Raw genomic sequence first — 130,999 nt, 5'->3', positions numbered from 1 at the left:
CAGCTGGGAGCAACACGCAGCGAACAACCTCGCAAGTGACGTCACTATTATAGAGGGCCGAGTCATTCTCGAAGACCGACCACTCCGGGCAGAAGGGTCTCCTTTCAGAGCGGCCCCCAGTGTTAGCATCCCTCATATGCCATAAAAATTTCGAAATAATTTTCAGATTGCAGCGGAAAAACATATGCGGGATCCGTTCATCGCATGAACGTATTTTAAAAACTTTCGTTTGTAGATAGATTAGAATTAAATTATTTTAAACCATTTTAAAATCATTAAGAAGATCAGATCTTCACTGCGGGTAGATGGTCTCCGCAAATCTGATTCACGTGGATTTGTAGAAGGTTCGATGGAAGCCGCACACGCGTCTGGCCTCTACGGGTATCCACACGAGGTAATGATTCGATCGAAGCCTATGGATCTCACCGGGGTGCTAGCTCCCTTGCAGAGATGGCTTTTGATGGCTGAGATTCTCTCCTTTGAATCAACCTTTGATTGGCTTGAGAGGAGGAAGAAGAAGGAAATGCCAAGGAAGAAGAAACAAAGGCTCTTCGCAGCCTTTTCTTTTTCTCCTACGCTGGACCCAAGGAAGAGGAAGAAGAAGGCCACCCCACCCTTTTTTTTCTCCCTTTTCTCTTGTGGCTGGAAGGAGGAATGAGGGGAGGAGAGGTTCCCACGAAATGCCCAAGAAAAGCATCCAAAATTCTGGCCGAAATCACCTCTCCCTTTTGGAATGCAAAGGGATAAAGATGAGCTTCTATTTTTTAGGAGCTCATCCTTATCTCTATTTCATGCCACCTAGGAGGGGCGTGCTCCCTTCCTTTTTCTCCCACGCATGGCTCAAAGAGAGGGGCATATTCCCCTCCCTCTTATCCATTTAAATCTGCCACTTAATCAAATTAATGGGTGATTTAATTTGGGTTTAGTGCATTAGTCCAATCCTAGTCAAAATAGGACTTGTATGAACCCATTTCAATTTCCTCCTTATCCTAATCTAATTAGGATTTAATTGAACCATGACTCTATTGAACTCTTCAATCCTAATCCAATTAGGAGTCATGAAATTAATTAGATTAAATTTAAAATTAATTAGGACTTAAAATAATCCTAATCTAATTAGGACTTATTAAATTTCAGCCCTAAGACAATTAGGACTTTAGAAATCCTATTCCAAATAGGATTCTAATTTAATTTGAAATCCTAATCCAATTAGGACTTCATGAATCCCACTCCAAGTAGGACACATAATCAAGTCCAATTAATTAAATTCAATTAATTAAATTGCAATCCGATTGCAATTGTTTCTTCTTCTAACCACTAACTCTTAGCGGGTTATCCATTTATCAATCTAATTGATTATTTGTGATTCCTAATCACATTCAACCATCGGATCGGTCATTACCTCTAATGTGTGTGACCCCATAGGTTCTATTCTGACTTGTAGTGAGATATATTACGATCTCTATCATAATATCATTGAAAACTCCTTTCAATGGGTTGAAACAATTTCAACTCAACTCATCAGGGTTCATCGACCATCAAGATGATCCCTGTGAGTCTCACCATCCACCAGTGACACCTAGCAGTATGTAGTGGCCATCCAGCAGAATAGAATGATGAACCTCTAGGTTCAGTTATTGTATGATATAGTCCTTCTATCGTGGATCCCTACAGACCGGAGGTCATGGATAACTCGTCAAACCCCGTCATCTGTCATATGTCTAGATTTATACGACTTGAGTTCGATAGTAAAAAACTCTTTCTCCACTGTATATTATTGCCCTGGCCAAGGTCTTAGAACTCAGTCTAATAAATCACATAGGATCTCTCCTCATCTATCAAGGTCGATAGATTCCATGTAGGTGCATACCCTACTCCTACAGTGAACTTACTGCAGCCAATCTACACTACAAGGACCCATATGGCTAGAGACCATGTGTATGTGCAGTCAAACTACAATAACCTCACTATGAGTAGCCGAAGCACCGCAGATCAAAGGACCAGTCATACTACTGCAACATCAAGCAAGTCACTGACGAGTGGATAGACATCCAAGTGACTTCTTGTCTTGGTCACGCTCAGTACCCTTGTTCTCTAACAAGCACCTACACTATCACTTCAGTGTCCCTACACTGTGGACTCGAGTCTCGTCCATCCAGAAGAAAAGTGATCTGTGCACTGATCGGATTGATCACCGTCCTCGTGACGATCCATTGATCAGGAACATTTAGAAATTAATCACCAATGATACATGGCTCAAATTCTCAACTCTTGAGAATATGTATCATCATCTTATTAATTCCTTGGACGATTCATAGACACATAAATAATATGAATGAAAAGATGCCCATTTATTATTCAATAATAATAAAGTCAAGTACAAATTTATGTCCCAGAATTAATAATGTGTCAGCCAGATTGGCTTCTAGGGCATACATCTAACAATCTTCCACTTGCACTAAAATCAATCAGCCATATATCTAAGCCCCATCTTCTCAAAGTGGGCTTCAGTCTTCTGCTGACTTAGCTGCTTAGTAAGCGGGTCTGCCACGTTGTCCGTGGAGTCTACTCTCTGCACCTCGACATATTTCTTCTCGAGGTAGTCGCGTATAAGGTGAAAGCGCTGCTCTATGTGCTTGGACTTCTGATGAGACCTTAGCTCCTTAGCAAGAGCTATGGCGCCATTATTATCGCAGTAGAGTGTGATGGCATCTGGTGGCATTACATCTAGTTCTGCAATAAATTTTTTGAACCAGAAGGCTTCCTTTGCAGCTTCAGAGGCGGCGATATACTCAGCTTCCATGGTAGAATCAGCAATGATCGGTTGTTTGGAACTCTTCCAATTAACCGTACCACCATTGCACAAGAACACATATCCAGATGTAGACTTTCTATCATCAATATCAGTCATAAAGTCTGAATCTGTGTATCCTTCTACCTTTAACTTCGATGCTCCTCCAAAGACAACGAACAAATCTTTAGTTCTTCTTAAGTACTTAAGAATGTTCTTCACAGCTGTCCAGTGCTCTTCGCCTGGATTCGACTGATATCTGCTAGTGACACTCACAGCAAGGGCTATATCAGGTCGTGTACATAGCATGGCATACATGAGGCTCCCTATTGCAGAAGCATAAGGAATCCTGCTCATGCGTTGAATCTCTTCATATGTGTTGGGGCACATCTTTTTGGAGAGATGAATCCCATGCCTAAGGGGTAAGAGACCTCTCTTGGAGTTTTCCATACTGAACCTCTTCAGTACCTCCTCTATGTACATCCTATGTGATAGGCTAAGCAACCTCTTAGATCTATCTCTATAGACCTTAATCCCCAAAATGTAGGATGCTTCCCCAAGGTCTTTCATGGAGAACTCTTTTGACAACCAGACCTTGATCGAGGTTAGCATGGGAACATCATTCCCAATCAAGAGGATGTCATCCACGTACAGTACGAGGAACACGACAGCACTCCCACTAACCTTCTTGTAAACACACGGTTCCTCTTCGTTCTTGATGAAATCAAACGATTTGATTGCATCATTGAATCGAGTATTCCAGCTCCGAGATGCTTGCTTTAGTCCATAGATGGACCTTTGCAGCTTGCAGACCTTGTGATCTCCATCACTGGAAGTGAAACCCAAAGGCTGCTCCATATAGATATCTTCATCAAGATATCCATTCAGAAAAGCAGTTTTCACATCCATCTGCCATATTTCATAATCATGAAACGCTGCAATGGCAAGCAACGTTCGAATGGATTTTAGCATGGCTACAGGTGAAAAAGTCTCCTGATAGTCAATGCCTTCGTGCTGACTATACCCTTTTGCCACTAGCCTTGCCTTATAGGTCTCTACCTTTCCATCCGAACCTATCTTCCTTTTGTAGATCCATTTGCATCCAATAGGTACTATACCTTCTGGTGGATCTACTAAGGTCCAGACTTGGTTGGAATACATGGAGTCTATCTCTGACTTCATGGCTTCCAGCCATTTCTCGGAATCGATATCAGATATCGCCTTGTCGTAGGTATTGGGATCCTGTACATGTTCCCTATCTCCCATGAGGAACATTTCCTCGGTGTCCTCTACTAGTATACCTAAGTATCTATCGGGAGGATGGGAGACCCTACTAGATCTACGAGGTGGAGGAGGTACTACGTGTACTGGCTCTGTATGAATAGGTTCTATAGGATCCATGACTCGTTGCTTTTCAGAGACTCTCTCTTCAAGCTCAATTTTTCTCCCACTGCCTCTATCAAGGATACACTGTTTTTCCAAGAAGACGGCATGTCGGCTCACAAACACATTGTGATCCTCTGAGACGTAAAAATTGTATCCTAATGACTCTTTAGGATATCCAATGAAACGAGCACTTATGGTCCTAGACTCTAACTTGTCCGCCTGTAGTCGCTTGACGTGGGCCGGACATCCCCAAATCTTGAGATGACCAAGACTCGGCTTCTTACCATGCCATATCTCATACGGTGTGGTAGGAACGGATTTAGAGGGAACTCTATTCAATAAATAAATTGCGGATAATAATGCATCTTCCCAAAGAAACATAGGTAGATCAGTGAAGCTCATCATGAATCGAACCATATCCAATAAAGTCCGATTCCTCCTTTCTGACACCCCGTTGAGTTGAGGTGTACCCGGAGGCGTCCATTGTGAGACTATGCCATTTTTCTTGAGATAATCCCGGAATTCCCCACTAAGGTATTCTCCTCCTCGATCTGATCGAAGAACCTTAAGAGTTTTTCCAGTCTGTTTTTCTACTTCATTTCTGAACTCTTTGAACTTTTCAAAAGACTCAGATTTGTATCTCATAAGATACACATACCCATATCGTGAATAGTCATCGGTAAAGGTAATGAAGTATGAATAACGACCCCTGGCTAGCACATCGAATGGGCCACACGCATCAGTGTGTACCAGGGTGAGTATTTCAGTGGTCCTCTCCCCATGTCCTACAAAAGGTAATCTATCCATTTTTCCTTGAAGACAGGACTCACAAACTGGATATGACTCAGAAGTCAATGGGCCGAGAAGCCCATCTTTCTCCATTTTGTTCATTCTATCCTCTCCAATATGGCCAAGTCTGAGGTGCCACAAATACTTCTGGTTTATCTCATCTCTGGATCTTCTAGATCCTATGGCACTCACTACTTGCTCAGACACATTCACAGACACATTCACAGACACATCAATATGCAAGTGATAGAGACTGTCAATCATGAAACCACGTGCAACTAATTTATTTCTGAAATAAATTGAACAGTAGTCTTTGTCAAAGGTCAAAATATGACTATCCTGTGCTAAACACGAAACAGAAATCAAATTCCTGCTAGCAGCAGGGACATAATAACAGTCTCTAAGTTGTAAACTAAATCCAGACGGTAATCGCAGAGGATAGGTGCCCACAGCTACAGCAGCAACTCTTGCCCCGTTGCTAACCCGAAGGGTTACTGCACCTTCCGCCAGCCTCCTACTTTCCTTTAGACCCTGCATAGTAGTGCACAAATGAGCACTAGAACCAGAATCTATAACCCAACTAGAAGTAGAAGAAACCGTAAGGTTAGTTTCAATCACAAGCAAGTCTAGCATACCTTCAGAAGGTGTGTCCCTTTTGTTCTTCAAGTTCTCGAGGTATGAAGGGCAGTTCCTTTTCCAGTGGCCGTTGACGTTGCAGTGGAAACATTTTCCTTTGTCATTAGCTTTTTTCTTATGAACTTCCTTTTTAGGCTTTTTATCTTTCTTGTGCTTCTTTGCAGACTTCTTTTTCTTCTAAGTAGACTTTCTCTTGGAACCAGAAGTCAGCTCAGCAGCCAGAACAGAGCCTCTTGAACCTTTCAAGGCCCCTTCAGCAGTTACCAACATGTTCAACAACTCGGTCTTCGTGCATTCAATTTTATTCATATGGTAGTTTACTATAAACTGACCAAATAAATCAGGAAGGGATTGCAGGATCAGATCTATCTGCAATTCCTTATGCATGGACATACTGAGCTTCTCAAGCTTCTCGAGGTCCTTGATCATAGTCAGACAATGATCATGGACAGACTGCCCCTCACGCATCTTTGCCTTGAAGAGCCTCTTGGACACTTCAAAGTATGCAGTGCGGCTCTGCTCACCATACAACTCTTGCAGGTGAGCCAGTATTTCTCTAGCAGTCTTTATGTTCTCATGCTGGCATTGAAGTTCGTTAGTCATGGATGCCATGATATAGCACTTGACCCTAATGTCGTCATCAGTCCACTTCTGATGCGTCTCACGCTGATCATCAGTAGGACGTGCTGGTAGCCTAGGGATATCATTCTCGAGCACATACCCTATTTTCTCACAATTCAGAACAATTTTCAGGTTCCTAAGCCAGTCTTTATAGTTGGTTCCGGTCAGTCTGTTGGTCTCAAGGATTCGGGTCAAAGGGTTTGAAGCTGACATTGTGATATGTAGAGAGTAAAGATTCTAGTTAGACTTTGTACTTGAACTTAATTTGTTCTAGGGACTTTTAAAACAAATATGCTCCCACTATTTTCTCGAATCTCTCATACTCCCTTGATGAAGAAACGAAAACCCTACGCGACTAGGATTTTTAGTGGGTACTGCGGTCTCACCGATTTACACGCCGCCTCACCTAACAGTTATTGGTGACATATAAATGGATGAGTGTACAACTCTTGTACAATGCTTCTCAAGCAAATTGCAGTGGTACTTGGTCTCTAAGTGATGAAGACCTCACCTAACAGTTATTGGCCCCATTACTTAGTTAAGTCAGACCTACCGTATAACCGCAGAAATAAAGTCGTCATTGGGTCCTCACCTAACAGTTATTGGTGCCCAACCCCATCTTTACCCCACAACATCTCATGTCTAATAGAGAGGTCCAGCCCCCCGATGCAACTTGCCCACTGTGTCCAGCCGAGACAAATCAACACCGAAAAGACCTTCGCAGCTCTACTACGGTGGAAGACCTATGGACTTAATATTGCATAATCAAGTCTTAGTGTTTGCAACTTGAGTTCTTCATAAGAGGTAATCGAACAATTGGCCAGGTAAGCAGGTGGGAGGCTCCCCTTACTCAGAGAGTAAGGTCCTAATTAAGTAACCACCTTTTAGGCTTGCCTAGACACCAATTAGATCAATTAATCTAATATGACTAACTCATGTTGGTTCACCCTCGACTGATTAGGGAGGTTTCGATTTAGGTCTCACTCGATCGCGTATTCACATCTCATGCAAATATAAGTCTACCCGCATAGACATAAGCATTAAACATCCAGGCATTTATCAAAATAAAATTAAATGGTGATGATCATGGATCCAGGATGGGGTCATTTTACAAGCACATGCACGTCAATTGGTTTAATCGTCTTCAACTCTTGACTCGATCATGATCCCTTAGGTCCAATTATGATCAACTCCTTGATCCATCTTCAATCAACCCTTGATCTCGATCTGCGCATGTTGAGCTTGTTGATGTACATATCGATCAACCATCGACGTGCAACACACATCACAGATTACATCCCAGATTGCTTTAAAAATTAAATAAAAATAAAATAATAAATTACAACCCTTTTATATGAGACACGCAGGTCTCTAATACATGAATGTAAGATGCACGCAGGCATCTGAAAATTAAAATTACATCCATCACAGAACATCGCAGAACATTTCAGCACATTCAAAGGGTCCATCCATGATCATCACCATACGCATCACATGCATAAAAAATATTTTTTTAGATCTGATATTTAACTGATTATTTCATCTCATGACTTGCTGATCATGCTAGATTTGACTCTAAATATTTGTAATCACATTATCAAAGCTTTAGAATCATTAATCTAAGCATCTAAAAATTAGTATGCAGAAAAATCAGCAAGCTGAAAATTCTGCATATATAAATTTCAGCAAGCATAATCCCTTAAATTTCAGATCTAAAATGCCTTGAAAAATTTAATTCTAATCTTAATCTACATAACCATGGTTCTGATACCACTGTTAGGGGAGTCTCCACTCCTACATAGGTTCGGTCCTATTAAAAATAGGGTGACACCCATGTATACCTATCAGAGCACGCATCTCTATACGCCTCCGGACGGAGAGCCACGCTTCGTCACACGATCACGCGTGAGAGTTTCCGAAGATCGGTCACAACTCTTGGACCTTTGCTCTGATACCACTGTTAGCATCCCTCATATGCCATAAAAATTTCGAAATAATTTTCAGATTGCAGCGGAAAAATATATGCGGGATCCGTTCATCGCATGAACGTATTTTAAAAACTTTCGTTTGTAGATAGATTAGAATTAAATTATTTTAAATCATTTTAAAATCATTAAGAAGATCAGATCTTCACCTTGTACGGGTAGATGGTCTCCGCAAATCTGATTCACGTGAATTTGTAGAAGGTTCGATGGAAGCCGCACACGCGTCCGGCCTCTACGGGTATCCACACGAGGTAATGATTCGATCGAAGCCTATGGATCTCACCGGGGTGCTAGCTCCCTTGCAGAGATGGCTTTTGATGGCTGAGATCCTCTCCTTTGAATCAACCTTTGATTGGCTTGAGAGGAGGAAGAAGAAGGAAATGCCAAGGAAGAAGAAACAAAGGCTCTTCGCAGCTTTTTCTTTTTCTCCTATGCTGGACCCAAGGAAGAGGAAGAAGAAGGCCACCCCACCCTTTCTGATGCCGGACTAACTTTTAAATGGAGGCAGGGGAAGAGGGGAAGAGAAGGAGGAAGAAGAAGAGAAGAAGAAGAAGGGAGGAGAAGAGAAGAAGAGGAGACGTGGGGAAAAGAGTTCTTTAATTCTGCATTAAAAACCTAATCATGAAAATAGTTTCCTATGTATAGGGCACAAATACACAACTTGCATAAACCCCCCTTACACAGAAATAAATCCTAATGAACCCACAAATAACACAAATAAGCCCTAAAATGCAAATAAGCCCAGAAATAAAATAAACCACAAATAAACCCTAGAATGCAAATAAGCCCAAAAATAAAATAATAAAATAAATATGCAAATAAATGGGTCTGGCTCAATCCGGGGGCTCAGGATCATCTGGATGAAGAGCTCTGATGTCCCCATCAACTCCTCCCGGGTGAGAAAAACTCGACCCCGTCGAGTATAGGTCTGGTCGGCTGTCGTACTGCTCCAGAAGATCGGGGTCAATGCGCTGCAACTGTGCTTTGGAAATCCACGTCACATCAGACTTTGGTCGACCTTTCCACCGAACAAGGTAACGTTGGTAACCACCGTTCCTGCTTGAAATAACCTGCTCATCCAATATATGTTCTATTTGTTCTCTGCGTGCATGAAATTTGGGAGGTGGTGGCTCAACAGCAGGTAATAGGGCAGGGTGTCCAACATGGGCAGGTATATCAATAAAGGGGTCAGAAGGCAGGAATATTATCTTTTTGTATGGGACTAAATCTTCAATATTAAATGTCGCACTAATCCCATAGTCATCAGGAAGATCCACAACATATGCATTCGAACTGGTTTTCTTTAAGATTTTGAACTGTTCTGCACTACAAATTTGCAATTTCTTAAACGTTTCCGAAGAAAGTCGTTCAAACCTAATTCTTATCATGACGTAATCTCTTTCACTTAACTCATTATAACGTCTAGTTAAATCAGCAAGGGATTTATATTTTAAGTTATTAAAGTGACTACAGTTGCTGATTTCTTGATGCAATGAATGTGGATGTGATGCGATTGATTGTGTAGACTCAAAGACTCTATACTGATGAGACATGAAAAATAGGTCTATGGGTTGCCTAGGTTTGTGATCATGCACCAATTCGAATGGATTATTACATGCAAACTCAACTGTTGGTAACATTAAATTCCAGGTCCTAGCATATGCATTCGGTCTGAGCCTATGATGTGGAAGGTTGGACAGGGATGCTCCAGGAACTAGATCGATTGCGCGTTGGATATCACGCATTGGAGAAAGTGCATCCGGAAGATCATCAGGGAGTGCATCATGAAACTCCTCTAGAAGAGAAATTACTACTGGGGAATGTTCAAGGTTGGACTCTGCATGGGTATCTTTAGCTACAAGTGCCAATTCAGGTGACTTGCTCTCAATATCTGTCACTACCTCTTCCACAGTAGTGATGTGAAGTGGCTTGGTTGTACTTAGATCAATAGTCTCCCTTTGGGAATCATTTTGGACAAAGTCTAATTCTGTAGGTTCGTCTTCAAAGTCTTCTTCATAGTCTTCTATATTTGGTTCATAGACTTCTTCGACATATTCGGCCTCTTGGTTCCTAACTTCTGGTTCAGTAATCGGGTAGGTCTTAGTGCAACATTGGGGCGCTATATAGCCGAATTGTTGACACCTAGAGTATTGGGTTTGGTGCCTAGGAGAGTGGGGAAGGACTACAGGTGGTGCGACCAAACCGATTTTAGGTTGGGCTGTAACAGGGGTTGGCGATTTAGGGGTCCTAGAATGTTGCACGAGCTCACGGATCTCTTGTTGGAATTCTTTGTATCCAGCCCGTATGGCAACTATCTGTTCTAGGACAGATCTCAAAATGTCGGAATTCATGGTAGCTATAGGGGTTTTAGGTTTATTGAGATAGTGCTCCATATCACTACAGGTTGGCTTGCACTGATGACACTGGGTGATGATGTGAAATGTAGTGTCACTAATGAAACCCTTATAAGTATGATGCAGGACCAGATTTGATGCAGGACAACCTACTAATGCAATCTATTATGATTTCAGAAATCAGCAAGTTTTCACAAAATAACTTAAAATTTAAATGTTGCTGATTTTTACTTCGGTTATTCAGAATTAAGGATTAAGATTATTCAATTTAAGAAATTAGATTGCAATCAAGTAGTACAGTTGTTCTGATCCTAAAGTAAATTGATCGAAGAATGCCGAGAAATGTCCAGATGCTAGGGTGTGCTAATTTAATATCTAGATTTTCAAAGGCGAATAGGATGGGTTTGAAAGTAGGGCTTCTATGTTCTGAATTTGGACAGCAAAAGTAATTTTTTTTTTTTAAAAAAAAATGTAGCTATCATGCAAGAGAACTAGACCATAATTAAATGAACAAGCCCAAGAAAAGTGGAAACCTTATTACCTGTCGTGAAGTAGGCGACCAGAATGTGTGCTCGTGGGCTGGGGCGACGATCGTTGCTTGGTTGCAGCTGATGGACCTTTTCAATTGGCTTAAATTGGCTTCTATTTGGATCTGATCACAGCACCTTGGCTAGTCTGCTGGGCTTGTAAAATGGAGGAGAGTGGACCTGCTGAGTTCGTGAGATGGGATCAGGCCTCAGTAGTGAGGGCCTGCTGGCTTGGGCCTGTGAGGAGGCAGTGGGTGGCCCGGCCCAAAAGGGGCCTGTCTGGGGTCGATGGAGAGGTGCTCGGGTGAGTTGCAATGGGCGAAGAAGAAAGGGATGAGGGCCAGGGGAAAGGGAGGGCGGCGAGCTGTGGGTGAGGAAGTGGTGGTGAGTGGTGGAGGGGTGCGGCAGTGGTGCAAAAGATGGGGAGAGGAACACGGCGGGGCAGTCGGACCGTGAGGAGGAGAGGACGGCGGAAGGAGGGCGGCGGGCGGCCTGTGGAGTCGGCCGGTGGTGAGGAAAATGGGAGGGGATGTACGATGAGGCCGTCGGCGTCAGCTCGGGCCCCGGCGGGATGGTGGCGTCGGCTCGGGCCCCGGCGGGATGGTGGCGTCGGCTCGGGCACCGGCGGCTCGGGCGGTGGACGACGGAGGAGAAGGAGGGGCTCGGAGGCGACGGCGCTCGGCGACGGGGAAGCACCGTGAGGGAGCGGCGGCACCTCGGCGGTTCGGCGAAGACGGCGGCGGAGGAGCCACGACGACGGCAGCGGCGGCGGGGCGACGACAACAGCGGCGGGCAGACGATCGGGGAAGATGAACAGTTACCCTTTCTTTTTTTTTCTTTTTTTTTTCTTTTTTCTTTTTTTTTGGTTAACTCTTTCGGGTTCGGATTATCGGATTCGGGTTTTTTTAGAACGCAACCCGCTCCGATACCCGTTAACGACCGCACGTGCAATTCACGTGCACGTTTTTTTTTTTTTTTTCCTCCGGAACGGATCCGGGCTAGTGGGGCGGGCTAACGGGTCTGAGACTTACCCGTGGCCCCAACCTTCTTCAACCTCCCGACGGATTCGGGAGGGCGTCCCGTACTTCGCGGTGGCGGCGGCGGGGCGGGCTCCGATGGCCGTGGCGGAGAGCGGTGATCTCGGCTGCGGCTCCGTGGTCCGCGGCGACGGGCAGCGGCCGGTGGCGCGAGGGTCTTCTCCGGCCGACTGTGGACCGCGTGGTTGGAACCCTTGGCGGCGTTCCTCTCCCGTATCCGGCCACAGACGGTGGCGGCAGGTCGCGGCCGAAAGGGCTTTCCGTCGGACCAGGGGCGGCGGGTTTTCGTGGGGATATGGATCCTTCAACGGCGGGCTCGGGCCTTCACTGGGCAGCGGCGGCGGCGAGGACGTCCGACGGTGGCTCGGCGCTGCTGGCGGCGACTGGTGGCGGTGGTGGGCGCAGGTGTGACGGCGGGTGGGGTGGACCTGGCGAAGGGATTTAGGGCCTGTTCCTTGTGTGAGAACCGAGAGAGAGGGAAGAAAGGATTTTCTTTTTTTTTTTTTAATCTGTTGAAAACCGAGTGACAGAGAAGGAAAGAGCTGGATCGTGGCCTTGGCAGCAGGGGCAAAGCCAGCCTTGCTCTGATACCAAGTTGATGCCGGACTAACTTTTAAATGGAGGCAGGGGAAGAGGGGAAGAGAAGGAGGAAGAAGAAGAGAAGAAGAAGAAGGGAGGAGAAGAGAAGAAGAGGAGACGTGGGGAAAAGAGTTCTTTAATTCTGCATTAAAAACCTAATCATGAAAATAGTTCCCTATGTATAGGGCACAAATACACAACTTGCATAAACCCCCCTTACACAGAAATAAATCCTAATGAACCCACAAATAACACAAATAAGCCCTAAAATGCAAATAAGCCCAGAAATAAAATAAACCACAAATAAACCCTAGAATGCAAATAAGCCCAAAAATAAAATAATAAAATAAATATGCAAATAAATGGGTCTGGCTCAATCCGGGGGCTCAGGATCATCTGGATGAAGGGCTCTGATGTCCCCATCACTTTCTTTTTCTCCCTTTTCTCTTGTGGCTGGAAGGAGGAATGAGGGGAGGAGAGGTTCCCACGAAATGCCCAAGAAAAGCATCCAAAATTCTGGCCGAAATCACCTCTCCCTTTTGGAATGCAAAGGGATAAAGATGAGCTAGCTCCTATTTTTTAGGAGCTCATCCTTATCTCTATTTCATGCCACCTAGGAGGGGCGTGCTCCCTTCCTTTTTCTCCCACGCATGGCTCAAAGAGAGGGGCATATTCCCCTCCCTCTTATCCATTTAAATCTGCCACTTAATCAAATTAATGGGTGATTTAATTTGGGTCTAGTGCATTAGTCCAATCCTAGTCAAAATAGGACTTGTATGAACCCATTTCAATTTCCTCCTTATCCTAATCTAATTAGGATTTAATTGAACCATGACTCTATTGAACTCTTCAATCCTAATCCAATTAGGAGTCATGAAATTAATTAGATTAAATTTAAAATTAATTAGGACTTAAAATAATCCTAATCTAATTAGGACTTATTAAATTTCAGCCCTAAGACAATTAGGACTTTAGAAATCCTATTTCAAATAGGATTCTAATTTAATTTAAAATCCTAATCCAATTAGGACTTCATGAATCCCACTCCAAGTAGGACACATAATCAAGTCCAATTAATTAAATTCAATTAATTAAATTGCAATCCGATTGCAATTGTTTCTTCTTCTAACCACTAACTCTTAGCGGGTTATCCATTTATCAATCTAATTGATTATTTGTGATTCCTAATCACATTCAACCATCGGATCAGTCATTACCTCTAATGTGTGTGACCCCATAGGTTCTATTCTGACTGATAGTGAGATATATTACTATCTCTATCATAATATCATTGAAAACTCCTTTCAATGGGTTGAAACAATTTCAACTCAACTCATCAGGGTTCATCGACCATCAAGATGATCCCTGTGAGTCTCACCATCCACTAGTGACACCTAGCAGTATGTAGTGGCCACCCAGCAGAATAGAATGATGAACCTCTAGGTGCAGTTATTGCATGATACAGTCCTTCTATCGTGGATCCCTACAGACCGGAGGTCATGGATAACTCGTCAAACCCCGTCATCTGTCATATGTCTAGATTTATACGACTTGAGTTCGATAGTGGAAAACTCTTTCTCCACTGTATATTATTGCCCTGGCCAAGGTCTTAGAACTCAGTCTAATAAATCACATAGGATCTCTCCTCATCTATCAAGGTCGATAGATTCCATGTACGTGCATACCCTACTCCTACAGTGAACTTACTGTAGCCAATCTACACTACAAGGACCCATATGGCTAGAGACCATGTGTATGTGCAGTCAAACTACAATAACCTCACTATGAGTAGCCGAAGCACCGCAGGTCAAAGGACCAGTCATACTACTGCAACATCAAGCAAGTCACTGACGAGTAGATAGACATCCAAGTGACTTCTTGTCTTGGTCACGCTCAGTACCCTTGTTCTCTAACAAGCACCTACACTATCACTTCAGTGTCCCTACACTGTGGACTCGAGTCTCGTCTATCCAGAAGGAAAGTGATCAGTGCACTGATCGGATTGATCACCATCCTCGTGACGATCCATTGATCAGGAGCATTTAGAAATTAATCACCAATGATACATGGCTCAAATTCTCAACTCTTGAGAATATGTATCATCATCTTATTAATTCCTTGGACGATTCATAGACACATAAATAATATGAATGAAAAGATGCCCATTTATTATTCAATAATAATAAAGTCAAGTACAAATTTATGTCCCAGAATTAATAATGTGTCAGCCAGATTGGCTTCTAGGGCATACATCTAACACCCAGCCCCCGACGAGCTCGGGATGTCGACCCCTGAAGAGCTCGGGAGGCTGGGTCTTCAAGATTTCGGTAGAGGAAGATGAGAAGAGCTCGGGACCCCGAGACCGCTGCCTGGCTCGGGACCCGAGCGCCGCAAGTAGACGACCATGCGGGGACGTTGGAAAATTGGGGTCGGGCACGCTTGGGCTGCTGGATCTCTTGCGGCCCCGGAAGAAGTCGTACGCTCGACGAGGGGAGCTTCTTCCGGTCTACACTCCCTGATCTTCTTCTTGCTGTTCTTCCGAACAAGCTCGGAAGCCTTAGCTTCGAGGTCCTCAACCTCGATGGGAATAGAGGTCGAGGCCGGCTTCGCCCTCTTCTTGGGCACGGGGTGAGCTTCGCCGGCTTTGGCTATCCTCTTCTTGTATCTAGCAAGGAGGGCCTCGTTACTGGTCACCATCCCTGCAATATCTGAAAAGGAGAAAGAACTCAAGTGTCAGATCGACCCCAAAAAGAAGAAAGGAAAAAGAATAAGAGGAAATAAATAAAACGAAGGATGACGAAATAAGGGAGGAGCAGTACAACTGCCCTTACCCTCATGGCGCGCCGAGCTCAGGCCAATATTGACCAAAGCCTCCTCTCTCAAGAGGTCGTTCAGAGAGATATCTCCCTTCAGACCGCGAAGAGCCGCAAGGATCTTCTGCTCGCTCACAGTCAGTTCGGGGATCCTATTGTTGGCCTTGACTATTGGCTGACCCCACAATAGGTTAAACCCCTACGGATGGTCGGAGGAAAGAAAGAAGAATTTCTCCTTCCATCCACGGATGGAAGTAGGAGCACCTCGGAATAGCGACCTACCTCCCCAAAGGGCAAAGTATAGCCACCCTCCATTCGTGGGTTAGACTTCAACATATAACACCCGCGGAAGACATTTACCGAGGTCAGTATCCCATGAGCAAGGCAAAGAGAAAAGAACCCAATGATTATCCTCCACGAGTTCGAAGCGAGCTGCGTTGGAACGAGGCGATACCTCTCCAGGAGCTCGTCCACAAACCCGTGTAGGGGGCATCTCAGGCCGGCCCGAAGTGTCTCCACATACACTGCGACCCGACCCAGAGGGGGCCTAGTGACTCGGTCCCAAGGCCCCGCGAACTCGAGCTCGAGCTCACGTGGAAAGAAGAACTGGATCCAAATCGTGCCCAATTCTTCTCTGGTCAGGCTTGACCCGACCCCATTCGGACCGTGGCTCATCTCTAGCCCGAGCTCCATCCCCCGAGAGGGAGAAGCCCCAGTAGAGGAAGAAGTGCCACCCGACATTGTCTCACTCACAGTACTAAAAAGAAGAAAAGAAGAAAAATGGAGGAACAAAGAAGAAAGACTGACAGTCCTCCGAGCGAACGTGAAAAGAAAAACCTACCGTGGACCTCGCTGGAAAGGCTAACGGTCAAAAGTAAAGAACCAAGGGGAATCGCCAAAAAACACCTTGAAGCACTTCCGGAGAAGGCTAAATAATGATCAGGAGAAGAAGAAAGCGAAAGAGGAAGAAGACAAGAGCTACAGCGGCCAAATAAAGATTTTTAGGGCTGGCTTGGACCTTATATAGACTCCTCCGACAGACCGAATTGACAAGAGCTGATCGCGCCTTCCACCCAGATCACGCCACGTGCCGACCTCAGAAACCGAACCAGCGCATCAACCTGGATCGTCGCTTTAAAAGCAGAATTGAAGCGGCGTCTCGTCGAACATTGGAGCCTCATCATGAACCCGCGGTTCGAAATCGCCTCGAAAAGCAAAAAGCCGCCGCCTCGTGCTCCCATTGAAGACCCCTGAAAGCGCCCGTTCCCCTCCTTTTGAAATGACAAAACAATTTAAAACCGCCTGATCTCATTAGTATGATAAAGATAGCTACTTCCTTCGCTCGAGCTCGGAAACGGCTCGAACTCGGAAGTCGGAAGGTAGTGTTGGGAAAAAATGGATCGTTCAAAGCACATGGTCAAATCGTCGATACTTGATGACGAACATGACGACATCAAGCATATTCTCAGCAGTCACGACCTCCGAGCGCCCGACCTCAGAGCGCTTGGTCTCGGCATTGACGACTATAGAGCTCACGACCTCGATCTCGGTATGACCTTGGCAGGCATGGTCTCGGCAGAGTTAAGCCCGATCGACCTCACGGCCAAGAAAGACCCAGTCAAAGGGAGAAGTAGACCTCCCCACTACACCGAAAATCAAGTCCTCCATATCCGGAATCAAATCCCGCGATCTCTACCTCAATGGCTGTTAACATTTGAATGCACACGATCTCAACGGATCGCCAGCTAACCCAAAATCTCGGGCCGTTTATGGTAATTCATTGATTCGCACAATCACATCCGATCATAGGTAACCGCTACACCCCCTCCTATAAAAAGGAGGAAGAGCTCTAGGCAGGGGACTCTCTTCTTCTCCCTCGGGCCAAAAAATACATCCATACTTCTCTCCATTAAAAGCCCCTCTTTAACTTAAGCATCGGAGGGCCTACGCCGGATCCCCCAGCTACAGGCTTCTTGTAGGTCCGCCAGAGACAGCCATCCGCCGCCGCACCACCAGCCGGAGCTCCTCCTCCTCGGTCCGCGGTCATCCCCAGATCCAATTTCCAGCAACACTAACCATTCTTATTGTATCACAAAGTAGCATGACGATCACCAATATGCTTCATACTTACCATATCTTGTGTTATGCTGAGAAGCTAGATCTAGGGTTAATAAATAAACGGAATACAAAGAGACAACCATTTACATGGCCTACATCCACGAGCAGAGATGATTGGAAGAACCTCGCTATGGATGGAAGAGTACAAAGAAGAAAAATCTCCAATACAATGCTTTAAATTTTGGTCACACATGAAATCCCTAGAACAAGAGCACATACATGCATGCTACACCTAATGTCTCTGGTCTGCACAGTGGGCCTCAGCTCCTAGCCTGAGTTTCCAGTTGGAGAGACTCTTTTAGCAGTGCATCCTCTGATAGAAGAGACACCATAACAGGATTCTTGGCCCAAATTCATTAATCACTTTTCTTGAACCACCCAACTAGTCTTTCTTAGGATCTATGTCTCGATCGATGTGGTTAATTAGCATCACAATTCTTGTAGTAAAATAGAAAACTTCATATTGCTTCTCCAAAATAATTTTCCAGCTTACGTATCAAGAACTATTACAGGAACATGTGAACCTAGTGCTCGACAGACTCCCTTATGGCCTACAACTGGTCACATGATTCTTAGTAACTATGGCTGGATAAATGTCTTTCAGATGTTTAAGATAATAAAACTAAGCAACCGTACCTTCTCCATTCATCACTATCAATGTTAGATTTTTTTTATTATGCCCTTATTTCTGCCAACAAACATATTTATCAGTAGTGTAATTCTATTAATATAGTTTTCAACAATTTCCGTTTAGGTTAACTTGGGCCATCCTCTAATTAATCTATTGTCATTCCTTCACAATTTTGGCTGTAGCTTTTGTGTTGTAGGTTATTTGGTTTGTGCGGAAATCAGGTTCGGGCTTTTGTAGATACTGTTTCTCCAAGGGTTAAACTGAACTTTTTATTTCAGTTGGCCTATATATGCCCTGCAAACTCCCTTTGTTTCTTTGACAGATTATAATATGAAACAACATAGTAAATCCACCTCTTTTAAGAGGTGAGGTGGCCATGCATATATAGCTTTGAGTACATTGCCAAACTACAGGACCATCACTGAAGACACTTCATAAGCCTCTAAGGCATCCACTTCGCCTTCCCCTTCCGAAATCTATTATTCATGCATATTTAATAGGTCCAAAATATATGGCTTGACCACAAATGGTGTTGTTGACAGCTAGTGCGCTTTATTTGCCAAAATCCTTAATTATCATCATAAATTTTTGTGATTTTATCCATGAGTTAATTATTGTAGGTGGAAGATTCTATCACTAATGCAAGAACAATGCTTGTGTAGGCTCGCGTGATAGAGCCAAAGTAACAATCTAAGTTTAATCCTTTATTTGCTTTTGTAGAACTGGTATTGCCTTTCGAAGACGATGGCAGAACATGCAGCTTGGGAGTATGCAGAGAAAAATGGGCTCGATCTTCTAACTGTTTGCCCGTCAGTGGTTTTAGGACCATTGCTGCAACCTACAGCGAGCGCTAGCAGCTTGTTTCTAATCTATGCTACAAAAGGTCCTCCTTTACACACATTCCTTAACACAGCTTTTTTCTAATCTATGCAGAGAAAAATGGTCTCGATCTTTCTTTCTCTAGTGACATATATAAATCATTTCAAATATAAATGCAATCTGGTCTAGATTGCTGCGTTAAATTTTGAAGATATATAATTCTATTAAAAATTAAGCTCTATATAACTCTAGTGATTTTTGTTCTTGGGTTTTGAGTTCTCCGACTTCAGCATTTTTTTCTGCATGATTTCATAACAGGAGGTCCAGAACCCATGCCAGACTTCGTCTGGCACATTGTAGACGTACGAGATCTTGCCGATGCATTGCTTCTAGTATATGAGAAGCCAGAATCATCTGGAAGATACATTTGTGCAGCTCATCCAATTAGTAGTCGAGAGTTGGTTGACTTGCTGAAGGGCATGTATCCTAACTATGGTTACCAGAAGAAGTTCGTTCTATTCCAACTTTTTACTTGAGGGGTACCATGAATATTTCCACTTCAATCTTAATTTTTACTTTATTTCGAATTGCAGTATCGTTGACGTACCACCAAGTGCCCCCCCGACCTCAGAGAAACTAAAGAAGTTGGGTTGGAAATGCAGGCCTCTAGAAGAAACTCTCACTGATGCTGTTGAATGCTACAGAGAGGCGGGTCTTTTGGATGAACTAGAGGGCCACACTCTTCATCTTCCTCCTCCCTTCAAAGTTACATAGATGACTGGAACTCGGAATAAGGTTTATCGATGAACCCGGTAACTTCTTTAAGATGTAACCTGCCAATAAAATGGTACTCCCTTTCTCTGTTATATGAGGAGGCGGCGTGTGTATGTTCCGGTAAAGTGGAGACAAGTGAAACAAGCGTTCATCATTTCACCTGGTCTCTTGGTTGCAGATGCTCTTGTTCTTAGCTGTAAAAGAAACAAGTCTTTTGGTAATGGATGGCATTCCTTTGCCTTGTTTGGGTGAAATCTGTCAAAAAAATCCTTGGCCAAATAAAACCAAACTAAAAGTTAGTTGCTAGGTTTAGAGAGCAAATAGGTTCATACGTCCCTGCTCCCTCTCTGTGGTTGCTTTCCCTTTGACTGCGGCCGCTGCCACCATTAGCTGCCGCCCCACCACCTCCTCCTGGGATGATGATGGGGGAGTTTAGGATCTGTGAAACTAAAAGAATCAGGCGTTGGTGGAATTAGAAAGAGCTAGGGTGCCTAAAAGACCTGCCTCATCTTATGGAGCTCTTCAGCCTCGACTTGATCCTTAGACTGAACCAGATAGCTAACTTTGCCAAGTTCACTTTCTGCCCAGATGCCCAATAATAATCCTCTAAAACCCTCCGAATTGCAGTTGATTGTCTCGTCGCTCGGGCCAGTAGCAAGCAATTATCAGAAAATAGTAGATGCAAAATCTGAAGAGGCCCCTCCGGTCTGTAGGCCTCGACCGCCCGACTCTCGGAAGCATGTCAAAACAATTTGAAAAGTGCATTTGCGCAGGCGATGAATAACAGAGGGGATTGCAGACAACCCTTTCGCAGCCCAACAAAGGTCTCGAAGAAGTGGGTCGGCATGCCATTCACCAGCATGGCAAATTAAAGGAGGTGTTCAGGATGCACCCCAAGATCCACCTGATCCATAGCTAATGGAATTCAAAGCTCACCAATGAACGAGTGAGGAAGCTCCAGCTCATCCTATTATAGGTCCTCTATATATTGAGTTTGATGCCCATCAAACTCCTCTGCTCGCATTGTTTGGAGGTCAGCCATAAACTTCTGTCCGATAAGTACATTGTCGGTGACGCTACGTCCCACAATAAAGACCCCCTGCTCAGGGTTAATGAGCATGGGCAGGACACCCCTTATCCTCCTCACCATGAACTTTGCAATGACTTTATACAAAGTCGTGTACACGCTGATGGACGATAGTGGCTCAGCTCCGAGGTATTTGCCTTTTCGGAATCAGGATGATGAATGTCCGCTTCCAGTCGCTAGGCATCCTTACAGTGCTGAAAAACTGCTGAATAGCTGCGATTACATTTTGCCAATAATATGCCAATATCTCCAAAAGAAGGCTGGGGGGAAACTATCCGGACCTAGAGCCTTTTCCTCAGCCAGTGACCATAAAGCCTCCTTGATTTCTACATTTGAGATCGAACTTACCAACATTGCATTCTCCTCCTCCAAAACTCTCAATGCCGAAGATAGTTCGCTTGATGCTATCCAACCTTCGGGTTGGTCTGTCCATCTAGATCTGAAAAACTAATCCAACACCCTCCTGATGAAGTTTGGGTCATCTGTACTCTGCTTACCATTCTTCTTGATGCTGCAAATCCCATTCCTCCACCTCCTGATAACTGTCGATTGGTAGAAGAATTTGATGTTCTCTCACCCTCTATAATCCATTGTAACCTTGACTAGGATGCATCAAGGGAGCTCAGCTAGGAGGTGCTAACAAGGCAGCCAAGTCCTTACAAAAGAAGGACTTGACATGGGTCCAACAATCAAACCATGGAGGAGTCTCTGCCAAGCATGGATTTCTTCCATGTCTGCTCGACCTCGAGAATGCAAGGGCTTAGATGCATCAGACCATTGATCAGCCACCCATGCATTTGCCACTTCAGCAATCCATGTGCATGGGCAAACAAGGAAGGACACCAGTGGACAACTAAGGAGCTGCAAGGGCTGCCAAAAGAAGACACCATCAGCGCCTCATGTATGTGTGCCACATCATCCATCCGCGCACATGAGATAATTCAAACAAGGAAGGATTCGCGAGGTGCCAACCAAAGGCAAGCGCAGAATAAGGAAGGAGATCTCCATGCGACCAAATACAACAAAAGCAAACCAAAGGAGAATACCCCATGCGCATGACAAGTCAGCAATCCATGGCCAAAGAGGACATTAGCCGAACACTTGTCAAAAGATGAACGGATCATGCGCTTCGGCCAACCAAGTGCGAGCCCAAATGATCCAGCCTTCCATCTTAGAATTTTAGCATGTGACTCGCATGGAAAAAGTTTGAATTTAAATTTCCCATACGGCTGATTAGGAAGTCTTTTGAATTTCAAATAATACCTTCCGGCTAACTTTTTTAAATGAGGTCTTGGGATGTTACAAGTGGTATTAGAGCAGACCCGGCCCAAAACCTATGTGGACTAGGGAACATTACAGCACGGATCTATTAAAGCTGACCACGGGCCGATCGTGGTGCTTGTGATTAGATTTGAATAAATTTGAACTCTTAGCCTGACAAGGACGTAGATTTGAACATATTTGAATCATTAGCCTGACGAGAATGTCGGAGCTTGAATAGGAGGAATATGTGAGGATTCGCACGGGCATGTGTTTAGCCTCATATCGATAATTTGTTGGATCGATCTTGGGTACTTATATAAGATCAAGAAACTTAAATAATAACTTTCGACTAGCCATTTTGGGTGAGATCGTGGATTGTTACAAACAGTATCAGAGTGGACCCAACCCATAACCTATGTGGACTAGAGGACACTACAACACGGATCTATTGGGCTAACTATGGGCCAATCGTGGTGCTTGTGATTAGATTTGAATGAATCTGAATTCTTAGGCCGACGAGGACGTCAGAGCTTAAACGGAAAGAGTATGTGAGGACTCGTGCGAGCCTGTATTTACAAAAGGTGTATACAAGTCTCGCACGAGTCAAGTTTCCCAAGGAACAAAAGGTGTATACAATTCTTGTTGTAATGATTTCTTTTATAGAACTGCTATCGGAACAAGCAGTATAGATTTAACAAAGTTATATTAATTGTATTGATAGGCATATATATCCTACCATGATGAAGTTTATCTATTGAGACTTGTTTAGCCCAGTTTTGCAATACAAACAGTAACACCCCAAGACCTTATCCAAAAAGACTAGCCGAAAAGTATTATTTAGGTTACTCATGGGTCACTTGTGTGCCAACTTTGCTGTCCTCTTGCTTCTTAATCACATACTTTGTGCTGGTAAATGGTGCCTCATGAACATAAGTTTTTCTTGGTACTGACTCCAGTATGTATGGATGGTATATATTAGCATGATTTTATTAGAGTGATTTTAGAGATTATATGACAACTTGTATCACCTAAATATTTTTGTTTTGTTAGCGTGATCAATATATCAGCTTATATTATTTTCTTTATATAGAGTATGTATACGAGTATATAAAATTCCTGAGATGTATCGAATATAATGGAACAGAAAAATAAAATCAATTTTCTCTCTTTCTTTTTTCTTTTATTTTTATCTTCTTTGCAAATATTTTAACACAGTACTTTCTTCATGGATGTTGAGACAGAAAGGTAGCATTGTCCTGGTTTTGTTGTTGGATAGTAAATAATCCAATGTTACTTCTTTTATTAGCTCATTATATGTAATTGCATTCTGAAGTTGAAGTCATTGCATTTACCCAAGGCCCTTCCAACATGGTAGAAAACAAGAGTAAAAAGGAAACTAGTACAAACTAAGACATAAACAATGCCGAGGTCTGCACACACAAACCTAAGGCTCTTCATACATGCAGCTAGATATTTGCTTTCTTATGAAAGCAAATATCCAGCTGCATGTATGAATGAGAAATTGTCTTGAAGAACAGTAGCATATGTACCAAAAAAAAAAACAACATGCATCGAAACAAGGTCTAGATCTCAAGTCACATGGCAAGCGGAACTCTTGTTGGTTTTAAGATCACATAAATACATGCAAGTCCAAAATTTTAGGAGAATAGTGTCTCGCAAGAGTCACGTGGTGATGTTGGATAGAGACAAATAACATGCATATCTGAATGATATAATTTAATATCAAAGAGCCATGTGGCACAAGTTTCAAAGTTTTTTATTTTTTTTGGCCTTTAATATGGTTTCACGTTTTTTGGTTCCTTGAATTTTTTTAACAAGAATAAAAGGGAGACAAAATCTTGCTCCATCTTTTTCAGTATCATGGATTTCAACTTGCAAACTCAGTCTTGTACACTCTGCTGCTACTAGGCTTCATCATCTAAGAAGTTAAATGGGAAAAAGTAACAGATTATAAAAATATACTGCAGGGCATTGTTTTGATCTTGATATATATATATATATATATATATATATATATATATATATATATATATATAGAGAGAGAGAGAGAGAGAGAGAGAGAGAGAGAGAGAGAGACGATCGATCAATCTTAGGTCTATATTCCTAAAAAGTCCATGCAGGCAAACAAGCAAGTGTAGCACCATCTGACATGATTACAGTTCCCCGCTTCTAACCCTACTTCTCCCCCTCCCCACTGTCGGTGGACCACGATTCAGTCGACGGGGTAGATGGGCCTGGCCTCTTCAGGACGGCCCATTAGCCTAGAGAAGTGGGCTACTATACCGACGCCCCCGCATATGCAAGGTGACGTTTCACCACCCTTTCTTCGAACGTCTGGACTATTTCGAAAGATTGAAAAGGTGATGCGTGGACCAGTCTGCCGACCCGGTCGCCTCACCATCAAGCTTCGTCAATGTTCGCTTCTGGCATCTCCCTGACAGATTAAAATAAAGGGCATAGATACCTTCTAAAAATTTAAATTTTTATTATTTTTTAAAATATATATTTATTTCTATACTTTTATAAAATATTATTTTATAAATATATTTTTTTGGATAAAAACGGCATTTCATATAGCTCCCAACCTAGCAGAAGCTCAAGGCAACCCGCCCCGCCAACGCATCTCCGGCTATGGCCTCGTCCCCATCTCCTCCTCCTTCGCCAAGCCCATGTGGTTGAGGGCTTCACCATCGCGGGCTCCCTCTCGCAAGCTTTGGCCCCAGGACCCGGACCAATGCTGGTACGTGCCTACATGCCCCCTCGCGCCGTGTCATGGCAACCCTACCTGTTAACTAGTGCTACGCTTTTTTTTTTTCCTGTGTAGTGATATGATAGAACGATACGATTGAGAGAGATGAAGGCTCTCCCCGGGAGGTTGATAAGGCTGATGCTTCTCTCACTGGGCCTCCAGGATGAGGAGGTCGAGTGGGCCGGCCAAACTGGGGAACTGATACCGGACTTGGCTAGCGAGCTACGATTAACTCGTGTCTGGCGTGCCTGAACCCTGAACGGGCCATGGGCATGGCTTCCACGCCGACTCGAGCCTGCTGACGACTCTGTACCAGAGGATAACGAGTAGGCTCTAGGTGCTGCGGGCCAAGGACCAGAACGCCTAGGCCCGGTGGGTGACGGTGCCGCCACCACCGGAGCTCTGGCTCGATCGTCACAGATTTATTAATATGTCTATTAAATTTTTTTTTTAATATATATCCTCCTAAATATGCAGAATTGCATAAATATCTTTATAAAATTGCTCTCTCTTTGTATACCCATATAAATGTTTCTTTTTGCACATTTACCCATTAAGAATATTTTAGTCATTTAAATTTGAAACCGTTAACTTTTTAACGGCATTAGATGGTGTAAGTGCATGTGCAAAAACACGGATTAAAAAAAAGATAGAATAGCAAAACAAATGGTTTGCAAAAATATGTACAAAGAACCCTAAAATAAATCCACATAAATAAATAGCCATTTTGGCGTCTCTTGTGAGATTAAAATAAGTCCACACAAATAAAGACCGGAGAGGAGAGAGATAAGGGGAGAAATAGAGGCGACAGGAGAGAAAGGGAGGGTGTGTGTCGCCCATCCTTCAGCCTGCTCTCCTCGAGGATCTTGGAGGGGCCTAAGAGGCCCGGTCCACTCTTCGCTAGTCCACCCTCAGCACGGGCCTTGGGGGGCTTCTAGCTCGCTTCATTAGGTCAGGCCTGGATCCCACCTCCGTCATATCAGCATTGACCTAGCCTCAGCCTGGTCCCGCAGGCTCGGCCCTCAGGCCCGACCTTCTCTAGACCCCTGAATCGCTCCGAACCTAGCACCCATGGCGAATCGAGTCAACTTATCACCAGACATCGCCAAGTTACTAACTAGAAACCACTTCTCCAATGACCTCCTCCGCGCCATCTTGGTGGGTTTCTGCCATCCATCCAAGTTCGGCAGCGACTCTAGTGAGCTTGGTCGGTTCCTAGAGCAACTCGGGCCCGAAATGGGCGGACGACGGGCTCGAGACCAACTCAAGGGGGCTTGTTCATCCTTCTCGGTCACACCCTAATGCTTGCAGGCCTTGACTGCCGAATCCATCAGGTGGCCAACCAAGGATTGACAATAAGTAAAATTAACTAACACTTGGATTATTGATCGATTGATGGTGAGATAAAGATTAGGATGCTTTGAAAATGCAGTTAATTAACTCTAAGAAAACATTTGTTTCGCCATAGTTTACTTTTCCTATCAACGTACAAAGTTGTTTTAGATTTTTCCTGCCCTGCCAGTGTGGCACCTGCTGATGACAATTAATCATCCTCATGGAACTCAACAAAGAATGTGATGAGGAGGAGACTTCACCCTGGATAAGAACATCAACTAATTAATTATGCCATTTTAAAAGCTCCCTTAGAACAGCTCATACATATTTGTTGAATAATTATATAGTCGATATAAAATAAAAGGAGGAGAGATACTATTGATTAATTAAGAAGCATAGGTTAGCATGGCTATTTTGTTTTTAACCACCAAAAAGATTTTTTTTTCCCGGCAGAGATAGGTAAGGATTAAGGCTCCTTGAAGTTTGTTGAAATTATGAATTTTGTTAAAAGAAGATCTAGTCACAGCTCATACCCAACTCCAATGGCTTCCCACCACCACTGGATCCTCGAAGACCATTTACAGGTCTTATAATGTAATGGACATGGCTAAATTTAATAGTCATGAAATAATTTTTTTTTTTTTAAGAGATTATGTTAGGGCCTGTTTAGTTTTAAATTTTAATTGAGCTCTAGCTCGAACTCAGAGACGGAAGTGCTTGAGATAGAGCCAGCCACTTAAGCCAAACATTTGGAATTATAAATGAGCTACTGCACGGAGGGCCACGCATGTCGCCACCTTTTCTGCCAAACATTTGGACTATTCCGAAGGATTGAAAAGGAGATTTACCAAAAAAAATAAGGATTGAAAAGGAGATTTACCAAACAAAAAGGATTGAAAAGGAGATGCGTGGACTACAACGGCCGCTTCTGGCATCTCATGGGAGATTAAAATAAAGACCGGAGAGGGGAGAGATAGGGGGAGCAATGGAGGTGGTAGAAGAGAAAGGGAAGGTGTGTGTGACGGGTGCCGGAGGATACGTGGGCTCATGGCTGGTGAAGCTCCTCCTCTCCAATGGTTACAAGGTCCATGGAACAGTCAGAGATTTAAGTAATGCTCTTCCCTCTACTACTACTACTACTGCTGCTGCTGCGCTGCTCTTTCTTTGTTTGAACCGTAGTGCTCTAAGATTTTTTTTCTTTCGTCTGCACGCGTAAAAAATAAATCATTTTTTTGTGTGTACTGTACGAGTACGCGGTGTTTTGTGAGTTTGGTTTTGCATGTTAGAACTTGGATTTCTGTAAGGTTTCAGTATTTGGAGACTTCAAATATCAAAAGAACATCAAGAAAGGCATGATGATCCGAAAATTCCGAGTTTTTTTTCAAGATAGGAGGACCGTGAATCACCTTTTGTTTTCCTGTCTATTCTTCAATTTTATTTCGGATCATTTCAGAAGATTTCTCCCTTGTCTTCTCTTTTGTTTCTCTTCTGCCTTCTGGTTTCCTGTACGCGCTTTCGGCTCCTAAATGAAAGTGGTCGTCTTTTTCCAAGAATATAAGAGCAGAGCAGAAAAATACTTTCAGTTTGTCAGCATCCAAGTGCTGGTGCGAAGATACAAGGCTAAGTGGTGATCTTGTTCGAGTTGCCAGTAGATGAAGAAGCAGATCAGAAGGGACTGATGATATCATGCCCACGTTGATTTCTGAAGAATGCTTGGAAAATTGCAAGACTCATTGGAGATAACAAATAAAATCATTACAGTAAAAAAGGATTCTGTCTTTTAATCATACTAAACGGAGAATATTGATTTAGAGCATCTCATGACAAAGCAATACCATACAATGCATTTTTCCTAATTCAACTCTCTCCATTCCCCAACGTAGAATAAATTTTCTGAACATTTGTTCCAGGTGATGAAAAGAACGCTCACTTGAGGAAATTTGAGAAGGCCTCTGAAAACCTTCAACTCTTCAAAGCGGACGTGCTTCACTACGACACTTTAAAAGCAGCCTTTGCAGGATGTGAAGGAGTCTTCCATGTGGCTAGTCCTGTCCCTGCAACCAAAGTCCTTGATCCAGAGGCAAGTCTTTCATATGCTTAGATATGTAAGAGATCAAATTTTGAAATTATCGATGCTGATATTCATGTACAGTATTAGGAAATACCGAGTCAGTTGTTTCATATAGGGATACAATGAAGGGAAGGACATACAGAGTTTTGATTAGCATTGTATACACCTTTTGTTCCTTGGGGAACTTGACATCTGGTCTTTTTCTTTGAATCTTTTTTATCTCCATATATCACCTTGCAGTTAGAGTTGATCACTCCCGCTGTTAACGGCACTCTAAATGTACTTCAAGCATGTTCGGAGATGAAAATCAAACGGGTGATTGTGGTGTCATCAATTGCTGCCGTTTTACTGAATCCACATTGGCCACTTGATAAGCTCAAGGATGAGAAGTGTTGGTCGTCTGAAGAATTTTGCAGGAAGATTGAGGTGACTATTTTGATCATTGGAGCTTTTGTTTCTATCTTTTCTTGTAAAATGAAACAAAGTATTTTACTTTTTTGTTCTTTAATAGAATCAGGTACACAATTGAATACTTTGACTCAACTTGAATGGAAGATACTTAACTAACAATTCTTATTGGATCACAAAGTAGCATGATGATCACCAATATGCTTCATACTTACCATATATTGTGTTATGCTAAGAAGCTAGATCTAGGGTTAATAAATAAACGGAATACAAAGAGACAACCATTTACATGGCCTGCATCCACGAGCAGAGACGATCGGAAGAACCTCGCTATGGATGGAAGAGTACAAAGAAGAAAAATCTCCGATACAATGCTTTAAAACTTGCCACACATAAAAGCCCTAGAACAAGAGCACAAGCATGCATGCATGCTACACCTAATGTCTCTAGCCTGCACGGTGGGCCTCAGCCCCTAGGCTGAGCGTCCAGTTGGAGAGACTCTTTTAGCAGTGCATCCTCTGATAGAAGACACACCATAACAGGATTCATGGCCCAAATTCATTAATCACTTTTCTTGAACCACCTAGCCAGTCTTTCTTAGGATCTATGTCTCGATCGATGTGGTTAATTAGCATCACAATTCTTGTAGTAAAATAGAAAACTTCATATTGCTTCTCCAAAATAATTTTCCAACTTACGTATCAAGAACTATTACAGGAACATGTGAACCTAGTGCTCGACAGACTCCCTTACGGCCTACAAGTGGTCACATGATTCTTAGTAACTATGGCTGGATAAATGTCTTTCAGATGTTTAAGATAATAAAACTAAGCAACCGTACCCATTCATGATCACCATCAATGTTAGATTTTTTTATTATGCCCTTATTTCTGCCAACAAACATATTTATCAGTAGTGTAATTCTATTAATATGGTTTTCAACAGTTTCCGTTTAGGTTAACTTGGGCCATCCTCTAATTAATCTATTGTCGTTCCTTCACAGTTATGGCTGTAGCTTTTGTGTTGTAGGTTATTTGGTTTGTGCGGAAATCAGGTTTGATCTTTTCTAGATACTGTTGCTCCAAGGGTTAAACTGAACTTTTTATTTAAGTTGGCCTGTACATGCCCTGCAAACCCCTTTTGTTTCTTTGACAGATTATAATATGAAACAACATGGTAAATCCACCTCTTTTAAGAGGTGAGGTGGCCATGCATAGCTTTGAGTACATTGACAAACTACAGAACCATCACTGAATCCTTAACGTGCGCTTTATTTGCCAAAATCCTTAATTATCATCATAAAATTTTGTGATTTTATCCATGAGTTAATTATTGTAGGTGGAAGATTCTATCACTAATGCAAGAACAATGCTTGTGTAGGCTGGCGTTATAGAGCCAAAATAACAATCCAAGTTTAATCCTTTACTTGCTTTTGTAGAACTGGTATTGCCTTTCGAAGACGATGGCCGAACATGCAGCTTGGGAGTATGCAGAGAAAAATGGGCTCGATCTTGTAACTGTTTGCCCGTCAGTGGTTTTAGGACCATTGCTGCAACCTACAGCGAGCGCTAGCAGCTTGTTTCTAATCTATGCTACAAAAGGTCCTCCTTTACACACAGTCCTGTACACAGCTTGTTTCTAATCTATGCAGAGAAAAATGGGCTCGATCTTTCTCTATCTAGTGACATATATAAATAATATCAAATATAATTGCAATCTTGTCTAGATTGCTACGTTAAATTTTGAGGACATACAACTCAATTAAAAATTAAGCTCTATATAACTCTAGTGATTTTTGTTCTTGGGTTTGAGTTCTCCAACTTCAGCATTTTTTTTCTGCATGATTTCATAACAGGAGGTCCAGAGCCCATGTTGGACTACCTCTGGCATTTTGTAGACGTTCGAGATGTTGCCGATGCATTGCTTCTAGTATACGAGAAGCCAGAATCATCTGGAAGATACATTTGTGCAGCTTCTCCAATTACTATTCGAGAGTTGGTTGACTTGCTGAAGGGCATGTATCCTAACTATGGTTACCAGAAGAAGTTCGTTCCATTCCAACTTTTTATGTGAGGAGTACCATGAATATTTCCGCTTCAATCTTAATTTTTACTTTATTTCGAATTGCAGTATCGTTGACGTACCACCAAGTGCCCCGCTGACCTCAGAGAAACTAAAGAAGTTGGGTTGGAAATGGAGGCCTCTAGAAGAAACTCTCACTGATGCTGTTGAATGCTACAGAGAGGCGGGTCTTTTGGATGAACTAGAGGGCCACACTCTTCATCTTCCTCCTCTCTTCAAAGTTACATAGATGGCTGGAACTCGGGTAGCTGCGGAATAAGGTTTATCGATAAACTCGGTAAGTTCTTTTGAGATGTAACCTGTCAATAAAATGGTACTCCCTTTCTCTGTTATATGAGGAGGCTGCGTTTGTATGTTCCGGTAAGTAAAGTGGAGACAAGTGAAACAAGCGTTCATCATTTCACCTGGTCTCTTGGTTGCAGGTGCTCTTGTTCTTAGCTGTAAAAGAAACAAGTCTTTTGCTTCTAGATTGCTCTCGGACTAAAGTTGGAGACCTATTTATCTCCACATGTAATAAAGGGTGCAATTGAGAACTTGATCTGAGATTGGCTCATTGGTAATGGATGGCATTCCTTTCCCTTGTTTGGGTGAAATCTGTCAAAAAAATCCTTGGGCAAATAAAACCAAACTAAAAGTTAGTTGCCAGGTTTAGAGAGCAAATGGGTTCATACGTCCCTGCTCCCTCTCTGTTGTTGCTTTCCCTTTGACTGCGGCCGCTGCCACCATTAGCTGCCGCCCCACCACCTCCTCCTGGGATGATGATGGGGGAGTTTAGGATCTGTGAAACTAAAAGAATCAGGCATTGGCGGAATTGGAAAGAGCTAGGGTGCCTAAAGACCTGCCTCATCTTATGGAGCTCTTCAGCCTCAGCTTGATCCTTGGACTGACCAAAGTTCACCTTCTACCCAGATGCCCAATAATAATACTCTAAAACCCTCCGAATTGCCTATATTGATTGTCTCGTCGCTCGGGCCAGTAGCAAGCAATTATCAGAAAATAGTAGATGCAAAATCTAAAGAGGCCCCTCCAGTCTGTAGGCCTCGACCGCCCGACTCTCGGAAGCGTGTCGAAACAATCTGAAAAGTGCATCCGCGCAGGCGATGAATAACAAAGTGGATAGCAGACAACCCTTTGGCAGCCCAGCAAAGGTCTCAAAGAACTGGGTGGGCATGCCATTCACCAGCATGGCAAATAAAGGAGGTGTTCAGGATGCACCCCAAGATCCACCTGATCCAAAGCTAATGGAATTCAAAGCTCACCAATGAATGAACCAGAAAAATCATGGTTTGAGGATTTCTGGATAGTCCTGGGGTGCTAGATGTTGGTAGACCCTTTAGAGGATCGATAGAGGGTTCTGAGTTGCAGATATCTTGAATATTTAATATTGATTTGGTTTTCTAAGAAAATAATTTGTCGGACAACGAGACGTTGAGTAGAGTTCTGTGCACCTTAGTTCGTAGATCACGGTAGTCTGTCTGGATTGTCAGCGAAGAGGTAAGAATCCTTATACACCGACCTGGATAATATAAATATTTTTACACTTATATATGTATGATATGCTATAATCTAGATAAAGCAAGAATAGTTTTATATTAAATTGTATTTTGATCGTACTGATTTATAATTGGTATCATGATGGATGCATGTATACGCATAACCTACCCTTGCATAATCAAACTAACAGATGTGGTGCTCTGCACTAACCATGCTATATTCGTTGCCTTGTCACGGGCTGGAAACATGACTGTGGTTAGTCTAAAGCTGGAAATGAATAAAAAGGAATTGATGTGTGGATGTGAATTGATTAAATGAATAGGAACTTTGAGCTTATCTCATTACTATTGATTGCACTGTTGCAAATTGAAAATGTGATATTATCCATTGCCCCGTCACAGGCTAGAAATATGATATTATCGATTGCCCCGTCACAGGCTGGAAATGTGATACTATCGATCGCCCCATCACAGGTCGGAAATGTGATACTATCATCGCCCCATCATGAGCCGGAAACGTGACTGAAATTTAGCCTAAAGTCGAAAAGAAATTGATCCGGATCAAATTAATAAGGAATGGAATGAAAAGCATTAAAAATAGTAATGAAGATTTACGAGCAATCATATGTTATATCACTCTTGAGAGACTGAATTTCTATTAATATTTGATGTACATATTGATATTGATTATTCGAGCAATATTGATAGCCACTTTGTGATTTCATGATGTGTGTAATGTTTTTTTGTGGTTTTCAAACCTATTTTATTATTATGTTGGTGTGAATGTGTAGGGATTCTTACTGCGCTGTAAAGCTCACCATCCATTTTTCTCTCTCTTTTTCAGAGTTGTAGGGCGCATAGACATGGATAGGATGAGTGCAAAGTGCGAGTGTTAGAGTTATCAGTTAGTTAGTTAGTTTATTTTGATACCGATGAACATTGAAAGCTCTTGTAATTGACCAATTTAGTTATTTGTATATACTGGATTTATCTATTTGAATTAATTAATCAATTATGAAATTATCGGATTTTTGTTCATCCTAGGCCTTCTTTGATCTTGAGGGCATTGCTCCAGGGTTCATGCGGCCGGTTGTGTACCGGACCCGGGTGCTGGGTTTATGCGTGACACTCCATTGTTTTTTGGAAAAAATAAATCTTGCTACATCTTTTTCGGTATTATGGGTTTCAACTTGCAAGCTCAGGCTTTTACAGTCTGCCGCCACTAGGCTTCATCATCTAAGAAGTTAAATGGGAAAAAATAACCGATTATAAAAATTTACTGCAGGGTATTGTTTTGATCTTAAGATAATCTTTTTTGAGACGATCGATCTTAAGAAGATCCATCTTAGGTCTATTCCTAAATAGTCCCACATGTCGCCAAACTTTTAAAATATTCCGAGAGATTGAACGGAGACGCCTCTGGAATAGGCTTCGTCAATGGCCGCTTCTGGGCCGGCATCTCTTGGGAGATTAATAAAAGTCCACATAAATAAAGACCGGAGAGGGGAGAGATAGGGGGAGCAATGGAGGTGGCAGGAGAGAAAGGGAGGGTGTGCGTGACTGGTGCCGGAGGATACGTGGGCTCATGGTTGGTGAAGCTCCTCCTCTCCAATGGTTACAAGGTCCATGGAACAGTCAGAGATTTAAGTACTGCTCTTCCCTCTACTACTACTACTACTCGTGCTATCTAAGCTTTTTGTGTTGCTCTTTCTTTGTTTGAACTGTAGTACTCTACGATTTTTTTTTTGTATGCGCGCGCGTAAGAATTAAATCATTTTTTTGTGTGTACTCTACGAGTACGCGGTGTTTTGTGAGTTTGGTTTTGCATGTTAGAACTTGGATTTCTGTAAGGTTTCAGCAACAAATTAGAATACTACGCATCAATTGCTCCATATGTAACCCCTATTTTTTTCCCCCGACGTGAAGGGTGAAAAGGAGACTTCAGATATCAAAAGAACATCAAGAAAGGCATGATGATCCGAAAAATCCAAGTCTTCCCCTCCCCCCCCCCCTCTTTTGCTTTCTTAGGTGTTGCAGATGCCCATAGAAACCAATAGAATTCATATCCTTCAGCTATCCATCGCAGATGCAGATACTTAAAACTATTTATGCAACGGATTAAAACAAAGCAGGGAAATTTGATAGCCAGAAAACTAAGATGGGTCACAATTGTGGCGACCTCTAGCTGGGTCCTTTCTCAATCAGATTCGTTCTTCTTGATTCTACTTAGTTTTTGTCAATCACAAAGCAATACCAAAGAATGCATTTTTCCTAATTCAACTCTCTCCATTCCCCAAGGTAGAATAAATTTTCTGAACATTTGTTCCAGGCGATGAAAAGAACGCTCACTTGAGGAAATTTGAGAAGGCCTCTGAAAACCTTCAACTCTTCAAAGCGGACGTGCTTCACTACGACACTTTAAAAGCAGCCTTTGCAGGATGTGAAGGAGTCTTCCATGTGGCTAGTCCTGTCCCTGCAACCAAAGTCCTTGATCCAGAGGCAAGTCTTTCATATGCTTAGATATGTAAGAGATCAAATTTTGAAATTGTCGATGCTGATATTCATGTACAGTATTAGGAAATACCGAGTCAGTTGTTTCATATAGGGATACAATGGAGGGAAGGACATACAGAGTTTTGATTGGCATTGTATACACCTTTTGTTCCTTGGGGAACTTGACATCTGGTCTTTTTCTTTGAATCTTTTTTTATCTCCATATATCACCTTGCAGTTAGAGTTGATCACTCCCGCTGTTAACGGCACTCTAAATGTACTTCAAGCATGTTTGGAGATGAAAATCAAACGGGTGATTGTGGTGTCATCAATTACTGCCGTTTCACTGAATCCACATTGGCCACATGATAAGCTCATGGATGAGAAGTGCTGGTCGTCCGAAGAATTTTGCAAGAAGATTGAGGTGACTATTTTGATCATAAGAGCTTTTGTTTCTATATCTTTTCTCGTAAAATGAAACAAAGTATTTTACTTTTTTTTCTTTAATAGAATCAGACACACAATTGAATATACTTTGACTTAACTTGCATGGAAGATACTAAACTAACAATTCTTATTGGATCACAAAGTAGCATGATGATCACCAATATGCTTCATACTTATTGTTGTGGTTCAAATTCGGCCCGAGGGTGACCACGCCGGAGGAGTGGGGGAGCTACCGTTCGAGATGGAGAAGGGTCGCTACTTCCTGCGCATCGGCAGACCTGCACAAAGCCTCACCGGTGGGATTTCGGTGAGAGCCCTCCGATGATTAAGTTAGAGTGGATCTTAGATGGTCCAGCCAAAAATCGTTAGGCGTTACTTGATGGGGCAATTTATAGTTTCCGCGGAGGTGCCTAGGTAGCGTGCAGCCAGGGCTTGCTTGAGGCACACGATGTAGGCCGTCCTTGTGAACGGCATGGCGTCGATAGAGGTGGCAGGGTATGACCCATAGTTGACATGTCGTGGAGTGGCCAACTAGTAAAGTATGGAGCGGTGAGGTTGTAATGTACGGCCACGTATGCAGGTATAGGGGCGCGCGTAGGTGCACACATGGATGTGGCCGTGGGCGAGGTCGGGCTCGCTTGGAGGCCGCGAAATTTACTTGAGGTCAGCTTGATGAGCACTGAGGTCGGGCCGACTTGGGGGCCACGACATATGTTTGATGAGGTCGGCTTGGCGAATTCCGAGGTCGGCTCAACCTTTCCGACTCTAAGGTTTGTTTGATAGCGCCCCGAGCTAGGGCCGGGGCGCATCGTCGAAGACGCTTGGCGCCCCGAGCTAGGGCCGAGGCGCATCGTCGAAGACGCTTGGCACCCCGAGCTCAGGCTGAGGCGCGTTATTGGAGAAGGTTGCTGCAGGTCGTAGTAGTGGAGAGATCTAGGCGAGGTCGGCCTGGTCTTTTTGGCGAAACCCGAGCTCGGACTGGCTCTTAGCGGGACCGAGGTCTGGCCTGGTCGGCGCTGAGGTCTGCTCGGTCGGAATGGGATGATCCCTGTCCTGAGCAGGACGATCCATTTTATCCCTTAGCTAAGTGTATATGAAGATGTACGCACCGAGCTAGGTACACCGTGTTATTAAGGGCCGACGCTTTCAAGCTGAGCTTCGTAAGCTGAGTTCGGGTGGATTAGCCTGCCACATCATTTCAGGCTGGGACTCTTTAATATGTTGCGTGGCGCTTCTTTTCGAGGCATCGCTGGGTGGAACGCGAGGGGCCAATCGTTAATGCCCCGTCTTCTGAAGCGTTCGCTATGATGATCGGCTTTTAGTACCACGATCTGGAAAGATTTGCTAAGGCAGCTTCTGAGCCTGTGATGGAAGTCCTCAAACAATGGATGGTGGGTGATGTGTTGATGGAGTGTTGTGTGGCTAGGATTCACCAAAGTGTTGGATGAATGTCCACGGTAGAATGGCTAGTTGAGGCTTGATGGCGTGATGGATGGATGGAATTAATGGATCACCTCGGGGCAACACCAAAAATCAAAGGATGGTGGTGGGATTTGGAGATAGGACTAGCTCAAGCTAGCACCTATTTCCATGGGTCGGTTTAGAGATAATGCCCATAATTTTTTATTCATTCAAAAGATGCTTTCAAATTACATGAGAGGCTTATTTATAGAACCCTCTAAGGATCTCAACCACCTCCTCAAATGAAAGACAACTCAAACTCAAATTTCAAATTCAAAACAGCAACTCTAAAGCCTAAAGATTCTCCTTCTTTCAAGAGATGCCTTTAAATTCAAATGGCTCATCCGCATGCCTTTGAATTTAAATTCAAATGGCTGATTGCTCCTCCTAAGATTTAGGAAACCACATGCCATGCTCCTCCCCATGTGCCATGCTTCTTTGCTGGTCCTTTGTGCCTTGTATGTTTCCTTTTAAAGTGGGCTCAAACCTAATTACATTGGGTTCTTGCAAGCCGCCACACAAGCAATACATTTGCTTGGCTTTCTTTGCTTCGGCTCTTCTTGCTTTTCTTGCTGCATTCCTCATAGCTTTCTTCATGTCTTCATCATTCCTCTCCCCTTCAAGACCGACCTTGTCCTCAACGTATAGCTCTAGAAATTGCTCTTTGAGAACTTAGATGTTTTCTCATGTGGCATCTTTAGCTGTAAGTCCCTTCCATTGCACCAAAGCTTTGGTTCAGATTTGACCTCCCTTCCTCACTTGTCGATATTCCAATACCTTACTTGGCTGAACATTCACCCTTTCTTCTCATCCACCATTGGCTAATCATTGACCACCTTGCTTAGATCCCCAACTCTTCTTTTAAGCCATGAGACATGGAAAACCGAATGGATAAGGACCCCGGTTGGCAAATCTAACTTGTATGCAAGCTGCCCATATTTCTCCAATATTTGATAAGGCCCAAAGTACTTAGCTCTTAATTTGCTGAGTGCTGCTTTTGATGGTACCTTATGCTTTCTTGGTAGGTATTTGAGGTAGACCCACTCAGCCGGCTCAAAAAACTTCATTCTCCTCCCTTTGTCAAAGTGCTTCTTCATTTGTTCTTGAGCTCTTGCCAAGTTCTTCTTCGACTCCTTCAAGACTTCATGCCTTTCCCTAAGCTCCATATCCACCAAATGATTAGGTGAACTTCCAACTTCATGGGATTCAAGTGTAGGGGCCGGCCTCCCATAAAGATTCTCAAATGGTGTTGTCTTGATGGAACGGTGGTATGAAGTGTTATACCAAAATTCTGTCCAAGATAAATGCTCCTTCCACTGTTTGGGATATTGATGCATATAACATCTAAGATATTGCTCAAGAGTCCGATTGGTTATCTCACTTTGGCCATCTGTTTGGGGGTGGTAAGTGAAGCTTCTTGCCAACTTCGTGCCATACATCTTGAAAAACTCCCTCCATAAATTACTCATGAAGATCCGATCTCTGTCTGTCACGATACTCCTTGGCATACCATGTAGCTTCATAACATTGTCCATATAGAGCTTGGCTATGGATTTGGTGGTGTAGGAATGCATCATGGCCACAAAGTGAGCATATTTGGACAGCCGATCTACCACTACAAGTACTCTATCAAACCCATTGGAAAGGGGTAGCCCTTCGATGAAATCCATGGTGACATCTTTTCATATGTTAGAGGGTATCGGTAAGGGTTGCATCAAGCCCTTTGGTTTGCAGCTCTCACTCTTCACCCTTTGACATGTATCACACTCTCCCACATACCTCCTTATGTCGCCTTTCATGCCTTCCCAAAAAAACAAGTTAGCTACCCTTGCCCAAGTTCTAAACACACCCGAATATCCTCCCTCCTTAGAATCATGAAAGTGGCTCATGACCCTTTTTCTAAGCTCCCCTACATTCGGCACTACCACCCTTTCTTTGTATTTTAAGAGCCCATTTTACACCTCATAATTTTCCACTCCTCCCCCTACTTCACTTCTCCATCACCTTTTGGCACCTTGGACCAACCCCTAATCCCCCTGGAATATCTCCCCAAATCTACCATGAAGGTCCTGAAATTGCAGCCAACAACTCGCCATCATCTCTCCTTAAAAGTGCAGCGGCTACCCTGTTTTCTTTGCCCGACTTATACATCACTTAGAACTCAAACCCCAGCAACTTTGCCACCCATCTTTGCTGATCCGGAGTGGTGATTTTCTGCTCCAAAAGGTGCTTTAATGGCTGCTGGTCTGTGACAATCAGAAATTTTCTGCCCAAGGGATATGGCCTCCATACCCTCACGGCCTCCAATATAACAAGCATTTCTCTAGCATACACACTCCAACCCTTCTTTTGCACCCTAAGGCCTTGCTAATATAGGCTAGAGGTCTTCCATTTTGAGTCAAAACAGCACCTACTCCCACATTGCTTGCATCCGTGTGCATCTTGAATTCTTCTTCAAAATTTGGCATGGCAAGCATCGGTGTCGTTGTCATGGCTTTCTTGAGAGCTTCAAAGGCTGCCTCTCCCTCTTCATTCCATCTGAAATTATTATTCTTTAACATGCTTGTGAGTGGCTTGGCGATGGATCCATAGTCCTTGACAAACTTCCGGTAGTAACCGGTAAGTCCCAAGAACTCTCTCATCTCAGTTGGAGATTTTGGCTTCGGCCACACCACCATTACTTCCACCTTCTTCGGATCAACCCTCACTCCTTTGTGTAAGATCAAATGGCCAAGATACTCCAGCTCCCTTTGACCGAATGCACACTTACACAACTTGATGAAGAAAGAGTTGTCAAGTAGCACCTGCATCACCTCCTCCAAGTATTTCAAGTGGTCACTCCAACTTTTCGAATATACTAATATATCATCAAAAAAAGCCAGCACATACCTCCTCAAGAATGGTTTGAAGATCTGATTCATACATATTTGAAAAGTAGAGGGGGCGTTGCAAAGCCTAAATGGCATAACCAAGTATTCAAAGTGGCCATTGTGAGTTTGAAAAGCGGTCTTGTGAATGTCATCTTCATGCACCCTAATTTGATGATACTCGGCTTGGAGATCTAGCTTGGAGAAGAACATAGACCTTCCAAGCTCATCCAACATGTCATCAATGGTAGGAATTGGGAACCTATCCTTGACGGTTGTTGTATTCAAAGCCCGATAATCCATGCAAAAGCGCCAAGTGCCATCCTTCTTCACCAATAAAACTGGACTTGAGAATGGACTAGTGCTTAGCCGGATGAGTCCATTGGCCAACATCTCATCCACTTGCTTCTCTATCTCCATCTTCTGGAAGTAGGTATATCGGTAAGGGGCAACATTCACTGGTCTTGCTTCCTCCTTTAGTGGAATCTGATGATCAAACTTTCTTGAAGGCGACAAAGACTTGTGCTCCTTCATAACTTCAGAATATTTCAGCAACATCTCCCTCAAGTCACTCGGCATTTCAACCCCCAAGTTCACACCCTTAACTCCACTCTCATCTCCCTCACCCTCACTCAAGGCTCTCGGTTGAGAGGCAATAGTGATAGCAAAGCATTGCCCCTCATGCCTCAAAATTTTTCATCTCATTCAACCCAATGGCCCTACCTCCAACTCTCCCATTCATTCTCAAAGCGACCCATTTTTCTCCCCACATGAACTCCATACTCATTTTTTTATAATCTGACACCACCTTCCCTAGCTCCTCTAACCATTGCACACCTAACACTATATCCAACCCTACAATTGGTAAAGAATATAGATCCACCATAACCTCAATCCCTTGCATCTTCACACACACTCCTTTAAACAACTCTCTACATTCCAACCTATCACCACTAGCTACCTTGACTTCGAATGGTTCAATTTCAGTCAATGGTAACTTCAAACATTTAGCTACTTTAGAGTTTAAAAAATTCAAGGACAAACTGTTATCAATAAGGATTGTTACCTCAAGCTTGCCAATGCGTGCTCGAGTCCTCATGGTTCTAAGACCCGCAACCCCGACCAAGGCTGGATGGAAATGTGTGGCTCCCCATACTCGGTTTCATTGAGCTCCTCCTTGTAAGCTCCACCGTGACCCTCCTCTTCGGTTTCCTCTTCTTCAAGGATTGGTTCAATAAGGTAGACATGCTGCACCTTGCATTTGTGTCCCGGTGTGAATTTCTCATCGCAATTGAAGCATAATCCCTTCTCCCTCCTTTGTTGCATTTCTTTCCAATATAGCTTGTTGATCCCCTTGATGAGGGGCTTGCCTCCACCAAATGGAACCCCACTTGGACCTCCCAGAGTGAAGCCCTTGTTGAATCCCCTATTGGCCCCAAATGGTGCCGCCATAGGGGTGGTCTTCTTCACCTCAAACCGGTTGCTCTTCCTCAAGTCCCGAAGTTGATCATCCTTCATCCTTGCAATCTCCAAAGCTTGCATTAGTGTCTTCGGCTTTCGGATCTTCACCTCAGCAGCCAACTCTTCCTTAAATCCGCCCACAAAGGACCCAATGAGGGCCTTTTCGGTCCAGCCATAAACTCTTATAGATAGGTGTTCGAACTTTTTTTGGTAGTCCCTCAAGGAACCCGATTGCTTGATCTTTGAGAGAACTTCATGGTAGTCCACATAATCAGTAGATCCGAACCTTTTCAAGAGCTCCTTGACGAATCTCTTCCATCTCAACTCCTTTCTTTGGGCTTTATAGATCTTCTTCATCCATTGCCACCATTCGTTAGCTTCACCTTCTAGGAAGTAGGCAGCATAGGACACCTTTTCTTGACCTTCCATGGGATGATACTCGAAGTATTGCTCGGTTCGGCTCGCCCATATGCTAGGATCATCCCCATTGAACTTGACAAGATCCATCTTAGGCATAGCTGTCCCTCCCCTTGGTCTTCTCTCATATCCTCTTCTTCTCTCCCTTCGGTCCTCTTCATCTTCTTCACTCCGTTCGGATGACTCCTCTGCTTGGCTTGAAGATGCTTCACTAGATGAACTTGAACTTTCTAACCTTTCATAGCGTCTCTTGCCCCTAGATCCCTCGGATCCTCTAGAGCTTTGGTTCCCCTTGGCTCTTCTTCCTCCTTGTTTATTCATGGACACCACGAGCTAATGGAGCACCTCTTCGACGCTGTCACGACCCCCGCCCCGTTCCCGGCGGGCCGCCGCGACGGTCCTAGGGTGCGGGTAGGCATAAGGCCACCAGCCACCGCGTAGAACCCTACTACCTATCAATCATCAATAAATCTTGAAAAATTTGGCATGATACATGCACAAAATGATCACTTTTTCTATAGTGACCTGTCAGGATTATCTCAATACATACAACAACACTACCTGTCAGAGCAGCAATCACATAATCCGTCACATAATGAACCTGGACAATATATATCAATACATCATCTCAGGCATATAACTCATCTGTATAAAAATCTGGTTCCCATTCCATCCATGGTCAAACCCATATCCACAACAGGATCTATGACTGTAACTATACACTATATACAACAGAAGGTTTATAATACACCAAAAGGGTATAAACCTCTATCTACATTGTACTATACTATACTATGGAGCGGCACAGCTAGCAGGCAACCACTAATCCTGCTCCTCTCTATACAATACCTGCCCTGCAATCAAAAATATCAAACTGGGGAGTGAGTATATAAATACTCAGTGAGTGGAGTAGAGAGTACTATGCACATGAGACAGAATATAATCATGGCTCGAGATGAAATCTCAAGATCAATAACAAGATGAACATGATCTCAACATAGAGAATATGGAGTAAATCATCAATATCACCACAATCAATATCAACTCATCTGAAGCATATATGGAATAATCAAGTCAACATATATGCTACTCATGAATATGCTCAACAGGTCATAGTACTGAATCATATAAATCAGGTATCAATAGGCTGAATCATCAACAAGACAGCTATCGGGAGGTGGGTTTTACGCCCCAGGCGAACCAGCAACAACTCCCTACTGCCATATGCATATATCGAATATAACACCACACCAATATGTAAATCATCACTAGACAGCTGTCGGGAGGTGGGTTTTACGCCCCAGGCGAACCAGCAACAACTCCCCACTGTCACATGCATATGCAGGATAAGACACCATATCGATAATGTAAATGCTAGACAGCTATCGGGAGGTGGGTTTTACGCCCCAGGCGAACCAGCAACAACTCCCCACTGTCACATGCATATGCAGGATAAGATACCACACTGATCATGTAAATGCTGGCCAGTATCCAGAACAGAAATCCATCTACATCTACATACTAAACGGCACCTCGCGGGAATTCTACATCCGCGGAAAGCCATACTGCACCTCGCGGGGTCTTACTATGCCCGGCGGCAAGCAGAATATAAGTCGTAGGACCGGCCGATCCTACGCCTAGGGCCGTGTCCCCCCCTAGGAAGGGACTGGGCTCCGCCCACCCAGAAGGCTACTATGTGCACAAAGGCCGATGTTCAACCCCATCGACTATAGGTGTCCTGCAGATACTGTCAAGCCATGCATGAATGCCATAATGCACCCTCCCAATACTCTACTAAAAGGAGCATAATTAAGACTACCACTCACTCGACTCCGACCCAATCATAAACTAACATCAGGTTTGGGAGTGAGGGGTCAAGGGTGTGCAATGCAACTCAATATACCACTGAAATGGGCTCTACAAATCTTTGAAATAGAGGAAATGAAATCAATTTACAAAAGAAGTCATTTCACAATTCAGATCCAATTTAATTACTCATAAAGGAGTATAATCAAGGCTACCACTTACAAGTCTTTGAAATAGAGGAAATGAAATCAATTTACAAAAGAAATCATTTCACAATTCAGATCCAATTTAACTACTCATAAAAGAGTATAATCAAGGCTACCACTCACAAGTCTTTGAAATAGAGGAAATGAAATCAATTTACAAAAGAAATCATTTCACAATTCGGAATCAATTTGATTACTCATCAACCCCTCGTAATTCCTCTCAATGTTTCCTCAAATGCATGTACAGAATAATCAAGCATGGAGAATCAAGATTATAGAGGAATCTACTACAACAATTAATCAATAAGCTCAGGTGGAATCAAGTCACACTTGGCAACATTCATGAAAATGAATAAGGAATGTGCTCATGGTGCAAAGTACATGACTCCCACTCACCTGTCAATCTGGCACAGCCCTGATACGCCTCCAAAACTTTATGGTAGGCAGTAGGGGCTTCTTCTTCTTGCTCCCTAACTTCTTGCCCAACTGTGACATGCATTTATAATACATTTAGTCCTGTATCAAGGGCTATAATCTACGTGCCAATTATAATATAGGGAACTTTAATTGATTCAACTCCCCCGTTCCCTAAATCTTTTCTTTTCTTTCTTCTTTTTCTTTTTAATTAATTAACTCACCATTTATGTGTATTAGGGACTCCCTTGCATGAGTACAAGGTCCCTTTTAGCTTGATCTAGGCTTAATACTCTATTATAGCATGAAATCCCTTATTTTCCACCCGGATGAACAGTAACTCGGACCGACAGCCGGTTACTTCATCCTGGGTTTGATCCACTTTTCAAACTCCAGATTTGATGAAATTTTTACCTAACATTCTACACTCATAGGAGATTCCAAAGAGTAACATGCATTGCTATCGGAGGTCGTTTGACCCCCTAAATAATTCGCCGAAGTTGGAACTTCGACACAGTTTTTCCGTAGTGCCAGAAAAATTTGTCAAAATCCGATTCTTCCTCTTTTAACCGCCTCTACAACCCTTATCCGACCCCTCTAGACTATATCCACCCTTTGTATAGCCTAATGTCATCAAAAGACTAGATAGGGATGGATATTTACCTTTTTCTTTTTGGAAATCGAGGTCCTTGCGTAGAGGGGAAGGAGATCAACGTTTTTCCCTTCAGCTGGAAGTGCAACCGGAATCTCTTTCCTCCTCGAATCTTCTTCCTCTTCTTCTTTCTTCTTCTTCTTCTTCTCTTTTTCTTTCTTTCTTTCTTTCTTTCCTCCGTTTCACGCCTGAGAACCCCCTCCCTCTTTCTCTCGGTTTCATTCCAAAAGCCAGCTCAAACCCTCCAATTAAATCACATCAAAGCACTATTCACCTTTGTTTAATATTATTAATTTCCCATTTTGCCCTTGCCACTTCGATATATCTGCAATTATGCCATTATCTTTTGATTCCTTCCCATTTTACCCCTTATATCAATTTTAAAGGACTATTCTATCCCTTTTTTATATAAAAAAAAAATTTGGGGGGTTATTACATCCTCCCCCCCTTATATAAAATTCGTCCTCGAATTTAAAAGAGTAATTTACCTGATTACTCAAAGGGATGAGTATATCTACTCTTCATATTCTGCTCGGTGTGGTATTGGGAATCAAATAAATTAGGAGTGTTTTACCTTCTATCTCTACCACATAGCTAGGATATATATACTTCGCTTCTATACTATCCCCTACAGGTGTACTAATAGCTAAGGGGATATGCATTAATATCTTATCCTTAGCTAACTTTTTAGCAAAATAAGGGGACACAAATGAATGGGTAGCTCCACAATCAAACAACACTCTAGCTTTAATCTTATCAATGAGGAGCATACCTGTCACAGCTACATTTAATGCCCGTGCCTCTTGTGGATTTACCGTGAACACCCTTCCTTGCCCTCTACCTACTGGAGCTGATGGCTAAGATGGTCCAACACTCTGCTGTGATGCTGGTGTCTGACCTCTGCCTCTGCCTACAGGCCCCTACTACTAGGCCTGTCCATCTGCACAGAAGGGTAGGATGCCAAAGGCACAAACTGCTGGGTGGCACCCTGCGGGCATTCTCTGACAAAATGACCCGGCTGTCCACATCTGTAGCACACTCCCTGACCCATTCTGCATCTGCCAGGGTGCTGCTTCCCACATATGCCACATACTGGCCATGATTGGAACTTGGATTCCGTTCTGGCCATAGTGACCGGAGGACGAGGTACTGATGGTAGAAAAGTATCTTGTGATTGGCCTCTTTCCCTCCATTTCCTCTTACGTGGGGTAGGTGGAGCTGAGCGTACAGACTGCTCCGTCGGGCCCTCCGAGAGATCTACTCCCTCAGATCTATTTCTACTGCTTTGCCCTTTCCCCATACTCATTTTTCTCTGTTCTCTTTCAGCTCTTTCCTCTTTGTTTCTGGTCTCCCACTGTTTTGCTTTATCAATTAGCCTAGACAAGGTGGGGACCTCTACTGCCAGTACTGCATTATAAAGCGGGGAAATCAGACCCCGCCTGAATCTTTCTATCCTGGCAGCTTCAGTGGGGATGATGTAAGGAGCATACTTCCCCAATCTAGTGAACTCACGAGCATACTCAGATACGCTCATTTCGGGCATCTGCTTCAGCCTCTCAAACTGAAGAGCCCGATTCTCCCTCTCAGCCGGAGACAAGAACTCATCCATCACTGCTTGCCTGAACTCTTCCCAGGTTGGAGGATTCCTACTGTACAATCTGTCCTCCACGTGCCTCTGGTACCAGTCCCAGGCATCTTCCTTCATTGTAAGCCCTACAAGTTCTATAGCTCTTGCATCAGAACAGGGCAGTCTCCGTATCATCTTTTCAGTCTCCTCCAGAAATCTCTGAGGATCTTCACCTTCTTCCCCCTTAAACTCCGGGGTTCTGAGCCTCAGAAATTCCTGTACAGTAATCCCCTCATCATCTAGAGCTCGCCTGGCCAAACTTCTTGGCACACGTACAGGAGGTGAGATGGATACTACTGACGGGGCAGGAGATTTCCCCCGAGCAATCTGCTCTCTCAGAGCCTGATTCTTCGTCAGTAACTGTTCCATCAATGCATCTCTATTTCCTACCTCCCCTTGATCATCAACTCTCCGCCTGTCTGCAGGAGGAGATTTTTCTCTTTGGGGCTCGATATGTGTGGAACCCGCATCCAATGCTATATCTGGCTCCATCCTCCTTCCAGGACGAGCAGATCCTCTCCTTGGAGGTATTCTTTATATGTCTCTAAAAGAGTTAAAAAGAGAGGGGCAGTCGTTACACACTGAGTCATAATATATTTTACTGAATTGTAAATGACTCATAAATTAACATACAGAAAAATCCTATGCTCCATAGTATAATCCTATACTTAATCCTGACTCATTCTATTGCTCTGACAGGACTCTTGTTTAACCTTTGCTCTGATACCAAGCTTTGTCACGACCCCCGCCCCGTTCCCGGCGGGCCGCCGCGACGGTCCTAGGGTGCGGGTAGGCATAAGGCCACCAGCCACCACGTAGAACCCTACTACCTATCAATCATCAATAAATCTTGAAAAATTTGGCATGATACATGCACAAAATGATCACTTTTTCTATAGTGACCTGTCAGGATTATCTCAATACATACAACAACACTACCTGTCAGAGCAGCAATCACATAATCCGTCACATAATGAACCTGGACAATATATATCAATACATCATCTCAGGCATATAACTCATCTGTATAAAAATCTGGTTCCCATTCCATCCATGGTCAAACCCATATCCACAACAGGATCTATGACTGTAACTATACACTATATACAACAGAAGGTTTATAATACACCAAAAGGGTATAAACCTCTATCTACATTGTACTATACTATACTATGGAGCGGCACAGCTAGCAGGCAACCACTAATCCTGCTCCTCTCTATACAATACCTGCCCTGCAATCAAAAATATCAAACTGGGGAGTGAGTATATAAATACTCAGTGAGTGGAGTAGAGAGTACTATGCACATGAGACAGAATATAATCATGGCTCGAGATGAAATCTCAAGATCAATAACAAGATGAACATGATCTCAACATAGAGAATATGGAGTAAATCATCAATATCACCACAATCAATATCAACTCATCTGAAGCATATATGGAATAATCAAGTCAACATATATGCTACTCATGAATATGCTCAACAGGTCATAGTACTGAATCATATAAATCAGGTATCAATAGGCTGAATCATCAACAAGACAGCTATCGGGAGGTGGGTTTTACGCCCCAGGCGAACCAGCAACAACTCCCTACTGCCATATGCATATATCGAATATAACACCACACCAATATGTAAATCATCACTAGACAGCTGTCGGGAGGTGGGTTTTACGCTCCAGGCGAACCAGCAACAACTCCCCACTGTCACATGCATATGCAGGATAAGACACCATATCGATAATGTAAATGCTAGACAGCTATCGGGAGGTGGGTTTTACGCCCCAGGCGAACCAGCAACAACTCCCCACTGTCACATGCATATGCAGGATAAGATACCACACTGATCATGTAAATGCTGGCCAGTATCCAGAACAGAAATCCATCTACATCTACATACTAAACGGCACCTCGCGGGAATTCTACATCCGCGGAAAGCCATACTGCACCTCGCGGGGTCTTACTATGCCCGGCGGCAAGCAGAATATAAGTCGTAGGACCGGCCGATCCTACGCCTAGGGCCGTGTCCCCCCTAGGAAGGGACTGGGCTCCGCCCACCCAGAAGGCTACTATGTGCACAAAGGCCGATGTTCAACCCCATCGACTATAGGTGTCCTGCAGATACTGTCAAGCCATGCATGAATGCCATAATGCACCCTCCCAATACTCTACTAAAAGGAGCATAATTAAGACTACCACTCACTCGACTCCGACCCAATCATAAACTAACATCAGGTTTGGGAGTGAGGGGTCAAGGGTGTGCAATGCAACTCAATATACCACTGAAATGGGCTCTACAAATCTTTGAAATAGAGGAAATGAAATCAATTTACAAAAAGAAGTCATTTCACAATTCAGATCCAATTTAATTACTCATAAAGGAGTATAATCAAGGCTACCACTTACAAGTCTTTGAAATAGAGGAAATGAAATCAATTTTACAAAAGAAATCATTTCACAATTCAGATCCAATTTAACTACTCATAAAAGAGTATAATCAAGGCTACCACTCACAAGTCTTTGAAATAGAGGAAATGAAATCAATTTACAAAAGAAATCATTTCACAATTCGGAATCAATTTGATTACTCATCAACCCCTCGTAATTCCTCTCAATGTTTCCTCAAATGCATGTACAGAATAATCAAGCATGGAGAATCAAGATTATAGAGGAATCTACTACAACAATTAATCAATAAGCTCAGGTGGAATCAAGTCACACTTGGCAACATTCATGAAAATGAATAAGGAATGTGCTCATGGTGCAAAGTACATGACTCCCACTCACCTGTCAATCTGGCACAGCCCTGATACGCCTCCAAAACTTTATGGTAGGCAGTAGGGGCTTCTTCTTCTTGCTCCCTAACTTCTTGCCCAACTGTGACATGCATTTATAATACATTTAGTCCTGTATCAAGGGCTATAATCTACGTGCCAATTATAATATAGGGAACTTTAATTGATTCAACTCCCCCGTTCCCTAAATCTTTTCTTTTCTTTCTTCTTTTTCTTTTTAATTAATTAACTCACCATTTATGTGTATTAGGGACTCCCTTGCATGAGTACAAGGTCCCTTTTAGCTTGATCTAGGCTTAATACTCTATTATAGCATGAAATCCCTTATTTTCCACCCGGAATGAACAGTAACTCGGACCGACAGCCGGTTACTTCATCCTGGGTTTGATCCACTTTTCAAACTCCAGATTTGATGAAATTTTTACCTAACATTCTACACTCATAGGAGATTCCAAAGAGTAACATGCATTGCTATCGGAGGTCGTTTGACCCCCTAAATAATTCGCCGAAGTTGGAACTTCGACACAGTTTTTCCGTAGTGCCAGAAAAATTTGTCAAAATCCGATTCTTCCTCTTTTAACCGCCTCTACAACCCTTATCCGACCCCTCTAGACTATATCCACCCTTTGTATAGCCTAATGTCATCAAAAGACTAGATAGGGATGGATATTTACCTTTTTCTTTTTGGAAATCGAGGTCCTTGCGTAGAGGGGAAGGAGATCAACGTTTTTCCCTTCAGCTGGAAGTGCAACCGGAATCTCTTTCCTCCTCGAATCTTCTTCCTCTTCTTCTTTCTTCTTCTTCTTCTTCTCTTTTTCTTTCTTTCTTTCTTTCTTTCCTCCGTTTCACGCCTGAGAACCCCCTCCCTCTTTCTCTCGGTTTCATTCCAAAAGCCAGCTCAAACCCTCCAATTAAATCACATCAAAGCACTATTCACCTTTGTTTAATATTATTAATTTCCCATTTTGCCCTTGCCACTTCGATATATCTGCAATTATGCCATTATCTTTTGATTCCTTCCCATTTTACCCCTTATATCAATTTTAAAGGACTATTCTATCCCTTTTTTATATAAAAAAAAAATTTGGGGGGTTATTACATCCTCCCCCCCTTATATAAAATTCGTCCTCGAATTTAAAAGAGTAATTTACCTGATTACTCAAAGGGATGAGTATATCTACTCTTCATATTCTGCTCGGGTGTGGTATTGGGAATCAAATAAATTAGGAGTGTTTTACCTTCTATCTCTACCACATAGCTAGGATATATATACTTCGCTTCTATACTATCCCCTACAGGTGTACTAATAGCTAAGGGGATATGCATTAATATCTTATCCTTAGCTAACTTTTTAGCAAAATAAGGGACACAAATGAATGGGTAGCTCCACAATCAAACAACACTCTAGCTTTAATCTTATCAATGAGGAGCATACCTGTCACAGCTACATTTAATGCCCGTGCCTCTTGTGGATTTACCGTGAACACCCTTCCTTGCCCTCTACCTACTGGAGCTGATGGCTAAGATGGTCCAACACTCTGCTGTGATGCTGGTGTCTGACCTCTGCCTCTGCCTACAGGCCCCCTACTACTAGGCCTGTCCATCTGCACAGAAGGGTAGGATGCCAAAGGCACAAACTGCTGGGTGGCACCCTGCGGGCATTCTCTGACAAAATGACCCGGCTGTCCACATCTGTAGCACACTCCCTGACCCATTCTGCATCTGCCAGGGTGCTGCTTCCCACATATGCCACATACTGGCCATGATTGGAACTTGGATTCCGTTCTGGCCATAGTGACCGGAGGACGAGGTACTGATGGTAGAAAAGTATCTTGTGATTGGCCTCTTTCCCTCCATTTCCTCTTACGTGGGGTAGGTGGAGCTGAGCGTACAGACTGCTCCGTCGGGCCCTCCGAGAGATCTACTCCCTCAGATCTATTTCTACTGCTTTGCCCTTTCCCCATACTCATTTTTCTCTGTTCTCTTTCAGCTCTTTCCTCTTTGTTTCTGGTCTCCCACTGTTTTGCTTTATCAATTAGCCTAGACAAGGTGGGGACCTCTACTGCCAGTACTGCATTATAAAGCGGGGAAATCAGACCCCGCCTGAATCTTTCTATCCTGGCAGCTTCAGTGGGGATGATGTAAGGAGCATACTTCCCCAATCTAGTGAACTCACGAGCATACTCAGATACGCTCATTTCGGGCATCTGCTTCAGCCTCTCAAACTGAAGAGCCCGATTCTCCCTCTCAGCCGGAGACAAGAACTCATCCATCACTGCTTGCCTGAACTCTTCCCAGGTTGGAGGATTCCTACTGTACAATCTGTCCTCCACGTGCCTCTGGTACCAGTCCCAGGCATCTTCCTTCATTGTAAGCCCTACAAGTTCTATAGCTCTTGCATCAGAACAGGGCAGTCTCCGTATCATCTTTTCAGTCTCCTCCAGAAATCTCTGAGGATCTTCACCTTCTTCCCCCTTAAACTCCGGGGTTCTGAGCCTCAGAAATTCCTGTACAGTAATCCCCTCATCATCTAGAGCTCGCCTGGCCAAACTTCTTGGCACACGTACAGGAGGTGAGATGGATACTACTGACGGGGCAGGAGATTTCCCCCGAGCAATCTGCTCTCTCAGAGCCTGATTCTTCGTCAGTAACTGTTCCATCAATGCATCTCTATTTCCTACCTCCCCTTGATCATCAACTCTCCGCCTGTCTGCAGGAGGAGATTTTTCTCTTTGGGGCTCGATATGTGTGGAACCCGCATCCAATGCTATATCTGGCTCCATCCTCCTTCCAGGACGAGCAGATCCTCTCCTTGGAGGTATTCTTTATATGTCTCTAAAAGAGTTAAAAAGAGAGGGCAGTCGTTACACACTGAGTCATAATATATTTTACTGAATTGTAAATGACTCATAAATTAACATACAGAAAAATCCTATGCTCCATAGTATAATCCTATACTTAATCCTGACTCATTCTATTGCTCTGACAGGACTCTTGTTTAACCTTTGCTCTGATACCAAGCTTTGTCACGACCCCCGCCCCGTTCCCGGCGGGCCGCCGCGACGGTCCTAGGGTGCGGGTAGGCATAAGGCCACCAGCCACCACGTAGAACCCTACTACCTATCAATCATCAATAAATCTTGAAAAATTTGGCATGATACATGCACAAAATGATCACTTTTTCTATAGTGACCTGTCAGGATTATCTCAATACATACAACAACACTACCTGTCAGAGCAGCAATCACATAATCCGTCACATAATGAACCTGGACAATATATATCAATACATCATCTCAGGCATATAACTCATCTGTATAAAAATCTGGTTCCCATTCCATCCATGGTCAAACCCATATCCACAACAGGATCTATGACTGTAACTATACACTATATACAACAGAAGGTTTATAATACACCAAAAGGGTATAAACCTCTATCTACATTGTACTATACTATACTATGGAGCGGCACAGCTAGCAGGCAACCACTAATCCTGCTCCTCTCTATACAATACCTGCCCTGCAATCAAAAATATCAAACTGGGGAGTGAGTATATAAATACTCAGTGAGTGGAGTAGAGAGTACTATGCACATGAGACAGAATATAATCATGGCTCGAGATGAAATCTCAAGATCAATAACAAGATGAACATGATCTCAACATAGAGAATATGGAGTAAATCATCAATATCACCACAATCAATATCAACTCATCTGAAGCATATATGGAATAATCAAGTCAACATATATGCTACTCATGAATATGCTCAACAGGTCATAGTACTGAATCATATAAATCAGGTATCAATAGGCTGAATCATCAACAAGACAGCTATCGGGAGGTGGGTTTTACGCCCCAGGCGAACCAGCAACAACTCCCTACTGCCATATGCATATATCGAATATAACACCACACCAATATGTAAATCATCACTAGACAGCTGTCGGGAGGTGGGTTTTACGCTCCAGGCGAACCAGCAACAACTCCCCACTGTCACATGCATATGCAGGATAAGACACCATATCGATAATGTAAATGCTAGACAGCTATCGGGAGGTGGGTTTTACGCCCCAGGCGAACCAGCAACAACTCCCCACTGTCACATGCATATGCAGGATAAGATACCACACTGATCATGTAAATGCTGGCCAGTATCCAGAACAGAAATCCATCTACATCTACATACTAAACGGCACCTCGCGGGAATTCTACATCCGCGGAAAGCCATACTGCACCTCGCGGGGTCTTACTATGCCCGGCGGCAAGCAGAATATAAGTCGTAGGACCGGCCGATCCTACGCCTAGGGCCGTGTCCCCCCTAGGAAGGGACTGGGCTCCGCCCACCCAGAAGGCTACTATGTGCACAAAGGCCGATGTTCAACCCCATCGACTATAGGTGTCCTGCAGATACTGTCAAGCCATGCATGAATGCCATAATGCACCCTCCCAATACTCTACTAAAAGGAGCATAATTAAGACTACCACTCACTCGACTCCGACCCAATCATAAACTAACATCAGGTTTGGGAGTGAGGGGTCAAGGGTGTGCAATGCAACTCAATATACCACTGAAATGGGCTCTACAAATCTTTGAAATAGAGGAAATGAAATCAATTTACAAAAGAAGTCATTTCACAATTCAGATCCAATTTAATTACTCATAAAGGAGTATAATCAAGGCTACCACTTACAAGTCTTTGAAATAGAGGAAATGAAATCAATTTACAAAAGAAATCATTTCACAATTCAGATCCAATTTAACTACTCATAAAAGAGTATAATCAAGGCTACCACTCACAAGTCTTTGAAATAGAGGAAATGAAATCAATTTACAAAAGAAATCATTTCACAATTCGGAATCAATTTGATTACTCATCAACCCCTCGTAATTCCTCTCAATGTTTCCTCAAATGCATGTACAGAATAATCAAGCATGGAGAATCAAGATTATAGAGGAATCTACTACAACAATTAATCAATAAGCTCAGGTGGAATCAAGTCACACTTGGCAACATTCATGAAAATGAATAAGGAATGTGCTCATGGTGCAAAGTACATGACTCCCACTCACCTGTCAATCTGGCACAGCCCTGATACGCCTCCAAAACTTTATGGTAGGCAGTAGGGGCTTCTTCTTCTTGCTCCCTAACTTCTTGCCCAACTGTGACATGCATTTATAATACATTTAGTCCTGTATCAAGGGCTATAATCTACGTGCCAATTATAATATAGGGAACTTTAATTGATTCAACTCCCCCGTTCCCTAAATCTTTTCTTTTCTTTCTTCTTTTTCTTTTTAATTAATTAACTCACCATTTATGTGTATTAGGGACTCCCTTGCATGAGTACAAGGTCCCTTTTAGCTTGATCTAGGCTTAATACTCTATTATAGCATGAAATCCCTTATTTTCCACCCGGATGAACAGTAACTCGGACCGACAGCCGGTTACTTCATCCTGGGTTTGATCCACTTTTCAAACTCCAGATTTGATGAAATTTTTACCTAACATTCTACACTCATAGGAGATTCCAAAGAGTAACATGCATTGCTATCGGAGGTCGTTTGACCCCCTAAATAATTCGCCGAAGTTGGAACTTCGACACAGTTTTTCCGTAGTGCCAGAAAAATTTGTCAAAATCCGATTCTTCCTCTTTTAACCGCCTCTACAACCCTTATCCGACCCCTCTAGACTATATCCACCCTTTGTATAGCCTAATGTCATCAAAAGACTAGATAGGGATGGATATTTACCTTTTTCTTTTTGGAAATCGAGGTCCTTGCGTAGAGGGGAAGGAGATCAACGTTTTTCCCTTCAGCTGGAAGTGCAACCGGAATCTCTTTCCTCCTCGAATCTTCTTCCTCTTCTTCTTTCTTCTTCTTCTTCTTCTCTTTTTCTTTCTTTCTTTCTTTCTTTCCTCCGTTTCACGCCTGAGAACCCCCTCCCTCTTTCTCTCGGTTTCATTCCAAAAGCCAGCTCAAACCCTCCAATTAAATCACATCAAAGCACTATTCACCTTTGTTTAATATTATTAATTTCCCATTTTGCCCTTGCCACTTCGATATATCTGCAATTATGCCATTATCTTTTGATTCCTTCCCATTTTACCCCTTATATCAATTTTAAAGGACTATTCTATCCCTTTTTTATATAAAAAAAAATTTGGGGGGTTATTACATCCTCCCCCCCTTATATAAAATTCGTCCTCGAATTTAAAAGAGTAATTTACCTGATTACTCAAAGGGATGAGTATATCTACTCTTCATATTCTGCTCGGTGTGGTATTGGGAATCAAATAAATTAGGAGTGTTTTACCTTCTATCTCTACCACATAGCTAGGATATATATACTTCGCTTCTATACTATCCCCTACAGGTGTACTAATAGCTAAGGGGATATGCATTAATATCTTATCCTTAGCTAACTTTTTAGCAAAATAAGGGGACACAAATGAATGGGTAGCTCCACAATCAAACAACACTCTAGCTTTAATCTTATCAATGAGGAGCATACCTGTCACAGCTACATTTAATGCCCGTGCCTCTTGTGGATTTACCGTGAACACCCTTCCTTGCCCTCTACCTACTGGAGCTGATGGCTAAGATGGTCCAACACTCTGCTGTGATGCTGGTGTCTGACCTCTGCCTCTGCCTACAGGCCCCCTACTACTAGGCCTGTCCATCTGCACAGAAGGGTAGGATGCCAAAGGCACAAACTGCTGGGTGGCACCCTGCGGGCATTCTCTGACAAAATGACCCGGCTGTCCACATCTGTAGCACACTCCCTGACCCATTCTGCATCTGCCAGGGTGCTGCTTCCCACATATGCCACATACTGGCCATGATTGGAACTTGGATTCCGTTCTGGCCATAGTGACCGGAGGACGAGGTACTGATGGTAGAAAAGTATCTTGTGATTGGCCTCTTTCCCTCCATTTCCTCTTACGTGGGGTAGGTGGAGCTGAGCGTACAGACTGCTCCGTCGGGCCCTCCGAGAGATCTACTCCCTCAGATCTATTTCTACTGCTTTGCCCTTTCCCCATACTCATTTTTCTCTGTTCTCTTTCAGCTCTTTCCTCTTTGTTTCTGGTCTCCCACTGTTTTGCTTTATCAATTAGCCTAGACAAGGTGGGGACCTCTACTGCCAGTACTGCATTATAAAGCGGGGAAATCAGACCCCGCCTGAATCTTTCTATCCTGGCAGCTTCAGTGGGGATGATGTAAGGAGCATACTTCCCCAATCTAGTGAACTCACGAGCATACTCAGATACGCTCATTTCGGGCATCTGCTTCAGCCTCTCAAACTGAAGAGCCCGATTCTCCCTCTCAGCCGGAGACAAGAACTCATCCATCACTGCTTGCCTGAACTCTTCCCAGGTTGGAGGATTCCTACTGTACAATCTGTCCTCCACGTGCCTCTGGTACCAGTCCCAGGCATCTTCCTTCATTGTAAGCCCTACAAGTTCTATAGCTCTTGCATCAGAACAGGGCAGTCTCCGTATCATCTTTTCAGTCTCCTCCAGAAATCTCTGAGGATCTTCACCTTCTTCCCCCTTAAACTCCGGGGTTCTGAACCTCAGAAATTCCTGTACAGTAATCCCCTCATCATCTAGAGCTCGCCTGGCCAAACTTCTTGGCACACGTACAGGAGGTGAGATGGATACTACTGACGGGGCAGGAGATTTCCCCCGAGCAATCTGCTCTCTCAGAGCCTGATTCTTCGTCAGTAACTGTTCCATCAATGCATCTCTATTTCCTACCTCCCCTTGATCATCAACTCTCCGCCTGTCTGCAGGAGGAGATTTTTCTCTTTGGGGCTCGATATGTGTGGAACCCGCATCCAATGCTATATCTGGCTCCATCCTCCTTCCAGGACGAGCAGATCCTCTCCTTGGAGGTATTCTTTATATGTCTCTAAAAGAGTTAAAAAGAGAGGGCAGTCGTTACACACTGAGTCATAATATATTTTACTGAATTGTAAATGACTCATAAATTAACATACAGAAAAATCCTATGCTCCATAGTATAATCCTATACTTAATCCTGACTCATTCTATTGCTCTGACAGGACTCTTGTTTAACCTTTGCTCTGATACCAAGCTTTGTCACGACCCCCGCCCCGTTCCCGGCGGGCCGCCGCGACGGTCCTAGGGTGCGGGTAGGCATAAGGCCACCAGCCACCGCGTAGAACCCTACTACCTATCAATCATCAATAAATCTTGAAAAATTTGGCATGATACATGCACAAAATGATCACTTTTTCTATAGTGACCTGTCAGGATTATCTCAATACATACAACAACACTACCTGTCAGAGCAGCAATCACATAATCCGTCACATAATGAACCTGGACAATATATATCAATACATCATCTCAGGCATATAACTCATCTGTATAAAAATCTGGTTCCCATTCCATCCATGGTCAAACCCATATCCACAACAGGATCTATGACTGTAACTATACACTATATACAACAGAAGGTTTATAATACACCAAAAGGGTATAAACCTCTATCTACATTGTACTATACTATACTATGGAGCGGCACAGCTAGCAGGCAACCACTAATCCTGCTCCTCTCTATACAATACCTGCCCTGCAATCAAAAATATCAAACTGGGGAGTGAGTATATAAATACTCAGTGAGTGGAGTAGAGAGTACTATGCACATGAGACAGAATATAATCATGGCTCGAGATGAAATCTCAAGATCAATAACAAGATGAACATGATCTCAACATAGAGAATATGGAGTAAATCATCAATATCACCACAATCAATATCAACTCATCTGAAGCATATATGGAATAATCAAGTCAACATATATGCTACTCATGAATATGCTCAACAGGTCATAGTACTGAATCATATAAATCAGGTATCAATAGGCTGAATCATCAACAAGACAGCTATCGGGAGGTGGGTTTTACGCCCCAGGCGAACCAGCAACAACTCCCTACTGCCATATGCATATATCGAATATAACACCACACCAATATGTAAATCATCACTAGACAGCTGTCGGGAGGTGGGTTTTACGCCCCAGGCGAACCAGCAACAACTCCCCACTGTCACATGCATATGCAGGATAAGACACCATATCGATAATGTAAATGCTAGACAGCTATCGGGAGGTGGGTTTTACGCCCCAGGCGAACCAGCAACAACTCCCCACTGTCACATGCATATGCAGGATAAGATACCACACTGATCATGTAAATGCTGGCCAGTATCCAGAACAGAAATCCATCTACATCTACATACTAAACGGCACCTCGCGGGAATTCTACATCCGCGGAAAGCCATACTGCACCTCGCGGGGTCTTACTATGCCCGGCGGCAAGCAGAATATAAGTCGTAGGACCGGCCGATCCTACGCCTAGGGCCGTGTCCCCCCCTAGGAAGGGACTGGGCTCCGCCCACCCAGAAGGCTACTATGTGCACAAAGGCCGATGTTCAACCCCATCGACTATAGGTGTCCTGCAGATACTGTCAAGCCATGCATGAATGCCATAATGCACCCTCCCAATACTCTACTAAAAGGAGCATAATTAAGACTACCACTCACTCGACTCCGACCCAATCATAAACTAACATCAGGTTTGGGAGTGAGGGGTCAAGGGTGTGCAATGCAACTCAATATACCACTGAAATGGGCTCTACAAATCTTTGAAATAGAGGAAATGAAATCAATTTACAAAAGAAGTCATTTCACAATTCAGATCCAATTTAATTACTCATAAAGGAGTATAATCAAGGCTACCACTTACAAGTCTTTGAAATAGAGGAAATGAAATCAATTTACAAAAGAAATCATTTCACAATTCAGATCCAATTTAACTACTCATAAAAGAGTATAATCAAGGCTACCACTCACAAGTCTTTGAAATAGAGGAAATGAAATCAATTTACAAAAGAAATCATTTCACAATTCGGAATCAATTTGATTACTCATCAACCCCTCGTAATTCCTCTCAATGTTTCCTCAAATGCATGTACAGAATAATCAAGCATGGAGAATCAAGATTATAGAGGAATCTACTACAACAATTAATCAATAAGCTCAGGTGGAATCAAGTCACACTTGGCAACATTCATGAAAATGAATAAGGAATGTGCTCATGGTGCAAAGTACATGACTCCCACTCACCTGTCAATCTGGCACAGCCCTGATACGCCTCCAAAACTTTATGGTAGGCAGTAGGGGCTTCTTCTTCTTGCTCCCTAACTTCTTGCCCAACTGTGACATGCATTTATAATACATTTAGTCCTGTATCAAGGGCTATAATCTACGTGCCAATTATAATATAGGGAACTTTAATTGATTCAACTCCCCCGTTCCCTAAATCTTTTCTTTTCTTTCTTCTTTTTCTTTTTAATTAATTAACTCACCATTTATGTGTATTAGGGACTCCCTTGCATGAGTACAAGGTCCCTTTTAGCTTGATCTAGGCTTAATACTCTATTATAGCATGAAATCCCTTATTTTCCACCCGGATGAACAGTAACTCGGACCGACAGCCGGTTACTTCATCCTGGGTTTGATCCACTTTTCAAACTCCAGATTTGATGAAATTTTTACCTAACATTCTACACTCATAGGAGATTCCAAAGAATAACATGCATTGCTATCGGAGGTCGTTTGACCCCCTAAATAATTCGCCGAAGTTGGAACTTCGACACAGTTTTTCCGTAGTGCCAGAAAAATTTGTCAAAATCCGATTCTTCCTCTTTTAACCGCCTCTACAACCCTTATCCGACCCCTCTAGACTATATCCACCCTTTGTATAGCCTAATGTCATCAAAAGACTAGATAGGGATGGATATTTACCTTTTTCTTTTTGGAAATCGAGGTCCTTGCGTAGAGGGGAAGGAGATCAACGTTTTTCCCTTCAGCTGGAAGTGCAACCGGAATCTCTTTCCTCCTCGAATCTTCTTCCTCTTCTTCTTTCTTCTTCTTCTTCTTCTCTTTTTCTTTCTTTCTTTCTTTCTTTCCTCCGTTTCACGCCTGAGAACCCCCTCCCTCTTTCTCTCGGTTTCATTCCAAAAGCCAGCTCAAACCCTCCAATTAAATCACATCAAAGCACTATTCACCTTTGTTTAATATTATTAATTTCCCATTTTGCCCTTGCCACTTCGATATATCTGCAATTATGCCATTATCTTTTGATTTCTTCCCATTTTACCCCTTATATCAATTTTAAAGGACTATTCTATCCCTTTTTTATATAAAAAAAAAATTTGGGGGGTTATTACAGACGCGGCCTAGTCTCTCATTGGCAGCAGCATTTTGAGCCTCTAACGTTGCTTCCAAGGCTTCAATCCGCTCTCTATGAGTTGGTTTGTCTTTCGGCCATGATCTTCTTCTTCTTGGCGTCAATGGCTTCCTCTTCCTTGGGTTGGATGCCTCTCAATGAAAGCACCAATGATGGAAGCCCTCAAACAATGGATGGTGGGTGATGTGTTGATGGAGTGTTGGATGGCTAGGATTCACCAAAGTGTTGGATGAATGTCCACGGTAAGATGGTTGGTTGGGGCTTGATGGCATGATGGATGAATGGGATTAATGGACCACCTCGGGGCAGCACCAAAAATCAAAGGATAGCGGTGGGATTTGCAGATAGGACTAGCTCAAGCTAGCACCTATTTTCATGGGTTGGTTTAGAGCTAATGCTCAGAATTTTTCATTCATTCAAAATATGCTTTCAAATTACATGAGAGGCTTATTTATAGGACGTCCTAAGGATCTCAACCACCTCCTCAATTGAAAGACAATTCAAACTCAAATTTCAAATTCAAAACAACAACTCTAAAGCCTAAAGATCCTCCTTCTTTCAAGGGATGCCTTTAAATTCAAATGGCTTGTCCGCATGCCTTTGAATTTAAATTCAAATGGCTGATTGCTCCTCCTAAGATTTAGGAAACCGCATTCCATGCTCCTCCCCATGTGCCATGCTTCCTTGCTGGTCCTTTGTGCCTTGTATGCCTCCTTTCAAAGTGCGCTCAAACCCAATTGCATTGGGTTCTTGCAAGCCGCCACCCAAGCAATACATTTGCTTGGCTTTCTTTGCTTCGGCTCTTCTTGCTTTTCTTACTGCATTCCTCATAGCTTTCTTTATGTCTTCATCAGCCTGCCATGTGGCGAGATCCGGCTACTTGGCCGCTTGGAACCCGATTTGAGACATTGAGGTAGGCTATATAAGGCCTTAGGGAGACCTTTGAGCCCTTATTTGATTTTTCTTGCTTCCCTTCTTTTCGGCCGCCATCGTCGCTCTCGAGCTTTCTGGGAGGCTTCTGGAGTATTTTGGAGCTTCTCGGCAAAATTTGCGGTGAGCTTTGCTCTCAGTTTCCGACGACCCTCTTCTTTTTCTCTATTTTCTTCTCCAGCGAAATCCCAAGTAGGTGCTCTTTTCCTTCTCGGTCGCTCAGGGAGTCGTCTTCCTTTCCCTTTCTCTTTGTTTTTTTTGTGAGCAAGGCAATGGGGTCACCCATAAGAGTTCTTGTGCTTAGCACAGGTCTATCCCGAGCTCGGGCTCCTTCGGATACGGGGGAGGTCGAGCTCGAGGTGGACCATAGTTCGGGTGGAGTTGGCTCGAGCATGACCAAAGAGGAGCTAGGCCTAGTTCGGGCTCAGTTCTTCGTCCCCAGGAAGTTCGTTCTTGAGCTCCTGGGACCTGGTGCCCGGGTCACCGATCCCCCTAGAGGTCGGATCGGAGTATATATAGAGACACTCCGAGCGGGGCTGAGGTTTTTCCTTCATGGGTTTGTGAACGAGCTCCTGGCGACTTATCGCCTTATTCCTGCGCAGCTCGCTCCAAACTCATGGAGGATGATCATTGGATTCCTTGCTCTCTGTCTCGCTTGCGACCTTCCCACCTCAGTGAACGTCTTCCGGGGTTGCTTTGTATTAAAAGCTAACCCTGCAGACAGAGGATGGTGGTACTTCACCTTTCGGAGAGGCCGCAAACTCTTTCGAGGTACTCCTTCCTCCATTCATGGGTGGAAGGACAAGTTCTTTTTTCTCTCTTCCGAGCGGCCGTGGGCGTTCGACCCAACCTAGAGTTGGCTGGTGACTATGGCGAACAATAAGACACCCAAGTTGTCGCGGTCCGAGCAGATAGTTTTAGACAGGCTGCTCGAACTGGGAGGGACTTCGAGGCTTTCTGACCTGCTCAGCGAGGAGGCCTTGCTAAATGTTGGTCTGAGCTTGGCTCATCCCGATGGTAAGGGCGGCGCAGTCATCCTTCTCCCTCCTTTTCTTCTCTTTTTCATATTTGATTTTCATTAAGGCTCCTGTTGTCAGAAATTGCAGGAATGATTTTCGATGCTAAGATCCTAATGGCCACGTACTACAAGAGGGAGGCGGCCTCAAGTGAAGCTCGGCCGGAGCGGAGGCTGAAGAAGGCCAGGGCTGTGTCGTCGCGGGGCGAGCCCGTTCAAGTCGAGATTGCTGAAGTTACTCGGCTTGAGCTCGAGCAGACCTTACCCGCTGAGGCCAAGTTGCCCTTACCAATTGAAAAAGGGCGCACAACAGAGCCAATGGGAGCACCTAGCTGCGGAACTCGGAGGGCGTGCAAAGCCGTCCGTCAGTGCAGATCAGACCCCGAGCCGAGGAGCGGGATCGGGGTCCCGAATTTGTTGGGGATCCCGTCAACTTCTGGGGTCCCCACCTCTGCTAGGGTCGTGAGCTCTTCCGGGGCTAGGCCCTCATCTAGGGTGCCGACCTCCACTGAGGTCGAGCCCACTCACTCTGAGTCCGGGAGGAGGCCGTTCCAGCCCGGGTGTCATCTGTTCGAGGACGACATGGCCCTCAAGTCTAGCAAGGTTGCTCACGAGCTCGTCTGCTGTGCCATACTCCCGAGCGACCGAGCTTGGTTGGACAGGCTGGGGTTCGACGTTTTCGCTGACGAAGCACTCCGCCAGCATCTTGGTAAGTAATGTCATACCCTTGCCTTTTATATCTCTTCTAAGTGCTTGACCTCGACTAACACTTTATCTCTTGTGTCAGCTTCTTCATATAGTTGACATGCTAGTGTCTAGCATGTCTGACTGTTGAGGGCTCCCGAGGGTGCTTTGGCCAAGGATGGAGCACGCCGTGCTCTTAAGGCAGGAGGCTGAGGCTCGAGCAACGGCCGCCGAGCAGCAGTTGCAGGAGGCCAAAGAGAAGGTGGCGGTTGCCGAGCAGCGGTAGCTCGAGGTCAAGGAGAGGGCGGTAGCTGCCGAACAACGACGACAAAAGGCCGATAAGAAGAGAAGGGCGGCCAAGGTACTGGTCAAAGCCGGACTCGCTTAGGTCCAAGAGGTGGAGGCTGAGCTCACCCGAACTCGTTCGGCCGCCGAAAGCCGCATCTCCAAGCTTGAAGATGCGCTGGGTGGCCAAAGGCAAGAGGCTGAAGTTTTGAGGCTGAAGGCCGAATAGTTGGGAGGTGGTCAGAGGAGCAGGCCCGGGAGGCAGTCCGAAACTTTCGCCAGTCCGAGAAGTATATGAACGAGCTAGCGGAGGGGCTACTGACGCCATGATCCAGGGCTTCAAAAACTATCGTGACCAGGCTTAGCGATGCTGCCTCGGGGTCGACTTCAGCGGCCTTCGCTCGTCTCTGTCTGGAGCTGTAGAGGCGGCGGCTATGTCTGAAGTAAGCGAGCCCATTGAGGCACGCGAACTCATCGCTGATATGGCAGATGAGGGTGTCGTAGGGTTGTTGCCGAGGTCGGGACTGAAGCAGTTCCCGAAGTCGCTGTAGGAGCTGAAGCCGCTCTCGAGGTCGGGCCCGAGGCTGCTCAAGCCACCTGAGATTTGCCCCTTGCACCCATTTTTCTTCTATTTTTGTAAGGTCGGCTAGTTTGGCCTTTTTTGTACTTGATTATCTCTGTATTCATTCCGACCTCAGGGTCAGCTTCTCTTGTAATATACCTCTTTGGTAATTTGTATTGTTGAAGTCTTTAGAATTTAAGCTCGTCTTGCCTTGTCTTGTGTTGAATCTCTATGCTTAGTTAACAGAATCCGAACTGCATAACTTAGGTGCTGACTTAGTCTTTACGCTACCAGGTAACTTTGGCCAAGTTGTTGTGTTCGGCCTTCACTCCTGGCTCGGACAGGCTTGCTAAGTTGGTGAAGAGCTCACTGCTTCCGAGCTTGTTTGCTGGCGCTCTCTAAGCGCCCAGGTCGAGCAGTAGACCTACTTCAGACTTTTGCATAGACTGAGCTCGAGGGCCCACTTTAGCTTTCGAACTATAGCTTGCTAGGGCATCTTTTAGATAGAAGGCCATTGTAAGCTTTAGTTCTTTTTGGCTTCATAGGTTTCTGTAAACTTTGACTTGGGTGCCTGGGCCAAGATCGGATCACCCTCAAATATTTTTCTTAAGGTCGGGACGTGTCTTCGGAGATGGGCCTCTTCGGCTCTTAATAGATTCTGTAGGGCACCCCCACTCAGATCAGCGCGTCTGCGGTCAATGGGCCTCTTTGGCTCTTAATACCTACGGTCGCGGAAGCTTTTTAGTTCGCGATCGACACAATGCAGGGGCGCCCCGAGCTCGGGTCGGGGCATATCTTCGAAGATAGGCCTCTTCAGCTCTTAATAGATTCTGCAGAGCGCCCCCACTCAGATCAACGCGTCTGCAATTGATGGGCCTCTTCGGCCCTTAATACCTGCGATCGCGGGAGCTTTTTGGCTTGCGATCGACACAACGCAGGAGCGTCCCGAGCTCGGGTCGAGGCGTATCTTCGGAGATGGGCCTTTTCGGCTCTTAATAGATTCTGCAGAGCGCCCCACTCGGATCAGCGTGTCTGCAGTCGATGGGCCTCTTCGGCCCTTTAAACCTGTGGTCGCGGGAGCTTTTGGCCTGCGATCGACACAACGCAGGAGCGCCTCGAGCTCAGATCGGGACATACCTTTGGATATGGGCCTTTTCTGCTCTTAATTGACTTTGCAGGACTCCTCCACTCAGATCAGAGCGCCTGTGTTGATGGGCCTCTTCGGCTCTTAGTTGACTTTGCAGGACGCCCCCACTCAGATCAGGGCGCCGATGTTGATAGGCTTCTTTGGCTCTTAGTTGACTTTACAAGACGCCCCCACTCAGATCAGGGCGCATGTGTTGATGTGCCTCTTCGTTTCTTAATTGAGGTCGTCGTATGTCATCAAAATGGCTTTGAATGTCGTCAAATAGCATCGAATATCATCGAAATAACATCGAATGTCGTCAAAATAGCGTTGAATGTCGTCGAAATAGCATCGAATGTCGTCAAAATAGCATCGAATGTTGTCGAAATACTCTTGCGGTCGCGGAAGCTCTTTAGCTCGCGATCGATACAATGCATGGCGCCTCGAGCTCGGGTCGGAGCGCGTCGTCGAAGATATTTGGCGCCCCGAGCTCGGATCGGGGCATGTTTGTCAATAATATTTGGCATCGTTATGTCGTAGTTGTGGAAACAACCTAGTCGTGTCGAATCCGTTAAGGCATTTCAAAGACACATTTTTTTTAAGGCCTAAAAGATAATTTTCATTGATAATATGCTTTTGAGATCAAAGTTCTAATCTGGAGGAGCTAAAGTCCCGTCTAGGGGTGGCAGCTTGTAGGCCCCGGGCTGCTAGACCCGAGCTGGTGGGGATGAGGTCTTCGCCACTGCCCTCCGAGGTCAAGGAGCCACCAGCACGTGGGATACATGGCTACGGTGTTGATGGTGCCCGCGATGGGGCAAGTGTCGTTCTGCCCCTCACGTGTCTCTGGGCTTTGTTCCTCGGGCTCCCCCAGGTCGGCTTGAGCACGGACAAAGCGACCCAACATACCTCGGCGGATAAGTGCTTCGATCTTATCTCAAAGCTGGTAGCAGTCGTCTGTATTATGGCTGTGATTTTTGTGGAAGCGGCAATATTTACCCGAGCGCTTTCGCAACTCGGATGATCGCATCCTTGGTGGTGGTTGGAGGTAAGCTTGACCCTCAATTTCTATGAGGATCTCTGCTCGGGTAGAGGTGAGGGGAGTGTATTTCCTAAACTTCTGGAGAGACCTCGAACGAGCCGAGCTCTTGGGCCAAGGAAAATTCCTCTTAAGCCGGAGAGATCTACTCCTTGGTTGGTCGTATTCGCTTTCATCGACCGTCATATGCCGCTTGGTAGGGGAGTAATGTTGTGAGTGCTGTCCTGAGGGCTCACGCTCATGAAGAGGAAGTATAAACTGGGCTACTGTCTGCTGCAAGCCTTGAATGGCCGCAACAAGCATTTGGACTTGTTAGATGAGTAGATTAAACTGCTCTAGCTGGGCTTGAGGAGTTTGGTCCGCCGGTGCAGGTGCTGCAGGGGGTGGACTTTGAAGTGAGTTGCCGAAAGTTGGTGCCCGACTCCTCGATGTGTTTGAAGCTCCGTGGCTCCTCAGTCTCATGATCACGACTCAGGCCCTTCCTCTAGCGCCAAATGTTGTAGTTCAAATTTGGCCCGAAGGTGACCACGCCAGAGGAGTTGGGAGAGCTACCGATCGGATGGAAAAGGGACACCGCTTCCTGCGCACCGGCAGACCTACACAAAGCCTCACCGGTGAAATTTCGGTGAGAGGCCCCCCGATGCTTAAGTTAGAGTGGATCTTAGGTGGTCCAGCCAAAAATTGTTAGGTGTTACCTGATAGGGCTATTTATAATCTCCACGGAGGTGCCTAGGTGGCATACAGCCAGGGCTTGCTTGAAGCATATGGTGTAGGCCGTCCCTGTGAACGGCATGGCGTCGATAGAGGTGGCAGGGTATCCCCTGGTTGACATGTCGTGGTGTGGCCCGCAAGTAAAGCATGGTGCAGTGAGGTTATAATGTATGGCCACGTATGCAGGCGTAGGGGTGCGCGTAGGTGCGCACGTGGATGTGGCCATGGGTGAGGTCGGGCTCGCTTGGAGGCCGCGGTATTTACTTGAGGTCAGCTTGATGAGCACTAAGGTCAAGCCGACTTGGAGGTCGTGACATATGTTTGATGAGGTTGGCTTGGCGAATTCCGAGGTCGGCTCAGCCTTTCCGACTTTGAGGTTTGTTTGATAGCGGCCTGAGCTAGGGCTGGGGCGCATCGTCGAAGATGCTTGGCGCCCCGAGCTCAGGTCGAGGCGCATTGTTGGAGAAGGTTGTTGCAGGTCGTAGTAGTGGAGAGATCTGAGCGAGGTCGGCCTGGTCTTTTTGGTGAAATTCGAGCTCGGATTGGCACCTAGCAGGACTGAGGTCTGGCCTGGTCGGCACTGAGGTCTGCTCAGTCGGAATGGGATGATCCATGTCCTGAGCAGGACGATCCATTTTATCCCCTATCACTTACCATATATTGTGTTATGCTAAGAAGCTAGATCTAGGGTTTATAAATAAACGGAATACAAACAGAGCCATTTACATGGCCTACATCCACGAGCAAAGACGATCGGAAGAAGTACAAAGAAGAGTACAAAGAAGAAAAAATCCTCGATACAATGCTACACCTAATGTCTCTAGACTGCACGGTGGGCCTCAGCCTCTAGGCTGAGTCTCCAGTTGGAGAGACTCTTTTAGCAGTGCATCCTCTGATAGAAGACACACCATAACAGGATTTATGGCCCAAATTCATTTATCACTTTTCTTGAACCACCCAACCATTCTTTCTTAGGATCTATGTCTCGATCGATGTGGTTAATGTTAGCAAAAAAATGAGAAAGAACACTCAAGAAGAAGGTGGTAAAATCTCCCAAGAATAAAGTTTGGAAGAAGAATAATTTTTATTCAACCCACACCTTACAAATGGATGCTTACAACCCTTTATATAGACTTCATGTGACTGTAGAAATTTCTTCATGTAACTCATAACTCTTGACCTTTAATAATCTTAACTTATGACTCTTGATATATGATGTGTTCGCAAAACTGCTCTCCCAAGTGCAGGAAAATCGCACAAGCAGCATAACTCGAAAATCCCAGGTTGATTCCTCAGGGAGCGATCTATGTGTTATTAGCATAATTTCATATATAACTTCAGATAGTTTCTAGAAATTGAAAGTAGAGAATAATAAGTAAATAAACAAAGTTCAATGAAATAGAAATGGTTAGGGATCCAGAATCCTCCTTGACTATATTGCATCCAAGGAATAACTCTATGGTTCTTGATTTAGAGATTCAAAAACAGAATAGATCTAATTATAGAATATATTTCATGAACATATGAACCAACTTCTAAGCATTCATCGTGCCTATTATGTCTACGACAAATCAAATACTAAAGTAATCCATGTATCAATAGATATAAACCATTTAAGAACTATCTACAAAATAAATATGCAAGAATCCAGAATAAATCAATAGATATAAATCATTTAGAACAAAAGTTCAGAGTTTACTTCAAAGAAACAATAAAGCAAAGGTTCATCCATCACCCTTCACCAAAGAAATCAGCTCTCCATGAATTTGAGGCTCCTCTTCATGATTTCTTTGTAATACCGCCTTTCCTCCCTTTGAACGGCAAGTTTCTATAAGTATATATAGGGTTTAGGGACTTAAAACCCTAGAAAACACGGCTTAGACACGGTTGCATGCGTTTTTCCAACTTTACCCTCGAGTACCAACGTCAGCACAAAGTTTGGAAGGCTCCTCAGATCTCATCGGAACTTCAAATTTTATGTTAATATAGTCATTGGAAAGCTCTAGCAGTCTAGTTTCTCACAAAATTTGAATCAGCTCAATTGGACTTCTGTACCTTCCAAAATCATCAAAATACTACATAAAGGTCCAATCTATCAGGGCCCAAGCTGGCAGTTTAGGGAAACCTAACTTTGCAACCTCATAACTTTCTCTCCGGAGTTCCAATTGACCTGATTCTTGATGCATATGAAACCTTAACATGTCTACTTCATCTTCATCAAATTTTATTTCATTTGGACTGTAATGGGGCATTCAATTTCCTTAACTCCATTTGGGATGCTAAAGACAGATGGTTGGACTATGGATCCGGAAGGATGGGATGCGGAAGAATGCTGGGAACGTGGATGGAAGCATCGCGGAAGGTTGGCTGTGACCCAAACGGATCGCTAATATGATTCCTTGTTGTGTGATGTTGGCCGTTGACTTGTCTCGCCATTGGCTGTGGCTTGGCCGCGAGCTAACAGTTGTTCCATGCGGCCGAACTTAGTCCCGCTAATGTGCATTTTAGCTTTGATTTAGAATCACCTGCACCCAACAAAAATATAATATTAATTCAGTGATATTATCGTTATCGTGTTAGCAATAATACTAATTTAAGTGATATGTAGATTGTACTTTTGTGCTCTCATCACACTTCTCAACTAGTTTATTGCTAGTCTCTGGCAATTAACGAGCAAACAATAAAATGAGAGCACAAAAGATGTAGTCTAACCTAAAACGTTTTATTGAAGCTAAGTAAACAAAACTGAATACGTACCCATTTTCATAGAGAATCACGAGTGTTGTCTCATGAGGGTTTGTAGAGATGTTACCCACAAACATCATGAATGATATGACATGACATGAGATCCTAATAAAAATATGAAATAAATCCTAAGCCAATACACATGTAGTTAATATATATATATTTTCAAGCATGGCAACTGTCAAAGCAAGGAAAATATAAAAGTGTAGTGTGCATAAAATAGCATGACTTTCTTAGAGTACTAATACCTCCACCACAACAGGGCACCACCCAAGTTTTAGGTGTACTACTCAAGTTCACAAGTGTTTTCTACAGTTTGTTAGAACCCGATCCATCAAATTTTCAGAATATCACATGTTGTCTAAATTTATCAAGAATGGTTTGCATGTAAAGAAAGAGCTATCAATCCCAACTACATAACTCGGGTACATAGAGGTCCAACACAATGGAGTCATACCAGCCATTACTACATGTCATTGGGTTCAGTCTAACCAACCCATTCATGCTTATTTTTATTTTTATTTTTAAACGCGTATGATGACTACAGCAATCCAACCCCATTAGGCTCTAGTAAGGTCCATGTAGCAAGCTTTCAGCCAATGAACTCCGATCCAGTTGGCTCAAGGCATTACGTGAAATACCATTTAGACTTAATTACTTGAACCAGACTACGCCACGAGGCTAGACTTGTCATCATAATTTATTTTTTTTGCAATAAAAGAGAAGGTAGATCGAACCATAAAGATATTTTTATTTTAGACGTGACTACATCGTGACTATAGGTCAACCAAGGTCGGATCATAAGGCACCTAGGTGATCTAGCCGGGATATTCAACCTCTATCTTTATGTGAAAACCAAATCATGAACTTTATGGTGCGGATAAGGATACTCGTACTTTTTTTACGGATAAGGCCAACAAAAATGCAGTTAACAAATATGAACTCCTGAGGCTTTCCTATTGTCATTAAGTACAAGTGCGGAGATCTAATAATAGATCTCTGATCAATTATAGTATGCATGTATTCCTTGCCTTTAATAGTTGCACGAACTCAATATGAAAATACATGTGCATTTGCTCAGAAAAGAAAATAATAGCATAAATCAAATGCAAAAACAAAATCTTTTTTTTAAATATTTTCCTCCCTCCAACTTAAACATTGCATTGTCCTCAATGTAATGGATACAAGAAAACGATATATGAGAGACAATAGAGAAAATAATATTGGAGAGCAGAGTAATACTTTGAGTTGTTGATATCCAGAAAGGGAAAACCTACAAAATAAGAAGAAAACTAGAAATAAAAGAAAAAATAATTCTAACTAATATACACATACCTTTGCCGTCATGTTCAGTCATAAAAAGGCTCCTCCAAGAAAAAGGAGTCCTCTTCATCAACAAAATTCTCCAGAAAAGGTTTTAACCTATCTCCATTTACCTTAAAAATCCTACCATCCCATGGATTCTCAATCTCAACCCTGCCATGTGAAAAAACAATTTTGTAATGAAAGGACCTGTGCATCTCGATCGTAACATGCCAGAAAACAGATGTAAGCGAGAATCGTATAAAAGAACTTTTTGCAAAGGTTCGAAAGATTTTTTCCAAATTGATTTGTAATGTAAAATCTTCATCCATTCTTTACAAATTCTAGCATTATCATAAGTATCTCTGCGAATTTCATTAAGCTCGTTCAATTGCAACTTCTTAGCTAAACAGGCATTTTGCAATTCAAAATTCAATTTTCAAATAGCCCAACATAATTTATGCTCTATTTCTACAGGCAGATGACAAGCTTTTTCGTAGTCTAACTGGTAGGAAGATATGCCAAGAATGGTTTGTATGCGGTACGGTAAGCCCACATTGCATCGAAAAGTTTCAAAGACCAATCTTTGCATGATGGATTCACCGTTTTCTCTAAATTACACTTGATCTCCCTATTGGCTAACTCTACTTGGCCACTAGTTTGCGCATGATATGGGGTAACAACTCTGTGAGTGGCACCATACTTTTTTAATAAGGTCTCGAAAGGTTTATTACAAATGTGCTTTTCACCATCACTAATTATGATCTTAGGCATCCTAAATCGTAAAAAAATATTTTCTTTCAGAAATTTCAAAATAGGTTTGTGATCATTGGTTCTACAAGCGACAACTTCTACCCATTTGGACACATACTCAACACCAACTAGTATGTACTCGAGTCCAAAAGATGGTGGGAATGGGCCTATGAAATCAATGCCTCAACAATCAAAAATTTCGATAACAGTAATGGGTTGAAGAGGCATCATTTACCTACGAGTTAGACTTCCTATACGTTGACATGGATCGCATGTCCTGCAGAACTCATGGGCATCTTTGAACATTGTAGGCTAATAGAAACCACATTGCAAGACCTTTGCAGCAGTTTTCTTGGAGGCAAAGTGTCCACCACAAGCATTAGTATGGCAGAAAGAGAGTACGCTTTGTATATCATGATCCGGTATGCATCGTCTAAAGATTTGATTATTGCAATATTTAAACAAATAGGATTCGTCATAGTAATAATTCCTCACTTCGCGCAAAAATTTTTTTATCTATCGACTCCCAATGCTCCAGAATCCGGTTCGTAACAAAAAAATTTATAATGTCAGCGTACCATGGCATAGTAGAAAGTGCAAACAACTGCTCTTCAGGGAATGAGTCCATGTTGAAAAACTGTGACACCAAATCATGAAAAACTAGCCGTGATAAATGGTCAGCGACCACATTCTCTACTTCCTTTTTATCTTTGATAGTGATGTCAAATTCTTGGAGTAGAAGTATCCATCGTATTAAGCGTGGTTTAGTCTCTTTCTTATCCAACAAATATTTTAGTACTGCATGGTCCGTGAAGATAACAATAGGAGCACCAAGAATATAAGAACAAAATTTGTCTAATGCAAATACTACTGCAAGCAATTCCTTCTCGGTAGTGGTGTAATTCATTTGAGCATCGTTTAAGGTTTTGCTCGTGTAGTAAATGACATATGGCTTATTATCCTTACGTTGTCCTAAGACAACTCCTATCGCATAATCGCTAGCATCGCACATGATCTCAAACTTTTCGAACGCATCTTGACAGGTTTGAGTCTAATTGAACGGTGTATCAAGGGATAGGAGGTCGCACAATGGTCTAGCTATGACATTAAAGTCTTTGATGAACCTCCTATAAAATCCGGTGTGACCCAAAAATGATCTAACATCTCTAACTGTCTTAGGTGCAGGTAGCTTGGCAATTAAGTCGATCTTAGCTTTATCGACTTCCATGCCTTTCGATGAAACAATATGTCCTAGGACAATTCTCATTGGTACCATGAAGTGGCATTTCTCCCAATTCAGTATCAAATTCTTCTCCACACATCGAGCTAAGATCGCTTGTAAGTGTGACAAGCAATCATCAAACGAGTCACCAAAATCGTCCATGAACACTTCCAAACACTTCTCGTTCATGTCTTCAAAGATGCTAAGCATGCATCTTTGGAATGTTGCAGGTGCATTGCACAACCCAAATGGCATCCATCGTAAAGCAAATGTGCCAAAAGGATAAGTGAAGGTAATCTTCTCTTGATCCTCTGGTGAAATCTCGATTTGGTAATATCCGGAATAGCCATCGAGAAAATAATAGAAATCATGCCCTGCAACTCTCTCCAACACTTAGTCTAGGAAGGGTAGAGGAAAGTGATCCTTCCTGATGACCAAATTCAGCTTTTAGTAGTCGACACACATACACCAACTCGTCGGAGCACGAGTTGGGACCAATTCACCCTGCTCATTCTCAACTACCATCAAATCCGACTTCTTAGGCACGACTTGAGTAGGGCTTACCGACTTGCTATCAAAAATTGGATAAATAATACCCACATCAAGAACTTGAGGACTTCTGCTTCAACCACATCTCTCATCGTAAGATTCAACCTTCGTTGTATTTGTCTTGTGGTTTTGGCATTGTCCTCCAAATATATCCATTGCATGCAAACTAAGGGGCTAATCCTCTTCAAGTCCGCAATAGACCACCCTAGCGCTCAGAAAATCCAAATATTCTCATGCCTCATCATGTTGCTTTTCTAAAAATACTATTGCACATGGTTTCTACAAACTGTTTCATCTGTGGAGACAAACTTTCGTAGAAAAAGCTAATAGTTCTTCAAGTTTCGAACCCATAATGAGGACATGAGAGATGCAGTTCTTTAAATCTCTCCCAACACTCATAAAATGTTTCATTATCTTTTTGTTGGAAATTGCTGATATGCCTTTTTAGAAAGTTGGTCCATTGTGTGAGAAAGAAATTTTTCAAAAATTCTCTCTGCATTTCTTGCCAGGTTCCTATTGATCTAGGCCGCAAGGAGTTCAGCCATGTTTTGGCTTTATCCTTTAGAGAAAAAGGAAACAACATCAGCTTGAGGAGATCCTCAGTGATGTTCGGCACCCTGAATGTGATGCTCAATTCTTCAAAATTCTTTAAATGAAGATAAGGACTCTCGGACTCTAACCCGTGAAACTTGGGCAGCAATTGAATTATCCCTGGTTTGATGTTGAAATGTCTTACATTATCAGAAAAAATCATGCATGAAGGCTAACTAGTCCTGGTAGGTTGTAAGTATTGTCCCAAAGTCATAATAAGGGGTTCACATTTTCGATCATGGTGACTCCCCGTATCTTCATTTAAATCAGCCATTTCACAAGGTGTGAGACTCTGCGAAGGAATCCTAAGAATGTGTCCTAAGGGGCTGTCAAAAATTGTACGACTTAATCGACCGGTGTCGTTCCTATTCCACTTTAGCATACAAATATTTCTTCTATTTTATTTTATTATTATTATTTTTTTAAGAGCTGAAACTTACCTAAACTAAATCTCTAATTGGATCTGAAAATATGCTAACAAATCAGCCACTCCCCGGCAATGGTGCCAAAAACTTGATGCGTTCGCAAAACTGCTCTCCCAAGTGCAGAAGAATCGCACAAGTAGTATAACTCGGGAGTCCGAGGTCAATTCCTCAGGGAGCGATCTATGTGTTATTAGCGTAATTTCAGATATAACTTCAGATGGTTTCTAGAAATTGAAAGTAGAGAATAATAAGTAAATAAACAAAGTTCAGTAAAATAGAAATGGTTAGGGATCCGGAATCCCCCTTGACTATATTGCATCCAAGGAATAAACTCTACGGTTCTTCATTTAGAGATTCAAAAGCAGAATAGATCTAATCATGGAATATATTTCATGAACATATGAACTCAACTTCTAAGCATTTATTGTGCCTATTACATCTACGACAAATCAAATACTAAAGCAATCCATGTATCAATAGATATAAACCATTTAAGAACTATCTACAAAATAAATATGCAAGAATCCAAAACATATCAATAGATGTAAATCATTGAGAACAAAAGTTCAGAGTTTACTTCAAAGAAACAATCAAGCAACGGTGCATCCATCACCCTTCACCAAAGAAATCAGCTCTCCATGAATTTGAGGCTCCTCTTCATGATTTCTTTGTAATGCCGCCTTTCCTCCCTCTGAACGGCAAGTTTCTACAAGTATATATAGGGTTTAGGGACTTAAAACCCTAGGAAGCACGGCTTAGACACGCTTGCATGCGTTTTTCCAAATTTACCTTTGAGTACCAATGCCACTATAAAGTTTGGAAGGCTCTCCAGATCTCATCTGATCTTCAAATTTTATGTTATTATAATCATGGAAAGCCCTAGAAGTCTAGTTCCAACAAAATTTTAATCAGCTCAATTGGACTTCTGTGGATCCCGAAATCATTAAAATACTACACAAAGGTCTAATCTATTAGGGCCCAATCTGGCAGTTTAGGAAAATCTAACTTTGCAACCTCATAACTTTCTCTCCTGAGTTCCAATTGACCTGATTCTTGATGCATATGAAACCTTAACATGTCTACTTTATCTCCACCAAATTTCATTTCATTTGGACTGCAATGGGATATTCAATTTTCTTAACTGCATTTGGGATGCTGAAGGTAGATGGTTGGACCATGGATCCGAAAGGATGGGATGCAGAAGAATGCTGGGAACGTGGATGGAAGCATCGCGGAAGGCTGGCTGTGACCCAAACGGATCGCTGACATGGCTCCCTTGCTGTGTGATGTTGGCCGTTGACTTGTCTCCTCGTTGGCTGTGGCTTGGCCACGGGCTGACAGTTGTTCCATGTGGCCGAACTTAGTCCTGCTGATGCACATTTTAGCTCTGATTTATAATCACCTGCGCCCAACAAAAATATAATATTAATTCAGCGATATTATCGTTATCTTGTTAGCAATAATACTAATTTAAGTTGTATGTTGATCGCACTTTTGTACTCTCATCAATAAACCCATGACCCATGACTCTTAAATCTCCAATAACTCATTCATATTCTAGACTCTTAACTTTCTATAACTCATGATGACTCTTGTGACCCTTGGCCTTTTATCTTTTTAACCTTAACTTGACTTTGACTCTCCAACTAGAATGCTAGTTCGATGCCACATCACCTTAGGATTTAAGTTTATTATCGAACAGTTAATTAGCATCACAATTCTTGTAGTAAAATAGAAAACTTCATATTGCTTCTCCAAAATAATTTTCCAGCTTACGTATCAAGAGCTATTACAGGAACATGTAAACCTAGTGCTCGACAGACTCCCTTATGGCCTACAAGTGGTCACATGATTGTTAGTAACTATGGCTGGACAAATGTCTTTCAGATGTTTAAGATAATAAAGCTAAGCAACCGTACCTTCTCCATTCATCACTGTCAATGTTAGATTTTTTTACTGTGCCGGCCCTTATTTCTGCCAATAAACATATTTATCAGTAGTGTATATCTATTAATATAGTTTTCAACAATTTCCGTTTAGGTTAACTTGGGCCATCCTCTAATTAATCTATTGTCGTTCCTTCACAATTATGGCTGTAGCTTTGGTGTTGTAGTTTATTTGGTTTGTGCGGAAATCAGGTTCGAGCTTTGTAGATACTGTACTTGCTCCAAGGGTTAAACTGAACTTTTTATTTAAGTTGGCCAGTACATGCCCTGCAAACTCCTTTTGTTTCTTTGACAGATTATAATATGAAACAACATGGTAAATCCACCTCTTTTAAGTGGTGAGGTGGCCATGCATAGCTTTGAGTACATTGCCAAACTACAGGACCATCACTGAAGACACTTCATAAGCTTCTAAGGCATCCACTTCACCTTCCCCTTCCGAAATCTATTATTCATGTATATTTAACATGTCCAAAATATATGGCTCGACCACAAATGGTGTTGTTGACAGCTAGTGCACTTTATTTGCCAAAATCCTTAATTATCATCATAAAATTTTGTGATTTTATCCATGAGTTAATTATTGTAGGTGGAAGATTCTATCACTAATGCAAGAACAATGCTTGTGTAGGCTCGCGTGATAGAGCCAAAATAACAATCTAAGTTTAATCCTTTATTTGCTTTTGTAGAACTGGTATTGCCTTTCGAAGACGATGGCAGAACATGCAGCTTGGGAGTATGCAGAGAAAAATGGGCTCGATCTTGTAACTGTTTGCCCGTCGGTGGTTGTAGGACCATTGCTGCAACCTACAGCGAGCACTAGCAGCATGTTTCTAATCTATGTCACAAAAGGTCCACCTTTACACACAGTTCTTTCTTTCTTTTTTCTTTTTTTCTTTCTTTCTCTCTCTCGTGACATATATAAATCATTTCAAATATCAATGCAATCTGGCGTAGATTGCAGCATTAAATTTTGAGGATATATAACTCTATTAAAAATTAAGCTTCTTACTGAATCTATTCTATGCTGGTTAAACATAGATAACAGGCCAAAAATACCGATCTGATCTGTGTGGTTCTAGCTTCTTTCCCCCATAGATAGATGTCTAGTTCAAGCTTTATCCTACTTACAGTGCTACAGGTCATAGTTTCTACCATAGCGAACTCAAAGGGCATATCTACATGAAAATGAGCATTCTCAAATCGTTTCCTCACCAGTTAGTTCTCAATTTGGTTAGCTCTTCTGATCCTTTTCTCATCCCCTTCAACCTTGAGCAGAAGACATATCTTGGCGCGATGACCCGCAGTTCCTATAGGAACTCAATGGCTTTGTTTCAACATCCTCATGAATCTGGTTAGCCCTTCCCAATCATTTTTTCTGAAAACAATAATAAAAAAAGGTTAAAAAGAAACATTTTGTGGGCACTAACAAGTTCAAAAGACTCTCTTAAGCACTAATCTTAAGAAAGTCTGACACCATGTAGGCTGAAGAATTTGCTTCCATGGTGTGTAATTATTACAAACCTCCTATGTCTAGACACCTGCCTGAGAAAATGATTTTTGTTCTTGGGTTTGAGTTCTCCGACTTCAGCATTTTTTTTCTGCATGATTTCATAACAGGAGGTCCAGAGCCCATGTTGGACTACCTCTGGCATTTTGTAGACGTTCGAGATGTTGCCGATGCATTGCTTCTAGTATACGAGAAGCCAGAATCATCTGGAAGATACATTTGTGCAGCTTCTCCAATTACTATTCGAGAGTTGGTTGACTTGCTGAAGGGCATGTATCCTAACTATGGTTACCAGAAGAAGTTCGTTCCATTCCAACTTTTTATTTGAGGAGTACCATGAATATTTCCACTTCAATCTTAATTTTTACTTTATTTCGAATTGCAGTATCGTTGAGGTACCACCAAATGCCCCGCTGACCTCAGAGAAACTAAAGAAGTTGGGTTGGAAATGCAGGCCTCTAGAAGAAACTCTCACTGATGCTGTTGAATCCTACGGAGAGGCGGGTCTTTTGGATGAACTAGAAGGGCACACTCATCATTTTCCTCCTGTCTACAAATTTACATAGATGAATGAAACTCGGGTAGCTGCGGAATAAGGTTTATCGATAAACTCGGTAACTTCTTTAAGATGTAACCTGTCAATAAAATGGTACTCCCTTTCTCTGTTATATGAGGAGGCTGCGTTTGTATGTTCCGGCAAAGTGGAGACAAGTGAAACAAGCGTTCATCATTTCACCTGGTCTCTTGGTTGCAGATGCTCTTGTTCTTAGTTGTAAAAGAAACAAGTCTTTTGGTAATGGATGGCATTCCTTTGCCTTGTTTGGGTGAAAACTGTCAAAAAAATCCTTGGGCAAATAAAACCAAACTAAAAGTTTGTTGCTAGGTTTAGAGAGCAAATGGGTTCATACGTCCCTGCTCCCTCTCTGTTGCTTTCCCTTCGACTGCCGCCGCCGCCACACCACCTCCTCCGGGGATGATGGTGGGGGAGTTCAGGATCTGTGGAACCAAAAGGATCAGGCGTTGGTGGAATTGGAAAGAGCTAGGGTGCCTAAAAGACCTGCCTCATCTTATGTAAGTGTTTGTTTTGTGCTAGGTGGTCGGTCTTGTGTGGATTATCTCTTTGGTAAGATTTGCTTCCATATATACGAGTTATGCGCATATAAAACCATCAAGTTACCTTTTGAAGATGCAGCTGTATTAAGGATTGTTTATTTGCTTGTAATTCATTTGCAGCAGCAATTAGAATTGCAGTTATAGAAAGAGGCCTCGTTTGTCTTGTCTGTAATTGAAACTTGCTAGTATAATTACAGTTGTTTGGTTATTTTTATTAATTAAAAATAAAATAAAAATATAAAATGACGTTATTATCCTTGCTTCTCTCCTCCTCCCACGCCCCCCCCCCCCCCCCCCCCCCACGCTCGTCTTCCCCACCCTCCGCGCCTGGCTTCCCCCACCACCAACACCCCCCCCCCCCCCCCCCCCCTCCGTCTTCCCCACTCCCCGAACCCGGCTTCCCTCACCCCCGTCTTCTCCTCCCCCCGCGCCCGTCGCCCCCCCGATGCCCGTCTTCCCCACCCCCCACGCCCGGCTTCCCCCACCACCAACCCCCCCTCCCCGCGCCCGTCTTCCAAACTCGCCGCGCCCGGCTTCCCCCTCCCCGCGCCTGTCTTCCGCACTCGTCGCGCCCGGCTTCCCCCTCCCCGCGCCCGTCTTCCCACTCCCCACGCTCGGCTTCCACATCACCCCCTCCCTCCATGAAAAATAGCAATTCGTTTATATTTTCTATCTTAGTGGAACATTTATCATGTTACTTTTATAGTTATAATGAAAAATAATATTACTATTAAATTATCGATGGATTAGTATAGCAGTAATTACTATAGTATTTATACCGATATAAAATAACTTTATATTATTGTAACTAGATATTATATATATATATATATGGAAGGTGGCATTTCTTTGCCTTGTCTGGTGTGATCTTTCAAGAAAAAGATCGGCCAAAATTAGACTCAAATGTTGCTCACAGGTTTCAGGCAACAAGGTTTTAGTACTTTCACTACAACTTACTGATAAATGTGTTCCAAGAAAGGTATAAGAGGGACTATAAAAATTGCAAACTAGCTTCTTTTTTTTTTTTTGTTGTTGATACAACAGTGACTCACACCACATGGGCGTGGGCGCACCCAATCCTATCCGACAAGAGGAGCTGATGAAGAGGGGGAGGAAGGGGGAGGAACGGGTTCGATGCTATCCTGCATAAATTCTTCCGAGTAATGCGCAGCAAAGGAAGCAACATAATTGGCGGCGTTATTCACTTTTCGAAGGACATGAGTGACCCGAAAAGCGTCAAGCCTGCCGAAGATCATGCAGATGTCCTGAAACAGCAGGTACTGATTGTTGCTACTGTGCTGACTCTGGATCCATTCGATCACCGTAACTGAATCACCTTATAAGTATATACTATCTGCGCCCACCTCGCACCTCACATGCACTATGCTTTCCCATATAGCTCTCAACTCTGCTCCAGTGACATGCTCATCAAAGGTGTGCCAATTGCCGGCAGCTACGGGACTAGATTTGTGGTCTCGAATCACAAAGCTCACAACCCCTCCACCTCCACTCTCCAAAACACTGTCGTTGAAGTTAACCTTCAGGAAACAATGTGGTAGGGGCTCTCAGGAAACAAAAATTGTTCTGGCTGTTGCATAAGCTAAATGAGAGCCCCAGATGTCCCTATCCACCTCAGGCAATCTCACAACAGTGGTACTAGACACCTCAGTTGCGTGAACCAATGCTCTATCCACCACTGACCTCGGATGCATCCTCCTACCCTCGAAAATTCGGCCATTCCTATCTAGCCAAATATGATAAGCCACATAGGCACACCTAATACCCCACTTCACTGTACAAGGCCTCTGCACCGACTGCTGCAGCACCTGCAGGAAGTCCTCAGTTGATGCTGTGATATGCAGAGAGACCCCGGCACACCATATCTGCACCGCACGGGGGCATCGAAGAAGGACATGACTAATGGTCTCCTCCATATCGGAACACCACTCACAAGCAGAGGCGACATAGATGCCCCCTCCTCACCAAGACTCTCATGGCCGGCAAACACCCCCATATCACCTTTTAGTTGAACAAGGTGACACGGGGATGAAAAAATGCTTCACCCCTCCGGGTTGGTCTGTCCATCTGGATCTAAAAAACTGCTTCAGGACCCTCCTAATGGAGTCTGGGTCACCTGTATTCTGCCCACCATTCTCCTTGATGCTAGAAATTTTATTCCCCTGCCTCCTGATAACTATCGATTAGTGGAAAAATCAGGAGTTCCCTCCTCCTCCATAATCCACTGTAATCTTAACTGCTGTCTCCACAGAGTCCCCTGTTGCCGTAGGAGTGAGTGGTGAACGGCCACTTGTATCCTGAGCTTCCTCTACTCATCCTCCATTAAGCTCCCTCTTTGCTCTTTTCGGGTCTGCAAACTTGCTATAGTCGCTTATGCCTCCTCCACCCTCCTAAATATATTCCCTACCTACTTGTGGTTCCACTTGCGTAGCCGACGTTTTGTCATCTCCAGCTTACAAGTCACTTTGTACATTGCATCCCCTGCACCAACATCCCCCACACCTCCCGCACCACATCCCATGATCGGGAGTAAGAAAGCTAAATCTTTTCAAATCGGAATGGGCTGTGATAAGGGATTGGGGTTGAGGTGCTTACCAGGATGGGCCAATGATCTGAAGCAATCTGAGAAAGGTGGCTCACCTAATGGTCTAGGCATCGCTGGATCAATCCTGCAGTTGCGAACACCGAATCTATCCTCTCCTATACTCTCGCTCGGCCCAACCTATTGTTATACCAAGTTAACCTCAGTCTAGTGTATCCCAAGTCAATCAGTCCACTTGCTGTGATGAAGTTCTGAAACTCCCCGGCTTCAACCTTGTTGCCGAAGGCCTTGCCCTCTCACTTCTCGTGAGGTCTATCAATACAGTTGAAGTTCCCTACAACTAGCTCTGGGTGCCCTTGCTAAATCGAGGTAGTTACCTCATCGCACATAACCCTTCTTTTCCTATAGTCGGTGCCGGCATAGACCGCCGATAAGACCCATGGAACCTCGTTGCCTTCTGATAGCACCATAATGACCTCCTGGTTGCAATTATGAAAAATATCAAGATTACAGCTACCTAGTCTCCACGTCACAATAATTCTACTAGACAACCCAAGGAATTCCACAACATAAAATCTCGAGGACCTCGACAGGGACCTCCTTGAGTGTTGGAGACTATTTCCGAACAGTCGGGTTTTGAGGAGTACACATACCTCTGGCTCATGCAGCAGTACAAGTCTCCGGAATGCCGGGCTAAAAGATGGCTTTCCGGTTCTCCGGCAATTCCACAACATGATCTTCATTTAGCATGTTGGAGAAAGGGGGGACAAGCCTTCTCGCGCCGAGTCCCCTACCCCTTCATCTTCCATCGTTGCTCGTCCGAAAGGCCCCACAGGCGCCTTCTTCAACTGGAGCAGCACATGCTCGTGCTCTGCCCAGTTGTGGCCCAACCCTTCCGGCCCCAGCTAGAGAGGGCATTGGGTTGCCCCCCATATCCTCACTTCCCCTGCTTAAAAGCCTCTCTCCTCAGACTCGAGTAACTCCACCTCTCCGTTCTTAGGGTCCACTTCTGATGCCACCATGCTGCTGGCAGAAGCTTTGTCTCCGCCGTCGGCCCGAGTCGGTCGTCCCCTCCTCCTCGCCTCTATTGAATCCTCCGTCGGGCCTTGGGACAACATGCAGGCGCTAAGGCTGAGCTTGGTTGAGGTATTAGCCCCTGCCTCCCCCTGGATTCTGAGTTGGAGATGGACTCCTACTTTGAAGTCGGCCGTGGGCGCCTCTGATTGCGCGACTACCCTCACCAAGGGTCCTCCCCTATTGCTTCAATTGAGCACGAGATGCCATCTCCAGTGGCTCACTACCACCTAAGCCCACATCCCCAGCAGCCTCTTATGGCGCAAGGAGGTGCAACCCATCCTCGAACCCGGAGGTACCTCCTCCGAACACTCACAGTGGAGCGTGGGTTGGCGGAGGGCTAGCCCAATCTCCGTAGGCCCTTCCTCCTCACCGCCCTCGACTAATCCAAGACCAGTTTGGCTCGACTAATCCTTCAACCCACCCTCCTTGAGGATCTTGGAGGGGCCCAAGAGGCTCGGTCCACGCTTCGCCAGCCCACCCTCAATGCGAGCCTTGGGGGGCTTCTGGCCCGCTTCATCGACCTGGCCCCCTCAGCTTGGTCCAACAGGCCTGACCCTCGGGCCTGGCCTTCTCCACACCCCTGGATCGCTCCGGACCTAGCACCCACGGCAAACCGAGTCAACTCATCATTAGACATCGCTGAGTCACCAACTAGAAACCACTTGTTCTCCGACCTCCTCCGTGTCACCTTGGTGGGCTTCTGCCACCCATCCAAGTTCGGCGGCGATTTCGGTGAGCTTGCCGATTCCTAGGAGAACTTGGCCCGAAATGGGCGGACGATGGGCCAGAGGCGAACTCAAGGTTAGGCAGGCCTGGCGTTTGCAGGCCTTGGCCGCTGGATCCAGCAGGTGGCCAACCAAGACTCGAACACCGGCCGATGGCTCCCATCACCCCCCTCCGACGCCAGACGCGGCGACGCTCCCAAGTGTGTCTCCACCACCATTGGCACCGATGCTGTCCTACTCTCTTCCCCCTCCGTCGAGACCGGCATCGAAGGGGAGGCACGATAGTCCCCCTCTACATGGCCTATTCGAGCACAGTTGTAGCAGAAAACTGGCAAGTTTTCATATACAAAAGCCTACCAAAAATTTTGCAGCTCCCCTTTGATGAATACACCGAGCTTAAGTAGGTTGAGGGCATTGAAATCTACCTTAACTCTAGCGAAACCTATCTTCCTCGCCTAATTTGTGACGCCGTCCAGAGCCAAAGGCCGGCCGGCCACCACCGTAATATCCCAAATAGAGTCCCTTTCCCAATATTCCAGGGGAGATCGAGGAGCCGGGCCTAGACCACCACCCGATTAACCAATCTGAAGCTGGAGACGAAGTCCGACATCCATCTCTCCATGGCCAGGACTTGATTGGCCACCAACCAAGGGCCGTTGGCCAATCGCTATCTCTCGGTCCTCCTTGCACTTGAACCGAAAGGCCAGATGTTCCTCCGCCATCGAAAATGCCTCCACCTCATACTCAAGCTTCCTCCGCAGTCGCAGCTCCCTTGCGACCCACTCCGCCGAAACTCACCACCCCAGGCTCCGCATGATAACCGCCGTCGATGCCCACGCCCGTCTGGCTTTCCCAACTCGCTCCACCGGCAACTCCAACACATCCGTGAAGTGCCGTTGAAGAACTTCCAACTCCTCCTCCGAGATTCGATAATGGATCCAAGCCGGTTGCCATGGTGGTGCTTGAGCCACCATCGAGCATGAAGGTACCTCCTCGACCTCCTTAGGAAGCGACTGAACTCCGTCTCGGTCGTGTCCTTACTGGACCTGGCTGTCCGACCCTCGTCTACCGCCTTCTCCCCGTCTTCTTGGAATTTCGGTCTCCCATCCCAGAAGCTCTCAGCTGCTCGATAGAACGTCATAAAAAGAGGCATGAATTTTGACGCACTCACGCACGGATCGCACTCGGGCGTCTCCGCTTGCATATAGAGATGGGCAGCACGGCACGGCACGAAGCGGGCCGTGCCTGGCACGGCCCGCCAGCTACAGTGCCGGGCCGTGCCTGGCACGGCCCCTTTGATAGGGCCGTGCCAGGCTAGAGGTTCCTGGCCAGCGGGCCGTGCCAGGCACGGCCCGCTTCGGGCCTGGGCCGGCACGGCCCAGTCTAGGCCCGCGGGCCAAGCACGGCACGGCCCGCGGGCCAGCACGGCACGGCCCATAAGGGCCTGGGCCGGGCTGGCACGCGAGCCTGGCACGGTCCGGGCCTGGGCCCGGCTCGGCCCGATAAAATTTTTTTAATAAATTAATAAATATTGAACACTAAGAAATCTTGATTTATGAATATAAAGCCACCTTAATGGTGGGGGGTTTGGCATAGACCCCTACCAGTTTATTAATTTAAATCAAAATGGTACATGAAGGGAGGTTTGGACCTTGGTCTGACCTCTAGATTCTAGAATACAATAAGAAACTAAGAAAGGGCTGAGGTTTGGACCTTGGTCTGACCTCCAGAATACAATAAAAATGTACAATTATAAAAAATTAAGAAATCTTACTAATCATCAGTGATTCAGTGAATCAGTATTCACTCTTCAGTCTTCAGTCTTCAGTAGTGTTTGTATCATCATCATCAGAGGATGTTGTATTATGTCCACCTTTATCTTGAAGTCTTGCCTCAGCATCCAGCCAATCCTTGAAGCAGAGAAGCATCTCCACCGTTTCACCCGTCATCCTACTTCTCTTTTCGTCAAGAACACGCCGACCTGCACTAAAAGCGGATTCCGATGCTACCGTGGACATCGGCACAGCTAAAATATCGCGTGCAATTGCAGACATAACAGGATATTGATTTCTAACACTCTTCCACCAAGATAATACATCTAGATTCTCTATTTGATTTTCATCATATGCAGACTGAAGATCATTTCGTAAATAAAATTCTAGTTCACTACTTAAAGATGAAGAAGATGAAGAGGAACTTGAAGCATGTGTGTGTCTTCTCTGTGCAATGAATGAAAAAATAGATGACGAATGAGAACTACTAGAAGGAGGAATAGAGGTTTGTATTTGTGTTCTAGATCCACGAATTTTTTCATCATATATAGCATAAATATCATAAAGAAGTTGTCTTACCTCATCTTTAGCAGATTCAGCATCTTGATTCATATTTTCAGCGTATGCATCAAGTAAAATTAGCACGCCATTTAATTTAACTCTAGGATCAAATGCAGCAGCTAAGTTATGCATAGGACATATCCTGTCCTAATACTCATTCCATTTAGATTCCATTAGGTGAATAATAGGCATTAAAACATCATCATATCTATGTTCTGCAAATTTTTGACTAATTATATATGCTTGTTGTAAAAATGAACATGAAGTAGGGTAATAAATACCAGAAAGAACATTGGTAGCATTATAAAAACTAAGCAAAAAATCTTCCAAAATTTTTCCTTTATTCCAATCAGTTTCAGTCAATGTAAATCCTAATCCACGATCATTAATATATGCACTTAATAAATTTTTATATGGGTATGCATCATGTATCATGCTATATGTGGAGTTCCAACGAGTAATTACATCAAGTTTAAATTTTTTAAAACGTTTACCATGATTTATGCATAATTCCTTAAATTCTTGAAGTCTTGATCTAGAAGCATGAATAAAAGAAACTGCATTTCTAATTTTTGAAATCACATCTTGAATCATGCCCATGCCAGCTTGAACAGAAAGATTTAAGATATGACATGCACATCTAATATGCAGTAAATTTCCATCTAATATGGGATGCAATGAGTCTTTTAATAATACAACAGCAGAATTATTATTAGATGCATTATCAAAAGTAATAGACATAATTTTATCATTAATATTATATGAACATGCAGTTTGATAAATTATATTTGAAATTTGTTGCCCAGAATGTGGAAAATCAAAAGCACGAAAAGCAAGAATACGTTTATTTAATTGCCAATCATTATCAATATAATGAGCAGTAATGGCAATAAAACAATTACTACCTACAGATGCTGACCAAATATCAGAAGTTAATGAAATTTTTACATTTAAAGTAGAAAGTGTTTCAATTAAATTTTGTTTCATTGCTAAAAAATTGGTCATAGCTACTCTTCTAAATGTACGCCTACTAGTTCTTTTGTAAGCAGGTTGTAGGTTTAATTGAACATATTCTTCAAAATTAAAAGATTCACATAAACTAAAAGGTAATTCATCCTTAACTATCCATTTTACAAGTGCTTTTCTTTGATTTTCATGATTATATGCAAAATTACCTACAAGTAATCCCCCTTGTATATTAAGGCTACTTTGAGTTTGAGCATGAGAATCATGCATCCTATGACTCTCTTGATGTCTTTTTAAATGCCCTGTTCCCCCACTACTACTACAACTATAAAGTTTGGCACATTTTTTACATTTAGCTTTCCAGACTCCCTCAACCATAACTCTATCAAATTCATTCCATACAGTACTAGTCCTCTTACGAGAAGAGGTTTGACCTTCACTCGGTTCACCAGTTCTAGAGGAACTAGGAACAGGGGGTTGGGGATTAGTTTCTTCTCCCTCAGAAACAGGAATGCCAAACTGACTTTCCTCAAAAGATGACATATCTATGATTAATTCAAAAAATAAAAACTAACCGCAAGGAGGAATTGAGTAGAGGGTCGGAGGGCAGAGGCAGAGCCGAGATTCCGAGCTTCCTCTTGTGCTCTCAACAGAAGCGACCTTCTCTTCTCAACAGGAACCTCCTCTTGTGTAGCACTTGAACAAACTAAAAATTAAATTGCTAGAAGAGCACTTTAGAGGAGAGAAATAATAGCAGTAGAGAAGGAGAGAATGAGAGGTTTGGTGTGGTGAGAATGAGGGAGGAATGGGCTATTTATAGAAGCCCAAAAATTTTTTTTTTCCAAAATACCCCTCCATTCAGCCGTTATTGGACTGTTGGGAGGGGTAAAATCGACTTTTTCCCGAAAATAGCCGTTGGAAACGGCTATTTTCCCTCCCCCTCTCCAGACGGGCCGTGCCAGGCACGGCCCGTCTGGAGCCGTTACGGGCCGTGCCAGGCACGGCCCGTTTAGAGACGTTGCGGGCCGTTCCTGGCACGGCCCGTTTGCGCCCGTGCCATGCCGTGCCCGGCCCGGCCCACCAATAGAGGGGCCGGGGGCCGGGCCGGGCTGGCCTTCCGTGCCTCACGGGCCGTGCCAGGCACGGCCCGCTTCATAAGCGGGCCGTGCCAGGCACGGCCCGCTTAGAATTTGGGCCCGGGGGGCCTGGGCCGGGCCGGCCCGGCACGGCCCGTTGGGCCGGCCCGGCCCGTTGCCCAACTCTACTTGCATACCAGCTTAGATGGGTCCTCTTAGGTTCTGAGGGCGACTTCTTTGTATTTTCCCATTAAAAATAGCTTCCAGCATCAGGGTAGCTAATCAATTAAAAAAAAAAAAATACAATTCTCCTCTATCACAACTCCTATCATCCTTGGTGGGGGTCTCTTCCTTAATAGGATTTGGAAGCTTTAGGGATCGAATACCTTCCCAGAAGTTTATCCACCAACGAGATTTCCATTCTAACTTCTTGAGTATCACAACGGAAATAGACCATGCACTTGACCTTGACAATGGCTATATATTTCAGCTAGTGCATGGTCAATCTCACCATAAACATGGCTTTGGAAGCCAGCAGTCATATTTAGCATGCACGGCAATACATTTTCGCATAACACATTAATTTATTATGAAGAACTGTCCCTCATGTTTCTAAGATGCTTGGTAATAAGTAAAATTAACTAACACTTGGATTATTGATTGATTGATGGTGAGATAAAGATTATGATGCTTTGAAAATGCAGTTAAGTAACATCTAGTTATAGCTCATACCCAACTCCAATGGTTTTCCGCCATTACTGGACTAGTGAGCATCCTCGAAGGCCAACCTTATCATCTAATGGACATGGCTAAATTTAATAGTCATGAAATAATTAATTTTTTTTAAAGATATTATGTTAGGGCCTGTTTAGTTTTAATCGAGCTCTAGCTCGAACTCGAGTCGGAAGTGCTTAAGATAGAGCCAGCCACTTAAGCCGGACAAAAGGCTCAATGATTGTTTTATATATTTATTGTTAATAATAAAATAATCGGCTAAGATGTAAAAAAGCCAAGCATACAGATCACCTCATAACCAAACCCAATTATCCAAATAAAAACTAATAATCCATATATAAGCATTTGGCCTTTGGGGTTTTATAAGAAAAAAAAGGGCCCACATGTATTTCCAAGCCCCATTTGCTTTCTTTTTAGAATCCTCTCAACAATTCCGTCTTCTTCCCCTTCTGAGATCATGTTTTATATCGCTCCTATCTCTCTCTGATATTTGGAGTGTTTGGAGAGCTGAGAGACTCCTTGGATTCTCTCAGCAATCTTCTAAATTGGAATCAATCCATGTCGTGTACGAGTGATCCGCCGAAATTTACGTGCCCTGTGACCCAATCTTGGATCCAATTCATCAAAGTTAGGGTTTTTCTATGCGCCACCTAGGGTTTTCGTGATCGATCACAGGATAACTTTATCCTGCTTAATTGTCCCCGTTTTGGAGCCCGATTCGCCTTCGGGGTTCTCCGTGGAAGGCCTCTTCAGGTTTGGATTCCATGGCTTTTTACCACCCGGGCCCGGGCTCGGCGTCGAGCTCGAGCTCCGGGCACCACTTCTCGAATTCCCCCTTCGGGGATACGACCTACACGAAGGTCTTCGTTGGAGGGCTCGCGTGGGAGACCAAGAGCGAGACGATGCGCCGCTACTTCGAGCAGTTCGGGGAGATCCACGAGGCTGTCGTGATAACTGACAAGAACACCGGGAGGTCGAAGGGCTACGGTTTCGTGAGTGTTTCTTGCCTTGGTCTTCGTGGTTTCTTGATAATTCGAGAAAATGATTGCTCTTTTTAAATTGAGTAATGTGGAAAGGATTCGATAGTGTTTCTTGCCTTGGTCTTCATGGTTTCTTGATAATTCGAGAGAATGATTGCTCTTTTTAAATTGAGTAATGTGGAAAGGATTCGATTTTTCTTTTTTTAATTACCTCTCTTTATATATTTTTGGGGGGAGGGGATTGCTGCCGATTTTCTTAAATGGCGTGTGGATTGGCGTGGAGGATTTAGGTGACATTTCGGGACCCAGAATCTGCAAGAAGAGCATGCGCAAACCCGAGCCCGGTTATAGACGGCAGACAGGCAAATTGCAACTTGGCTGCGCTGGGGCGGCCTCGACCTGTTTCAACTTTTGGTAATTTTCTGCTTATAGGGATGATCTTCCTTTTCGATAAGAATTTTGTGTCAAGCTGCTGATTTTTTTTTCTTGTTCATTTATTCAGCATTGTTTGTAATAATATTTGATTTGACTCCATTTTATAGTTGTACTAAGTCACTGATGGTACTACGAGTTTAACTTTTGTGTTCTGGTGGCCTTTTGTGCAATCCAATGAAGCTATGTTTTTGGTCGGGTTTTCTGTAGATGAGCTGTTTGTTTTATGCCATTAACTATGGATGATTCCTCAATTTAAGGCTTATAGTTTCATCCATTATGTGTTTGCACAATGAAATGATTCATCACATTGCCAGTGTTTAATTGGATGATGGCAAGCCATGTTGGTTAATGTCTGCACTTTTCTGGACGAGGGAACTGTAGCAATTTTTTTTCCATCTGCAACTCTTTGATTCTATTTATGGATGATCTCTTTAATTGATCTTAAGTCCTGTCTTTCTTTGGCTGCATCAACATTTTTATCTTTGATTCAATTCTGCTACACGATTTCCTGAAGAACTTTGGTGGACGTATAGTGACGTGTATTATGTTTGTTCTTCTCAAGCTTAATATACAAGATCTAATGCCTTTGCCTTAGGTATATAAGTTGTACTGTCTCTGGACTGAATCAGACATGCTTATTAGGGAGACCGGTAACTGTAGAAGCAGAATAGGCAATCTGAAAGTGTTGTGATCTTTGTATCCAAAGAAGGAAAGAAGAATAGAGGTAACTCGTTTGTAGACCCACTATGAATTATTGACATAATTCTGCACTTTAAATACATCACTGTTAACTGTAGAAGCAGAATAGGCAATCCAAAAATGTTGTGATCTTTGTTTCCAAAGAAGGAAAGAAGAATAGAGGTAACTCTTTTGTAGACCCACTGTGAATTATCGGCATAATTCTGCACTTTAAATACATCACTGTACACCACCGCTAGAAGTTGTCATAAGAATCCTATTTATATCTTTCTAATTTAAAAGAAGTTGGAGTAAGTTGGATAATGCTAAGAATTTTGAAAACATAAGCCTCAATGGATGTGTGCCCTAATGAAAACTAATCAAGTGGTAAATTTCTTGTTGAGACTCTGACCATTTGCTTTAGGTTACTACTTTGTGTAACTGTCCAATATTAATCAGGAGAGGAATTTAAAAAAAAACAGTTTTTCATCCTTAAATGGAAATAGGGGTATCATTATATGCTTATTAAGCCAATATTTTATGAATTGACTTGCCACCATATCTTTTTTGTACCATTTAATAGTATTGTAGAGTAGATGGTCCGCAATTTTTCACCATCTCACGTAGGTATCAGAAATAAATTCATGCTATAGTTCAGTTTATTAGCACATCGCACCCTCTCGACTATGCGGGTCTCTTGCCTTGCTTTATACTTGTGACGCCTCATTCTTGTCCTGTTGTTTGTCGCCTCATTCACAATTTTACCTAGATAGTTGGCACAATTGTAGAGTATCTACGAGACTTGAAATGGTATACCTTTCAACCTTCAAAAACCTTGTAGAGTATCTAGGAGTCGTGAAATGTTATACATTTCAACCTTCAAAAACCTTGACTTATGGACATCTTTGTTCAACATCATTGTATCCTTTCATATGTATGTATTTATCAATCACATAGAGAGAGATTACATACCGAAAAAATCTTTCATAAAAGATTTAATGGTCTGAATCAATGATTGGCTGTCCATATTGAAAATTCACATCATTGGTCATACTCTACACCATTAAAAATGCCGATAAAACAAAAACGATGTATTTTGGTAGGCTCCTAGTTATGCATCAGGTGGATTGAAACTTAGTTGCCAGTAATGGGAGCAGGTAGGGGTGCTGGTTCGACATTCTAGGAAGATTTTGAAGTGGGTTTGTTATCCTAGATCGAAGATTTTGGCTGCTAAGGATTCAAAAAGGGATAACAATCATGCTATTGTGCTAGAATTCATGGTAGGACATTCCAATTGAAAATTCACACCATTGATAATGATGTACTCATCTTAAAAAATGGCTTTATCAGTATTGATAGGTTTTGATGTGTAGGTCATAGCAAAATAATTTATGACGCCATCAGAGTTATCTGCTTCCACTCTCACTTGATGAATAGGTTGGTAACCTCCAAAACTTATGATTTTTGGTTCCTAGGAATTTTGTGAAGTAAATCATAATAAGTGGTGGATCTCCAATTGGGATGGGTTAACATTGATTTTTTGAGTTGTTTCAATCTTTCACCAAAGATTTAATATCTAACCTGTGGTCCTACTCATACATATGTACATGTATGTATTTGTATATTATGTATACATATGCATATGTGCGTATTTATGGAGTTGGCTTCTTGAAGACACTATATTCTGAAAACACTTGTTTTCATTTTATTATTAATGATTAAATAGAGAACGAACTTTTGAACTTTAATAATATCTCCCGTACACAATAGGTCAATCTTATTCTGCAATCGTGCGAACATTTTTCCTGATGTTTCCTTTAATAGGACACCACATAATGCTGTGCCAGAGGTTGACACTTTGATTGAAGTTTGCAGGATATTTTTAAATTGCATGGAGTGTTACATTTTGTTCATCAAAAAGTTTCGCATGGCTAGTTAACGTAGCTTTTGGAGCTTTGGCCTTCATTAATGTTGATTGAGCTTTTAATATTTTGATTTTGATTTTAGTTTTGGATTTTGTTTCCATGCTAGAGCTTCACTTTTTTAGGAGGGCAAGAAAGGATAATCTTCTGTTTTTGCATTGTTTATAACTTTATATTACTAGAAAGGTTATCTGACTTCTCCAACTTGGCTATAATGACTGGTATTCTATTATGGTTGCTAGTTTCTTGGTCTTTCAGGAGCAGATGTCTTCAAAGACCAATTGCCATGACATCCAACTTCTTTAGCCTAAAGTTTTTCTTTCATTCTCCTATAGTAGCTAATTAGGAAACTTGTAAACTTGTCAAAGATTCATAGTTCAATATATTATCTGCTTAGCTATTTCTCAAACTCATACTTTAAGATTCACCTAGTGTTTGGAAGGGAGGGGAATGTGATTCTGTCTCATGATAATATGCTTTTACATGTAAAACACTTCGGGTTTTTTTTAGTTATTTTTTTGCATTATTGGATCACATCCAACACATCCAGTTTTATTCAAGGTTACTTTGTACCAATTTTAGTGATTTTGCTTGCATTATTAAAATTTCTTTGATTTTTCTGATAAAGAAGGCATAATGAGTGGGCCTGTTTTAATAGATTGCTGCTATATTTTGCCAAGAACCTCCGAGGAAAGAGTGTAAACCTGGTATAAACCGGGGTTCAGTTGTTAGATTGGTCCAAAATGCCAACTTTGCCCTTGATTGTTTGGAGAAAACTATGAGTTGCAGCCGTTTCCTGGAGATTTTTGGGGATTTGAAGCATGTCAATTTGAATAACATAGAAATTATACAATTTGTGGAACTTTTCCGGTTGAACCTGTTAGTGGTTTCATAATGGTGGTTCTAACCTTGTCATGATAAGTTGATAACCCACATGTACTTCATCAAGATGACATCCATCCATATGTAAAATAAATTGTGGGTTGATGGCACCAAGCACAGAATTGCCCAAAGGCTTTCAAATGTAGCCAATCAACATGGGTTCTCCAACAGAGGGTTAATTGCAAGTGTTCTTGGTGTAAGACAACTAATAAAGGATGCTAGGATTCACTAATAAGAAAATGGAGGATTTTGATTTAGATTTGGACATAGCTAATAAGTGATAGGGTGAGAATAGGATATGGAAACAAATGGTTAGGCTAATTTATCAATATCATGCTTCATTTAGGACAATATTGTCATGGAATAAAGGAGAATTGCTGCTTTCGCTGCTGTCTGTCATGTTGCATGTTGATGTCACTCTAAATTATACCCAGTTGAGGTCCCAGTTGTCTTTGGCCAAATGACATCATTTTTTTTTTTGTATTTAGGACTAAATAAGGACTACTATTTGCTGATTTGTTATTGTGGTATAGCAGGAATGTAATGTAAGATGGTGGTTAAAAGAATTTAAATATGATTGACAAGGGTTGGTTGAAAGGTTTGTTGTGACGGATCTCGATGAAACTAAAGAGGAATAAAGAGATTCGAGAAGATAGAGAGAAGAAAAAAAACACAGCACACATAGATTTATATGGACTAGCCATAAGCCTACATCCACGGGCGAGGATGGAGAAGAGATTCTACTATCATCAAAAGAATGGAGTACAAAAATAAAGCCGTCTCTCAATAAAACTCTAACCGCACTATACCACAGTTTCAAACTTTTCTAACAAGACAAAAAATAGATATATATCAAAAACTGGCTTAGGTCCTGAGACTCGTGAGTACAGGACCTGTGACCTATGCGGCTGACACGTGTGCCTTGTGCAGTTCCGCAATCTGTGCTCTCCAATCTCGCATCCTATGCAGCCAGGATACTTGACCACCAAGGGCTATGGCCAATGCCAAGCCTTGCACGCTTGTTAACGATACTTCTTAAAATTTTCTTAAATGGAATCATGGAGAGCATGGTGGATCAAAGGATTCAAGGCATACTTAACAAATCTCTACCTTGATTTGAATCCCATCAAGCCACACCATGAAATAGTAGAATGTCTCGCTTCCACATAAGCCAAATCTCAAGTGCTACATACACCAATCAAGTCCAAGCAATGCTTGAACTTAGCCATTGGAAGAGGCTTAATCTCTTCTTGCATAGTAACTAACCACTTAGCAAAATCAATACAAGAAATAGATTCTAAATATGAGGAAGGCTCGCCAACATCAAATGTCTCTTCTCCCACTGACAAAGCATAAGCAACTAAATCTGCATAACCATATCTTTGAGGTGGTCTAATCTCTCTTCTCTGTCCTTCTTTAGCAATACTTTACTCCTTATCCTATAGTGTTTTTTCAATCTCAATAGGATCATGCACTTGTTCTGAAACCAAGTTGAGAAGAAGAACTATGCTGCAGAGGAACTAAACTATTACTCTCTAACTCCACCTGCTCGATGTTACTCTTCATCTTACTTGAATCACATGAAATAGATGACTCCTTTCTTGGGTGAAGCATAACAAACTCATCAAAGGTAACATTCTTATTAATCATGAATTTAGGCGACTTGGGATCCGGATACCACAACTTAAATATATCCATTCACTTCATATGCATAGACGAGAAATATGCACTTTTTACCTCTAGGTTCTAATTTTCGAGCATCAATATGAACATATGTAAGGCATCCAAATACTCTCAAAATAGGGTAGTTAGCAAGGTTACCAGATCATACCTCTTCTGGAGTCTTACACTCAAAGAGCTGCGGATGAAGAATGATTCACCACGTAACATGCTGTAGAGACTTTCTCTGCCCTAAAACCCTTTGACAAGCCAGCGTTTGAGAGCATATGACAAGCTCTCTCCAAGAGGGTTCTGCTCATGCGCATAGCCACTCCATTCTGCTGTGGTATATGTCTAACTGTCATGTGTCTGATAGTACCCTTATTTTTGTAGTACTCATCAAACTTAGAAAAACAAAACTCCAATCCATTATCTATTTTAGGCCTTTTGATATCCTTTCTGGTATGCTTCTCAATTATAGCCTTCCACTGCTTAAAGTTCTTAAATACTTCATCTTTGTGTTTTAACATAGACACCTAAACCTTTCTCAAATATCATCAATAAAGGTAAGTATATACTGAACACCACCCTTAGAAAGAACACATGAAGCTCCCGAAAGGACCAAATGAATATAATCTAAGGTACCCGTCGTTCTGTAAATTGCAGTACTGAAACTAACTTTTTTCTTTTTGCTAAATACGTAATGTTCACAGAAGTCCATCTTTGCTATACTCTGGCCACAAAGAAGACCTCTTTTACTCAACATAGCTTTCACTCATATATTCCAACCTCATATGCCATATTTTGGTGATATTGGAATCTATCATGGAAGATGAAGAAACAGGTGCTGCACCTATAACAGTAGTACCTTGAAGTTCATACAGGTTCCCATACCTCTTATCTTTTATTACAATAAGGGCACCTTTACTAACTTTTATAACTCCACCGTGTACTTTCACCCATTAATATTAAGGGTGCCTAAAGATATGAGATTCTTTTGGATTCAAATCTGGAACATGCCGAATATCAATCAAGGTTCTCACCACGCCATCATGCATTTTGATTTGGATTGTCCTTTTTCCAACTATTTTACAAGGGGCATTGTTGCCCATCAACACAACTCAACCGTCCAGTGATTCATATGTGGAGAACTGATCTCTACTGGGACACGTGGTAGGAACAATCCGAATCCAGAATCCATTTATCCTTGTATCTAATTCCATCGGTCACTGAGAGAACATCTTTAGCCCTTCAGAATCACCCTTTGCTACACTAGCTTCTGGAGCTTTTTTCTTCTTTTTTTGATCCTACTTTTGCTTGTTTTGAACTTATAACAATCAATCTTAATATGCCCTTGCTTGTGACGGAAATGACAAGTCAAACTCCTGTTTTTAGACTCAGATCTAGGCTTACGTCTACTATTGTCCAATCCCCTTTCATTAGACCTCCCTCTAGCAATCAAGCCTTCTGCTTGGCCTTCACTTGCATTCTCAGTTGTGTACTTTTCAATTAATTCTTTAGAAAGTAAGGATGCATTAACGTCTTCCATAGAAATTGTATCTCTACCGTAGAGGAAGATATCTTTAAAATGCTTATATGAAGGACGTAAAGAATATAAAAATAGGAGAGCTTGATCTTCATCATCGATCTGGACATCAATATTCTTCAGATCCATAATAATGGAGTTAAACTCAGTAAGATGAGATTTAATAGGTGTACCTGTTGCTGTACGTAGCATAAACAAGCATTGCTTCAAATACAACTTGTTGGTAAGGGATTTGTCATATACAAGGACTCCAACTTGAGCCACAACCCATCAGCCATCTTCTCATCAGAGCCTTCCCTCAAAAGCTCATCATACAAGCACAGCTGAATCACAATAAGGGATTGTTCATCCATTTCCTCCTTCTGCTCATCCGTCAAAGTATTGGGCATCTTATCCTTCTCTAGCAGTGCCTTCAATAACCCTTGTTGCATTAAGATAGTACGCATCTTAACCTGCCATAATGTTGGTGGGATCCAACTTTTCAATCTCAAATTTCGTTGACATCTCAGGATCCAATTGTTCAACTTGTGGCTCAAGTACCAATTTGTTGTAATGGATCTCGACGAAATTGAAGAAGGACAAGGAAATTTGAGAAAATAGAAGAAAAAAAACAGCACATACAGATTTACATGGACCAGCCACAAGCCTACATCCATGGGCGAGTTGAGAGGTGATGTTGGGACAAAAATGGAAAACTTGAAATCCCTCCAAGTCCCTTGGACTCACTCTAGGAGGGAATCAGCAGCTTCAGAATGCTTAAGAGTCAACAATAATGCTTAAAAGTTACTAATAGCAAAGATGCTTTTTATTACCAATTTATTATCTAAACTCAAACCAACTTCGTACGATCTAAAAAGAGAAAGTGCAGAAAAATTGAGAAGAAACTGAAAACAAGAAATGGAAAAGGAAATATTGAATTGGTGCAGTGAATGATTAAATTTAACTCTCATTAAAGTATTCCATATTTGTCATATGGCATTCATCGTAGAAGATATGATATTATCATCCATATTTGATTAAACTAGTACCCCAACATGTACATTCCTTCATGGGTTAAATAGTAGAAATGGTGTAGTCATTTAGGACAGCCAAGGAAAAATGAAGGGCTAATGACAATAGAGTTTCAGGGTGCAGGTAATGGATGACCATTGTCTAACCGAGGGTTTAGGATTCTAAGCCTAAATTAGGTTTTTGTGGTTTATGTTATTGAATAGTCAAAAGCAAGCACTAGCTGGAATTTATCTATGAAAATTCTGATATTTATATCATGCAAAAAACCTCATGGGAAATAAAATGGCTAGAAGAAAGCTGGTTTAGTACTTAGGAAAAAAGAAAAAAGACAATGGAAGAAGGAGAAAAGGAGCTGACAATACCTAGTGTCCTCACACCACTAGCAAAAGTCTAGGCCTCACACCTAGGTTTGAAGACCTCAAACTTCCATTGTGGAATCACCTATAAACAAAAATATCCATGACTCCATTAGTTTATTTCTCTAATTTGTTTGTGTCAAGGTTCGCCGTCTCGGTAGCGAACCCCGTACCGGTATCATCTTATTACGATGTTGGTATGCGATATGGTATAAAACGGTGAGGCGTACCGAGTGTCAGTACGGTATGAGACTGCATACCCGTTTGATACTGGTACGATATGGTACTGACCAGTACGACGAAGCTTGATTTGTGTAAAAAGATGTTTTTGGATCTTCTATTCCTAATCTTTTTTCCTTAGTTAAACTTTTGCTAAAGAAAGAAAAACATTCCAAAAAGTGCAAAATTTGGATTTCCCTCAAAGCCCATATGGAAAGGTATTGAACTACTTTTTTGTTGGTGAGAGGAAGGTGAGGAGACCCACCTGCATGATAATTACCCATGCCCCAATACTTGGAGATTCATCACCCAGGACTCGAACCCAAAATCTCTGATTATTATGCAAAGGGGTGTGACCCTGGGGACAAGTCCTAGTTTACAATATTATACTACCTTGAAATGCAGTCACAGTGATTTGAAGAGATTTGCCACCTAATATATACCTATAATAGGACTTGTTGACATAAATTGTACTCAAAATAGAGACTAGAAAACTTACTAAAGGTATTGCCTAAGATAAATCCAGAAATTACAATGAAATTGAAAACAAAATGCCTAAACCACTTTTCATCATCCTCAAACTTAAAAGGGAACGACACTCCCGCATCAAGAAATATTCTATATTCTATGTATATGTTACATGAATAACTGCATTCAAAATTTACACAAAATAAACATAATTATATAAACTGGTTTTATTTAGAATGATATATCTATCTATTTCTTAGATCGTCGATCAATTTAACTAAATTGTACAGTTATTCACTTCTAAAGGGAACTTAACAGCTCAACATGAATTTCTGTTACTGAAGTGCTATATCAACAGTGTCATTAGATTGGTTATTAATGATATCTCCGACATCAAATTTAAATTACTTACTAAATAGCAAGCAATTATTGAAGCAACAGGTAATGACTTACTGTTCATGCTTTAGTCACTTGAAGTGGTAGGTTCATCGAGATTTGACTCTGAATTTTGGCAGATTATTTAACATCAAATGGATGATTGCGTACCTGAGATGCGCACAACTACATGCAGAATTAGGAAGAAGAGGAGTGTTGCATTAATAATTGCTTGAAATAACAGCCATTAAAATGTAATAATGACACCATACTGCTAAGAGTCCTCCCAATATGTTGTTGTTCATACAGGGCATTTAAACAACAAAGTTATTTAGACATGTTGCTGTAGCTTCCTCTTTTATTTGTATCTTCATTATCCCGTTAGAAAAGAAATGGTTAGAAAAGCTATTTGCACACGTGTATGAAGAGGAGCACCACTTACACATGGCATAAATCAACCTTACCCTCTTAAATCATGGGCCTTGCATGAATCAACTGGGGTGCCGACATTAAGAGGGGACTGTTTGTGATCCAAGCCGCATGGACATAGCCCTTGCCTTCATGTGCTTGTATGCCTGGCAGCTTGCAAAATACTATTTTCATTCTGATTTAGAAGATTATTTTTATTCCTCAAATTGTGGCTTAATTATATGACGCTGCTATTATGTTGTTATTGTGCATTATTTCCTATTATAATGGCCACTCTGTATCCTTTATAATAACCATTATTCCATTCCAAGAATATTAAGTAAATGACTTGGGTCACCAAATAGACATTATTTAGATTGGTAAGACAACTTCAATGGGATTTGGGTTTTAGAGCATATTGGCAGGCGAATTAGGAGATTTAAGAAAACACAATGGAGAGAATATTTGGGTCTGCAAGATTTTTATTTTTCTTTTTTGAGAGAGGGATGATTTGAAAAATTCACTGAGAGATAAAGCAGGAAAATGAGATACTGGCTGCTGTTTTGAAGCAGGTAAGAAGTTAACATGGCATGCTGTTGGAATTGTTGGCTCACACATAATAGGTTGATTTCTTTTTATACAAACAAAACTTGCTATTTTAATGCATCTGATATATCTTGTTCTGTAGTACTGTTAGAAAAGCTTATGGGACGTAGGGAAGAAAAGTTGATGGATGAAACCATTTTGGGAATATGGAACCCTCTTTTTTTTCAAAAAAAAACTATCATGTAAATTTTTTATTGGAGACCCTAGATATCATCCTTATATGAAGATTTTTGGTTAGATCTGGTTGGAGATCATCCTTGTTTTCAGATCACCTTTGTTAAGTAGCCACCCTTTCTCCATCAGCTGTTGTAACTCTTATCCCTTAAAACAATCAAGACTGTCATGTGGTATTGTGTTCAACCTGCTAAAACCCTACCAAAGATCATTATAATAAGGTCCTTGGAGACTTGAAAGAAAAACGCCAGACAAAAATAAAAGACCCAAGTTAGGATTGTGACACCATCAGACTCCAGTGAGATTAAAGATACTCCTGTCATCAAGCCTCAGTGACTAAGGCTGTAGATTCTTCTCTCACCTCCTTATGTAAACTTGTTAGGCCTTTGGATTTCCATTAGCTGTGCTGCATTTTTCACAATGCAATAGATTACATGGAAAAAGGCATGATAGGATCCATGCTCTAGTTCCTTGGAGGATAAGAGAGATCAGCTTCTAAATTGTAGTTCTAGTAGTAGGATTAAATTGCTATAAGCATACTATGGTCTCTTTAGAAGCTCAGTGATCTCTTTCTAGAAGAGTTAGAGATCTATAAGGGAATTATGTCCTTGAGAAATCAATGGGTTTTTTTCCTTGTTTTTAAGAATCATGCAGTAGGAGAATTTCTTTGACATTATTTCTATTTTTGCCCATGCTTTTTCCTCAGTCTTGTTCAAATATTATCCATGTGGACATGATTTTTGTGCTCTTTATGCTTGATATAAAGACCGAATTGATATGAAGAACAAAGCCTTCAAAGTAGCTACTCTAAGCCATGCTTCGTTGCATTTTATGCCAAAACTCATTAATTTTTTGCTTATAGCAAGCAGATTTGATTGCAAGATTCTGGTGTTTCCCCCCTCTCCATGTTTCCGCCTAGTCTAAGTAGGATAGCCCTATGGTTATGAAATACCGGTACCATTTGTCACGAAGCTTTTGGGCTGAGCCTGTGACAAGTGGTATTAGAGCCAAGCCCATTGTGTGTCACAACCTTTATTAGTCATGTAGGCCCCTCCCTGAGGATACCAAGGTCGAGGAGGACTTAGTAGGATCGAGTAGGACCCGGACCATGGGTGCCCCCCCCCCTACTCTCTCGAGTAGGAGCCAGCCATGATGAGGGCATCACAAGGTTGTGTGGGGAAGATTGTTATGGTCCCACATTGACTAACAAAAGGGGTGTCACATGGTTTTATTAGCCTAGGTTGGTCCTCCTCCCTATGGCTTAAGCTTTGGGGCTGGAGTCTGTGACAATCTCCTCTTGGAGGAAGGGGGGCTTTTCTTCAAAAGAAAAATAAAAAGGATTACAACATGAAGAAACCGAAGAAAACAAAATAGATGTTTATGTTTGTCTCCCTTTTCTTTAATAATTAGCCATATGACGTGTTTATTTAGATTCCCATGATACAAATGTTGTTCCTGTTGGCCCTAATTTTCTTTTTGTAGCACGCCCAAGGTCAGCTGGCTCCTACTTCGGAGGTGTTCCAGTTCCAAGAGGGACTTATGTCGGAGGTTCCGCTCATCACCAACCAGTTCCATTGGGCTACCAACAAGGGTTTTCATATCCACAGTATGGGTAAGTTGATTTACGGAGTGTTGTTCAGAACTTGGTTCAAATGCTCATTTTCCAATATTAGAGTTTTTAGAACCAATCATAATAATAGATGCCTTGGTTTTGAAGAACTACTTACTCGGAAGAATTGATTTAAAACCATTAGAAATATGAAGTTTGAGGAAGAAGAAAAAAAAAACTTTGGTAGCATACTACCAACTTCAATTTTAATATGTGGTTTTGGAATTAGCATGATATGCAGGATTGAAATCCAAAACTTGTGCAAGAGATTTGTGAATAAAATAGAATCCCAATTTTTTCTTAATGATACTTCCTTTAGGAAAAAAAATAGACAAAGACAACAAATGAAAAATGATAAACAGTCAGTGGGGCTAGTCTGTAGAGTTTGTATGAGTTTAAAATCAGTAGGATAGGACATGCTTTAGGAAAAGGATGAGAAAGGATAATAAAGAAAGTTTTTTTCAAATCAATTTCTTATAGTTTCTTTTTTTTATAAATTAAGATTTTTTTGGTATCATGGGGAGATTCTATACTTCCTGTGCTTTGTGTTCATTCATGATAAATGTAGTCAATCATACACACTATATTCCATGAAAGTGCCAAAGGTAAAACATTCAGAGGTTTATTGGCTTCCTTTTGCAGTTACACTACATATGGACCCGAATACGTCTATCCACAGGTTGAGAATCAAAATCATTTTTATCCTTATTCTAGTGAACATTTCTTTTGGAACAATAAATTTACAACCAACTGCTTCCACTGTTACAATGCATTTTTTCACTTGCAGAGTGTCTACAATCCTTATATGGGGCAACAATACTTTCAACTTTATGGCATTCCTGGAACTGTTAACACAGCTGTCTACCCATTTGGGCAATTAGGCCAGCCTATCCCTGGTGGGCATGGTTATACAGCAGTTCAAGGCTACACAATACCAGGCCATAATTTCGCGCAATTCACTGGGCCAAATGTCAATGGAGTGACCACTGCACCTCGACCCACAATCCAAGCACCATATCCAGCAGGCAATTTTTCTCTTGGAAAATCCTTTTTTTCCCCTCTGTTTTGTGGATTAAGCTTCATTAGTGTAAAAGGACATACGTATAGCAGATAGACTTTCTACAGATATAGCTGTTGCTTTGTCTTTTGTAGTTTTCTACATGTGGTGTGTGGAAGGCATGGCAAATAGTGCAGGTTTGTAATGTGTTGGCATGTCAGATGATAGAAAAGATATCTTTGTTAGGACGGATGCGAGGTTGATATACATGGGCAGCTGGGGACAGCGTGGGCAAGGCTTGTAGATTAAACTAGTAATTTAAGGGATCCTAGGTATTGGTAGTGATCACTTAGATCTTACTTAGGCTAGTGTTAGGTTATCAGTATGTGTCTAAGATCCATATCTATCGATGGGTTTATATAGGTGGACAGCTGGCAACAGTGTGGGCAAGCTCGTAGATTAATATGGTTAGCTAAGGGATCCTAGGTGTTTGTAGTTATTACTTAGACCTTACTTGACTGGCTAAGGATTAGGTTGTCAATAGGTGCCTAAGATCCATATCTACTGACCCATAAAACCAGAAAACAAAGATATTGGCCAATATATGCTAGTCATTTATATTTTACAGATAATTCCTTTTCTCTAATCATTGGATGTTGCTCCCATATATATCGTATCAAACATCAAAAGATAAAGAAAAAAATCAAATGCATAGATTACTGTACGCTTCCTGGCTTTCAAAATCTTGTTTGTGATGAACTCCAGGCCTGCTTTTCTTTTGCACGGATGTCTTCAATGAACAAAATATTTCATGTTACAGGCGTAGCAGCACCAATCCCACCTCCACCTCACTTCTTAGTTACTGCTCATTCTCCACAGTTTACACAGGGCAGTAGTTCAGACCAAACAGCAGGTTGAAATGTGCATCAGGGTGATAACATCTTGAGGTATAACACATTTCCTAATCCATGCTCCCTTGATGGTTATTCGAGCTGACTGTCATGTGCATTTACTATTTATAGGAGGTATCCTTAGATTGCAGCAGGACTAAGAACAGCAGAACTGCTATGTCAGTCACATGCATTCTTGCCTTGCAAGCTATCATCTTTGCATTCTAGAGGTTAGTTGGACTCCCTATCCATTTATGCATGTAAATGATCCTCTTGTTTCGGAGGACTTAGCCTCTATAGGAACTAATGATAAAAAATGAGATCCATATAACTAATCTCGAAATAATGAAACTAGGTTTATATTTATTTTTATGTTCATGCAAACTTGCATTTGTGGCATATAATCTTGTTAAATTATGACCATCATTGGATGGAGGCATTTTACCAGTTCACCTTTGCCACCTTTGTGTTTTTTCTGTTATACTATTTACAATTGTCGATAGTCCAAATAATCCAAACAGAAACTTCTACTTGTAGTGAAAATAGTTGATGCGATAAGAGCTGTTTATTACCCATAACTGGCACAACTTGGTGAACATGTTAATTTTTTTTAATTTAGCATGTGAATGATAATCTGAAAATATGATCTTTTTACTTAATAGCTGCTGTCAGAGATTAAGGTGTACTGAACTTTCCTTAAAACTTAATGCTTGGGGAAAAAGAGATACTATTGAAGCAGCATTGTCTTGGACTTCCATTTCTTGAGTTGCAGTTAGGAGCGAGTTTTTTATATATTAAAGGTTATCTCAGTTGATTTTGTTGTTTCTTTTTATATTTTCTGCATCAATATCATGGCAAATTGCCTTAAGTAGATGTGACAATAGGGGCTGATAAGCCACTAGCCCAATGCGTCTGAGAAAATATGCAAGTTTGGATCCTAAAACTAGCCCAGTTAGCTTGATCCTAAAACTGAGTTAAATGTTTGCTCTACAAAATGGCTAAAAGTACCCCTAGAAAGTAGTTTCGCAACGGGTAGTTATGGTCATTTTTGCTCGCTGATCTTATGAGTACGATCAATATCTTGGTGAGATGTTGAAACCTTTTTTGACTCTCATGGTCAATGCTACAAAGTGCTCTCCTGTGTGACAGTATAGAACATAAAGGGTGCTAGGTGCAGGGAGGTGGAAGGATTCCCAAATTTAACTGAGCACTTCCCTCTCTCCTTCCTTTCTTTCCTCTTTCCCTGAAATCCTTAGATGAGCTTCCTTCTTGGACCATATCCATTTTTCCTTCTCAATCATCCATTATACCCATCAAGAGTCGTCCATCCACACCCCCGTTTTCTCTCCATCCCCAGTTCTCTTGATTATCGTTCTAGACGCTTCACCCTGATGAGCAAATGCCGAACCCACACCTGCTTCAACAACCCTTCACTCCCCTCAGTGAATGATGAGTCAAACCCATTATGCCCTTCTTATTTGTTAACAAGTCCATCAACAATCACTCCTATGTTCGTTGAGCACTGCTGCAGATCTATGCTCTCTACCCTTGGGTTCTTGCTCGTTTTTTGATAAATAGAGTTGTTTTTTCTTCTTCTAATTTTTTGATATTTTGATGAGGAACCCTGTGCTTAGATTTTATATTTTCCCCCATTTTTACAGCTGCTGAGTCAATGCTTCTGAGATTTGGGCTTTGTGGGTATTAAGAGTCTTTGTTTCATGAGCTTCAGAGCTTTATATTTGACATGCAGAATTCTAGGATTCTTCAAATTTCCCCCTATTGGTATTCATGTGCTTTTGAGAACATGCTTTCAATCGAACAATGAAACATTGGATAGGTATGTCGCTTGATTCATTCATAATTATTGGGCTAAAAGATAAATATTGTAGAAGGTTATAGTGTCCACAATGTTACTGAAATAAAGTAATGCCGATGGAAAGATAATTTGGCTAGTGTCATCTCAATTCATAAAAACAGGAAATAAGCAAGAAGATTAGGGGGATGATCCGAGACCTGAAGGACTTCCAAGTATTCCATATGTTTCGAGAAGAAAATTTATCAACAGACTTGCTGGTTCTACATTTCTAAGAACTTTGAGTTGTAACTCCCTGTTTCTGGGAAAAAAAGGGTTTCATTTCTAGCCAGATCATGCTAGCTGCTATCCTTTAGGTTTTATATGCAAACTTGTTGTAACTCATGCATCTTGATGTCTAAATACACTATAAATGTATGTGCTTATCAATATTTTTTGTGTACAAACAAAATGTGATCCACCTTGTACATTGAAACTTGGACCAACTTTAGACAAATTGTAATCAAGAAAAGGATGAAGCTAGAACTGAACCTTTTTCTTCAAAATTCATTCATAGTATGCATCAAAATTTGTTACTTCGAACGAAATCTCAAGTCCTGCTGTTAATGAACAAGTTTAACCCACTTGATCTAGAAAGTCATAACAGCTAACAACAAAGTAAGAGCAACATTATTTGATTGTCATTACAGCTAGATTTTGGCTGCTGAGTATTGTCCAATATATACGTGTGAAGTCAGGAGGATCTGGAAGGGGGATTTGTATGGGAGCTAGAAGTGAGAAAGATGAATTGGAAAGAGATGGGGGAGAGACAGAGATAGGGAACGGGAATCGATAGTTGGAAAGAGGACAGAGGAATAAAAGAGGAAAGGAGTTGTCTTTCATCTGATGTGATATTAAAAAAGTTAACTGTTATAAAGTAAATCTCGTGAGATTTTAAAGAGCTCATTGTTATTCCTTAATTTCTTAAAGTTTGAAAAATGCCCATGTACTTACTTTTAGAGGCAAAATCCATCATTATACACAGGGAACAAGTAAGCTGGTTGTTCTGTAGGAACTAAAAACCCATCATTATCCCCTTTGTTTTTTCTTTTACAGTAATCTGATGCTCTGACCATTGATTGCTATTAGTTTGCACTCCTTTTATGTCTGTTTCCCACACACTTAAGCCATAAAAGGTGTGTACCTAATTAAAATGAAGTTTTTTTTCCTTTTAATGTCTTCTGAGTATATTGGATCAGATAATTACTATATTTTTGTATCAATTATATGTTCATGAGGTAAATCAAATTGTCACCTGCATTTGCATGTGCTTAGCTAGCTTTGCATGCTTGTAATACAATAATTTCATTCTATTTAGAATATGCTCGCGTCCTTTATCTCACATTTTTTCTTGATTTTTCTCTCACAACGTTATTATTTTGATACAACTCCATTAGCCTTCTATTGCATTTGATGATGCCAGACTTTTCCTCGTATATGCATCTACCAAACTCCTACATAAACCATAATGTAGATTCAGTAATTTAACAGGCTTCCTCCTAAACCAAACTCTTCAAGAGAATGCTAGATGCACTATATACTCATGGCTTTGGTGTATGCTGTTTGTGACCATGGCATTCACAAGAACAATGACTGGTTATCAACATGTTGCAGGTTTTACCTAGTCATGGTCACCAGAGACACCAGTCATCTAGTTGCTCCGATGGATGGAGTTAACTCATGAGAACTCGGATTGCTCATCTCGCTGCTGTCAAGTGTCTGTGAAATTTCATGCCCTGCTGGAGTTTGTGATGACCGGCTGAGCATGGACTGATGGATCCCAAAATTGGATCCAACAACTTGGTAGGATACATTATGGATGCCGGAATTGGAGTCCGATAATCCATATGGAGTATATTGTAAGGTCACCATGGAATCAAAACGATTCTGTGGAATTTCAAAGCTTGCATCTAGTTGTACAGAGTCGTGTTTGTTGTGGTTCCTGGGTAGATTGGTCTTTCATTGTAGTAAACCATGATCTTGCAGATGCATATCAGTGGTTGTCAGCGGACTAACATTGGCTAGTTTTCCTAAACAGACCAGTAATCAAATGAAGGGCCTCAAAAACTTGCTGCTGGCTCATAGGTTACATGTCTGGAACTTTCAAGTCTTCTTCCCCTTTTCTCCCAATCAAAATTTGTGCAGTTGTGCTGTTGTGATCTGGGGATGCTGTGCAAAGTTATATCTACCAGTGTTTTGGGCTTGCCTTGAAATGTTGGATGGGTTGAAATTTCAATAAAACAGACTCCCTCGCAGAATCTACTGCAGCTCCTGACCAAATTGGTGCCTACGCAAGCAGGAGTCATCTCGAGCTGTTTTCAAGCGAGATTGAGCAACTGGAAATCCAAATAGTTCTTCCATGTACAACCCTTGATCGCCTGAAAGGCAGGGCAAAAGAAAGAATGGACTGATCCTGCGCTGCTGGTATTCTGCAGCATCTCAGTGCGCAGCCTCAACACAACACGCTTGCTGGTAGTCAACTGTGTCGGTGGTCAGTGGCGAAATATTAATTTGGTCGAGGCTGTAGTCTATAGGACTGGTGCAGCTGAACGTATTCATGGATGAGATGGCAACTAAAACGTCAGAAGAAAGGCTGACGTATGAGTAATCTCCAACTGCAGGTTTAAACCTTGCCCTTTTGGGATTCTTCAAGTGAGAGGATATAAATGACGAGGTAGGATAAGTGGCTTCCGGAAGCAGAGGGTGGAGACGCCCCCCTCTGTAGTCGTTTTAGGCGAACCCCAGTTGTTCTTGTTCTATGCCGCTTTGTCGCGAATAAATTTTCAGTGTTCAATCTGGAGCAGCCATGTAAATTTGATTTGACATGTAGCTCGTATAATAAATTTAATAATAAATTCTTATAATAACTTCTTATTATTATAAAAAGAAGAAAAAAAAACTTGTATGGTAAATCTATAAGTAGATGCAATATTAGTGTCGACCTGCATCCATCATCCTCTTTCTTCGCAGGACATTTCATGCCTCTTGTTTCTCCTGTTTTCATGGCGCAGCCGACGGAAAATATCATTCAGCCTCCAACGCATGCATACCTTTTGCATGTTAAAGGTATCCCGATCCGCATCAAATGCGTCAACATTTATTCCTGGATTAGCAAAAAGCCTTGGTTGAGGTTTTGGTGGCGTAAGTTTATAAGGAAAAAAGAAGGTTGGAAAGAGGAGAGATTAAGGAGAACTAAAAACAAGGGTTAATATTATTTCAACCACCCTGGTGAAATGTTGTTTAACTTGGTTAAGTTAACTTTTTGTTGTTTGTATTATGTTGTTATTCAACTTGGTAAAATTAGCTTAGGATAATTTGCAGTAAAATTCTTATCTGTAAAAAGATGAGTTCTGGAAGCACATTAAAAGAGTGCATCCTGTAAAGGGTTGATGTGGTTCGGTTTTTATGGGTTGGATCAGGGTCGGGTACAATCAAGTAAAGATGGGGTTGGCAAGGGCAAGGCTCAGATTGGATCAGATACAGTTCCTGTCTCCATTTCAGCTGTAATTGGATCAGCGCCATGGACAGTCCTTGTTTTTCTGAGAGCTCAAATCCCTTCTCCAATGACAATCTCAAGATACAAGATTTCATACAAAATGCAACGGTTCATCAGCAAAACCATCAGGTCCAGATCCAGTCTACATCCGAGCAGGATCGAAATAATAAAATCGAACCGGCTCACTACTATGTGACTGGACTGGATCAAGTCTGGATCATGTAATTATGTAAATTTTAAATAGATTCAGATCTCTCCTTGGATCTCTTCCCATCTCCTGCATTCCGCTCTAATAACACCTTAGAGAGCATCAAGTGCATGCTTCGCTGAAATTTATAACCCCAACAATATTGAAAATTTCAACAAGTACAGGTGTTCATCCAAGTTCCATTCAGAAAAAGAAAAAAAGTGTGCTTCCTCTTCCCCTATAATACACCAATTAGCACAATTACTGATCCTGATTTTCTAACAGGAACTATCAGAATAGATCATTGCACCACCGTGACTGCCAGTGATTTGACGAGAATGTGCAAACTCAAGACAGGGTCTTCTTGGCTGTTTCATTGCTTCTCTGGAGGACTGAACTGTTGGAGCTCAGGACCAGGAGGTAAAGATACAAAGCTACGTCTCAATATTTATAGAACTCTCAAGCGAAGATCAGGATAGCCAGCTCTGATTTTGTGCTTCTCAAAGAGCTCTTGGAGGGCCACAACAAACAGCGCATGAACTTCATTTATCTGCCAGCACCAAGAAACAAATAAAAGTCAGGGCATTTGCAGTGATCATAGATACTAATGTGTACTATGTGACAACAATAGAACAACTATCTTCTCTGGTGGCCAATGGAGTTCCTTGCTTATAGGCACATGGCCCCCAAAGACCTTCAGGTACCTTCACACAGTGATATAAGGTCATTTTGAATGTTTCGACGAATAAAAAATGCGTTGGTTTTTTTTTTAAAACCTCTTCAATGGTCGGCTTAGGATTCCTCTTGAGCTCAATGGGTTTTCCCACCACTACATGCATTGGATGCCGAAATGGTATAGGTGATCTACAATAAAGAAGAGAACAAAATATTATGGAACATGCAGCAATCTTAATTACAAGAATTCATACACCTGCTGAAACTTTTCCTCTTGTTGTGGTTAATTGCATGAAATTAATGAGTCTAAGATAAGATCTATTGGATTACCCGAATCTTCCCCAGAAGACTATTGGAGTAAACTTGATTGCTCTAGCAAACTGGACAAATAATTTTCCACTGGGCTTCCACCACTTGTAAATATAACTCTGCCACCAATTAAAGCAAGAAGCAATAAGCCAAATATGAACTTTGTTATAAGGACATGGACGATCATACTCACAGAGCATGTGAGAAGAAAATGGAGCGATGTATGCATGCTAAAATAAACAACACACATGCATGAATTAGTCGGTTCTTTGAACTTAATGAACAGAGAATACATTCTAAAGCTATTCATAGTTCTTAATACAGTCAATTATTGAATATTTTCAAACTCAACGGGGGCATTGATTCAGCTGATTTTGCAGTTAAGACTGAAAGCTGATTAACTTGAACTACAAAGAAGACAGAAGACTAGTAGATATACATAGTTAGAATTCCTGATATGCATATAAAGAAAAGAAGAAAACAGACTACCTGACCAAAGCAGAAAACAGGAACTATGGGTCGGCCAGTCTCCATGGCTATCCGTACAAATCCCTTTCTTGCTTTAAGGAAAGCAACCTATTAACCAAACAGAAATCACTAGTAAACATACTGCCAAATGTTGTCTTGAACATGCAAGCATTGATAAGCTAACAGACAGAAGTTTTTCTATACAAATTTTAACAGATAACATTCTGGAAAAAAAACTGCAGCTCTCAAGAGCGAGCAGTAATGCATGGTTCAATCAAACCTGGTACTGTACAGAAGAAAAAGTGAGAAATGTGAAGCTAAATGCTTCACCTTCTACGTGTTTCATGCTTGGTAGCATGGAACTTCTATCTAGAGTGCCCAACCCACTTTCTAATCTCTCTAAGAAACTCGCTCCTTGACCAGCTCCCCAAGCACTTCATATTCTAAATATTTTTAAGAGATCATAATGATATGCATGCCTGATGGAACTCAACACATAAAATAGTTGAAACAATTGTTTGAACAGTGGACCTGATAATGTAGATGTGGTACAATATCAAACTAAAAAATTGTTGCATTTTTATTCCTTTTCAAACGTATATTGCATCTTTTATATCTTGTCCTACATTTTATTTATTGAACATATTTTTTATCTCTGACTATGTCAGCTTAAGATTGGGTGAAAAATATTTCTATAATTGCAAGCTCAAGTCTTTCAAGATAAAGAGCCTTTTAGTTATTAGTTTCTTTCAGGTGGAATCAACCAGACTTGATGCTCCTTACAGCAATTGGTTGCTGGCCTCTTTTTGTCCTTCTCAGTGTTCTACATATTTTTTTCCTATCAACTGTAAAAGGAAAAATTATAGTGCCTATGCTAAGACTAATGAAATACTTGGACAAACCTATGTAACATTACAGCAGCGAGGGTGAAGACATAAGCTGCATGGGAAGAGCATGGATTTCAAACATTGATCTGAATATTTTAGATTTTAAAATCAAGCAAATACAACTTTGATATGACGCTACAATATCGACATAAAGGTCAATTCATAATAGTTAACTTCCAAATCTTTGATGTGTATTAGAGTTAAGTTTAGGTTTCTCCATGCCTACTCAATTTTTGTACAAACTTTTCCTGAGTTGCTAGTTGACTATTGGAGCCATATTAAATTCGTCATGTTTCACTTCATTCATCACCAACTGATAACTTGAAGCTTTTTTTTCCCCTCTTTAACCAAAGATTCAGTAGTCATAGACATCTACTAGGTAAAACTATTTATTGCATGACTTAAAGGTTAAACTACACAAGGATTTACTACTTAGCAGATAATGCATTTGCAGTGCTGAGTCACCTCCGAGTTACCAGATATATTAAAAAGACATCATCAACCAAACAAGAAAAACATGTCTTTCTTGATCAATACAAAATTTGCCAACAAAGCCAGGAGATGCAACTTCTTGTGAGCTCTCCAACCATTATGACAACAATAGCATTTCATCTTAATAGATCTGGATCAATGTCATTCTAATAAACCAATACACATTTCTCTTCCATCTGAAAAGCACCAGAGTCATGTAGCTCTTGCTAACCTGAAGATGGGCCATGTCATTACCCACAAGATGGCCAGCAAAACAGTAATGAAAAGGCAAATCATAAGGCATCAATACAGTGCAATGTTATGAGCAAGGTGCACAGACTGCATCAATGTAGTGTAATATTATGAGCAAGGTGCAAAGACTGACCTCCGAATCATGGTCCATGTGAAGCATCTCCTGCACACCACCCGGGACTACAATGCAACTATATCCAGCTTCCAAGTACGCATAGAAGTTCTTTCTTGATGCAGAGACCAGCCCCATCCATGTCCACAAGTGCCTCAGAAATGGTGTATAGAACACCTGACCAAATTATCGTATAGCCAATGCAAGAAAATCCAGTAATAGAAGGATACAAAAGATATCAATAACTCCAATCACCTAACCTCTTAAGAAAGCACTGATCTTGGAGCAGGGAACCTACCGCGCTGCTTGCGAGGACCTTGACCTTAGGCAGAGGCATGAAACCCGTGTGGTCAGCGAGAGCAACAACGCCAATCGGTAACACGGAATGTGGCTCAAAAGCAAACACTGCATACGAATCACTCTCTCAATTACTCAACATCACTTCGCCACCAAGTCTTAACATCCATGGATAATATCCTTTTTTGGAACAAAAGGCAGACTATATATACAAACACTGCATACGAATCACTCTCTCAATTACTCAACATCACTTCGCCACCAAGTCTTAACATCCATGGATAATATCCTTTATTGGAACAAAAGGCAGACTATATATATGCAATAATCGAATGAAAAAGGAGGGAGCTTTTGTAATTTTCTTTTAAACAAAAAATTATTTAAAAAATGTCAACCAAATTTAATTTTCAAATGATAAAGTTAATTACAGGTCACTACAAGCCTTGTTTGGATCAATATATCTTCTTCTGAATAAAAAACAGTAAGTATTTGTAATAATGGACGAAAAGAAGAAGCTTTATCAGTTTTAAATGAAAAACAACACAGAAGTCTAATTTTTTAAAAAAAATAAATAAAATTTAAGAAATTCAAATAGAAAAACTTAAGAACAGCTCACCATAAGCTTGGTTAGGATCAAAGACCTTTATATCCTCCACATGAAGGTTCACAGGAAAGTACCCAACTGCGTACTTGCAAATCCACCTATTTATTCAGAGGAAAAAAAAAACACCAAACATTTAGTTAAAATAAAATTAAATAAATTACTTTTCAAACTAATCGATAAAAATCGCACTTTGATAACTTCCGACCCCATTTGCTCTTTTCATTGAGAGGAATCGCCATAAAAACCAGCAGAAGCCCCAAGACCCTGCAACGACGGGGGCAACGCAGGTAACTACCGGAGAAATACAGGGGCAAAACGGGACGATGGAGGAGGGGGAAAAAAGGTAAGGGAGAGGTACGGACGCGGCGGCGAGGCGGGCGGGGAGGAGGAGGAGCGCCGTCAGGACGACGGCGACGTTGAAGTGGATGAGGCCGAGCCAGAGGGCGAGGGCGACGGTGGTGCGGATGACGGAATATTCCGTCCCCCGATACACCGCCGCCTCCCCGGCGGCAGCCGCGGCGGAGTCGTTGATGACGGCGGGTTGACGGTCTCCGTAAGCTTGGTCCATTGGAAAAGACGCCACTTGAGCCCAGAAAGAGTTCTTCGGGTGCCTCGATGGGCTGCGGAGTATATATCGCCGGAGGCGGTGGACACGTGGCATTTGATGTCGGCTGGATCGAAGGGGACGGAGCTCGCCCCACCGAGCGGCGAGGAGATTCCAGAAGGTGGATCTGGACCGTGCGATTTGATCACTCAGCGATTGTACAGATTGGTGACGGGGTCCACCGATCGGAGGATCCAGGTTTTTGGTTCACGAATCACAACGGAGATCCAATAGAATTCTGTCTTTTTCTCCTTTTCTTTTCTTTTTTTCCGAAGATGGTGATGGTTAGGTAGCGTGGGATCTGGACTTGTTTCGGACGGATGGGGGGTTGGACGGAGATGAATTCATTAATAATTGGTATAAATGGTATGGTTTGGGTGTCCGGATCACACGCCGCGTGGAGGGATGTCAGTCTTTTTAAAGTAATATATATCATGTAAAGGGTGCGGGCTTTTTTATTTTGGTAACCTAAAGGGAACAGCCTTTATGAGCCCATGTGCGACGGTTACACGGGAATTTTGGTTCGGGAAGCCATGTCTTCATGGATCAACCCACGGTGCTGAATCATTTGGTTCTCCGGGGGAGAGAAGCAGAAAAAAAGCCCATGATCAATAAAAAAAAAATATATATTTTATATTTAACTAGATTTTTGAAATAAAAAATAAAAAATATTTTTTTATAAAAATAAAATTTTTATATTTTTTAGAAAAGAAAAAATAATATGGAATATGAAAAAAATTCAACCCCACCGATTGGAATTTGGAGCAATTTATTCTTTCAAAAATGCTCTTAAATTTTTTAAATATAATAGAATAAAAAAAATTTAATTAAGAGCGCAATAGATATTTTATATAATTTTTTCGAAAAGTAGATACTCAATCAAATATAAGTCACTCTATAATCTCCTACTCTGGCAAGTCCAATTTACCTCGCCTTGGAGGGAGAGATTTTATTCGACATAGACTAATACAGCCTCTTAGGGGCCCAAAAAAACTTCTATTTTTTGAAGGAAATGTGCGGCTACTCCTGAGTAGCACAGTGCTGGGTAGGGTGCCGAGCATCAAGTCACCGAATAACCCTTCAGAAAGAGTGCGTCACTTGCATCTTTTTTCCGCATCGAAAAGCAAAATTTCTACTATACTTCTCACCCATACGGAATTCTCCTCTTTCTCAGTATGATCTCTATCATCATCTCTATTCCCTTTATCAATTCTCCTATCCCACCTAGGTCGATGAATTTCTCTATCAATTCCATTCTTTTTTTTTTTATGACCAACCAAACATATAGAAATTATTTTTTCGAACATCATATATCCATACATCAGCATTCTGATAAAAATATTTTAATGAGAAAAACTATTTTTATGAACCAAATGAGTCCTTCCCAGAAGGGGGACAATTTCGTAGCTACACTTTTCTTACTTGGAGGACACTTTGAAAAAGGGTTGAAACAAATTTCAGCCAGTAGGCAAGGTTTTTAGGACTGCTAAAACTTAACTGCAAGGTATGTTGCTTCCGGATGTTGAAGTGCTATAGGCTTTGAAGCCCAAATATGAACACCTCCATCTATTCTTATATGCTTGCTAGAAACCTTAACGTCTAGCTCGTGATTTTGTTCCGTGCTTATATATGGAGGAAAAGTTGGAGGTTTTTAAGTACCATATTATAGGTAAATACCTCACATCTTCAATCCTCACAGTTTGCATAATTAAATTGAAATCTAATGGAAATCTTGGAAACATAGTTTTATAAAGTCCTGTATATATATACTTCTGATCTTCGCAAGGTCGAGTCATATTCGGCAGTTCAATTTTGGTATTGATACCCACTACATAAAAACATTCATCAACATACTCTGATTAACTATATAGTGATAGAATTAAATCTAATTATATATGCTACTTTTTTATGAATTCCATCCATCCATCCTCATTATGTTGTCATCTAAACCATTTGACCAATAATATTACCAAACCCATATAGGACACAACACGAGCAATTTTTCTTAGATATTTCGTGACCATTATACTTGAATCACAGCAAAACCAACGCCTAGTCAAAATCACAGACACAACAGAACAAATAATATGTCAGGAAAAAACCTTGAACTCTTTTTTTTTTTGAGGAAATTGAACTTGCTGTTACTTAATAATTGTTCAAAAGAGAGCAGGATCAATTAAATTCAATGCATCAGTTAATGCCACATATATAGAATAATCCGAATTTAGGGAGTTTGAGTTCGTCGGTCATACTCTTGGTAGTAAAATACAGTTGTTTAAAATGGCATACCATATTATATTACAAAACTCGGATAAGCATATATAATCCTTTTTGTTTATAAAAGATAGAATTGCAGATTATTCCTCAAGGATGAGGGCTGACATCAATAATATTCTTCAGTCAAAACTTTAATGCTAGGAAATTTCTCATGTAGATCAAGATGAATAAGAAATCATGTCATAAACTTATTTGATGGCCACAGCTACAAGGTACTTCAAAAGGTACAAGGTAGTTTTAAAATAAAGCTCTAATAAACAGTTCAAAAGGTATAGAAATTATTTACCAACAGCAAGAAAAATAATCATTGTCTCGGTAAATCGTGAGAAACTAAGATAAAACTAACTCATTTAAGTTAAACTCTGATGAGAACCACATTTCTAAATAAACGGTACAATTTTCCAAGAATCAAATAGTTTAAGAATCACTACATCTTTTGAGAAGTATATCCCAAAACTTTCCTCAAACTCATCTAAACATAAAATTGATGAAATGCTCAATTCTCAATGAATTCCTTCATGTTCTTCAACCATACTAGGTACTCCTTCTCATCCTTGTTCATCATGTACGAATGCAAGAAACCAAATAGGGAGCCCTTGACACCTCTCTCTTCAAGATACTTGTGCAAGGCCTTCTGCAAATTCTCATCTAAATCCCTGCAACCAACGATTAGACATGAGAACAGAGAGTTTTCATTTGCCATACCTCAGTACACTTTTCCTTTTCTTTTTTTTTTATTACAGAGTACACTTTTCCTTTGCTACATTAGTGAGGACTTTTGATACAAATATTTATGAATATTCAAGGAACAACAATTATCCTGACTTTGCTTATCCGAAGGTTCTGCCTCCATTGTTTCATGACCCAAAATGAATACAATATACTTCTAAAAATGTCTGGCAAATATTGCCTATAATTCATAATTTGGTGTCCATAATACACAACATGCCCTTAAATTTTATGAAATTCCTCCTTTTAACCATTTATCCTCGCTGGTTGTTTATTTTCAATATTTCTCCAATATTCTTCCAATTGTTGCCTAACCAGGGTCACCAGTTGGATTGTCCAGTGGTAAGATACCCATAGTTCAGGGCCCTTCCTGTTCTTATCAGCCTGTAAAAGCAATTCTTATTATCCCAAGGATCTGCACAATTTCCAAAACCCCCTTTCTTCCAGAACATAAATGATCCCTTGAAATCAAGTTTCAAGAGATAGTTTCTGAATCAAGTTTCAGTACCAAACAGCATCTACCCGGAAACCTTGCCTACTTGCTGTTGATTAATAGTGTGCAAATTCACAATGAATTCCTATTAATACACCCCAATAGCTAAATAGTTCAAAAGAGAATGGATAAAAGAACTTACGAAAACTGAGGCCCTTGATAAGCACCCTGATCATCAAGAGCATCACGTTTCTTCATGACCATGCTTTCTATTTCAAGCTCATCACCATTAAGGTTGCAGCAAAATTCCAAGAACGGACCCTCTCCTTTTTCAATAGATACAACCAGAGAGATGGTTGGCTGGAAAGAGCTGTCACTGTTCTCATCCTCACTCCCATCTTCATCATTCTCATTAAAATCTCCATCTGCATCTAAATTCATGAAAACGGTGACTTGGATGTTCTCACCTGCAAATTCTCGTTTAAGGACGATTGTCTGGTCCCCAGGATTATCAATGATCTCAAAGGGAAACCCATCTGGCAAATCAAATTCCTGCAAAGAGAAACTGAATGGATTACTTTGACATCTTTAATTTTACTCTCAATGCATATGATGGGCAATTCCAGGACCCAGCAACTAGTGAATTTGTCCGGGTCCTTTACTAAAACCAAAGATCCTCACATAAGTTGAAAAGCTAAGCTGTGTATGGTATCATCGATTAGGTTCTAATATACAGTGAAGCAGAAGTTTACAAAAGAACTATACAACATTTAGAAATGTTAACATTACTCGCCAACATACTGTAAGGCACTCACATAATATAGTTTAACTTCATGACTGGATGCAGAAAATTTGTTCCATTTCAAACAATGTACGATCCTAGTGCATGCACACATTCAATATATTGTGAAAACTCTAGCAAATTGCATCATAAGCTCACCTCAACATGGTGACGATGCATGTATAAATGTGCATAAACTGACAAAAGGCTTTATTAACAAATTACCCACAAAAAGCTTTATTAATCTGAACAAATTAATTGCACACAAAATTTCGTTAAAAAAGTTTTGATGTGTTTCTTCATAACTGAGACAGTATAAGGATGATTCCTTTGTGCATTTTTTAATTTGCAATATGTAATTCTTATTTCCTTATTTAGTCTCAAACAGAAGATGACCATAAAATAAAAATGAAGACTGTAACAACAGAGGACAATGACAATCAAGTTGAACACTAAAGAGACGAGGAGTTGGGGACACTGAGGCCAATAAATAATTAGTGAAAGATCCAACAGAACTTTAGGATTATAGAAATAAAAGGCACAGTGGTAAGCAAGAAAGATCATGGAATGCCCCTAATAAGCAAGGAGCCGGATTTGTAAGGAAGGGTGATAAGGAAAGTTAGGATAAACAAACTACAATCACCTATGTAACTAAAAATGATATAAATAAACCATTAAAAAAATCAGAGTATACCGAAAAGGAAAAAACCTCTAAAAATTAAGAATAATTCCAAACAAAATAACAACCCAACTTGGAGTTGTTGGCGACTACTGAGTGACACTTTGAACTTAACTGTTTGTCTTAAACTGATACATATCAATTAGTTGACTACCTTCGTTTCTTCAAATCAAGAACTCTGTCCCAGTGTTATCATGAATGAACAAAAGATATGGAATTTAATGCCTCCAATATTTGGAAGAACCTGACCTTGAATTACCTACAGGTATGCAAATATTGCTCTCCATTATTCACTAGTTAAAAATTAAATAATGAAGACCAATCACATGGAAATGATATCTTAGCTTAGTTTTGGATCCTTAGATCCTATGCCTCTCAATACTCATTAAACGCCCAACTTTTTGGCCACTCTCCATTTGTCGGACTGACCATATGATGCCATAAGAAACTTAAAAATAGTTGCATCTGCTCTCGACAGACTCTTTAATTATCATAAGCATCAGTGTCAACATATAATCAAGGAAATATTCACTTCTTTGCATGAAAAATATAGAAGTTCCTTATTCTATAATAACCAATGTCGAATGCCTAGCATCAGTATGGAGCCCTTCAATATCCTATTTTCAATTGAAATTGAAACTTCCAAAATGTCAGACAACTCCCAAAGTCAGGATCCCAACTATAGGTCCAACCAATCACAACCTACAACATCTTGATTCCAATCAACATATTTTCAGATGAAGGTCGAATATACAATGAGTTTTCAGAACTTTAAATCTTACATTGGCACAACACAAATAACTCTCCCTAAACTTCATCGGCATGTCAGCATCGAGTTTGCAATTTTCGCACTATATAGAACCATCCAGCTATTATCATCCTATATTGTGATTCTGATGTGCAAGTAACGGCTCCAGCTGCTCCATGGCAATCTACCAAGGTTGCTATTTTGACCATCTAGACATGGCATGCCAGTGAAATTATTGAATCAAGTATACGAAACATTGACAGCCTGATAAACATTTTGGCAAGCCCTTGCTTTTCTGCCACACATATGGCCGTCATAGTGGACACAACAATGCAAGCATCATGATCTCATTCGCCTAGATGTTGTCATTCCACCAGATCAACGCAGGACAAGACAAGGGCAGAGAATTCCATTGTATACCCCAATATCATAACACCCCAATATCATAACCCGCAATGCTACAAATAGTAAATTTTGTACCGGAACAAGGAACACAATTAAACCTTCCTTGTGTCGATAGGAAAGAAAACAAGAGTCGGAAACAACAGATTTTATGCTCCATGACAACAAAATTTGAACTTGACACTCATTTAACAGCAAAATAAGAATTTGATACGAAAATGACAATGGCTTCCCCCAAATCAACAAGTCAGGAGAAAAGAAAAATATGTCCACAATTCTTTTTTTAAAAAAAAAAAAGGAATTCTGGCATGACTCATAGTTTTTAGCTATCAAAAACATATGAAAAAAAAAAAAGGAAATCTCTTCGATGAATCGATTAGGGTGGTAAGATATTGGAGGCATTACCTGTTCGTGAGGATCCGATTGCACGACGCAATCGATCTCGGAATCGAGAACTCGTTTGAGATTCGCATCCGCCGACACCTTGGAGGAGGCGAACCGAAAGGAGAGGAGGGAAGGGAGTTGCCTGAAGCTTTGGGGAATCGCACCCCGGATCAGAGGGGAGGAGGAGGGAGAGAAGGGGAGAGAGGAGTAGAAGCGCGGCTGGCGATGGCGGCAGAAGAGAGAGGAGGTTCGAGAGAGACGGAGGGTGCGGCGAAGGAAAGAGGAGGCGATGGAGGACGCCATCTTTCTTCTTCTCTGGGGGGATTGGGGCGTCGAAAGCGACGAGCTTCCGCTCTTCGAAGTAGGGTTTAAGGCTACGAACCGGGGGGCAAAGCAAGGGTTTCAGGCTTTTAAAGCTGGGTTAAGGCTTCCTTGAGGCGCCAGGATTATCTCCAATTAGCCGAGCCAGAAAACTATTTTGCCACGTTTCCTCTGGCCTCCTCTTAACGAGGAAACTATAAGTTAAATCGGGAGATAAGTCCTCAAATACTCCATCGATCTTGTAACTTAAAAACAAATAATTATAAAAATATAAAAAGAGACCGCCCATCTTTTTTTTATTTTATATTTTTTTAAAATTATAGTATTTTTCTAGTAGAAAGAATTTCATTTTAATTCAACTTTTGATTTTTTTTTTTAATATAGACGCCGAAAAAAAACATGACAAAATAGAAACCACCCCATATAATATGCACTGGTTCCTCCTCCATATAATTTTTATTTAGCCTAATGAAATTTTATGATTACGCCCATTATCATGTATATAAATGTTGAAATTTTACATACAAACCATCAAAAATATTTTTTAAAATATTTCAAATATAGTTAAAATATTTACAAAGTTTTAGAAAATTTTGAAAGTTTCTTAAAGTTTGAACAAACTGTCTGAATTCTTTGATGAGGTGATGAAATTAAGCTTAGTAAAATTGGCTCTAGTCGGATGTTTTGGAACTTCAGCCATAGACTTGGGTAGACTTATGGAACAAAATAGGTGTCATCCATCAATAAATTTTTTAAAAAAAAAAAGTTTAATGGATGGCTGAGATGAAATTTATTAGGATTTTTGAACTACGTAGCTAAAAGTATGTCTTGTTGGACAAAAAAGAAAGGTTGATGTTCATCTCCCCCCCGACTAAACTGTTAGGCAGAGATTTGTCAATGGTTTGCTACCATTATAGCAATTTCAAAAGAGCATTGTTGTTGTATTATATGTGTATATAATAGATATGTAAATGATGCATATTATTTAGATATTATTTATTATATTGATTCTTGTATAGTATTGCACTGGTTTAAATATTTGATCGAAGATTTAATGATTATAGAAATAATGATAATTTAGTTAAATTGAATATCCACACTCTTGATTTTGATTTAAAAGTGAGTGAAATAAAAATTATATTACTTATAAATCTTTAACCTACATGCCAAATGAGTATAGAAACTATTAGTTCCATTGTATCTTAGAATACATAATAGGGCATATTAATTAATGATCCTATCAGTGATATTGATTTAAATATTTAAAAATATGAATAAATTCGAATTTATTAATGAATTTAATAAGTTTTGATGATCAAATCTTATAAATATAGCAACATGCTATTAAGACTATTCATTCTTGCATCCATTTAATACTTAGGTTAAAGAGAACTAGAATATATGATTTCTCATTTTTATGCATTTTTTAGGTAAATCATGTTCTATAGTGACCGTTGATTTAAATGGTCCAACATTGACTTCAAATTGTCATTTTTTTATAATAAATAAATATTTAGTGCATATCCATCTCTTTATGTAACTAAATCTTCCAAATTGATAAAAAAATATCTCCAAAGATTAAAGTTCAATATCTTTAGTTTCAAGAAAAGTACATCAAGAAAAGTACATCGACAAATCGAGTGGAACTACACCAAATAGCACAAACTTATATGGCAGGATTGAATTTAGAATCAAACCCAATCATCGAACCCAAACCAAGCAAGATCTATTTGATCTTTTCGACCGTGCACTTTTTACAGAGGCTATTAGAGATACAAGTGGTGGCTCTTATTTGTTCGAGTTACATCAATATTTCTTTAATTTAGAGCACCGCCCAACCTAAAAACTGATGCTTAACCATGAAAATGGCATTCAAATAATGTTATTATTTCGTCATCATAGGTTAAGCCATAAAACATATTCATCAATCTGACCTAGCCATGGAACCCAACAAAATGTTGTGACTAATGGGCCGGCTGACCATCAAATGTGAGCAAACTAAAACACAACGATCAATGATTTGGCAACCGAACCGTCCATGAACTTTGGCACCATAGACTGCAGATTAGAAGGAACTTGACAAGGTGAGCCAAATTACTCGGACGGCGAGTTCTTCCATTTTCGATCCTTACAGAGGTTTCCAGGCAAGCTTCCTCCAAAAAAAATACCCAACCTGTACAGTCGCTGAAACTAAATTTCTCAAAGTTCTTCAGCAACCTCATGCAGCTATTTAACACCAAAGATTCACAATTACAGTAATCCCTTCTCCTCTATACACTGCTGTTTTCTTCCAGCATATAAGCATGTTCCACATAGTCTTCAACATTTCAGAAGTAGCTAAAACCATCATTATTTGATCCAGGAAAGGATTGTCATAAAACAGAATGTTTGTGTCATTATTCAACTTCAAAGTACAGCAATGGACTCATGGTAGTAACTACCATCAACAAAAAAATGATGCCAACCAAAAATGGACACAAAAACAGAAAGCTAATCATGCAAAAATTTCTTACCTCCCCATCAAACACTCAACAATTTGGAAAAGACAGATTGGAGGATAATGATGATGATGATGATGATGATGACAAATGGAACCCAGACATTACTAATGGTCCACTACCAAGGATGGTTAGTTGTGCAATTCAGAAGGGTGGCTGGCCACTAGATGAGGGAGAAGCCATGACAGCCAACACGTCCGTCACAGAAGCCATAGCACTCAGGGCTGCTTTCAGAACATCCTGCGAACACCCAGGCTTCACAATGCTTTTCACCTGTAAAAGCAAAATACAGGAGTGCAAGAGTTAGATCTATATTTGCAGCAAGGAACACAGTAGAATTGCTGTTATAATGACAGCCATGCAAAGGACAAAGGCAGTAACTTATAAACCAACACTCTAGCACATAAACAAGGTTTGCAATTAGTCATTTTACTTAGAGGCAGATCCAGAGCAGGTTTTAGGGTACTGAAAGTTGCTAGGGATAAGCCCCGTATCGGCAATCAGGCTTTGTGATCACATCACAAAGGGGAGATCCACTACGAGAACCCGAATGGCTTATTATTTAACCAAGTGATAGAAGGAGAGGTATATATTGCAGCAGAAAATTAAGACCAATGAAACATGGGGGCGGAAATCATAGAAGACTCTATTAGGGTAAGCAGTGAGGCAAAATTGGGTGTAACAGAAGCAAAAGGATAAATTTGAGAAGCTGGAGTCTGTAGAAAGTTCGAACATAATATATCGAACAAGGTAGCCCACATTTATTACAGGGGTAACGTAGTTGGTGGTGGCAAGAGGTAGGACTGCAGTTCAAGAGTATCTCCAGGGATGGTTCCTCAGCTTAGGTGGAAAAAACAATTTTACTATAGTTTAAAATGGGAGAACAAGAACATATAATCATATCATAGAACGATGAAATATGAGAACCTTATCCAGATACTCTTGAAGCAACTTTATCTGGCCCATGTAGTCTTGATCTTCAACACACAATGTAATGGCCTTGGCATCAGCACCAGGTCCATCAAACTGAAGAGGTCCAGTGTTGCTGTATACATCATCCATCAAAAGGCTGGAAGCATTTTGTCTCAACAACCTGGAGTCCAGAATTAAACATTAAAACAAGAAGTGAAACCCACAAGCATATTCACAAATGGTAAGTTAGATACTAGGCCACTTCAATCATATGATTCTCATCCAAGCATATTTAGAAGAATCAACCAACTATACATAAACTGAGCTTATCTTTAATATTAGACAACCCAATGATTTTTCCAAGGATTATTCATGATTGACCACAAAAAATGGGCTGGATACACTTGTCATTGCTGGATGTAAGAAAATATAAAATATATAAATAAATCTACCTCATCCTATAAACTTAAGCTTTTGGGACAAGTGGTGATTTTAATATGGTATCAGAGCAAAGGTTCTGAGTTCGAACCCTATCTCCGCACTTTTTAACCCCATTATTAAAAATTTCACATGTTGGGCTCACCCATTAAAGAGAAGTTCGGCCCACATGTGAGAGAGAGTGTAAGAAAATCTAATATATATAAATAAATCTACCTCATCCTATTAGCTTAAGCTTTTGGGACAAGTGGTGATTTTAACACTAGAAGAGGAAAAAATGCTTGCAACTAAAGGAATATCAGATTAAAAGGAAAGTAATTTAAGGCTTGAAGAAACTGCAATTCATTTTCTCAAAAAAAAAACAACCATGGTTCCACCAGCAAAGCAGGTATGTCTTGCCATGCTAAGAGAACTGCTTGGAGAGGTAACTGATTTTGAACAGAAAATAGGAGAGAGCAACTGCCATATCAGTAAAATGCCGTAACAATAACATACTCGTATGCTTTTCCTTTCAAGTCTATAGTGGCAGGATGCAAAGCAGGTTTTCCAATAAGGGAGGCTGCAGGGCCATGCGACCATCTCTTCACACTCATCATTGCCTAGAAATAATCAAAAAAATTGTTACATGTTTATTTTGATGATGCTGTTGGGTCCAAGTGTTCAAACAGGATTATATATACACTAGTTAATTGGAAAATAAAGAGGATGGAGATTCACCGTGATTGGAGCAGCGCCGCATCGCCATTTATTCATGGGATTTTTCAGATTTGTAATAGTAGCCATGTAACCATTTAAACCAGCTGCCAATGTATGATAGGAAACATGCCCAAGAACCTAAGCAGATAGAGTTTCATAAATAAACTCATTGCACATAGCAAAACTAACAAACCAAAAGAAGGAAGCTAGTCCTTGTAGGAACTCACATAGGCGTAGTCACAGTCAAATTTAGATGGTAAGGATCCCCGAGCTTGGTAACCAAAAAAGTGGCAGATGGCATTGAATTTCTTTCCTTTATATGTACCTTCTTTCTGTGAAGATGGTAAACAAAAAACATATAATGCAAAATAGAGCAATTTGAAGCTAGGGGTGATCCAGCAAGGACTGATATAGAATACAAGACATAGGGAAAGAGCAAACAGCTATCAGTCCATTAAGCAATATTGTGATAGTCCCATCAACAAGCATCAAATAAAGAAACTTAAGCAGCATTATGAAGTTATGATGTATGATTAACAATGTGAATCTATGATGCACTACCACTCCAAGAAATACATGAGAAATGAAGATTGTCTTATTGTTAATCTAAGTTGAAGATGTGATCTTCCATGTCATCATCACATAAACTGTAATTTAAACTCACCAGCTTCTTGTTCATTTCTGTCTCAACCAACTGAGCTAGAAGTTTCTCTGTCTCAATCTAAACGTAAAGGAATTAAGGAAAATTCAGAACATGATGATCATAATAATACTGTTCTAAAGAATTCTACTTTTGAACTGTTGCACCAGATTTTACCTGGGATAACTGTGCAGAGTCATCAGATTCCGGATGGAGAAGCAGCTGCATAATAGATACAAAATGCTACAATTTTAGTACACCTCAAGCAACTCAAGCAGCACCTTATGGATATGAATTTATCGAATATGTTTATAGCTGCAGTAAAGATAGCAAAAATAACCTGATTCCTTATAAATGGTGGCAAAATTCAAACAGTGCAGCTGCCCATGGTGAAAGTTGAGAAGGAATATTCTCGGCAGACACCCCCTGAAGATGGAGACCATGGATTTCCTAAACCAGGCATAACAGATTAGTAAATGGGCAAAACTACAGTAAATTAAGGGGGAAAAGAAGATGGATATAAGTATATAGCCGTTTGCTTCGAAAAAAACATCGCAGAAATCATCAAGTCACATTTTCTTTCTTTTTTTTGGGTGTGTGGGTGGGTGGGTGGGTGGGGGGGGGGTGTGGAAGGGGGAGGGGTAATAGTACCTGAATCAGAGCATACAGTTCTGGTACGCTTTCTACAAGCCCCTCAGGTATAAGAATTACACCATGATACTTGTCTGCATGAGAAATAAAAAGCCAAAAGTACATTAGAAGTTGACAAAATAAACATCAAAAGAGAGACCAAACCAACAACCTCGAACCTTTCTCTGCTCTGGCTTGCACTGCATCACAGATCTGTTTTGTAATGTCAAAAATAGTGAGTTTTGATGCAGCAACCTCCTCACCTAGGATGACCTGAGAAAGAGATAAAGTTAATATAAATCAGTCGATGAAGAAGGTATTATAATTAAATAAATGAACAAATAACATGGGTGAAAAAGAAAAGCAATGTGAAAGCAAATGGGAAGTCTAACCATATTTGATTGTGACTGGAGAGCACATTCCAAGGCCACATGAGATGCCTTCCGGCCCATAAGCCGAATAAAATAATAATACTGCAAAAGAAAATACAAAACATTAGTTCACTGGAACATTGTGGGAGATGAAGTTTGAGCAAGAAAAAAATTAACAAGAAACTGCTTGTTTAGCATGCAAAAAAGACATCTGGTGACAAAAAGCTATGATTGACTGAAACAAGACTGAATATTGGAATACGGTTGGCTGCATAAACACTGAAAACATGTAGCTTCAACATTGTGTTGTAGCCCAAGGGAACCATTATAAAAAAATAATCCTTGGCCAGCACTACTGGAGAATGATAAACTCATTTGGTCTAAACAAGTTGTTGAAGCAAGTTTGATAGATAAAGCCTTGCAAATTTATCTATCCACATGAAATGAACCATGCATTACCTTTTCAGCCGAGAGGGCATCTGTGCAGACATTACCGATGAGCTGTGAATTAACCTGCAAATAGAATGCACACAAAAAAGCCTCACAGTGACATTGCACAGCTTCAAAAGAAAATTGTTAAGTATGTACCAAAAAAAGAAGATTGTTAATTTAATCTGACATGAATGATAAAGTGTTACAAGAATCATAGATCTGACAAGATGGGTACTATGTCCAAAAGTAATGGGGAATGAATTAGACAAATGAGAATGAGAAAATAAAATCAGAAACCAAGATTTCATTGACAACAAAATGTGATCATAATTACCTTAACACACCTATACAATTACAGCATTTCATTTTCAAACATACCTTGCAAATTGTATCAAATCCAACATTTGTCTCCACAAACTGATTCTTAAGATCCCCATTCAAGTTACAGGAACACCCACTACCTGTCATACATTTTCAAACTTAATGAACTTATCCAGTTTAACCAAAGGTAAAAGTGAAGCATCAAAACCAGCATTTCCTGGCAGGAAAATGCCTGATTCTCTGTAGAGCTATTATCTAAAATCAAAACATTATATCACAAAAATTCAAATGCATGCAGAAAAATGGTTAAAGTTAACTTGTTCTCTGGAATAGAAATGCCAAAACCACATGTCAAGTACCTTTGTGGGACATTTTGACTCGGCAAAAGTTTCTGCAAGATGAGCAGCATCCATATTGGAAGTAACCCCTTAAGAAACACAAGGAAAAAGATATTAAGTCACGCACAAGTCTGATAACACATATTAGTAAGTATATTATGGGACACACCTCCAAGGATGACAAGACCATCCAACTTCAGTGCCTGGCATGCAGCCATCGCAGCATTGACCTGCTCAGTTGTCCTGATTTGATCTTTTGTCCGGCCAAGCAAATCATAACCACCTTTAAAAGCACAAGACATGCACAGAAATTAGGAAGATAATTTGAGTTAATACAAAATAAGTAAAAGCAATGAGGACAATCAAATAACAAACCTTGGTTCTTATATGTGGAGAGGATATCATCAGTAATTTCCAAAGTTTTCTGTGCAAATAAACCTTCAGTGCCACCTATAACAGAAACAAGAGGTATCAGCAATGAAAATAAAATGCTTTCATCAAAAAAAAAGAATTACTAGAATCATCTCTAGCAACAAAGCAATCCAGACAAAAATTCTGCAGGTTGTAGAAATATATGGAAATCATTCTTTACAAAAGGGGGAAAAGATATACATAAATAGAATCCATGTCCAGATAATAACGTAATCACATCAAGAATTATTGATCAAATACAGCTATCCAATGTAATATAGGGAAAAAAAAAGTCCCAAGTTCTATGCGAACAAAATGTCCCAAGTCATATATGTAACTAAGTTAGGTATATTCCATAAAAAAAAGAGATAGAAGGATTTTAGAGCACAGGAAACGAATTCTTATGTAGTAAACGTACCTGACACAAGGAATTTTATTGCAATGGTACAGTAACAAGTGGAGAGAGCCACAACATGGAAAGAGACATGAGTCACTATATTAAAATGACTTTATTAAGAATAATGTGAAATTGTCTTATGTAAGTCCACCTGAACAAGAAAAACCTTTTGACATGGTTTTATCGATCCAAAATGAAACTAGTTAAATATCAGGAGATATTGATAGCTGATGAGGGAGCAAGATTGGTAGAGAGGAGCAAAGATATGCAGCAAGCAGTTATAGAGAGACTAATGAGTTGGTAGGAACAATAGCTCTGCTTCAGTTAGCGCTTTGAGGTACTGATGACTTTTCTTTGCTTATTTGGAAACAGAACCACTTAATGGAAGTTGCAGTCACTCTTGTCAATCAACTAGGTGATGGTCTGAACTCCAGATTTTTTCATCTTAATCAAGCATACTCTTACCAATGAAACATCAAAAATTTATTGGCTTGCGGATTAGATACCAAAAGGATGTTTGACTAGGGAAGAGTGGGTTTCTCAAGTGTTTCTCGGACTTGTTAGCTATGTCAATCTTTGTAGAAGAGGAAGTGACAAAGTGCAGCATATGATTGCAACTTGCAAGAGAAACTTAAATGATGTGGAATCAAGGTTAATGCCATCCTTTATATTGCAAGAATGCATCCTTTCTTGACATCTTTTCCCATGTTATGACTATCATTTTCATCTGTTAGTTTTTAAACCCAACGCTACTCATTGGACACAGTATAGGTACTAGGAAGAGATCTGTTTTAGATGCATGCAGCAGAAGAGCTCTTCAACGATCACAACAAATTGAGAAACAAATCAGGGCAGCTAGTGGTATCTGCTTCCACACTGTTACTTAAAAGTTATAACATATAAATGTTTGTGCCATCAGAATCAAAAGATGAATAGCACTACATCCTCTTTTCCAATATAATGATTAATCAGAAAGCAAGGTTCAACCCATAACCAGAAAGGGACACATTTTCAAGTGATGGGACCATACACCAGTCAACAACATGTTAGATAAGGTTGGTCAAACATCCAACAACTGATTTCTAACTCTCCAATCAAAACCATCATGCCTTATTTCAAGGACGAACAATGCAAAAGATACCTAGTATAAAATAAAAAGACATTGACAGTACATGTGATGGTACCCAATGTGATTTTAGAGAAAGAGCTTGTCTAAAGTGATTTCAAAAAAGATATAAGATAGACTATGAAAGGAAAGAGAGGAAAAGTAATCCCAGCCAATGGAAGCAAGGAAATGAACTGATAATCAAGATTTTCTCCTGCAAGGTTGAACTGGAAAAAAATGCAAAGAAAACAATAAGGAATGCGGTTAGGATGTGATTATCTTGATATATTTTCTTTGCGTTACTTTTTCTCATGTTTGCTGTTGATTAGGCTCTCTTCAGTATGCAAAAAGATAAAAGAAAATAAAAGTATTTCACTGGAATGAAAAGAAAAAAATTCTCTTCTTCAGTTGAACCTAGAAAACTAGAAAAGAAAAACTATTATTTCTTTGTTACTTTAAAGTTTCTAAAAAAATAAAACTTTGGTGCTTTTCTTTGTCTCTCCCTGATAATTTTTTTTTTAGACAATGGAAACGAAGATTCCCCTCCATGTTTCTTTCCTGCCACTTTCTTAGGCCTTAGCAACCAAAGCCTAGAAGTGCAAATAACAACAACAAGAAGAAAACATCAGTGATCTAAAGGCTATCTCAATTGTGCTAATTCTAAAAAATGAACAAAAAACAAAAAATTGCTATTCATAAATCTGTCTATAAATATGCATTATACAAAATAATGCTTACCAACAAATCCAAGCAACGTACTATTGTGGTTGTGAGATTTGATAGCATCGTAAAGTCCCCAAATGACATTATGTCCTCCTGGTGATTGTCTTCCAGAAAATACGACACCCACCCTGCAATAAGGTATTTGTAAAATATGAATGTTAAGTGCCGCTGGGAATAAGCTAATGCGTCATGAGCCTGAGACATTTCCCAAAGGACCAATCTTCCAATTATGCTGTGTGTACAAGAAAATAAAATGTATAATATAAGGAAATAACCTACCAACTACTAAAATGCTTCAAGGAAAAAGATTGATATTCACTGATGGTATCAGATCAATAGAATAAACTATCAAGGGAGATATTCTGTCCAATCTTTAGAACAGTCAATAGAAAACAGAGCTTCTCATCAAAAAAATTGAAGACAGAACTCAACTTTAGCAATACCTGTATATACATGAGTTTATGACTGGAAATGTAGTGATACTTTAGGAATAGAAAGTGCAAACAATTTTCCTCCATTTATACCACACCTCAGAGAATCATTAAAGTAAGCAATCTACAAGCATCAATGCCAATAATGATGAACCATTCCAAAAGGAAAGAATCATAAATGTATTCTCTGCTCATTGG

General features: G+C 41.5%; 6 protein-coding genes and 1 pseudogene across 10 annotated transcripts; 4 read left to right on the top strand and 3 right to left on the bottom strand.

Annotated features, from left to right (window-relative positions):
* Window positions 1-18,961: 18,961 nt before the first annotated feature.
* On the top strand, window positions 18,962-31,419 carry LOC103695516 (cinnamoyl-CoA reductase 1-like). Of its 2 annotated transcripts, XM_039121774.1 has the most exons (4): window positions 18,962-19,150; window positions 19,405-19,594; window positions 19,680-19,833; window positions 31,079-31,419. In XM_039121774.1, exons 1-4 carry the CDS (start codon window positions 19,012-19,014, stop codon window positions 31,103-31,105), a joined length of 510 nt encoding a protein of 169 aa, XP_038977702.1. In that variant the 5' UTR covers window positions 18,962-19,011; the 3' UTR covers window positions 31,106-31,419. The 2 variants fall into 2 exon arrangements, with proteins under 2 accessions (XP_038977702.1, XP_008775097.2); XM_008776875.3 differs by lacking the exon at window positions 31,079-31,419 and having other exon boundaries at window positions 18,963-19,150; window positions 19,680-20,114.
* On the top strand, window positions 27,254-31,421 carry LOC120108199 (cinnamoyl-CoA reductase 1-like). 2 transcript variants are annotated; one of them, XM_039121771.1, is made up of 7 exons: window positions 27,254-27,424; window positions 28,226-28,395; window positions 28,627-28,812; window positions 30,233-30,395; window positions 30,650-30,839; window positions 30,925-31,153; window positions 31,299-31,421. In XM_039121771.1, exons 1-6 carry the CDS (start codon window positions 27,301-27,303, stop codon window positions 31,103-31,105), a joined length of 1,014 nt encoding a protein of 337 aa, XP_038977699.1. In that variant the 5' UTR covers window positions 27,254-27,300; the 3' UTR covers window positions 31,106-31,153; window positions 31,299-31,421. The 2 variants fall into 2 exon arrangements, with proteins under 2 accessions (XP_038977699.1, XP_038977698.1); XM_039121770.1 differs by having other exon boundaries at window positions 30,925-31,419.
* A 2,445-nt stretch (window positions 31,422-33,866) lies between these two features.
* LOC103716074 (cinnamoyl-CoA reductase 1-like) lies at window positions 33,867-78,521 on the top strand. The gene is made up of 6 exons (XM_039121775.1): window positions 33,867-34,016; window positions 34,699-34,868; window positions 35,101-35,286; window positions 76,870-77,032; window positions 77,801-77,990; window positions 78,076-78,521. The coding sequence occupies exons 1-6, from the start codon at window positions 33,893-33,895 to the stop codon at window positions 78,254-78,256; spliced, it is 1,014 nt and encodes a 337-aa protein (XP_038977703.1). The 5' UTR covers window positions 33,867-33,892; the 3' UTR covers window positions 78,257-78,521.
* Window positions 78,522-88,668: 10,147 nt separating this feature from the next.
* Window positions 88,669-108,138, top strand: LOC103716075 (RNA-binding protein 38-like). Of its 3 annotated transcripts, none has more exons than XM_039121773.1 (8): window positions 88,671-89,267; window positions 89,546-89,669; window positions 101,477-101,606; window positions 102,246-102,282; window positions 102,391-102,628; window positions 103,421-103,547; window positions 103,623-103,720; window positions 107,381-108,138. In XM_039121773.1, exons 1-6 carry the CDS (start codon window positions 89,040-89,042, stop codon window positions 103,516-103,518), a joined length of 855 nt encoding a protein of 284 aa, XP_038977701.1. In that variant the 5' UTR covers window positions 88,671-89,039; the 3' UTR covers window positions 103,519-103,547; window positions 103,623-103,720; window positions 107,381-108,138. The 3 variants fall into 3 exon arrangements, with proteins under 3 accessions (XP_008802154.1, XP_038977701.1, XP_038977700.1); XM_039121772.1 differs by having other exon boundaries at window positions 106,957-108,138; XM_008803932.4 differs by lacking the exons at window positions 103,421-103,547; window positions 103,623-103,720 and having other exon boundaries at window positions 88,669-89,267; window positions 106,957-108,138.
* Window positions 108,139-109,143: 1,005 nt separating this feature from the next.
* LOC120108198 (diacylglycerol O-acyltransferase 2D-like) lies at window positions 109,144-113,718 on the bottom strand. The gene is made up of 9 exons (XM_039121769.1): window positions 113,463-113,718; window positions 113,290-113,364; window positions 113,113-113,198; window positions 112,498-112,604; window positions 112,221-112,376; window positions 110,499-110,585; window positions 110,031-110,128; window positions 109,802-109,889; window positions 109,144-109,575 (listed from the first exon to the last, which is right to left on the bottom strand). Exons 1-9 carry the CDS (start codon window positions 113,666-113,668, stop codon window positions 109,474-109,476), a joined length of 1,005 nt encoding a protein of 334 aa, XP_038977697.1. The 5' UTR covers window positions 113,669-113,718; the 3' UTR covers window positions 109,144-109,473.
* A 2,594-nt stretch (window positions 113,719-116,312) lies between these two features.
* On the bottom strand, window positions 116,313-120,544 carry LOC120108200 (uncharacterized protein At2g39795, mitochondrial-like). Its single transcript, XM_039121776.1, has 3 exons — window positions 120,159-120,544; window positions 117,346-117,695; window positions 116,313-116,637 (listed from the first exon to the last, which is right to left on the bottom strand). The coding sequence occupies exons 1-3, from the start codon at window positions 120,438-120,440 to the stop codon at window positions 116,478-116,480; spliced, it is 792 nt and encodes a 263-aa protein (XP_038977704.1). The 5' UTR covers window positions 120,441-120,544; the 3' UTR covers window positions 116,313-116,477.
* A 2,272-nt stretch (window positions 120,545-122,816) lies between these two features.
* Window positions 122,817-130,538, bottom strand: LOC120108201 (annotated as a pseudogene).
* Between the last annotated feature and the right edge of the window lie 461 nt (window positions 130,539-130,999).

Source organism: Phoenix dactylifera, unplaced genomic scaffold, assembly GCF_009389715.1.
Source record: "Phoenix dactylifera cultivar Barhee BC4 unplaced genomic scaffold, palm_55x_up_171113_PBpolish2nd_filt_p 001221F, whole genome shotgun sequence".
NCBI lineage: Eukaryota > Viridiplantae > Streptophyta > Magnoliopsida > Arecales > Arecaceae > Phoenix > Phoenix dactylifera.
The sequence above is the reverse complement of the archived record's forward strand: the minus strand, read 5'-3'. Positions and strand labels throughout refer to the sequence as shown.

Bases quoted from the DNA above. Each gene is read 5' to 3' on its own strand.
- LOC120108200 (XM_039121776.1), bottom strand. From the start codon at position 120,440: ATGGCGTCCTCCATCGCCTCCTCTTTCCTTCGCCGCACCCTCCGTCTC. The intron at 117,696-120,158 runs GTAATGCCTCCA...TTCTCTTTGCAG, and splicing joins AATCGGATCCTCACGAACAG to GAATTTGATTTGCCAGATGG. The intron at 116,638-117,345 runs GTAAGTTCTTTT...CGTTGGTTGCAG, and splicing joins TATCAAGGGCCTCAGTTTTC to GGATTTAGATGAGAATTTGC.
- LOC103716074 (XM_039121775.1), top strand. From the start codon at position 33,893: ATGGAGGTGGCAGGAGAGAAAGGGAGGGTGTGCGTGACTGGTGCCGGA. The intron at 35,287-76,869 runs GTGACTATTTTG...TTGCTTTTGTAG, and splicing joins AATTTTGCAAGAAGATTGAG to AACTGGTATTGCCTTTCGAA. The intron at 77,033-77,800 runs GTCCACCTTTAC...ATTTCATAACAG, and splicing joins TCTAATCTATGTCACAAAAG to GAGGTCCAGAGCCCATGTTG.
- LOC120108199 (XM_039121771.1), top strand. From the start codon at position 27,301: ATGGAGGTGGTAGAAGAGAAAGGGAAGGTGTGTGTGACGGGTGCCGGA. The intron at 30,396-30,649 runs GTCCTCCTTTAC...ATTTCATAACAG, and splicing joins TCTAATCTATGCTACAAAAG to GAGGTCCAGAGCCCATGTTG. The intron at 30,840-30,924 runs GTTCGTTCCATT...TTCGAATTGCAG, and splicing joins AACTATGGTTACCAGAAGAA to TATCGTTGACGTACCACCAA.
- LOC103695516 (XM_039121774.1), top strand. From the start codon at position 19,012: ATGGCAGAACATGCAGCTTGGGAGTATGCAGAGAAAAATGGGCTCGAT. The intron at 19,595-19,679 runs GTTCGTTCTATT...TTCGAATTGCAG, and splicing joins AACTATGGTTACCAGAAGAA to TATCGTTGACGTACCACCAA. The intron at 19,834-31,078 runs CTTCCTCCTCCC...CACACTCTTCAT, and splicing joins TAGAGGGCCACACTCTTCAT to CTTCCTCCTCTCTTCAAAGT.
- LOC103716075 (XM_039121773.1), top strand. From the start codon at position 89,040: ATGGCTTTTTACCACCCGGGCCCGGGCTCGGCGTCGAGCTCGAGCTCC. The intron at 89,268-89,545 runs GTGAGTGTTTCT...TGGAGGATTTAG, and splicing joins GGTCGAAGGGCTACGGTTTC to GTGACATTTCGGGACCCAGA. The intron at 102,283-102,390 runs GTTGAGAATCAA...TTTCACTTGCAG, and splicing joins CCGAATACGTCTATCCACAG to AGTGTCTACAATCCTTATAT.
- LOC120108198 (XM_039121769.1), bottom strand. From the start codon at position 113,668: ATGGACCAAGCTTACGGAGACCGTCAACCCGCCGTCATCAACGACTCC. The intron at 110,586-112,220 runs GTCAGTCTTTGC...TTTGGTTAATAG, and splicing joins ACATGGACCATGATTCGGAG to GTTGCTTTCCTTAAAGCAAG. The intron at 110,129-110,498 runs GTAGTCTGTTTT...AATTGGTGGCAG, and splicing joins CTGTTTTCTGCTTTGGTCAG to AGTTATATTTACAAGTGGTG.